Source organism: Emydura macquarii, unplaced genomic scaffold (genome assembly GCF_026122565.2).
Source record: "Emydura macquarii macquarii isolate MOO-44397 ecotype Brisbane River unplaced genomic scaffold, CSIRO-AGI_Emac_v2 contig_2846, whole genome shotgun sequence".
Classification (NCBI taxonomy): domain Eukaryota; kingdom Metazoa; phylum Chordata; order Testudines; family Chelidae; genus Emydura; species Emydura macquarii.
The window spans coordinates 1,565,189-1,709,367 of NW_027132983.1; the positions used below are offsets into that span (position 1 = coordinate 1,565,189).

At 43.7% G+C, this 144,179-nt stretch overlaps 1 long non-coding RNA gene across 1 annotated transcript; it reads left to right on the forward strand.

Annotated features, from left to right (window-relative positions):
- The first annotated feature begins 20,276 nt into the window (after positions 1-20,276).
- Positions 20,277-117,689, forward strand: LOC137166392 (uncharacterized). The gene is made up of 3 exons (XR_010923683.1): positions 20,277-20,588; positions 66,985-67,080; positions 117,422-117,689. It is a non-coding gene; the product is annotated as an uncharacterized lncRNA (long non-coding RNA).
- Positions 117,690-144,179: the final 26,490 nt, after the last annotated feature.

The window sequence follows — 144,179 nt, forward strand, 5'->3', positions numbered from 1 at the left end:
CCAATTTAGTTTAGAGTCCTTTCGTGTTATTAACCAGCATGTGGTACATAAAACACACATTGCTCTTCTTTTATTTTAACTTTTCATTTGCTCTATTTTCTGTCTGCCTTTTGATTTGAGGTGGATAAAATCCAGACAGCTTCTGACATCTGGCATCTGAAGGAGTCTGAATGTGGATCTAAACCAGCCACCCAGCTTCAAGAATGCAATGGAAGAGAGAAAATGCTTTTGGTGTTTGGGGGGTGATTTATTGTTTGTGCTATTGATCTAACTGAAATCCTGCTTATCGAGGAGCCTCTTCAACAACTCAATAAACTAGAGAGCTGGCTTTCAAAGCCCTTTTGAAGCAGAACCGAGGACAGGACCAAGTTGATTCCCAGCATCTTTTGCAGAGCACTCAGTGCAGTAGTTTGAAGATATTAATGTAGCCCATCTTCCCCTCTCCTCCCCCAGCGCCCAAAATGCGCTAGACTTAAGGTCTTGATTCATGAAAATGAAAGGCTGATAACACTGGATAAGAGTGGTTGCTTCAGGTTTTCCCTGCAAAGAGTCAAAGGCTCAATCTGCACTAGAGCCAGGTGGGAAATTAAAAACAAAATTAATCAAATAATTTATTTGAAAAGTATCACAATATTAATTAACAAAATTGCCTGGAAGATGCCCAAGGACTACCTGGACCCCAAGACCTTTTCAGAGAATCTTGTACTTCAGGATGTAAGTCAATCATTACATTAACTAATTGAAAGAGGTTAGGAAAAAATTTCCCTTGTGGGCAATCTATTCCATAATTGCCCATGATGAGATTTATTTTATCTGCCTCTGTAGCATCTGGTTCTGTCCATTTGTTGTATTTAAAATCCTGGACTTAGAGGGGCCAGTGGGGTATTCTGGTTTGGCAATTCTTCTGCTCGTAAAAATAGCTAAGAAAAAACCATGAAAGCATATTGACTTTCAACAAAAGAAATGATTGATTATTGCAGGGTTGGGTCAGGCTTACACAAAGATATGGAACCATAGAAAACAGAATTACTTAGCAATTAGCATCTCTCACTCAAAAGGTTAATTGCCTCCACTAGATTACTTAAGTGTATTAGACTGCTTTGTTTTGTTTACATTATTTGACACAGGAAATGTAGCCAGGGCCTTTCTTTGTCTTCATCAGCTCTATTCATGGATAAGAGGAAATGGCTTTCTAAATGCAATTTAAAGGTGGACTGCAGTGGTTTGTTTGTTTGGGTTTTTTTAATTAAAGAACTACTAGTTAAGATCTCAAATCAGTAGGGGAATAGATTTAATGTCGAATTAATAAATTTAAAATATAGTTAAAACAATATATTTGCAAATCAATTCCTTAATTGTTGATTTCTTTTATGAAATTACTTTTGTTTTCCAGTGTTTATGAGAGCAAGAATAGTATTGTAGTTAAGGCAATTCACTGGGACTCGAGATCCTGGTTAAATACCCAATTCTGCCACAGTCCTTGATAAATCACTTAGCCCCCATGTCAGGAAACAAAGTTAAGCATGTGCTTAAGTGGAAATGTGAATAGCCTTGTTGACTTTAATGGAGCTCCTTGTACACTTAAAATTCAATATGTGCTTCAGTGCACCTCAATTCCCTACATGTAAGGTGGGAATAATAATCTCCTACCCATTGCCTGTCTTGTCTATATAGTTCACAAAAGCTTTGGTCAGAGAGTTATCTCTGACTGCAGGCACCCAAGAATGCTAGAAGAAGAAACATCTGCAACAAGAGGAACCACAACAAAATATTAGTACAATAGGGAAGTGACAGAATGGCAGGAAAACAGTGTGATCTAATGAATTGCCCTCCTTGGAGGTGGATTTAATGACCCTATTAAAGCGAGCCAAAGAAATGGAAAAAATCACGCAGCTTAGAAAGAAAATGATGATTGTGGAGAATTAAAAAAACCCAACCAAACCAAAAAAAAGTAAGATTTCTTGGTTCAGGGCAAGACCTGCCAAATAGCTCTAAGCAAAGCCTACTGGCTCATCTAAGCTATTGAAGCATGCAGGAAACATGATGTTGGCTGATAATTGGCCTCCCTGCTTATGGTAAATGTTGAACAATTAAGTATTTCCGTGGTAGTGCTACATATGTGGGGAAAGCTGTGTGAATAATGGATTTTTCAGTTCACTGGAAAATCCAAAAATTGGAAACAAAATTGTTTCCTGTCGAACAGAAATGAAAACTATCCAAAATTTTTGGTGAATTGAAAAGTTGAAAAAAATGTTCTTTCAGGTGGAACGAAACATTGTGTTCCGCCCAAAACAGAATGTTCCATTTTTGACTCAGAGAAAAAAATCAATATGAAGGACCTTTCTAAACAAAAAGTTGTTTCAAACAAAAAAATCAAAATACTTTTATTTTAAAAGCACCAAAATGAACCTTTTTAAAAACTTTTTTTCAGACATTTTTGAGGGGCGGGGCTGCTATTTCTACATGGACAATCAGGTGAAAATGAAAATTCACAAAAAGGTTTTGGTGTTGCTGAATCTGCATTTTTCACAGGGGAGAAAAACTTTGAGACTAAGTTCACCCAGGTGTGTGGGGGTGTGTGTACATTTTGCATAAGTTAGAATGATACCAAGTAATATCTTCCTCAAAATATTGATGCCCCTATACAAAAAAAATCACCTAGCTCCCCTGGGAGGATGCATGGTGGCAGACAGCAGCCAAAACCTGCCTGGTCCACCCCAATGTCTGCCATACCATGTTATTCAAGTGTTACTAAATTTAACTGGAATAGTCAATGATGAAGATTTTTGTAGTAGTTGGGATCTTTAAAATCCTCTTGGCAAATTCTGCTCTTTCCCTTTCTTCCCCGTTTAGGGAAAGAGATTATGGAAAGAGGTAAATGAAATCCCGGTTTATAAATACAGACACAGAGAGAAGATATCTGAGAGCAAAGCACTCGTTCATCTAACAGATAGATGCATAGTAAGAGTCAGTGACTGGAAGATGGAAGCAGGCAAATCTCAAACTGGAAATGAGATGCACATTTTTAACACTGATAGTAATTAACTATTTGAATAACTTCCCCAGGGCCAGGGTAAAGATTCACTCATGGAGTCTCTAAATCAAGACTGCAAGATATGCTCTAGTTTGACTACAGGTTGTTGGGATAGATGCAGGAGTCACTTGGTGAAATTCAGTGGCCTGCGTTATGCCAGAGGGCAGCCTACCTGCTCCTAATGGCCCCTTCTGACCTTGAAATCTATGAACTCTTCATGAAATAAAAAGCCAGATTCTTTTTGCAAACTTCCCAGAAACATATACGTGCACACACTGCATCCATCGACAGCAGGAAAGGAGGATCTATATTGTATACTACACAGTATAAGTCACTGAGTTAGCTGGGACCAGACAGCAAGGAAACAATTTTCTTACAGTGCAAAAACATACTTGAATGATGCAACAAATCTTTTATTGTGCTGTTCAGGAATATGTGAATTTACCTTCCTGGTTCATGTTGAGTGTCTCTACTGTGTCTGACCGTAACTTGAGAATAAGGAAATGAGTTTTGTGCCTGTTTTTTTGATGGATGTGAACGCATCGATCCACCAGGAAACACAGCATTACAACAGGCTGGCTTTTAGTTGTTTGAAAGTACACTATGTTACAGTAGCATGAACTTTGAGGCACACTGTATGAAAGCAAAGAGATACCTACCCCATTAGGTTTGGCTGCCACAATGTCGTGTGAATAACACTCTCTGGAACAACTTGCTGGTATTCGGTGCTATTAAGCTATGCACTAGGCAGTGAAAGCTCTGCCACTGGGACTTTTTCAAAAAGACCAAGCAGAATACTAGACAATGTACTGCTACATTGATGGGTCACAGACTTGTTCTTCTGGCTGCTAATTCCATAAGGGTCTGATCCAAAGCCCATGGAAAGTCTCCCATTGTCTTCACTAGTCATTGAATTGTGAACTAATGTGCCATCTTGTTGGCGCTTCTGTGCAAAACAGGCGGAGTGAAGGACACTCCAAGCTCTGTTCCCCGCTTCTCCCTCTCCCCCAGCTTCTTGCATGGGTGTTACAAACTTAACATCTTTGTACCCATCTCTGCCCCCACCAGTTTCCTTCCTGCTCTCTGTGAGGTAGGGAAGTATTCCTTCCCCTTCTTCTCCTGGGAAGACTGAGGCACAGAAAGTCACTTGCAGAGTTTGGTAATAGACTCCAGGGTTCAGTTCTGCTCCTTGCAGCCTAGAAGTTGTTTATGAACTCTTCACTTTGAATGCTCTTCATTATTTGTTGCCCTTGGATTTGGCTGGTCTCCTGTGTATCTGCATTTTTGTTGGATCACGGAAACTTTCATAGGCAGACAGAGTGAAATCAGAGAGATGGTCACGTGAACACTCCAGTACAAACATTTTCATGAGTACAGGTTTGCAATAGTATCCAGGAGTCCCCTGCTCTCTGGAGACACTTTTTGAATGTGAAATCACTTGTATGAATGTTTGAAGAAAATGGATAAAAAAGAGAGGAGTCCGTTAAACCATGACTGTATTTTTCTACACTAGCTGTTTGAGGCAGATGGTAGAAACGTTTTGTCCATTGATGTAATTCTGTTACACTGTACTTAAAGCTGCAAAAACTTAAGGGAAAGACATTTCTTCAGAATATAGAAGTTTAAAATGCATCAGACAGCCAAGAAATGTGCTTTAATGGGAAAAATAGAGTTGAAAAATATGGAAATGCAAAGTCAAGGATCTCAGATAACCTTAACTCTGTCCCAATATCCTTTTGCCTAAATTCACAAGACTAGCTTATGTTTGCAAACTGTAAATCAATATTGATCTTGCATTTGTACAGGTATAAAAATGCATCATCAATTTCTCAGCTGGTCAATCCACCTAATATTGACCAATAGGATTCCTTCATGAATCAATACAATTCTGTGCATAAGTGGGAGTAGATCAACTACTACAATGATTCTCATTCAGATATAGGGGTTTAAACTGATTTCTGACCCCAGATTTGGAAAGGAATTTCATGTCTGTTGCTTCCTCTGGAGTACTGAGCAGGGATTCTCTGATCTGGGAATCAGTTTGGCCATGGGCCATATGATTGCAATGGAGGGGCCTAGATAGATATTGGTCCTTTATACCTTGTCTTTCTATGTTAATAAATCCTATCTGGCTAATTGAGATACTCCTTTGGTTTAGCTGGGAGGGGCTCTGTCCTTTTCCAGCATTATGGTGGGAGCCCTGTTCCTGCTGTGGGGAAGGTCCAAGCTGACATACTGTTCAGAATCATGGCAACTGTTAAATCTTAGCGGGGGTCCACAGGTTATTTTTAGAGTATAGAAGGGGACCAAGTTTTCAAGACTTTAAAAATTCTCTGTTGGAATGTTTTTTAAGTTGGAAATTCTCCCTCCAGTTTATTCAGAACATCACTTTATCAAGTGAGGAAATGTCAGGCAAGATGGAAGTGCTTGAAACACAGCCTAAGAATAGTTTAAAAACATGGGGTGAGATGTTCATTTTTTGACACCAGTCTGTAGGACTTGGGAGAATTTCCTTGCAGTGTGTGGGAAAGGGTGAACCTTGCCTCCTCATCCTCCTGTCAGTGTTGAAGAGCTGGGTGCTCCCTTGTTACCAGAACACAGCATGTTGTTGCCATAGAGATGTGCTCACTCCCTCATACAGAGTCCCAGCAAACTCTAAAGAGATCTAGTAATGGTGTGCTTTGAGGGAGGGTATCTTTGATTAGGAGGTGATATGTGGCAGTAACTATGCTGACGTAGGTACTGCCCCAGAGTCCTTACAAAGTTGATTCTTTCTGAACTTTAGCGTCCTACATATGAGCAGCCTTTGGCTATCTTATGTTTTGGAAATAAAGCATCATTTTATAGGCTAACATTTGAGCCAGGGCAAAATATTCTTTGCTGGCCTGCTTGCTGACAGTGACATATCTGGGTTTGTTCATTTGAATCACATGTTCCCTTAAGGCAAGGGAAAGATATCACTCATGATATTAAATACTAGGACCCAGGAAATGAAAAATTCTGTCTCTCAGAAGTCCTTCTCAGCTCCTGCACTTTCTCCCCTATACAGTTTTACTGCATAAGGCCAGTGAATTCCTCCTTGGGAATGTATCAGTGTTGCATGGGTGGCCATTTACAGAACGCTTTCAGGAAGGGTTGGGTGAGCTGCAAAGGAATGTGCCTGAAAGGTGAGTCTTGGACATAAAATGGGGAAGCACCATGTGAACATGTCTTTATTGCCATTGCAAACTTTTACAAGGTCCATCCTCTTAGACTGTAGGAAAGCAACTAAAAGTTTATTCTTCACCACCCTCTTCTCCCCCATGCTCAGGTGTGAAGGGATCTAATGAATGAAAAGCTAACTCTGTCAGTGTAAGGTGTGAGGAGAAGCCCCAGGAGGAATCGGCAAACTTCTGATGAACCTCCTCAGAAGAAAATGATGCAACCACGCCTAGCCATGGCACTCTGGCCTCCTTTGCTTTGTTACTCCTGCTTGCATTCACCCAGGCATGTTTGTGCAAGAGGTGGGTTGGCTTCTCTCAAGCCCAGGAGAAGTTGTGTACACTATAACAGAAGGAATGTAAAGAGCGCGTGTGTGTGTGCAGAGTGCTGGTAAGTAAACAGGAGAGAAGGGGAGGAATGGCTGGGAGACTGATGATAAGATGTATGTGGAATGCTAACAAGGTGTGTATCTCGAGGGCTTAGTAAGTAGTGTGTTGGGGTCAATGTGCTGTTATAGAATTTCTTGTTTATCTTGAAATATGTTGCTAAGGAGAGCAAGGACTCTTGCCTTCCCCTCTCTCTGCCAATCTTTAGAATCAGATTTTCCAAGAATGCTCAGTGTTGGCCTACTTCTCTGCTCATTTTACCAAGTGTAATGGGAGTTAGGTGTTCGATGGATATTTGCCTTCTAAACATCTCCTCCTCCTCATCCTGAGTGAGCTCAACACTGAGCACTTCTGAAAAACCCCACCCACGCTTATTAGGACACTTTTTGACAAATGTTTGTAAAGATGAAAATAAACCTCTCCATCAAATCCTCCATTGCTCCTCCCAAAGGTTCAGGAACATTTTTGACATAATCCCACATGATATTCTCATAAGAAAACTAGGAAATGTGGTCGAGATTAAATACTATAAAGTGGGTACACAACTGGTTGAAAGACTGTATTCAGAGTAGTTATCAATGGTTTGCTGTCAAACTGTAAGGACCTATCTAGTGGGTCACAAAGGGGTCAGTCCTGTGTCTAGTACTAGTCAATATTTTCATTAATGACTTGGATAACAGAGGGACGAGCATGCTTATAAAATCTGCAGTTGACACCAAGATGGGAGGGGTTGCAAGCACTTTGGAGGACAGAATTAGAATTCAAAATGATCTTGACAAATTGGAGAATTGGTCTGAAATCAACAAGATGAAATACAATAAATACAAGTGCAAAGTGTTACACTTAGGAAGGAAAAATCAAATGCACAACTACAAAATGGGGAATATCTGGCTAGGTTGTAGTATTGCTGAAAAGGATCTGAGGGTTATAGTGGAATATGCATCAACAATATGATGCAGCTAAGGAAAAAGACTGATATCATTCTGGGGTGTTGTGATGAGGTGTGCTCTCCATTACGACAGGGAGGTGGGCCCAATCAGCTAATCAGGCTGCAAAAGGGGGAGCTTTAGGCTGGAGGCAGATAATTATAGAGATACTCACCTGTAAGGACAGGTGGGGCTTCTACAAAAGACAAGAAATTGGAAGCAGGGGGTGTAGCAAGCATAAATCTGTAGTCACTATCTGGGAGAAGGGAGGTGTGGTTGGAGGACCTGCAGGGGTGTGTTGCCTAAAGTTACTCCCTGGGGGGAGGGAGTGAAGAGACTGGCAAACCCAGGGTAGTGGGGAAGGCTGGGAGGGATGGAAGAAGCTCGGGGAAAGGCAGCAAGATTCAGGGAACAGGCCTCGGCTGCTGTGTAGAGGGTCCCTGAGCCAGAACCCGGGGCAGAGGGAGCCCAGGTTCCCCTGCCAAGCATCATGAGGTGGTGAAGCAGATGACTACCTGAGACTGCTGGAGAGCAGGAAGCTTGATGCACTCCCCCTGGAAGAAGAAGCCACAATAGTGACCTGGCTGGAGGTCTGAGTCGTGAACAGAGGGGCTGCAGAAACCGATAGGGTGTAACCTCTAGAAGGGGTGTCGGCCTGACCCAGCTAATTCTCAGAATCCCCAGCAGGCAGCACTGTCCAGTGGTAAGTAGAGCAACTTTGTCACAGGTGTATCTTGTATTAGACGTAGGAGACAATTGTTCCGCTCTTCTCAGCACTGGTGGGGTCTCAGCGGGAGTGCTGTGTGCAGTTCTAGGTGCCACACTTTAAGACAGATGTGGACAGTCCAGAGGAGCAACAAAAATAATTAAAGGTCTAGAAAAGCTGATCTATGAGGAAAGTTACAAACATGCCAGGTTTTTAACTTTGAGAAAAGAAGACTGAGAAGGGACCTGATAACAGTCTAAAAAGGTGTTAAGGGCTGCTAAAGAGAAGATGGTGATCAATTATTCTCCATCTCCACTGAAGATAGGACAAGAACTAATGAGCTTAATCTTCAGCAACTGGAAAACTTAGGTTAGGTATTAAGAAAAATGTTCTAACTATAACGATAGTTAAGTTCTGGTTTAGGCTTCCAAGGGAGGTTGGGGAATCCCCGTGATTGTAGGTTTTTAGAAACAGATTGGACACACACCTGTCAGGATGGTCTAGATCAGAGGTGCCCACCAGAGCATTTTATAAGGCCCGTGGCCTGCTTCAATACAATATACTAACGACCGATTAGGGAGAGGGTTATGTGGAGTATTTTTTTTCCTGTTTTCTATAATTTACTGGGTTTTGTCCCTGCTTTCTATAATTCTGATGCATGTTTTATGGACTGATTACTTTTTGTTTTTAAATAGACAACACTGCACTCAGAAACAACCTATCTAAATACATATGAAACAAGCTGAACTTAAAATATAAATCAATACAGGTGACTTTAAATCCTATTAAAATATGTAGAATCTGTTTGGTCCACACAAGGTTGTGGCCCTCCTGTGTAATAAGATTGGGCACCACTGGTCTAGGTATATGGGTCCTGCCACAGCGCAGGGGGTTGGACTTGATGACTTCTTGAGGTCTCTTCCAGCCCTACATTTCTACAATTCTATGAAACATCAGCTGCATATTAGGGCATTAGGATTTGGTGATAAGGCTGTTGCACATCTAGAAAAGAATTTGTCAATATAATGCTGACCAGGAAAGTAGGCTTATACCCTACACTTCACAGATATGTACCATAGCATCTCTAACTTCCACATGAACAGTCAGCAGGAACGGGTAGAAGAGATGTCGTCATGACAGCTCCTCCAAATGAAGGTGCTGCCACCAATCTAGTGGCCTCTCCCATGATACTTTGCTGTTGTGTTGGCATTTGAGTGAGACTAAATTCTGGAGCAGGATTTGAGTGTATTACCCCAAAGATGAGTGCATTGCCAGCTGATCAATACTGTCTTTTAGGGAGGTGCTACTGTAACCCGTTGGTAAATGTAACAAGGCTACTTCTGTCCTGATCCACAAAGGATATGAGACTGTTACAACCTCACCTAGAGAGGCTTGGCTCTTTAGCTCAAAAGCATGAGTGTCTATCACCTATTTCAAGAGGTCCCTGGAATCAAGATAGCAGCTATTGCACTGCTTTAATATTGACCATCTTCCCTAATCAAATAAGGCTACAATTATTGCACAGGCAAAAAAGCCAAAAGCCCAAATATGTTACACCTGTGCAGCAAACCCTTTAATGTTTAGCTAGTGGAGTGGGGTAGAATTTGGCTGAATGTAGCACTTCCAGGCACTAAACTGCAACTCAGGATAGCATTGACTGGACAATATGAAGTTGTTGTTCAGTCACGCAAGGATTTCTTTGGAAGAGGTTCTAGACTTTCTAGACTGGTGGCAAAGTATGGTGATTCTCACTGGCTGATTGTGCAATAACTGCAGGTAATACAGTTAGGAGAATCCCTGACTGTCTTTTGAAGTAACATGTGAAATGTTTGCACTGTGCTAGAGAGAGGCTAAAACTGGAGATTCAGAAGTATGGAACATGCATTATTGGGAAACATAACCTTCGTGAATGCCATCAGACTTCACAAACTAAGCAGGGTCCTGTCTGGTCTAAAACTTGTTCCTGGTTGGGGTCAGGGATGGGCCTGAATCAACCTCCTGGATCTGAACAGTTCTGAAGTTGGAGGATGTTTGAATGTCGACTCAGATTTTGCAGCTTGGGACTTGTCTCCAGTTAGGACTCCTAACCTGGGAGCAGGCCAGAGGAAAATGCAAAAGTACAGAAGTACAATGGAAATAACCGTAGCTGCTCAATATGCAAATAATTCATTCCACTTATAGAAAAGCTGGTTCTCTCCAGCAAGTTGTTCATCCTATTTTTAAGATGTGGAGGTGGCTTGAGCTATGTGCTCATCTGACTCAGACATCGGTGTAGCTCATCACACTGCATGGATTCACTTGTGGGGGAGTCAGTGAGACTCCAGGTGCTCCCAGGGTAAAAAAGGAAATAGGAAAATACTGAGAGCTGAACTGTCAAAGAACACTTTGGAAAGTCCATATGAGGCAAAGGGAAACCTTTCTGGGTGCCAGTTACAGACTGGAAATAAGGCATGAATTTTTCAGGGTGAGAGTAATTAATCATTATAACAACTTACCAATGATTGTGGCAGATTCTCCATCACTGACCATTTTAAAATCATGATTTAATGTTTTCTTTAAAAATCTGCTCCAGGAATTATTTTGGGGCAGTTCTCTGGCCTGTGCTGTATAAGAGATCAGATTAGAGGATCACCACGGTCCCTTCTGGAATCTAGGCATCTGGGTATTTTGTGGAATTAATATTTTATATAAACGTATTGCATTATAAATATATAATTTTTGTTTATAAATACCTTAGGCTCCCATTGACTTCAATTGGCTCTGGTTCAGGCCCCATATAATTACCTGGGTCCAGTTTTGAGCTGAGTTTACATGGTTTTCTGAAGTCTAACATTAAGCAACTCTGTGTCTCTCAGATAACTCATGGGTTGTCTCCTTGCAGTGTGGATTCCTTTCCATAGCTGTGAAGCCCCAGTAAAATGTGGAGTTCTTGCAGAGTTTGTGGCATGATGAGTGTAGTACTTTGACTTGTATCTACCATAACTATTCAGCCATTGCAAGCGATCTACCATGTATTTAGTTACTAATTAGACAGGAGGTGTATAGCATTTGTGTCTTGCAAAAGCTCTGCGCACTGTTTTGCTTTGAGTTCATGTCAAAACATCCATATCCCACATGCTTAAACTATAAACTGGCCCAGACTCACTTGGCAGGTTTGCGATCCTGGTCCAACTCTTGGATTTATAACTAAGCCTAAAACCACATTAGCCTAAATTATGGGCTTGTGCCCCACCAGAGTGATGGGTTAGGAAAGGATCAAATACATGGGCTGGAACCCTTGACCCAAAGGACTGACCCTATATCGTACAAAAGGGTCCCACAGCATGCAGTCCCACTGCTTCACCTGAAAAATAAAAGTGACACGTATCCCTTATTTTTAGTTGAACAGAGTCTCAACCCATTTCTTGAGCCATAGTCCATCCTGCTCGGCACAGCCTGGGAGTCCATTGTTCTCTGTCTAATTAACGAGGGGGTGGGGGAGAAGTTCTCGGAGTGCTCTCCTCTCTAACCAAGTGCCTTTTCCCCCAGTTTTAGTGCAATCCTGGTCTCTCATGGCAGCTTTGATTTAAACGTCTGGTGTTGAGCACTATGGGGAATCTGTGGCTCCCTTCCAGCTTTATTGTGTGTGTCTTAAATGTCCTTATGATGTTAAGAGTTTAAACCCAAAGTAATATCCGAAACCCACATTTATTACTAGAGAATTACTTGGCTCTGATATTTTGGTCGTCCTGAGCCTTTTAATTGAAACACTTATCAGTGTTGTAGCTGAGTTTCTTGGTAACTCTGTGATTGTTCTTGGCACTGCTGTGCTCCCCCAGACCCACACTTGCAGCCCTTGGTCTAGTCAGCCCCGCATGTGGGATGTCTGAGAGCTGAAGATTTAATAGTCACACTGCTCCAAGTGCTCAAGTCTGGCACAGACACTGCCTGGTTCTCAATTTGCCTTCAGTGTCCTTGCACAGTGGTTTGTATTTCCTTGATGGAGTACCCAACGTGGTATTTTACATGCTGTCATTGCTTGTTTTAGCTAAAGGGCGTGGAGGGGAGAAAGTGTTGGACTCCAGCCTATGTAAACCACCTGTAATAAGCAGTTGTAAGATGAGTCGGAAGGGCGGGCTAGTAGGTAGGGTGATGACTTGGGAGAGCTGGATTTGATCCCTAGCTCTGACACATGCTTTCTACACTTGGATCCTACGGAGATCTAGGCATGTACATAGGAATGGATGAACTTGGTTTTGAATTGACTCTTTCTCCACTGGTGAGCTGGCAACTGGGAATTGCTGTACTGGTTCAGACCCAGTGGCCCATTCTCTCTGGTATTATCGCTCAGATGGAGCCAATGCTTCAGAGAATTTCAAGAAATCCCCTAATGGAATGATCTGCCTGCAGGGGAATCTTATTCTTTGCCCCATCAGCTAATGGCCGGTTTAGGCCCTGAGGCATAATGTGTTCTTATTCCTTAGGCAGTTTTTGCCCTATGCTTAAAAGTCTGTAGTAAGAAGCATCTCTACGGAGGAGTTTAGTTGCAGAGCTAAATCAACATTAGGAAGCTGGAGTAATTATTTCCTGTAGTCCATCTCCCATTTGCCCACCTGCCTTCAAATGCCAGCTGCAATCATTTAGCACCAAACCAACCCTATGAAAAAAACTTAGCTAAACTTTCCTGAGCTCCTCAGCACAGCACACTGTTGTTAAGTGTGTGTGTGTATTGTTCTGCTTGACTTTCATTTCCTCTTCTGAGGGGATTAGGGCATTTAAGCCCATGAATCACTGCAGAGCCACTAATGCTGCCAGCCCATCTCGGCAATGGATATAAAGGAACTGATGATAATACCGGCTTAACATAAATTCAGCCAGCAGAACACCAAGAGAAGTTCACCGTGTCTCAGGCATGCCACTGTTCCTGGGCAGGAGGTTTTCATTTGGCTGTTAACCGTGAAGCAGGCTGCTGAAAAGTGGGAGGGTAGGAGGGGGGTGAGAGAGAACATTCTTCCTCAGCTAAACTGGGTGCCTCCCACAAATACATGCCACTTTGGCATCTAACGGAGCTGAGTTCTGTTGGTAACCTTCCACTTGCCTCTTCTCCAGAGGGAGCCCTATGTATCTCAGCACTCCTTCAGTTTTGGAGACTGCAGTATCTCCTACCGCAGTGGTTCTCAGCATATGGGGCTACTAGTTGTTGCTGGGGAAGCGATTCATAAATGTTTTTCTTGTTAGTTTTCTCTGATCCTCTGTTGAAACTGATTTGCTCAATCACTACTTGCTGGGCATGCTGTCCCCCAAGCCAATTTACAATGCTCACGGCACCTCCTTCAGCAGGCCTGGGAATATCAGCTCTAAGGATTCTGGAGCATATCTGAGGCTGGGCCTGGCTGTGATGAGCTGAATGTAATATCTAGCCACTCACTGCCATTTGTCAGGGAATTTTCTGCCTGGTGCTGTGGCTGCTGCTGTTTTCCCTTGTGGAGACTGAACACAGCTTTGGGACAGAAGCTAACGGAAGAAATGCAGAATCAGGTCAAACTCCTACTGGCTTGGCCAAGACAAGAAGTGCAGGATGGAGTCCCAAGGGCCAAAAACTAAAGCCCAATGAATTCAATAAAAAGATTCCTGTGGACTTCAGTAGGCTTTAGATTGGGCCATCAGTGAAGCAGACACTATCCCCAGCTGTGGATAGGTATTTTTGGGGTTTTTTTTCCATTTAAAAATAATGGGAGTAGATGGGACAGAATGCTATGAAAACTACAAACGAAGGACACGCTACCTATTTTTGGCTTGTGATGCATCTTTGATTAATAGTGCAGTAGCAGAGCCTACAACTTCTGTCCTGGAGCTGTCTTGCATTTTAAATCCTGTTGGGAAAAAGTTAACAGCAGAGAGCAAATTATCTGCAATTTGCTGTACTTTTTATATAGTGCTCTTCTGCTAATGACTGAATAATATGTCCAAAGTATAAGTTGCCTGCTTATTCTTGAAGAGCTATAGCTCACTGTAAGATATACATTTAATAACAAGCTACACTAGATAGTCGTGGCAGGTTTCTGTACATTTTTTAGACACCAAGTGAAGTAAAGAAGCCTGGGGTGGGAGGGGAAGCTGTAGCATTGCAGTAGGGGCTAGAGTCTGTTTTATTAGGATTACAGTAATAGCTAGAGTCCTCAACTGCAATTAAGGGAGGAGAACAGGTTTGTGCATGTCATTGGTGAGAGCTCCTGCCCCAAAGAACTTGCAGTCTAAATCGACGTGACTGCCAAACGTTGGGAATCAGTGGGAGGGATGTAAAATACAGGCAATGAACAATGTGGTGGTTTGCAAACATGTTGGGTGTTCCAATATCGTGGGGCAATTCTGGTGCATTGTAATAATCCCTAATGGAAACACATGAATCTGTTGGGACAATGCAAGCACCAACTCTGGTATACAAAGGCAGGACAGAACATCCTGTTCTCCCCTCCCACCTCCTTGGATCAGATCAACAGCCTAACAAAGAAGATAACTTAACATTAAAATAAAGTTATATCACCATCTATTGGCGAAGGTGCTGTCTACACTAATCATAACAACATCTCAACCCCGGCAGTTATAGCAGCTGTAAATGGTGCATTACTGACTGACTGATTGAGTGCTTACTGGTCTTCGTTTTGACTTAGAAAAATAACTACACTAACTGCACATATTATTTAGCTCTTCACTAAAAGTGATGGAGTTCATATTAATATTATATTTTAATTTTTGCAGGTCTATCTCCAAAATGCTTTATAGAGATTGTGCAAATCCTACAAAAATACTAATATATAGCAAATAATTCAAATCAATGCACACCAGGAATACATATAGCCCTGTGGTATAAACTAGAGACAGGAACTGTAGAATTTAAACTGGGATCTGAATGTTTCCAAAAGTCTGGTCTGGGATTTTAGCTATGGTCTGTATAAATCACGACTGTAGTGTGGATGGCACTGTACAAGGCAAACAAATTAAAGCCTTTGGTCATAAGGCCAATAACAGTGACAGAGATGATGGGAAGGAAATCTGTCTTAAAATGAGATTTCAAAAGCAGTGAGGAGCCGATGGGCTGGAGAAAGGAAATCTGTTCTCAATGGGATGAAGTGTTGAGGAGTATCTTGTATCAGTAATGACATGATTTTTAAAAACATGATTTTGGGAAATTATAGCCTAGTCAGCATAACTTTGATACCTGGAAAGATATTGGAACAAATTTTCAAGCTATCAATTTGTAAGCATCTAGAGCACAAGAAGAAAGAAATAGGCAACACGGATTTGTCAAGAACAAATTATGCCAAACCAACCAATTTTCCTTCTTTGACAGGGTTCCTGGCATAGTCAATAGGAGGGAAGCTGTAGTCATGATACATTCTGATTTTAGTAAAGCATTTTTGACATGACATTCTCATAAGCAAACTAGGGAAATCTGATTTAGATTAAATTACTATAAGGTGGGTGCAAAAGTGGTTGAAAGACTATATTCAAATAGCGGTTATCAATGGTTCACTGTCAAACTGGGAGAACATACCAAGTGGGGTCACAGAGGGATTTGTCCTGAGTCTGGTGCCAATCAATATTTTCATTAATGGCTTGAATAGGATAACGGAGTGGAGAGCATGCTTATAAAATTTGGAGATGACATCAAGCTGGGAAGGTTTGCAAGCACTTTGGAAGATAGGATTAGAATTCAAAATGATCTTGACAAATTAGAAAGCTGAAATCAACAAAATGAAATTTACTAAAAATAATTGGAAAGTACTACACTTGAGAAAAAAATCAAATACACAACTACAAAATGGGGAATATCTGACTAGGTGGTAGCATTGCTGAAAAGGATGTGGGTGTTATAGTGGATCACAAATTAAATATGCGTCAACAATGTGATGCAGTTTCTAAAAAGGTTAGTATTCCGGGGTGCATTAACCTAAGTGTCCTATATAAGATACAGGATTTAATTGGTGTGCTCTCCACGGCACTGGTGAGGCCTCAACTGGGATATTGTGTCCCCTTCTGCACACTACCCTTTAAGAAAGATGTGGACAAATTGGAAACTGCCCCAGAGGAGAGCAACAAAAATAATGAAAGGTTTAGAAACCTGATCTATGAGGAAAGATTAAAAAACTGGGCATGTTTAGTCTTGAGAAAAGACTGGGGGGGACTGGCTAATAGTCTTCAAATATGATAAGGGTGGTAGGACAAGAAGTAATGGGCTTAATCTGCAACAAGGGAGATTTAGGTTAAATATTAAGAAAAATGTTCTAACTATAAAGGATCGTTACATTCTGGATTAGGCTTCCCAGGGAGGTTGTGGAATCCCAGTCATTGTAGGTTTTTAAAAAAAGGTTGGACAAACCCCTTTCAGGGATGGTCTAGGCATAATTGCTCCTGGCACAGCATGGGGGGGGCTAGACTTGATCTTTTAAGGTCCTTCCCAGCCCTACATTTCTATGATTCTATGATCAAGGAGAAAGATCAAAGAACAGTCTAGTGTTTTAGAGGAGAGTAAAAGGAGAAGGCTATAAAGAGATCAAATCTGGGACTGGCCATGCCCAAGATAGAACATTAGATTTGGGTCCAAATTTGATGTGGTGGTATCTATCTCACAGCAGAAACAGAATGCCCTGTAACTTCCATAAGTGGAGTTCATACTGCATGTTGTCTTGTTTAAATGGTTATTGCACCTGCCCAACACAAGAGATATAAATGGCTCAGGAGACTGGAATTTACTGCTAGGTCATGGGTTCAAATCTGGCCCCATTTTGAAGCAACTCAAACAATTACTCATTAGGTGGCCATTCAGTGGCCTGGGTGTCAACTTAGTGTTCACAGCACAGACCACAATTCACAACCCACCACAACAGTTGGCATTAACTGACACCCTCAACGGCAGCCGTGGCAAAGGAGGATAAAAAAGGATATGTGTAAAGAGCTCCCTTCCATCCTTTCAGATCCCCAAGGCTGGGGGGAGGATACTGAACTTGACTCAATGTCCATTTGTCAGTTTGGTACTTTTTACTAGGACTAAATTTACGTAATAAAGCATCCTGGTGAGAGATTCTCTACTGAGTAAATTTCCAGGATATCTCCCCCAACCCCCATTCTCTCCTGCTCCATTGGCAATTAGTCAGTATCTGCAAGGCTACAGTTGGCAACAGGCAATTTGCTCAAGGGATGAAAGGAGGACAAGCATTCATAAAGTTTCCTTCCCTCTCTCATCCCCTGGGAGTGCCTCGCTAGCTGTTTGCTTAGTGACTTGCAGAAACCACAATCGCGGACTTCACACCCGGAGGACAACTCTCTGCTCAGGGGCTCAGAGCAGCCAGCTATTCTTCACACATGAAACTAGCCAGCCTGCTGTGGATCAAATGTATATATTTTTTAATTTCAGTAAATCACATGATGGTTCAAAATGTTGTGTACACATCTGCAGGACACACAGTAATGAGGGGTTGCTTTTCCCATTGGGCAGGAAGGGCCAGATGTTGAAAACCAGCCTCCCCCTTTGGCAGTGTAATTTCCTGTGAGGCCACCCGGTCCAGTGAACAGTGCACTGGGCTGGGACTTGGGAGCGCTGGTCTCTATTCCTGGCTCTGCCGTATCATCTGCAGCCAGTCCCTTCACCTTTGTGGGAGCTCTGTTTTCCCCTCAGCCCTGAGGGCGTCTATGTTCATATAGGCCCTAACACATTGGGCCACGAGGTGCTGCCGTAATACAAGTGCATGATAATGAACTGTGGGCCCAAACGTAGGTATGGGTTTATTGAATGGCCTTGCCTGAAACTCTAGGTGCTGGTCTGGCAGTTCTGTACAGCGGGTTGGAGGGAGGGAATCCTCAGTATATTTGACATGCCTCATTAATCAAATAATCCTGGGGCAAAAAGAATGTGGCTTTCCCATGATAAAATAAAGAGCACCAGTGACAGAAGCGGAGCTGTTCTGTGCTAATTTCTGAGCAGTGTATGTTGACCTATTTATTGGGATATTTACTGCCTGAATATTTTTGTAGTTGAATAGAGGACTGTTGGGGGAAAAACAATCAGGAAGGGAAGCATGGCTCAGGAAAAGCCACTTCTCAGCAAAGAGTTGAGACAATTCTAGGAGCTGAAAAGGCCTGGGAACCTGAAGATCAAAAGGACTGTAGAGGTTTTAAAAGGGGTCTCCCTCTCAAGATGCGTGAGTTGTTCAGGGGGGCCAGACTGACACATGGGGACCCCACTGGGGTATCTGCAGAAGCTAGACCTGCCTGGGTCACAATTGCAAAGCTTGAGGTCAGAGACATGCATGCAGACTGTTCTTAAAATCTCTCTCCTCTCAATACGTTGTTCCTTGGCTGAGACAAGGAGCAGACATGCCACAACAATGCCATGCCAAGGGGCTTCCTTTTGTACTGCATGGCTGTGTCTCGAATTCATTCACAACCACAGGTCTCTTGTATCTCCAATGGCTGCGTCAGACTCCTCCTTCTCCTCCATTATGTAAACACAGCAGACTTCTCCATTGTTAAATCAACGCCCACTCCCTCATTAACCTGCAATGCAGTTCTATTTTATTAAAGATTTTTTTCAAGCATTCTTCCCTGTACAAAGGGGGCATCTATCTGCAAATGGGTTTCCTCTGTGTTTAGATCATTGTTGTGCTGGAGCCGGTTGTTGCTACCTTCTGTTTTAATAGGGAAATCCTAGCACAACATAACAAAGCCAGAGGATTCCTGAAGTCCCCATTGATTCAGCAAGCACAGGCCAGTGTGTGAAAGAGATGACAGAAACACAGCAAGTTCCTCCCCCTCCCTCACCCTTTTATTCAAGGAATAGGGGTTGGTTTATGAATGAAAAGCTGAGGCTCATTCACTGACTGAGTGAATAACTGATAAACCGCACAATGGCAAGCGGTTTGCAAGCTGCAGAAGTGCCTAAAATGTAGCAATCCCCAAAGGAGGGCTTAATTCCCAATGATTCATGGGTATGTGACAGATGGAAAGAGAACTATTAAATTATGAAGGAATTAGAGAGCTTTGATCTTCTAGTTTTGAAAAGTGTAGGTTCTGTCACTGAAAACAAGAGGGGGAATCTTCTTTTGAAGGAGCTACTCTGTGAATTGTGGTTTATAAGGCTAAGGCCCTGATTCAGCAAGGCACTTAACTGCATGATTGCTTGATTTTAGCCACAGGAGCAATTTAACCGTTGTTCAGCAAAGCACTTAAGCACCTGCTTAAATTTAAGAGTATGCTCAAGTCCCATTGATTTCATCTGATTCATGTTAAGCATATGCTTAAATATTCCGCTGGAAGTGGGCCAGAGTGGACTGCTTTGCCTTGCAATGGTATAATTGAGCCTATGCTCCCAGGGTCATACACGAGAAAGAGTAAAATGTATTTATGGTCCAATGACTTCAAACTTCTTTCAGCAGCCCCAGGTGTTCAAAATTCATGCATAAGATCCCAAAAATGCCATGAGATCTTACATTTTGGGTTTTATGTTTGCCCTCTGATGTTTGAGCCTTTGTGTTTAATGTTTCAAGCTTTAATCCACATCTATGAGGGCTAGGGATTTTGCTTTTAAAATACAGTCTGAGAGTCCCCATAATCATCTGATTCCAGGAGCAGGGACTTTAAGAAAAACACAAGACAGGTGATAAAAGCATAGGCATTAGCAAAGCTGTGCTGCTCTATAAATCCCAGTACAGCTTGGGCCTGCATATCTCAGGGATCTTTGCTGCTGATGTCTGACTGCTTGAGTTGCAAGTATACATGTGGGAGGACGTAAGATTGGATTGTAAGAGGGTGGCCTGCTCCTTTATTCCTGAGGAGGCCTGAGGGTAGCTCGGTCCTCTTCAATCAGCCCCACCTGTGCTGTAATTAACTGCATCTCATCCTGAGGGAGTAGAATGAGGGGTCAGCTGTTAGGAGGGTGAACACTTGAGCCTCATGATAAAGACTTAAGAGAGCAGCATCAGAAGGAAGCTAGCAGAGGAACCAACTATATGCAGTAGCTTAGGCTCCTGGGGGGAAGTTCTGAGAGAGGGCCTATAAGAAATAGGGAGGCCACTGGAAGAAGCTGCTTGAGTCCTCAGGGTGGGGAGGCAGTGGGAAACCTGCCAGGCCCAAGAGGGGCAGAAGCATGATTTGGTGGGGGGTGTTTGGCTGTTTAATTGGACTTCTGTTGCCCTGGAAGAGGGCTGAGTGTGTGTGACCTGGCCAGGGGACCAACTCAACTAGAAGAGTACTGTGATAGAACCACATCAGCCAGCAAAAGGGGGCACTGAGGTGACGATTCTGCAATGCCACACTCTAACACTTGGGGTGCTATGGGGATGAGGAGCTGCTTAACGGAGGTAGGTTTATGGCCTTATTCTATATTTCCCAAATTCTGTGGGTTTGCTTTGTCCTTAATAATCTTATCTCAGTGTTAAGGTTGTTCTGGCATTTTTGATTGTAGTTGTTGATAGCTCAGTTTAAAAAATTGCTTGCCTTTCTTCTGCTCCCAGTCCAGCTGCTGCTAGTGTTCTGGTTTGTAATGTGAAGTCCCAGCCTTCTACTTTCCAGTCAGCCTGATCCGACCTTGGTCTGTTCACTTGGTTGTTGCCAGTGTTTAATGTCAGGGACATGACAATTGCATCTCTGGGGATGCCATAGCTAGCTCAGTGGTAAGGTAACAATCCCTGAACTGGTTTCTGGTTTCTTCCAGCTTCAGATTCTAGCTCCTCAACCTCACCTGCAAGGCCAGGCACATTCCTGCCCCCACAACATCTCTGGACTCATTCCATTGACTCCCTTTCCTTCTATCCCCACTCCTCTTGCTTTGCCAGTCTCTGGGCCAGACTCTTAGACTGTAGAAACTGCCGCAGCATCTCTGAAGTCACTGATGCTGAACTGATTTACACCAGTGGGGAAATCTGGCCCTTCTCTCCCCCCCCCCCTTTTTGCCCCATATGTTTCTTCATGCATTGAGCTCCCACAACTTGAACACTCTCCCTGGGCTCAACTGCCAGTTCCCCCTCTAGTCATCCCCCTTCTTTCTGATCAGTGATCTTCTTCTGATCTGCATTGTTGCCAACTCTTGTGATTTATTTTTTTTTTTTTTTTTAAGTTTCAGCTCCTGGAGTCAGGTGACTAGGTGAGAATCTCTGTTTTTCATTTTAAAAATGTGCCTAATGCTCAGGATTCTAGAGAAGCTTGAAGATGTGGCCTGTGCATGTTGTAATGGTTCACAGAAGCCAAAAGGCAAGTAAACTGCAATTTTTCTTAAATGTCATGGTTTTGGGGGGCCTGAAGAAGCCACAACTATTGAATTGGAGCCACAACTATTGAATATGAGAGTGGCAATATTGGGTTTAGTTTATGTCCCAAGCTTCTTTATGCAGTGCATGAGTCTAGGTTTGTAAAGAGCAATGTAAACTAGCAGTGCTATAGAAATACGTTTTATAGTACCACTGATTTGTGTAGGGAATAGTTACAGATCAGCTGTATTTACAAACTAAAATACCCTCAATTGGCAGCGATGGCACAAGGAATATCGCATGACCATTCTGTCGTCTCTTTAGTAAAAGACTGTAGTGACATTTGCAGTAATGTGGTCATGTTTCTAAAAGGGCATTTCAGGCAAATGAACAGGAAGAGAGGAAAGATTTTTGACATCAGGTCATTCAGTATGCAACCTCAGGGCTTGAATAATGCCCTTCCATTACATGAAAACAGTATTTAACTTGTTTTTCCCTGAGTTCTTTAAATTCCTTGGCCAGTCCCATAGGCATTTAATCATAATAGCTAAGGGCTTCTGTTCAAACCACAGCATGGAGTCTGAAGATGTGTAGCAGAGGAGTAATTATTTTGGCGGAGTGTCATGGATCTGACTAACTTCACTGTTTTTGTTATCCGTATGGTGCTAATAAAATACACAGCCTGCTTATTCTGGCCAATCTGCCCCCTACTGAGGATCAGAAACTAACACTTCCAGTAGCTGGCCGTGTACCCAGAGTTTTAGGGGGAGAAGATGCCATTAGTGGAAATCCAAGAAATACTGCGCTGCAGTCTGGTTGTGGGGATGAACACCCTGGCATACAGACACCAACTAGAACTGGTCAGGAACTTTCTGACTGGCATTTTCTGACTTCTCAAAGAGAACGCTCTGCAGGAAAGGAGTAGTTTTGAGAAATTTCTCATTTTGAAATCCAGTGTCTCATTCTGATGTTTTACTAAAGGAAAAAGTTCTAGTTTTTTATTCAAAATTCTTGTTTTGAAATTTAACCTAATCTAAAGTGTGTTTTTTTTTTTTATTTTTTTTTTTTTTTTTTTTTATTTATTTATTTATTTTCTTTTAAAGTTTGGAATTGAAACAATGATTTGATCACCCCAATTCAAATTTTTTTGGATTTGTTTTCCATTCATAAAAATATTTGAGACATTGACTTTTTTTTGTCCCCCCCAAAAAAAAAGAAAGAAAAGAAATCTCTGATTTTCCCAGTCAGGTGGGAAGCTGTTTTTTCCATCCTGTAACACAAAGCAGCCTGACCATTTGTCTTTATTCCTGAGATCCTTTTCCCCCATGAGTGTCTGCTATCTCAGGGCCTGACCCACTAAACGCTGGCCATTGGATGAAGTGATTGGCTGATGCCATGCCAATGAGGTAGAAGGGGGTTCAAGGATTTGGGCTCTAACTGCTAAAATATTAGCTAAATCAGTATTCCCATCTGATATTCCTGGCACAGACTCTTTCCCTTCAAAGCCCATCTAGAGTCCCCTGGCAGCAGTCTCTTGCCATCTACAGGCTAGAAGACAAACCTGCCCAGAAGCCAAGTTCCTCACTTATGCCCTTGGAGGATCAACTAGCCCTAGAGTGAAACTCATTGGAGAAGATGCAAAGCCACCTACTTGCAGTCCAAATCTGGACTAACTCACAACAAATCTGGCTAGCAATCTGTATAACTTTTGAAGGAGTAAAATGCAGCATCCACTCAGGGCTTGTCTAGCTGGAGAGTTTGTGCAAGGCAATCCAGGGTATAGACCTACAACGGACTAGCCTGCTGCACAATCATTCATCATGTGGCCCTGGCTTCTATGCACTTATAGTTCCCTAATACACATTTGTGTGTGGCGGCTGGGTGGACCCTGCTAATCAGTGCACGCACATTAGTGTGCTGTAGACTTATGGCCCAGCTTGCCCTTCACTAACTCTGTCTAGTCAGGCACTCAGAAGGATGCAGGGCATGTGATACTTCTCAGGGGAATTGCACTTCACAGCTTTAGATTGCCTCAAAATAAGACACTAATGGAGAGACACAAGGCTGGGCTGTCCTTGGCCTCTGTGCCCATGCAAGGCTGTGAAAGGTGGAAGGGCGTCTTGCATCCATAGACACCCCTGTAGGCCTAGGACCAAGTAAGTGCTGTATTCTTGCAACTACACAGGAAGGGAGCAGCCACCCCATGTGTTGGCCAGTGTACCTGAGCAACGCCAGCGTAGGGCAATCTAGTACAATCTCAGTGACCGTTACCATTCCCACACAGGCCTCCAAGAGCTAGGGGCAGTAAGGAGGAGACTGTAGGCCTGTCCAAGGCACAATCCTCCTGGGCTGCTTCTGGGGTGGTGGAGTTGCATGCCCCCTCAAATAGGGGGACTGCAGTTTGAAATGTACTGTTAAAAAAAAAAAATGGTCTGTTTGAAAACAACTCCAGAAAAAATTACTTTTTTTGCGTAACTTTTTTTGCTGCCTCTTTTTTTTTTTTTTATCAAATCAGTTATAAAAAGAAAGTTCACTAACTGAAACCTCTGTCGTCTTGAAGTGTTTCCATTAGATTTTCAATACAAATTTCACAACCAACCTTCAAAAATGAAAAATGGGTCTTTACAGGGCTTGTCAAACTGGAAACAACTCTGGAAATTTCAATTCCCTTCGCATCCATTTTTTTGACCTGCACTGCAATTTAGCACATAGTGAAATGTATAGACAAAATGAGACTGAAGTTGAGTTGTTTTTAATAAAACGATTACTTTCTCCCCATATGTATTATCTGGACTGGATACAAAGTCTACTGGTCTGGGCTGGAAAATGTATTACCAGAAACTGGAAAGTACAAAATTTCCTATTGAGGAATGGTAGGGGAAAAAATGATGCATTACTATAAAATGGAAGGGAAGGACTGTGCCAGAAGACACGACAGACAGCATTTTGTGTTCAGAATTAATGTGTGGAGGAGGAGCTGGGCCAAAACATACCTAGATATTGCTGTGGTGATGGAATTGACAGACTGCTGTGATCAGCTGCATTTGTAATCTGGAAAAAAAACCCAAAACTATTTATTTAAAGGGAGGTATATTAACACACCTTCCCTCCTACCCCTTGTTGATCTTTAGATAGTAACTGCCTGAAAGAATTTACAATCTCTCTCAGTATACCCTGTGTTTAACACAATGGGGCCCTGATCTTGTCTTCATGCTGAAGATGCTACTATAATACAATAACATTTCAAATTGCAAAAACTGAACTACACTTGAGAGATTTAAAAACCTTTTCATATATAACTGATTCTGTAACTGTGGGATTTGTTTGGTTGTCTATAATCTCTTAGAATTAACAGTAGTGTAAAAAAATGTAACTGAATGAAACTGAACATTAGAGTTTAGCTGTTCAAAGTTTATACAAAGTTTCTATCTGGAATCTTCCAAAATGCCAACTTCCACTCAAGTCACTGAAAAAACTCCTGTAAATGTTCATGGGAGTTAGATCAGGTTCTAGGTGTTTGAGTTAGGCTTTGATTCTGCAAGGCACTTGAACATGAACTTTGGTGAATTGTGTCCATAGACTCTAGTAAGCCCTATGGGGCTGATCTAAAGCCCATGGGAGTCTTGACACTGACTGAAGTGGGTTTTTTGGAGCAGGCCAAATCACGCTTTCACTGGTACTTTTTGCTGTATCTAATGGGAGTTCCATGCATACAAAGTTTGGGAGCATGTCCCCTGTAGAGGTTTTCTGTCATAGTGTGCACACATTAGATCTGGACACTGTTTTGTCTACTCTAAAAAAATATTATACACTGAAAAGTATTGGCTTGTGAGCTGTTGAATTTTTGAGACTATCTTCCCATTAGCTAGCACTGCTTTGCGACCGTTGCCATCTCTTTTCCTAAATCCAGGCCTCTGCAGCCTAAGTTAGACAGCTGTGAATGTTTTTGTTTGGTATGACTGCTTTGATGGGGAAATATGTCATAGATGTAATGACTGAGTCATCAGTACTCTGATAGAAAGAGCACATGCAGTGCCATGCCTGCGAGTCTCTGGGGAAGAGGAGTGACTCCAAATGAGAGGGACGAGAAATAATCAAGAGAGCATCAGCTCATGGAGAGAGATGATCAGACTTGAGCTCCAGTCCTTCATGAAGGTCCATGTGAGTGGGTCCTTATACCTGAGTTAAGTCAGTGTGTCTCCATTCAAGCATAAGGCTTTAATATTCTGTTTCAGACTTAGGCAAAAGTAATGCCTGCCCCAACTTCAAGCCTACTTGAACACAGTGGGTTACAAAACTTCACTGGCACTAGAATGTTATTGGATTTCCATTCTGCTTAGGGAAGATTGTTCCCCTCTCCTGCTATCTCACTACCCAGTGGAAACAATTGGGTGGAAAAACATACAAAGAATATGGGCTGGATGGAGACTCGGGCCTTTATGCCCACAGAGTGGGGGGAAGTGAAAAGACCACCTCTTAAATCCCTCCAGGGGCCACCCAGACCTTGGGTCCAGATGCAGAAGGAGGTGGGTGGGTGGAGAGTAGGCAGAGAGGGATGGGGAAAAGACTGCTTTGGTTCCATCCCATCCCTGGCCAGTGCAGCTGAGCAGACTTTGGGGGGATGGGTGTCCTAACTTTCTGTTGATGTAGACTGGCAACAGATTAATCTTTCTGGGATGGTGCTGCTTAAATGTGGCTCCTCCCTCAGAGATGTGTCTAAACTCAGTCTAGTCCTGTGGGGAAAGGGGCAGAGGGATCATTCTAATGAAGGCTAAATATTGCCTGCATGTCATGGAGAGAGGGCACCCACTGATACCAGTCTAAGCCTTGGGTGAGAGGATCATTAGCAAATTCAGAAGCTGTAGCATGGGCTTCTGAGAACTAGAGGAACATGGCTGCCTTTTGTTTGTGGATTTTGTTACAGGAAGATTAATTTAAAAACATAGGGTTGAATGACTGGAAGAGACAGTTTTAGGGGTGTAGGTCAGCTCTTCAACTCCCCTAAAATAGCATCAGAGGTTCCAGCATCCTCTGATTCTAGGAAGCTTACCCACTTGGCATTCTTTTAGCAGAAACAGCGTGCCGCAACCTCAGCCTTGTTAGGCATCTCTCGTGCCTATAATTCACAGCAAGAAAATGGAGATAATAGCAAGTTTGTGGGAAACCGAAGTAAATTTGGATCAGAAAATGAGGGACCATTGAGAGGTGTGTTGTTCAGGGGAAAGCTTCATTCTGGAGCATGCGGTTGCACTACATGATAGTTACATCTCCTATCTCTGGATTTGATGTGCCATCTTAGCTGGCTTTTATATAAATCCCTTTGACCTGCCTGTCCCTTATGGGAGACAGAAACCAGCTCCCTTCTTGCCTTACAGTAAAAAGCGGTAAATGAAACAGCCCATGACCACGTCTTAGCCAATGATTCCTAGTGATGGCAATAGCCTGTATGTAGCATGGGGAGTAGAACTCATAAGGACTGCTGCTTCAGAAACATTAGCCTCTACCACTGGAACTAAAAGAGAACCAATACTCTTGGCAGGGACATAGGGAGCCTAATTTCCAGATATGCTGAGCACTTGCCATTCCTGTTGTCTTCCACTGGAATTACAGGTACTTCAAAAAGTCTTTTTACGCAATAGGATGAAACTGAGAATTTTGAAACTCTTTTCTGAGGAGAGGGAGAAGGCATGATACCGCAGTGTAGCCAATAGCCCTGTGGTCGGGGCCTCCCCTAGGGTGTATGGAGGCTCAGGCTTTCCTGATTCAAAGCAGGAATTTGAACCTGGGTCTTCCACATCCCCTGTGAGTGCCCTACCTGCCAAGCTATTGGCTAAATTTGGATGTCTCTCTCTGGTTTTGGTCGGAAGTTCCAACCTGGACCTAAAACTTTCCTGACATATATCAGTTTTGATTATGGTTATGATGAATCAGCATTTTCTGATTGAAAATAAAATATTCTGTGAGAAACAGGCCTGCAGCCTCTAACTGAGATTAGCTACAAGGAAATGGATTCAGATACTTGGGTAGGTCTGTTTTTTTGTGTGCGTTTTAAATCACAGATAGTAGGGCACATACCAAACAGCACTCTACACTATAGACTTGGGGTTGGGGGGGTGAACTTTTCTTCCATATTCTGTCATTAGAGAGGCTTCCTTTAAACTATCTAATCATTTAGGGCCAGCCTGGAAATGCTTCACTCACATGACCAGTCCTAAAGGGATTCGTTCTCTTTGAAGAGTGTTGAGTGCCTTCCACGTGTGTCAAGTTGGACACCCAAAAAATGGAAACACTAAAAGTCACTAGTCATGTTTGGAAAATCTTGGCCATTGTCTCTTAAATTGTAGGGGCCAGATCCGCAGATGGAGCTTTGAATTTACACTACTCCAGTGGTGAATGTGACCTGGAGTGACATCGAGTCACACCAGCTGGAGGGGTCTGGCCCTATGTTAAGTGCGTTACATCAGATTTCATTGCTTCTGCATCAGTTATACCATGTATCATTTTATTTTGTCAACACCCCACTCACAGAATGAAAACCCTTTTCAAACTTTTCTTGTATGGAAGGCAGTATTTCCAGGAAACTAAGAATAGAAGAGCATAGAGGCAGTATAATGACATCTATAACTACCATTTCCAAGTAAAACCACATTGCATACCCCAAAGTAATTATGGGATGGTTGTTAGGAATGTAATTTTAGGAGACGATGCACATGGATGCACTACTTGTGTTCTCTTGTGCCATCTGGGCACTATCCCAGATGAGACATGGCTACTAGCCAATTCACTGGTGTTTACTGCCTCAGACTTTCATCTTTGTTTTCCATCAGACACGCTCAGTAACCATAGATCCGATGGCTAGAGAGTGAGCTTTAGCTGAAATCAGAAAGATGAGAGGCCATGATGTGGCAATCCAGCCCAAGAGAGGGTTGATATGTAATGCTATCACGCTGTTATCTAGGTGGGGCACGTAGCGTGCCACCCATTACCGGCTGCCTCGTCTGATCACCATGGAGGAATGAGGCCCATTATCGCAGATTAGCGGGCTTATCTTCGGAAATGCTCTGTTAATCTTGCCTTTGCAATCTGCAGTTCCCTGTCACGCACAGTGCCAGTGACTGTTGGCCTGCAGGGAGGTGTGCTTGCTGCCTGAAACAATTATCACTTCAGAAGATAATTCCTTGTCTCCTGTGAGAAGGAAGAAAAGCAGAAGGACTATGAAGTGAGACTAGGGGCAGGGATGTTTGTATAACCAAGCCTGTCAAAGGTGGCTACCCAGTTTTATGTTAAAGCGTTTCACGAGGTGAATGGAAAGGAAAGCTCCAAAAAAAAGAACCACCTGTTCAATGAATGTGGAATACAAGAGCTTGGGCATGAAGACTGCCATCACGTAGCATTATGACTTAGCTACTCGGGACACAGTAGCCATTGTGCTTCTCAAGTATTCAGTAGTAATAAGGTAACACCTAGTGACCTCCACCAAGATGCAGGCTTGGTTGTGTAGGATACTGTACAGCACAGCAATAGACAGTTCCTGCTCCAAAGAACTGAACTCTAAATAGACAAGGCTCAAAGGAACTGGAGGCACAGAGAGGGAAAGTGCCTTTCCCAAGGACTAGGGATTAGAACCCAGGTCTCCTAATTCTCAATCCAATGCCCTGTCTATGGGGCTGTATACCCCTGTATAGTTTATACATATATGGTGAAATGTCCCCAGTGGACAGAGCCCATATGGGGCCTGTAGACCTCTTAAGCCCTTACAACAGGATTTTAGTGGCAGACATTGTGCAGTCCCTCTGCTCAGGAGGGAATTTCAGCCCATACATCGGAACATGGACGTCGGAACATATTTCTTCTTACAGAACAGTAGACCGAGAACTGGTTTTACATCTCTCTTCATAAACTGCCACGGGGCTTCTAACACCCCTGCTCAGCCCCAGGGAGAGGCAAAAAGATCCTTAGTTGCCTTATCTGAAAAACAAGATCTGCCGTCCCTCCAGTCTGAAGACACTTTGTCGTATTTAAGTGCTGGCATGGCAGTGGATGGTGACACTTGGAGGTCCTGGGCATGTCTTGGTGGCCTGTCATTGCCCACAAGGGACACTACAGGTGAATTCAGTAAGCCTGGGTGCTTGGATGCCATCACATATGAACAGTTTACAAGGGAGCTGGAATGAAGTTCTGAAACCGTGGGGAGCGGGGGGGGGGGGGGGGGAGGTGTGTGTGTGTGTGTGTGTGTGTGTGTGTGTCCAGGGATAAATCTCTCTCGTACCAATACTTGACTACCAAAGAGTAGAACCAGCTTTAAAGAGACCCTGCTAGTGTAAACACTCATGACAAATACTTGGCTGGACTGATCTTTGGAGAAACCCATCTGGCACCTGAGTGCTAGGAATTTTCTGAGCCATTCCTACCTGCCTTTTGCCCACTGATTAGAGGATTCCCCCTGTGGAACCTAATGACCCCTTTCACTACCAAACCCGCTGCAGATGAAAGTACTACATAGACTTGCCATGTCAGACTCTCCCTGTAAGTCCCAGCCCCAATTGGAATGGATAGATGCCAAGAACAGATATAATTACATGCCTAGTGCCCACTCTAATAATCCTCCTGCCTTTTCAGTTTACTTTAGTTTCTTGGACTAAATGCAAGATAAATTGATTTAGACAGCGGGAAAGGGAGACTGGGTGGGGGAGGAGGGCTCACAGAGTAGTAATGAACTATGCAACTTTTAACCCATATGTTGCCAATTCAGATCAAGACCAATGTAGTAGTGAACAAAGAGTTGTGATGTGATATTGGAGCAATTCCCATTGTAGACAAGTGTCTACATCTGAGAAACTGCCATCATATTTGGTATTAATTGGCCTTTCTCAGTTTCAGCAGAGAAGCAGAAGAATGAGCTATCCTCTTGACAGAGTCTCCTATAACCAGGATTGAGGTAGATTGGCAGGACCTAAAGTGGGGCAGAATAGAGGAATTATCAACCTAAACTAGCTTTTAATTTTGAGAAGTATTAAAATATTATTAGTTTCCCTGGGATGGTTGGACCGCTAGAGCTACAGCATTGAATCGATTGGAGGTAGGCATCTAAAGACATTGGAGGATCTGGGCCTGCTTTGATATGCCCTTCACATTTAGGGATATTCTTCCTGCGGTGATATTTTTTTCCCCCTTCATTTTTTAAGCAAATGAGGAGGGTTTTTGTTTTTTTTGTTTGTTTGTTGGGGGGGGGGAGGGGTGAGTTGTGTGGGGTTTTTTGTTTTTTTTAATGCACCCATCTTGTACTCCCAAACCTTTCTAAAACCTCTTCTGATTAGCACATTTCACAAGTGTCTTACATTTCCTGCACATTCGGACAGTAGCAGTTTCTTACAGCTTTTGTGGGGTTCTCTTAGTTAGACTGAAACTCAGAAGAGCCAGATGGTTTGGCAGAGGTCCAGTTACCTAAGAAACCCAGTACTGGAAACCAGCAAGCAGTAATCTTTTATCTAAAGATCATGTTCCTTCTGCCTTATTTTAATAACCAGTTTCAAGTCAACACCTAGCGGTCTAACCATCTCTTTCCATCAAGATCTGACAGAGATCAATATAATTGATCTCATGGCTTTTTCCTCCCCTTAAATTATGTTTCTCAACATGACCCCTCCCTCATACAGATGGATGCTGTATTACATGGTGCTTTTGTTGTGTACATGCTCTTCAGGAGTTTAATTACACTTGAATTAACTTCTTAAAGGTAAACCAAATTGTTTCCTTACTTAAGCAGTAGAAGTCAGATATGCAAGCTTGGGAAATACCTCAGACATGAGGCAGTATAGCTGCATATGGAATATTTATTTCTATTGCAGTTGCACCTAGATGCATGTCTACACAGCAAAAAGCCATAGCAGCAAGTCTGAGCCTGGGTCTACAGACTTGGGCTTGTGTGGAGGCACCATAAATAGCTGTGTAGATGTCCTGGCTTGGGCTGGGGCTTGGCTCTGAAGCCTGGGGCCGGGGGGTGGGTTTCATAGCCTGACCTTCAGCCCAAGCCAGAAGGCAGATATGTCTGTTTTAGCACATTAGCATGAGCTGGAGTCTGTAAACCCAAGCTGTGGGGCTTGCTGCTGCAGGTGTGTTTGTTGTGAAGGCTTGTCCCACACAAGCTCAGGATCCTAGTTTTGCTAGGTGCTGTGTATACATAGTGAAAGACAGAGCCTGCCCCTAAATAAACAAGGAGGACACAGTAAGAGAAAGGAAGGGAGAACTGAGGCACAGAGAAGTGTGGGGTGAGATGCGAGTTCTCAGCCTGCACATTTAGGGCAACAAGGCTTCCCAAAGTGCACAGCCTCCCGCTGGCTTTCATTGGTACGTGTGCTCCAGCTTTAAAAAAAAAAAAAATGCTCCGCGTCACCTGGGCTGAGCTGTCTTGAAATCCAGCAACTTCTTTTGGTGCCTCACTGGGAGCAGAGTTCTCTTTAAAAGTGTGACTCTGAGCTCGTTTGGAAAGCCAGCCCTCTTGACTTGCCTTGCCCAAGGTGTGTCACTCTCAGAACTGACCCCTGATCTCCAGAGCTGAGGCCAGTACCTTAAACACAAGATCCTCCTTCCTCTGTTGAGCATATCAGTTGTTACCAAGTCCTCTGCAGTTATTTGGGGTTATCTGCTGGGGGTCAGTCTTGCATCACCTTTTGACTGTCCTCAAAATAGCCAGGTGAAATCAATGTTCCCCTATGAGACGTAAAATTAATGGTCTTGCTGGTGTCTTTACACTTATTTTGGGTTTTTAAAATCCTGCTTTGCCTGGGCTGTGTAGGAGTTTCCCCTAAAGATGTGGAATGTTTACTGCATACCACAGGCGAGAGATTATGCAGACATGGGTCTAAAAACACCTACCATTTCTAAACCACATGTGGTGGATATGGATTTCCTTGTACTGAATTCACAAGGGAACACCAACACATGTGACATTGTTGCTTTTCTAGGAAATATCTGAACCTAGCCTTGCGAAATAATACTTCCTACTGTTACAGCTGCTGCATGAGGGGAAGGCACTGCCTTCATGTCCCAGGCTGCTGGAACTGCGTGCCAACGCTTGAGTCACTCACCCTGAGTGTCATGCTTTCCAGGAAGGCGAAGGCCAATTTTGGAATGTGTCAGACTGAAGAGTGCCGGAGGGAAGTAATCAAGAAAAGGTTACCAGATGTTATCAGCTACCCCCAAGAACTGGAGGTTTCCAGTGGGGACAGTGCCAGGAAATGCATGATTTGGGAATGAGAGAACCTGCCTTCTGTCAAGGCAGCTGGAATAATGCCAGCCAAGATCTGGAGAGTGCTCTAAGTAAGGGAGAAATGAGCTGGTAATGCAGAAGGGGTGGAGGCTGGGGGAAAGATGTGAGGAAATAGCATTTAGCTGCACCCATTAAATATTAGCTTGGTAATTCATTATTGTACCCCTGTGAGGGAGGTAGATGATCTCTTGTCTTCACTTCAGCCAGGTAAATAACTGCATATCCCACACAGCACCTTGAGCTGTAGCCATATTGCCTTAGGCTGGGATCTCTCAAGCTAAGCTGTGCTGGCCAGGGCAGTCCTTAGGTTGGAGGTGCTCAGAGGAAGCTCGGGTGCTGCAGGAGTGGGTGTTAGATGGAGCGCTTCCCTCCAAGTGAGTGTTGCTTCAATGCCCTGGTGTGGTGCTAGAGGGTCCTGGGCTTTTTGCAGGTGCCACTCTTCAGAGAAAAGAAATCTGAAATCCTTCCTGCTTTCTGGTTATAAGACTGGGATTGTCAAAGGAGCCTATGGTTGTTAGGCCCCCAATGGGAGACCAAATCCAGCCTAAAATTCCCATGGCATTAGTAGCAAGAACAAGGGTTCTTAAGTTTTGGGTCCCATCTGAATTCTGACATAATGCAGGCAGAATGGAATTACTTATCTCTTCCTTTTGCAGTTGAATTGAATTTTTATTTGTACCCTCTTTGGAAATCGTGCACAGCTATTCTACACAATAGCAATAGCTGCTGCATTCCATCCCAGAGATGGCTGCATTTCACTAGTTACATAGTAATACACTTCTAGCCATATGCAGGGTCTGCTTAGTTTGGAAAGAGCACAGCCCTAGGTGGTCATGTAGCCTACCTAGGGCTATGTTTAGATTGTAAAATAAAATTTGTGGTGCCAAGTTTCAGGGCCCAGGGTAACTGACTGGGGCTCCGGCTGCAAGACTAAAAATAGTAATGTAGGCATTCCCTCTTGGGCTGGAGCCTGGGCTGTAAGATCCTGCTCGCTTGTCAGGTTCCAGAGCTGGGTTTTTCTTTGCAGTGTAGACATACCCAAAGTTACACAGAGCTGCAGTACCTATGACTAGACCCAGATGGCAATTTTTGACTGAAAAGTAGGATTTTATCACTTTTTTTTTTTTCTTTTTCCCCCCTTTAATGCAGGGCAAGAGGGTTTTTGGAGGCTTTCCATTTAAAAACAAACCAATCTTGGTTTCCTATGATTTTTGGGGTGTGTTTTGTTCTTGTGGGGCTAAAAATAGCAGTGTAGACATGTTGCTTGGGCTTTGAAACTCAGTGAGGGGGAACTTGTAAGTTCCTCCCACTTTATCTCCCTCTTTCCTCCCCTGCTCTGCCTTTTCCTGTGGGAGGGAGGGGGACAAGATTAGTAAACCAAATCAAAACCCACTTTTTTAATGGTTTGAAAACCAAAGCAAAATTGCTCTATGAACCTTCTTTGACACTTTTCCTGGAAGTAAAACTTTAACTCTCCCCCAAATCATCTAGCTCTTCCTATAACTAGCTACTTGTCTGCAGGAAAAAATAAATTACTTGTCTACCTCTCAGGGGTATAATGAGTTTTATCCCGCACTGAAATGCAGCCACCTCTGAGTGGAACGTGGCTGAACCACTCAAGTATAGTGGTTACCCCCAAACGCATGCCAATGGACATGACAGCCTGTGTTCTCTCTCTCTAGTCTCACTCCTGCGACGTGCTGAGCATTTCAGCCCCATCTAGAGTATATGGTCTTCCGGGTGAAGCATGCTTCTATGAATTACAGTACAAGGTGCCTAGATGCTCTAATAATGGGCACATTATAAATTCAATAGATACAGAAGGGATTGCTAGCAGGCCAGGCTGTCTGCTCTGTCCACATCTGAAAAGCCTTTGGGAGATCAGTGGGAGTGTCTCATCCTCTGCCCCATTGACTTGCAGCAGCAGCCTAGTTAATTTACTGATGACTACTCTACCACTGTGACAGTAGATGCTCCACTCCTGCTCCATGTTCAGTATCAGCTGTGCCATCTTACTTAATTTAATTGGCCTGCACCTTAACATGAAGAGAAACACAGGATCAAGTAACAAAGCACCATAAAAAACCAGAGCTGATTGACACATCTTCATACCCACACCATTGTGTCATCAGTGACCTTTTGTAGAGTCGGTATCCCCAGGAAAGAGCAGAATTGGGACAGCTAAATGTTGTCCACAGATGACTTATGCTGCAAGGCTGTGGTAATATTTCCTAACTGTGACACTATTTATGTGTAAGCAGTTGGTCGATGGCCAGTTGGCCAATATGTCTGAGACGCCCTGAGACGTAGAAGTGCATTCCTCTAAAATTCTTCTGTGGTGGAATGAAAACAATGTGGAGAGCTGGATCCATCTGATCTATCATGGTCTGGAGGGATTATGTGAGCAACCCGGATACAAATTCCTGTCTAACAGCACTGAGATGAGTAGTGCCTGGGTATGACTACTCGATAGGTTGTTAACGATCAGTGGCTAGCCTCATTCCAGTGTTTCTGGAATGAATTGTGGTGGAGTTGTGGGATATGGAAAAGTTGGCCACAGTGCTGCTGGCTTTCCAAGGTGGAAATCACACAGCCACCTCTGTCCCTCAGTTGGCCTATGGCTAAAAAATTGCAGCTGAAAGTTGTCGTGTGGACAGGGCCTTAGAGCATTAACCATGGAGTATGAAAATGTCCAGTGAGAATGATGACACTGACTGATGTGGCTGCTTACAGCAACCTGTGAGTCTTCTGGCCGTGATCCAATGCCCCTGGAGGTCAATAGGCTCCTACTGACTTCACTGGAGTTGGATTGGGCCTTAAATTGCAAAGGTTTGTCCCTTTTTTAAAGCCACCATGCATTTGTAATCGAACACCATTCACAGTGCTGTTGGAGGATAGACTGTTGCAAGAGCTCTGGGAGGAAAGAGAAGGCTGCTAATAAAACCAGTATTAAACCTGTCCCTGTGCATGCTCCTGAACCTATTTTACCCAAGCTGTGCACAAATGAACCGTTAGGCAATAACTCTGAGCCTGTTCAATGTGCTCTGCACTAGCAAGTTTGAGAACATTTCATCTTTGTCTATTTCTGCTACTGCTGAATGTAGCTTATTGAACTCCTGAGATCCTACTGCATGCAGCGTGGCTGGATATAAAGCAGCACTTGTCCCTCTGGCATGTGTCGATCAGCCACACAGGAAGTATTTGGGTTTTAGATTTAGGGAGGTGGTTGAGGGGGAGAGAGTTTGAAGGTTGGCTGAGGTTCATAAAAGGTTGTTAATCCTAGAGTTTCATTGACTTAAATTTCTGGGGACATCTTTCTAACAAAAGGGAAAAGGAAAAAAGTCTTCAAAGGATAGTGGGTTTTGTTAAGTGGTTGGCACCCACTGTCTCCCAATGAGACTGGTGGGAGCTTTTGGCTACTGTGCTCTTCTGAAAATCATCCCTTGAAGACTTTCCCCCTTTTTTCCTCTTCTTTATCATCTGACTTCCTGGCTTCTGTCCCCCCATGACTTCAGCTAGCATTTGTCATTCTGCTTTTTTTTTTAAGTGACAATTCAAACAGCATAAGAATAAGAAATGGAGTTGATATGTGGGGGGGGGGGGAGATTCTCTTGCAGAGTTTGGAACCATTTGAGTTTGGCATAGTCCAGCAATCTGACCTATATCCATAATGTTTGGACTGAAAATAAATATATATGAACCTATAATCCCAAGTACTGCAACCGCTCACTTGTTTAATGAGGAAAATGGTCTGTTATAGATACAATAGCAGCCCAGAGAGAACATGACTAACTGCCTCCCACTGCTAAGCGTTTGCACAGAAGAACCATTCAGCCCAAAGAAGTTACATAATCACTTTCCACCTACTTCTTCTTATGCAGTGATCACAGACACAATGTCCATACCCACAGAAGTGCTGGACACACAGTCCACACTCGCTACCCTAACGAAGGGACATTGTGTAACGTCTGAATACAAAGGTCCTCTACAAGCAAAACAGGACAGCAACACCACATGAGGAGGTGGGGGCAGAGGGGAGGAGGTAGATTCTAACATGAACTCTCAGCGCAATGCTGTGGCTAAAGGCGTTGATGTGAGCTTGAGATGTATAAAGAACATCAGGTAGGGAAGTGTGATAGATGGGGTTGCTCTGCAATGTGTACTGTTCATTAACCTGGCTATTGGGACATTTACTGTTTGAATATATTGATGTATCTTATTAGCAGGCTGCATAGAGGGCTGGAAGGAGACACTGGCTCCAGATAAGGCCTCATCTACACTAGTGTTCTCGATGCAAGTTACAGCAATGATCACAAAGCGCTATAATTACAACACTTGTGCCTGTTCACACAGCACTCGTGTTGTCGAAGAGGGTCCACACTTGGTGTTGTAGCGTCGACAATAAGAGCAGTGCACTCTGAGCAGCTCTCCCACTGTGCAGCTTGCCAGCTTGTGCCACTAGGAATTGTGGGAAGGCAGAGAGGATCCCAGTACATCATGGGTGCAGGCTCAACATCCCATGATGTGGTGATTTCTGCCCCATCATTCCATGAGTTTCCAGCTGCATTTAGTGGCATTTTTCAAGTGTTTCCTGTGCCCACCACCTCCATCTGAAAGGATGCTGTCCTCTGTTGCGGTCAGTGTTGTGAACACATCGTGGCTGCTCGCGCAGTATAGCGTGAGCTCCCAATTGGAACAGGAATCCGAGGTGCCTGACCTGCTGTATGCCATGCAAACAATGCTGGATTACTGTTTGCATTCATGGAGCGTCTGCGTATGGTGCACCGCCGCTTTCGGGTGTGTGAAGCACGCACTGAGTGGCGGGATTGCAGCATTAGGCAGGTCTGGGATGACAAGCAATGGCTGCAGAACTTTCAGATGTGAAAGAACTTCATGGAACTCTGTGTGGCACTCGCCCCTGCCCTGCAGTGCAAGGATGCCAGAATGAGAGCTGCCCTCTCGGTGGAGCAGTGCGTGACGATTGCCGTGTGGAAGCTGGCAACTCCAGATTACTAGTCAGTCACTAATCAATTTGGAGTCAGGAAGCCCACTGTTGGGGCTGCGTTATCACAAGTGTTACCACGTTTGGAATTGTTGAATCCTGGGCCTCCAACATCTATGCTGCATTATGCAGCCCAGAGTCCAATCATGACTATCTCAGACTTCCTAGCACACTCCCCAAATGTGGACACTCTACCTCTTTGTTTGTGGTATAGTCTGGGAAAACTTGACTGTCCAAAGGACAAAGAAAGTCAGCCCGGAGGATTGTGGGATACTTTTTGCAGACTGCCGGAGCCTAAGTCCCAAGGGGCTGTCTACACTGCAAAGCAATAGGGCTTGACCCCTGGGTCCTGACTTGACGCAGGCATGGACGCTCCACCTCCATGGGGTTCTCGAACCCTGAGTTAGCCCTGTGTGTAGACAGAAGGAGGTTCGGCTTGAACCTGACTGGGCTTATTTTGTGGTGTAGACGTACTCTATGACCCACAGAGGTGGCTGGAGAAGCCATACCTGTTTAGGCCATCCCCACGTACCTCCAGGTAAGAGGGTCATGTGTAGACTTTGGTTTTAAATCCTCTCCTCTAAATGCTTTTATTCCTACAGTTAACATTAAACACTGACTTGGTTTAGAAGGCTGTCTGATCGCTATAGTTGCCACTGGTCACAGGTGCTTAAAGGAAGAACTGCAGGGGCAGAATCCAGATAGACCTGCTGAATAAGCATGGCCAATATGCAGAACAAGGTATTGTATCCAGTCTGATCCACATATTTGGCACTGGTGCTACTGCTGCTGAAATACTGTGTCCAGTTCTACTGTCAACAATTCAAGAAGGATGCTGGTACCTTGGAGAGGAGCCCTGGGAATGATTAAAGGATTAGGAAACATGCTTTATAGTGATAGGGTCCAGCAGCTCAATCTATTTAATTATTTTAAAAGGTTAAGGGGTGACTTGCTCACAGTTACGGGGCTGTCTGTAAATTACCTAACACATTTTTGGTGACTCTTTTTAGACCCACCCATCCCCTGTAACACTGAAACAAACATGCAAAATGAAGGACCCACTGACCTGGGGAACAGATATTTGATAACAAAGGGCTCAGTAATCTAGCAGACAAAGGTATTACAAGTATTTCAGATACTCTGCACCTTTCAGAATTTGATCTCAAAATGAAAACCGAATTGGATTGCTCATTGTCTATATCTGGCTCTGTAAAATTAACATGGTACCCAGGGCTGCTAAAAATAAGACTAATGATTAACTACTGCATCCATTGCTGCTGTGGTTTTTTTAATCCTATGTAATAATGCCCAGCTGTGTCTTTGTATATGTTACCAGCAGGTGCCTGGATCAGACCAAGAGAAATAGTTTGCTGTTTACAATCTGGAGGAGGGAAGCTTCATTCACACTATATTTAGCCAGTAGACTTGCAGCCATCAAAAACACGATCAGGGACAATTTTTTTTTTTTCTTTAAAGCAAGATGTGAGGGTGAGATTTTCAGAAGTTCCCACATTACATTAGGCCACCACAAAACACATGTGAAAATACCACCTTTAAGGCCCAATTAGATGTTCCTTGCACCACTGAATGGCACAGTGACTTGAGGAATGTGGGGAATGCAGAATAAAGGAAACCGGCATGAGACAGGGTGGTTAAAAGGAGGAAGAGCACTGTGGTGATGGAGTCAGAGAATCTCCAAATCGGCTGCAGGCCCATCAACAAACACAACAGTCACAGGGCATCAGAGGAGGCGGTAAATCAGGAGAATAAAGGACATAGTGTAGAGGTTACTGGCCCCATATTCGTCAATGGCTAATATCTCATTGACTTCAATGGTATTCTGGCCTACAGTCAGGGTGGAGAAGGGGTCTGAAGAACAGAAAGGAAGAGTTTAGAAGAACTGTGGGAAGAGTAATACAAACAATGCCCAGGTTGGGAGTGGCTACCAGCTTGTTGCAGATCAGGCATCCTACTGTAAATGTGACACCTACCATCTTAGTTTGAGTGGGGATTGCACCAGAGAATCTCCAGAGCTAAATGAATAAGCATTTGCAGCTCGAGTGAAACCGTGGAGCTGGGAACTGCTACAGAACTGTATCCTCTGTGGCATGAGTGCCAGGGGGCGGAACATGCGTTGAAAAGCAGATTAGGGTTGCATGCACTTCATTTGGTGCTTTGATGTAACTTTGATGAAATGGGATTGTTTTGTGCACAGGAAATGAGGTTTATTTTGGAGTTAAATACAGTATTCTAATGCAGCATGAAATTTGCAATTTCAATAGATAACATTACAATTGTGTGCTTTTATAACAAAAATGATAATGATCCCACAAGAAGAAGATATTTATATATGAAGCAGGAGATTTCATTTTAGCATTTTCATATCCCATTTGAAATGCAGCCAAGCCTCCCTTCCTTATCCGGTTAGTTCCTTTCCTGCAAACATACAACATACTATTTGTTTGTTTTGGCTTCAAGCTGTTGGTGCTGTATTCCCACTATATTAGCATCTTATGGTCCCAGCTGAGATTGGTGCCTAGGTGTTAGAGACACACGCTAAGGGACAGTCCTGCCCCAAAGAGCTCACACTCTAAACAGACAAGACCAACAATGGAGGAAAGCAAATATCTCTTTCCTTTTGCAGATAGGGAAATAGTCACAGAGATTAGGTGCCCAGACAGGAATGGCAGTGGCAGAGATGGAAACTAACTCCATTGGTACATGAGAGATCTGGAGTGTCTTAACCATAAGACTCTCCTTCCCAATGATCTATAAAGCGCATGTCCTCTACTACTGGACACCACATGAGGCTGAAGTCCTTTGTCCCAGGGTGGAGCCTGCTCCTGGGACTACAGCTGCCATGGCTGATGGAGAAGGTAACATTAGGTTAGAAGCAGTGAGATGCCCGGGCAGGCTCCTCTTCCTGCCCCATTAACTTTAGCCAGCATCAGCCGGCAGAGATACTATGTATTTAATTTGTGTGTGCGCACACCCACCCACCTCAGCGATATGATTTCAGCTTTAAAATCTAGTATGAAATCCTGCTATTTAATCATACAGGTCAATGGCAGAATGGCTTTTGCATTGGGGAACTGGAGAGATCAGTAATTATTTACTACCATGAATAATGCACAAACGTGGCAGTTTTCTTTAGTTGTGTGTACAAATTCTAGTCCCTAACACAGCTGAGATGTTTCCTCCAGTGCATTTCAGTTAAACCCTGCAGTTCTTGAAACAGGGTTTGATTTCAGCTTTGGTTATGGTTCTGTTTTATGGCCAGTCCCAGGGCCCTGCTCCCCCACTTGCAGAGAAGCATCCTGCACCAACAGCAGCAAGGTTCCTTGTTCCTCCCTCTCTACTAGTGGAAAGGCTGAGTTAGCAGCATAGGGGCCTCTGGTACTCACCCCAGCATCCAGCGTCTATCTGGTTTGACATGTGAGGTTTGTTTTGGGTGAGTAAGTTGGGTCCACTGCTCTTTTCTCTTGCCATTCAGTGTCCTCCACTGAAGTGGTTTTGGCAGAGCCCCTCAGACCAGCAGGACTTGGCATCCACACCTTTAATAAGTGGAACAGGCAGTTCTGGCTTCACAGACACAACTTCGTGATTTTCTTGACAATCATGAGGGCTAGAAATGTACTTTCCATTTTTAAATGGCTGTTTAGGTTCTGCTGTGATCACATCAGGTACTAAGGCAGGAAGCACAATTTTAGAGTGCTTAGGCCTTTAATGTTGGCCTGGATGGGGCAATAGAATCTGACTCAGTGAATTTCACCAAGGAGCATATCTGAAGGTGCCATTTTCATACCGACGCTTTCTGGACATAATTGCACTTCAGGCAAATAGAAAGCACAGCAGATAATATCAACTATTATCTCTCAGTCTCAGTAATTTTGTTTCTTTCTAGTGTCTGCACCTATGGTGGAATGCTCTCACTTATGGCAATTTTCATATTGTTTTGGGTTGGTTTTTCTCTTCCCTCTCACCCCCGCAGTGCAAAATATCCATCCATGCAAGTCATGCTTGGAATTTTAAATAATGAGACACCAGATTGCCAGTAATTTATACACCACTACTGAGTGCAATGTCATTCCTGGTATGAAATATTTGGGTAACTGTATATCTTTTTCCCTTAATATGCCTCTTAGTTAACTCATGTCCCATATAAACACCCCTGCCCTCAGTAAGTCAACCTTATATACTGGAAAAACAGCTGGGATGCAGTGAGGAGCAGAAATATTTTCAGCCATGATGTAAAAACCCACAAGAACCAAGTTGTTCTTCTCCCTCCCCACCCCCCAGTCATTTAGTCTCCAGCCATGAGAATACTTTTAGTTGCAGGCTTTGGTACGCACTCTGATACAGACTGGTTTGCTGTATGTAGGGGTGTAATGGATAGGCATTGTCATGACAGTGTGTTGCATTTGTAGCTGTGTGATGGCTGAAGGAAAAGAAGCAGGTCTTGCTCAGTGATATATTTGTCTGTAGTGCTGCTTCACAGGAAGGAAGTTTGTCTAAACTTCATTTGCAACAGCTGCAGGAGTAAATCTGTGTTTGAACATATCAAGGGCTCTGAAGCTGCAGAATCCCAGAGCTCTGGATTAAGAGCTTCAGTAACGTTTGCAGTTGCCAACAAATTCCAGTATTAAGGTCTCTTTCCCTCCCTAAGTTCACGTGTCCATTCAATTTACTGCTGCAGGATAATGTAGACCCTGCTAGTGTAATGAGAACCACGTGGCCATACACTGGCACTTCCACAGAGTCCCACTGAAGTTCTTTGGGGACATGGGGAAGCGGGGGCCACCTGTGTAATTAGTATTATAGTATCACAGCCTTTGTAAAGTTCAAAGAAAGATCAGACAATCATACTGTGAAAGCCCTAAAAGAGGGATAGTCAATATCCTGACCAGGGGCCAAATCCAGACCACCAGATGCTTTTGAATGGACCCCAAAATCTTTTTATTTAGTTGTTGGGTTTTTATAATTTTCTCTGGAGACTGGACCTTGATTGTACCTTCACCAAGAAATGGAGACCTTGACAAAAAATAGACTACCCTGCCCTAGACTATTAAGGATTTTGTAAGATCAGCCAACACAATTTGCTTTAGCTTTCCTTCTGAGAGTCAGCTGTCAGCTCTTCATCTGGACAAATGTAAATGATGCTGTCAAGAGGATTCTCTTATGTCCCACTAGCACTTGTCTATGGTAGCCACCTCTTCTCATTGGAGATTGACACTGTTTGAAGGGCTACAAAGTTTGAGAATGAGAAGAGAAGCCCTCTGACAGCAAGGAAGAGTCTGCCCCAAACACAAGAGTCTAGCCACTACATTTTCTAATAGTTGGTCCAAATGCTAGTCTTATAAGTCCTATTGAAGCCCCTGGGAGTTGTGAAGTCAGTGTATTTATCTGGAAATGCAGCAGCCCTGAAGGCTGGATCTTGACCTCATAGAAATCAATGTGGTTCCACTGACTTTATTTTAATATGACTGCACAACATAAGTACATCTATGCCATGTTACACAGATAAGGATCTAGACCTCTGTATTTCAAACCATCTGAAGATGGCAAGATATTGTAGGGCAAGAGAAGGTCATGCTGAGCACCTTGTCCCAGAACTGCATCAAATAGCACTATAGGAGTCCAATATTTCCTATAAACAGGATTACCTCCCACAGTGTTTGCCCACGGCCTGGCACAATGGGTCCTTGTCCATGATGAGGCCTCCTTCCTGTTGCGGTAATACAAATAATAAATGGGTGGTGATCTATTGTGTTGAGTGTTCCTAAACACAAAAGAAGGCCCCTTATCTCTGCAGATGAATGGAATCTAGTGGATGATGATTCACAAATCTTCCTACTTGCTATGTATGCCCCATAACCTTTCCCAAGTAGTATATCTTATTTTCATTTACCCTAACTTAACTTGTTTTTAAAAACAAGAGTGTTGCCCATGAGCCACTTGGAAGACACATCTATTTGTGAAGGAAAGGCTAATGGATGGTTTGGAGGGAGTCCAAAACACAGAGGGAAATCAGTCATGCCCATTCCGGTGGAGCTTAAAAAATGTCTGCACTTAGTAACACTATCCAGAGGCAAGCACAAAAAGGCACCTGCAGCCAAACAAACAAGTACTTCCTCTCCATGTACCTCTCTGTCCATATCCACACTAGCAGATATCTGTAGAGCCCTGCATGGATACAAAATTTGTATCCACATCCAAGCCATGACCCGCAAAAATGGTCCGCAGACATTTACGGATTTGCAGGACTGTAGATATCTGCCTGTACTGATGCTGCATTGGCAGTTTGGTATGGATTATGATATAGAGCAGTCCTCTGAAAGAGTTCTCTCCAAAGATGCTGATCAAAGAAACCCTTACATTTCAAAATGAACTGGGGCCAAATCTCCCTTTTTGCAGATGCAATTTGCACCTGTGCAATGAATTGCAGATCCAAATAGAAGGTGCATGATTTGCAGATCCGTAGTTCTCTGGGGGTGTTTTTAAAGACAGAAGGGTCTATTATGATCCTCTAGTCTGACCTCTTCCATAATACAGGCTATCTAATTTCAATCAGTAATTCCTGCATCTAGCCCACAACATCTGGCTGAGCTAAAGCATACTTCTTAGAAAAAAATCCAGACTTAACTTGAAGTCTTAAAATCATCTCAAGACCATCTCCAAAACTGGTCTCAATTATAACCATAATACATAATTGTTACCATCTTAATATTGTAATAAACCATTTAATTTGACCTCGGGTTATGTTTTTCAACAGCAACTGTACAAATGCATTGCTCTACAGTTGACAATTTCTGGGAATTCAGCAGTTCAGTCATTAGAGGAGTTCACCCTTTCATACGCAGTTTTTGGATTCATTGTTTTCACACGAGCTCAGCTCTGGGTAACTCAAGACCTCTTTGTGCTGCTTGACTCCTAATGGCCCATATGAATCATGCAGACTTTTTTTTCCTAAGGCAGACATTCCTCCAATCATACAAATGTAGGGACCTTGATAGGACATTTAGTCCTGTCCCTGTACTGAGGCAGGACATGTACTATCTAGACTAGTGTTTCTCAACCGTTTTGATACCAGGGACCAGTTTGCTGCCCTCCTAAACTGTCATGGACTGCTTGGGAGGAGGGGGAAAAAACCGAACAGTGTTTCACTGGTATTTTTTGCTGTTTTTGTAATAATAGCCACGCATTTCTTTTTTGTACTATCTGCATGTAAGGCATTTTTTTTCTTGCTTACCAGCACATGGCCACTGGTCCAGTTCTGTTTGTTTGCTAACTGGCTGAACTGGACTTTATTCTATGTGATACAAAAATGTTAACTTTGATTTTTAAACATTGTTTCAAATGAAGGGTACCAATAATTTTATCTACAACTGTAAACTTCCTTTTGTACATTAGAGATAATTCAATTGATTTAGTTTTAAAAAAAATAATAAAATTCAAATGGATTCACTCACTATATTGTTAATGAGATGTTGACACAAGTCTTTTAATCCAGGATGAATTTTTGACAAGGACACTCTGAGCATCTTTCCAACGGTCAGCCGGTTGCAGTACTTTGTTTTCCTTGCAGTCATCGCTGAAAATCCAGCTTCGCAGAGGCATGTGGAATGGAATGGGAGCAGAGTTTTGACAGCGAGTTCACTAGATTGTGGGCATTCATTTCTGACTCTGATCCAGAAAACAGGTAATGTCACTTCATGAAACTGTAACTTCGGACCCTCATCACTTGAGAATTGTGGCAGCATGTCCTGCAATGATGACAGGTCTCTGTGATCCTCTCTTCTCTAGAAACTAATCCATTGCTTTCCTCTCTGTGGATCAGTCTGATGGAATGTAGTCCTCAAACTTTTGGAGAGTTGATATTAGATGGGATGCAATTATTTCATGTAGGAGAGGCAGAGCCACATCTTTACTATCATGAATAGCCAGAAATCCAGAAGATGGGAACATGTCATAATAGTCACACCCAGTTGTCTTTCCAGACTTGAAGCTTTTATAAAAGGCTGTGATCTTGTCAGCCAATACAAAGACACTCGACATACATCCCTGCATAGAGAGATTGAGGTGATTGAAGTGATCAAATGATCCACAAAATATGCTAGTTTGGCGAGCCATTGTAAGTCCTGAAAGTACGTTGTCAGAGATTTCTTTTGAGACAGGCTTCAAGTTCATGTCACAGTTTATGCACTCTGTTTAATACTTTGCCATGGGATACTCTTACATGCTGAAGTGTGGTGGTTAAGTGATGGTGTTCAGTCCCCATTTCTTCACACGTTGTAGCAAAGATGGGAGAATTGAGTCCGTTGTTTTCACAAAAGTCACCATTTTAACAACTATACTGAGGACATCGTTAAGCTCTGGAAATCATTTCTTGGCTGCCAAGACCTCTCAGTGAATAAAGCAGTGTGTTGCTTGAGCGGCCGGTGTAACTTCCATCACATTCACCACTACACCTGAACATCTGCCTGTCGCTGCAGCCACTCTATCCATACAAATTCCAATACAGCGGTCCACTGATGTCCTTGTCCTGTCACATACTCATTTAGGACCCAGAAGGCTTCGGTACCTGTTGAGTTTTTGTGGCAGTTCTTCAGGGTAGATCTTTGTGGAAATGTGTCTTCATAGGCATAGCGCACATAAACAATAAGAACTGCTGCATTAGAAATGTCCATTGACTCATCAAACTGAATTGCTAACCAGCTTGAATCTTTCACTCTTTCTATCAACTGAGCTTTGGTATCTTCTGCAAGATCAATGATTTGATGTGACAATATCATTTGACAGTGGAATGCAACTCACTTTTTTGGTATCACCCACAACTTCACAACAAGCATCTATTACTGAAAGCTCGATTAGATCACCAACCGTAAATGGCAACTTGCATTTTAGTTCTGTGTAGGCACAGCAGATATGATGCTTTTAACATACCTTAATTTGATGCTATGGCAGTATGCAGTAGTTTCTTTTGCCCCTTCACTTCATCTTGCTTCCGTTTTGGAAGAATTCCACTGGTTTCTTTTTTTTAAATCCAGATGTCTGGTTTCAAGTTGTTGATCATTTTTGAAGGTTTCATATCAACCTTGTTCAGAGTCATGCCATATGCGACACAGAGGTTTCAGGATTTCTACATCTCACTTGCAATAAACCCATACTTAATGTAAGACTAATCGTACTTTCAGTTGAACGCCAAATATTTTCTTTTCTAACCCTTCTTCCTTATTGCGTTTGGAGTCACTTGCATCTGTTTTTTCTGAACTTTCATTAGTTCAAAAAAAAATTGATCCAGAGGTAACTGCTTTGACACTAACATTGTCTGGTTTAGCTACGTAAAATTTTTACTAGAACTTAAATTTTTCTCACTGCTTTTTGTTAACTACTTCCTTCCAAAAAATGCTCATAAATGTGCTTTGCATATCAGCACCATGGCAACTGAGGTCAGCCCAGTCTAATTATCTATTTATGTATTTTTTAATGTTCAGAAATAATTGAATGAATACAGTGATGTAAAATACATATACATAAAAAAATCTGTACATTTTAAATATTAATATTCTGTGCCAGAGAAATATCAGGGACTGGCAAGGAGGTTGCCATGGACTGGCACTGATCCATGGACCAGTCATTGAGAAACACTGATCTAGACCATCCCTGACAGGCGTTTGTCTAACGTGTTCTTAAAAAATCTCCAATGAGAGATTCCACAATGTGTAGTAGTTTTTTCCAGTACTTAACTGTCCTTACAATTAGGAATTTTTTCCTAATGTCCAACCTAAATCTTCCTTCCTGCAATTTAAGCTCATTGCTTCTTGTCCTGTCCTCCATGAATAAGGAAAATAATTTATTCTCTTTCTAACTATCTTTTATTTTGAAGACTTATCACATCTCCCCTACCCAAACTTCTCTCTTCCAGACAAAGCAAGTCTCTGGTTTTTTTTCGATCTTTCCTTGTAGGTCATGGTTTTTATAGACCACTAAAAAACCATTTTTGTTGCTCTCCTCTGGATTTTCTCCAACTTGTCCACATCTTTCCCAAAGTGTGATGCCCATTACTCCAGTTGAGGCCTTATCAGCTCTGAGTAGAGTGGAAGAACTACTTGTCATGTCTTATTTGCAACACTCCTGCTAATATACTCCAGTATAATGTTTGCTGTTTTTAGCATGCAACAGTATTCCTCATGTTTAGTTTTTGATCCACTATAGCCCTCAGATCCTTTCTGCGGTACTCCTTCCTAGGCAGTCATTTCTCATTTTGTATTTGTACAACTGATTTTTTTTCCTTCCTAAGTGTAATACTTTGCATTTGTCCTTATTGAATTTCATCCTATTTATTTCAGACCATTTCTCCAGTTTGTCAAGATCATTTTGAATTCTAATCCTGTCCTCAAAGTGCTTGCAACCCCTCACAGCTTGTTCTCTACAAACTTTATACATGTACTCTCTCTGTCACTATCCAAATCACTTATGAAGATATTGAATAGAACCAGATCCAGTAAAGATCCCTGTGGAACCCCACTCAATATGTTCTGCCAGCTTGACTGTGAAGCTCTGGTAATTATTCTGAGTACAGTTTTTTTTGTTTGTTTGTTTGGTTTGGGTTTTTTCCCCCTAACTGGTTATGCATCCATCTTATAGTGTGTTTGTCTAGGCTCTATTTCCCTAGGTAGCTTATGAGATGGTCCTGTAAGATGGTATCAAATGCCATACTAAAGTCAAGATCTACCACATCTTCTACTTCCCCTCATCCCTAAGGCTTGTTACCTTGTTAAAGAATGCTCCCATTATTAACATATTAAAAGTAATGTCTGGAGGCCTTGAGTCCAATCAGGGCTCCTGCCCTAACATGTTTACCATCCTAAAAGATGAGACAGACAAAGGGAGGAAGAAAAGGAGTAGCATTCTTTTATACCAGAGAACTGCATCCACACTAAAAGGGGTTGTATTGCTCCAACTATACCAGAACAGAGTAGGTTGCTGTACCTAGAACTTCTGCCTCCCTTCCAGTGCTATAATTCCTTTCTCAGGGTCACGACCGTGACATAGGCAATCTGACCTAGTGATCAGACTGAATCGGGAGCCGGGAGGCAGGTTGGTTGGGCGCCCAGGAGATATGTCGGGCAATAGGCTCAGGTAGTACAGAGAAGGCAGCCCAAAGGAGGGGAAACCCACTTGCACCGACAACTTCCTGTATCTTTGCTTGGTTTAAATAGAAGCAGGGAACGAGTCAGGACCCTTGGATTTCCACCAATCACATCCCAGGACCCAGTCCTCTCAGTGTTTGTAATTCCAGTAATTCCTTGTAATTTCAGTACCTGTTAACGGTATTGGATGGCAAGATGGAACTTACTGGTGCCTAAGAGGATGGCGGTTTGAGACTTGTGGTCCCTCACACACCAGCTTACTAAATAACGTCATTGGGTTTAATTCTCTCTCTCTCACCCCCTCCCCGCCCCTCCCCCCCGAAGAAAAGAAAACAGCAGTGGAAAACCCCATTGTTTCCCAGCAGGGCATGTCGCTTTACCATCCTTTACACAACCCTGTATTATTTCCTAACTAGAAATAACCATGTGTTTTTTGGGTCAGGAAGACTTTCTGCAATGAAATATTAGACCACTTTTGACAGTGTTGCTAAAAATACATCTATCTATATATACTGGCAGAAATGAACCTAAAATGTTCTTTGGATAATTATGAACATGCTTTTCCCTGGCAAGACGCCTCTGCCTCAATTAGTTATTTTTCAAGTAAATACAGAGAAGGAGTTTGCTGAAGAACAGATGGGCTGGAATGAGGAGTAGAAATATTTTCAGTGAAAAGGGCCATATGATGTAATAAGCCACAGGAACAAAGTTCAGTTATTTTATACTCTCGTCCAGACCTCAAGACTGAAAATGCTTGTGGTGTTAATTTTAGTCTCTCTCATCTGCTTTTCGAAGCTGGCTTCATCTTCAGCTGCTTTTATGATGCATGTAGAGTTATACTCAGACAATAATGATTCAATAATGATGGGGGAACATTTGTCAGTACTGTAATGACTGAGATTGTGTTTGTGCTAAAGATGATATCCTGGTGTAAAGGCAGAGTATCTTCATTGAGTTTAATGGAGTTACTCTAGATTTTTACACCCATCCACCTGAGAGAAAATTTGGCCTGTGATATCTCTTTATCTGTGTGACAAGGAGGTTGGGATAACTGTCACCAGTATTTGAAAGAGCTTAAGTACACAACTCTTAATTTAGTGTCTTCCTGAGACTCACTTTATTCATTGGAGAGTGTTTACATGAGGAGACTTCAGTGTGGGTATGGGTTGCATGATGAAAGAATAACTATTTTGGATGGTTGACTGGGTATTACTAGATGGCAAGGAACACTTAAGATGCACATTAAGAGCTGTCACTTCTACTAGTCTGGGGAATAACCTCTAAATGGTGCAGTAGATTCATAGACTGACTTGAAGGTGGGAAGGGACCATTATGATCATGTGGTCTGACCTCCTGGCCAAGAAGAACTTCAACCGGTAACTTGTGTGTGAAGCCCACCACTTCTGTTTGAGCTGTAGCATCTCTTTTAGAAAGAGATCCCATTAGTTGAGTAATATAAAACCGCACTGAACCAAATACTGAAATATTGGTAGAAGAGTGGACTAGAGGACTTCATGCTGTTTATGGCACTTTGAAAAGAAATAAGGGATTTGACATGATAGTCATATGGCTCAATTCTGCACTCCATGCAGTAACGTGGAAGTCAAGGGAACTGCAATGGGATATTAACTAGTGCTGGATTAGGCATAGAGCTGAATTTGCCCTTGGTACATTTTCACTAGCCCATGAACCCAGAGTCTCCAAGGTATTTAGGTGCCTAAAGATGCAGAGAGGTGCTTAATGGAATTTTCAAAAGTGCCTAAGCAAGTTAGACACCTATCTCCCATGGAGTACAATGGGAATTAGGTGCTTTTGAATATCCCACTTGCATCTTTGGGCAGCTAAATACCTTTTTGGAAATCTGGCCCATACTGACTAGAGTTTTTAAATCAGCACTCTGTTGTGTATTTTCCAAACAATGTAACCAATTCAGGTGTCATTCTGGACACCCTGTATGACACAGTGGGATTAATAAATGCTCTCACTTGGCTGCACAGCGGAGTGTCTTTCACTTCTGGAAACCCATAGCATGGTTTGTCCATAGCTTTCAGTATAGCTCCAAGGGGAGAATTGGTGAGACGGGTCTCATCTTTGTGCATATCCCAAAACATGCTACACATCCATCAGTCTCTGCTCAGGTGAGGTGCAGCTGTGGATTTAGCAGAGGTGGTGGCTGCACGTTAGAACTGAGGTACGTGTGCAGTGCTAAGGGACAAGGGACACTTGCTGTTTGGCTCTGTAGAGCTAGTTCTGTTAGCTCGTCATGAACACTGAATTCACTGATAAATGTTGATCAGAACAAAGCCCCTGCCACTTGTTTAATAGTTACCATGTCTGTCTCAGTAGTGTTTCCTTCGTGGTAAACAGTAATCCTAGTTACATTTTAGTTAACTTTACCTTAAAGGCAAAAGTGCTGCTCACGAGCCATGCAGAAGTACCTATATGATAAGAGATGCCTAATGGATGGTTTGGATGGACTCCAAAGGCTCAGTTGTACCTATCTGGACTGAGACTACATTTTTCAGTACTTAGTAACAAAATCCAGAGGTGCCCATTGGCTCAGTGCTGCCTGCAAAACCACCTGACAAATGGGACTTCTGTGCCTGCATCACTCTGCTTCCCCAGTAGGTTAGCAACACTGGCCTACAAAGCATGCTTTGTAACTGCACAGCCCAGATACCACTGGTTTACGTCTTGCTCTTGCCATTTGAACAGCAAGACTGAGATTTCAAAAGCTGCATGAAAGGGATTCTCAGGCCCAATTCCCAGTGGCTGTGAAAATCCCCTAGGTGGAGCTGAAAATCTCTGCTTTTGTCTTCATTACCTTTTTAATGTTGTAAGCACACAAAAACAGAGTGCTATGCAATTATGCACAGAGAGATTCCTGCATCTTGCCAGGCCTATATGGCCTGAATTGTGTCTGCAATTTTATGGGTGTGAAAAGGGAAGCCTGACTCTCTTTAATTCCCTGATCCAAGTTCATTTAAGTGAATGGGAATGAGCCAGGGCCTCAAGGAGCATCTGCTCAGCGCAGTTTGTAAAGACTGAACATAATCTATATCCTTGCTGGTGAGACTCCTGTTCTGCATGATACAGTGTAGTAGGAGGTGCGACGATGTATCACTGTGCAGCTCTGTTACATGTGTGTGGAAGCATTATGTGAGCTGTCCTGTCATAGGTCATGAGGAAACTTGGTTGGTTTATGACACCACTATCTCTCGTTTAAGAGACGGGCATGCATTGTGGCTTAATGGCTAGCCCCGGGGATTCAGGAGAGCTTGATTCTATGCCTACTAGGTGATCTGGACAAGTCCCCTCACCTTGATGGGACTTTGAACCTGGAACTAGACAAACACTCAGGGTCTCATTGTCCTGCCCCTTGCATGGTCATTTACACTAGTGCAAAGTGGCTATAAAATGTTTCCAAATCAGAATGGAAATCAGCCTCCATGAAACTTCAGCAGAAGGTGACTCTTCTTATAAGAAATATTTACCTAAATACTATGAATACCTAGATATTTTCCTGGGGAGACAATGCAATCTATTAGCCTAACAATCAGTTCCACTGGGAGTGGCCCCTAATGTGTGAGCACTAAGACCACTGACTGTATTCGCAGAAGCAGGCATGAAGGCAGGAGGTGTGTAAAAGATGAATGGGTATTTGGAATGCAGTCTTGAATCCCAACAGAAAGAAGAGCCTATAAGAGCGATCAATCAAAATGGTCCCAGAAGATCTATGGTATGGTAATTCCAGACTTTATTGTATACAAGCAGCACTGCTGTTTACTCTGTCGATGATTTATATAACAATTTGACTGTACTCATTTCTCCTTGTTAGAGATGGAATGGGTTTGTCATTGATGGACATGTTGCTGGAAACTGTGTGTGGGTATTTTCAATCTAAAAATTACCAGGAAGAGATCCTAACTATAATCAGCTTCTTTGGAGATGGATCATTCATGGATGCTGGACTCCCACAGTAAACCTGAACGTCAAACAAACACACATTTCTTTTGCTGAGGATTATCTGCCTAAACTAAGGTTTCCAAGAGCTAGATTATATGTATATCTTTGGGGGAAGGCATAAAGAGATTTTGCTGCTATTCATTCATGTCTAGGAGTGCTAAATTCACTCACGTTTTAATAAAATAAACCTGGATTGCTGCTACTCTGTGATGTGTTCTGCTGCCTTCAGTGTGTTATGGTTTCCATTCGGCTATGGAAGACAAAGTTATGATGTCCAGAAGAGGATGCAAAAGCAAATCTCCAGGAAAGTCAATGGTACCCAATGAACTGGCAATCCCAGATTCCTAGCACCCTCGGATCTGACATAGAGTCCACCTCTCCTGCTGCAATAACAGCCCTAGGGACATTTAGGCTGATTGATTCATTAAGGGGGAGGGGCTTGTTTTCTTAGGGAGAGCAGCCCCTGTCATGTATTCTTTTCTCTTGTCACTGAAATAAAAGGTGAAGGGAAAGCATTGTTCAATAGGATGCCACAGTCTGCCTGTGTTTCAGGGCAGGCATCCGATTCCCAGGTAGGACATGAAAGTAGCAGCATCTTAAACCAATTCAAGCTGTCAAAAGCCTAGTACCTGTCTGAGACGCTGCTTTGGGGTTGCAGCAAGCTACGCTTCCAGGAGAAGTAGAGGCCATGGCTCAGTGCACATTTAATGTACAACAGTCTTTGGATGTCTTATGTCAACGAGATAGGGCTGTGACTGTGTTGTTAACATCTTTTATCGCCCTGAGATTAACCAGAACAAAGGCTCTAGCTGGATCCTCTGCGCTGTCTCTTGACTATTAAGCAGAGGAATAGAAGCAGCAGCAGCAAAAACTTGACCTCATTTAGAAGAACTCCAATTATGTATGTCCCTTTATGAACTGCTATCGCCAGCAGCTTTCTTTTCCCTTTGCTACTGTGGGCTGCATGAACTGTGACTGAGGCAGTCATCTCACAGGCTGCTTTGGCTGCTGCTTAGGTTTGTTCAGCTGGGCAAATACCACACGACATTTCCCATGAATGTATGTACATGACCAAAACTCGGAGTGTCTTCAGCTGGATGCTCTTTTTTGCTCTCGGTCTCTCTCCATCCATTCATCCTATCCACACAATACAGGGGGCTCCATGCATCCACGTGCTACTGGGGGTTCCCTTTGACAGCAATGGCTACTGCCCGCTACTCTGAAATTAACACGATCTGAAGGAGAGTTCTCTTAGTTCCATTTCTGGTGGCTGACCCTTTCCAAGAATGGTGATTCACCTCTGGCCTTCCGTATTTCTTCCTAGTAAGTTGCTTGAATGTGCTTAAAAGCATAGACAGATATCGATCATCATTATTCCAGAAGTTGAAGGCTATAGTGCCTTCTCTTGAAAGGGCATTTAGTGCTGGTGGAAAGGACCAGACTGAGAATCCTGGAGGGAATGAAGGCCTCTGTATATCCATAGAATAGTTACGAATGAGGGCAGGAACAGTGTAATGGAGTGTGATTTCTGAACACAAGATGCTGTTTCCTCAATAGAATGATGCAGCGGGATGAGCTAATGTGAATATAGCTCTTCTCTGTATCCCCCAGTAAAGGGGCACTGACCAAACGTTCAGAGCCAAGCCATTTGGTTTCATTGTTCCGGGGGCATTTTGCATGAACATAGTTTTAAATATCTCAAGTTGGTGGAGTCACAGTCCTTGAAGTTTCTCAGTTTCAAAATTGAACAAACTCAAAAGACTCCAAGCAAAAGTCAATGGAATCTGCTGAGTGTTAGTGGTTTGGGGTTGAATCCATGCAAAACTGCCAAACATCGCATGTTCTAACTGAAAGAATAATTAGGCCCAGGCTTGCTTGAGATTTGAGATCCAGCTTTATTTGATATGTCTAATATATTTCTGGTAGCGGACACATTGTGCTAGCCACTGTTCAAACACAGAACAGCACAGTCCCAGACCTAGGGGATTCAGTTTAAAGAGATGCTTGGACCAGGTTCAGAAGACAGGAAATGTGGAATCATAAGTCATCTTTAGCAATGGAAAATTGGCATGTCATACAATCGATCCCTTCTTCTGCTTAGGATCATAGAGCTACCAGGGACCATCTACACCAATATTCTGTCTCCAGCAGTGGCCAACTGCGTCAGAGGAAGCGGGAAAGCAGTTATTCAATAACCAGTTCACAGGGAAAATTGCTTTTGTTTTTTCTTGACCAAATTAGATATTGGCCCTGAAGCATGAAGGTTCCTAAACTATTTTAATCCAGTTATTTTATAACTCTCAGTAGTCTTGTTATCCCTACAAACGTCTAATCCTTTTTTTGAATCCTGATAAGCTGTTGGCCTCAGTGATAAACTGTGGAATTCATTGCCACAAGAGGAGTATGTGGTGAAGAATTTCACAAAGCGTTCCATAAAAGTATGCTAACCTTTTGTCAAGCCCCTCCTCCTTTAGTATTTGTAAGGTCTACTCAAAGGTGGTAAAATATCAATGTGTTCCAGCTCTGTTTCAGATTTCATTACAGAAGTTTTGTATCCAGATAGCTCCAGTCTGGAAGCTTCTCTGAAGTACTAGTATCCAAACTTCCCAAGGTCTGCAAAATTGGGCTCGGGGCAGAAGAGAAGCTGAAAAATGATAAAAGCAAACATCATTTATTTGCGGGTTTTTTTGTTTTTTTTTTAAACCTCAGAGCAGTTTGGATGAATGTTCAGGTCACTTCCCAGTATTGACTTGGCTTATTTTTTCATGCTTGCAAGATAAGGTGTTACAGAACTAATCCAAATTGATGTGACGCCAGTGTCCATTTTGGCATTACTTGACACTGCAGCTAAAAGTGAAACCTCGGAAAATGTTAAAACAAGTTTTTACATGACTTAAACATAAAGAAGGTCCAGCGATCCCATTTAGAGCTTCCAGTCCATGCCTGTTTGCTTTGACCCAGGATAACACAAACCAAAGGTGTCTGAATACAGTGTGTTCAAAACTCACCAGGTTTTTAGGTATTTTTGTTTGAAAAAGGAAATATAAAGTTTAATTTGGATAATGAAACTAGGTTGTATTTTTAAATATCTATAATTTCAGTTGCCCACATGGAATTACTTTGCTTGTTCCAGTCCAGTAGCTAGAGGACAAGTAGCTACTGAACCACACAGAAAAGCACGACAACACATGCCACTAATTGGCACCCTTTCTGGATGCTTCAGCAAAGAGGTCAAGAATTGAGAAGACTTGGAAGACCCATTAAGACTCTTTCAGCCAGAGAGGTGGTTCTTCCAGGTCAAGTTTGAAGTATGTTGTCAGGGTGATGTGGGAAGCTCAAACTGCTCTTACCTTTGTTCTGTGGGGAAAAGGGCTCAGACTCAAAGGCTGTGTCAAGCCAGAACTTAACCAATTAAGCTCACATAAAAATTATCAAACTATTCCTCTTAGCTCTTCAATAGCACTTTCCATTTTGTGTCCATGGCTCTTCTCAGGAAGATAACTGGAACCCTCTTTGCAGTATGGGACTGAGGAGACAGACTGAGGCTGTAGCTTGAGGTAAAAAATAATAAACAGTAAGTTAAAAAACATCGGCTTTTCCTATAGGATTTCAGGTTTGCTTTCCCTTCTTTCGCCCCTGTCTTTCAGCTTCACATAACACAAGCTAGTGACTTTTTAAGCTTTGCTGCTGAAAAAGGCTTCCCCTGGTTTCACGAAGTCCTAGGCCTCATGTGACTGGTGGATACAAAGATCCTTCCTCTCTGTAAAATAAAGGCAGGACTGGCAATCTCTGGCATAGGGCCTGGCCCTGTTAAATAGTGAGCACCCTTAGCATTCACTGAAGACAATTGGTGCTCAGCCCGGTGCAGGGTTGGGACCTTTATTACTATGAGATTTGCCAACCGGGAAGGAGAACTCTCTGTTCTACTTCTGAGCACTTCCAAACATTCCAGTTTCTTTGGCTGCTAATTTATACTTGGTTGTTTCTTTGTTTTTATTCTCTAAATCCCTGACCTGAAGCCCATTGAAGTCAATGCAAAGACTCCAATGAGCTCTGGATTAGGCCCTGTGTTTCTGGTTTGGGAGTTAAGGCAGAATTATGCTGGCCTATTTCTCTGCCCTTCATATGTAATTTGTTTCCAGTGTGTGTTCTCCAGAGTACCATGGTGTTTCTTGGGGGAACACACGCCCCAGGTGCGGGTCTTTGTTCTTTGGAGCCATAAAGAAGCTGTGTGAATATTAATGACCTGTGTAAATACATGTTTGTTTACAGAACTGTGGTTTAGCATTAGCAATTTAGGGGAGTGCAGTATTAATACCTCAGTAGCTCTGTGAGCATTATGAAAGGCGGGCTCTAATGAGGTCAGGTAGTGTGGGGCCGTGTACAGACCCCCTGGCCTGGGAATCAGGAGATCAGGGTTCTTTTCCTGCTTCTACCACTCTCCTGTTGTGTGACCTTCATCAAATCACTTCACCTTTTTCTGCTCCAGTTTCCTCTTGTAAAACAGGGGGTAAGGATACCTGGCTACCTCTGTAAAGTGCTTTGAGATGGATGGATGAAAAAGCACTACTGTATTCAAGAGCTTCATATATTGTGTAGACATTGCCTGTAATTCCTGTTACACTGAGTTATTAGTCAAACGTTGCCTAAAATGTTTATAAAACTAAATAAGCAGTAACAATAAATGCGTTTATTCTGGATTCATCTGCTTCTCAGGTGGTAGAATTCAAAAGTCTGACTGCCCCCACTTACCTCTGGGGGCACAGTCAACAGTGTAGTAGATGTTTAGGAGTGAGTATAACATACCTTTTGTACAGTACATGGGATCCTTAAGCGCCAAAGAGAATCCATTAGTGGAATGAAGTTCATAGAACCACTTAGCAAAAAACTCTCCCTGCTGTCCACAGCCCCAGGAGAATAAGTGCCATATTTTCTCCTCAATATTCTCAGTTGCCCCCTCCAATAAGGGTTTCTAATGTAATATCTGATAATAGTGTGATGACCTACACAATAAGTTTGCATGTCACCATGCAATGAAAATATCCGAATGTGATGCCTTTGTTCTTTATGTGTTGCTGAACATAGGGGGAGAAAAATCCCACATGTGAACTTTATTTCCAGTAAAATCATTGAGAGCAGCTCCACTGCCACAGGATCCCAGATGCTCCACCCAAAGGACCACACATGAACTAGATTGTTGGATGAATGGATGTTTGCTTGATAGGCATTCTCTGTGGAATGGGCTCAAGGGTCAGGTGTTCCCAGGGCCCTGCTGAGTGAAGTGCTCAGTTAAGATGGTCTGCAGGTGGTAGCTCCTGTAGATCATGCAGATTCTATTGTGATGGGGACCATCTAAGAATCTCTATAAATAGATTGAGTCAGATACTGCCCATTTGCCATAGAAGCTGGCTTCTAAGGGGAAAGAGTGAGCAGGTAGACCAAGTTTATATCTTATCTCTTTCCTCTTCTGCTGGTTCTCACAAAAGCAGCCTCACAGCCTTGCCCCTTGTGTATGGTCAGGTATTTTACCCTTTTTTACAGATGAGAAGGAACTGCTTATCCAAGGTGACACAGTGAATGGGTGGCAGGGCTGTGAAGAGGACCTAAGCACCCTTGACTCCTAGATAACTGTTCTAACCACTCTACTGAGGCTCATGAGCTCCTTTGAGTTGGTTACTTAAGAAAGGATTTGAACCTCTTTAAAGCTTTAGGGGTAAAATTTAAAACTGCTTTTTGACCTTTTTTTTTTTTTTTTTTTTTTTTTTTTTTTTTTTGGGCGGGGGGGATGGCTTTTTACAACAAATATTGTGTATGAACAATGGATGAGAGAACAACCTTCTACTTATTTTATATTCGCATCTAATGGCCCTAAGTGAGATCAGAGTCCTACTGTGCTAGGCATAGTACACACCGTGCGAGAGAGAGGAGCTTACAAGCATGCATCCTAATCTAGTGCCTTACCCACAAGACCAGCCATTTTAATTACTGCTCTTAGATCCGCTATGTCATCTGGGCCCAGAGTGTGGATAATGAGACTCTGCTCCATGTTATGATCATTGTAGGTGGTGTTTGTGCACTTCATTACCTTCCATCCCCAAAAATATGATCCTGGGTTTAACCAAACTTTCATTATCGGTCTGTTTGCTTGAAAGAGACTAACAAGGCTGACTGTTTTTCTCACTCAGGTGGACGATGGGGTCATGAGGAGGAGGGGGTAGGGACTGGCTGCACAGCAGTGAATTCTGCCTACGTTTCCTAGTGTGAATGTGAAAATTATTCTGCGCTAAGCAGCACATGCTGTTCCTGTTGTTGCAGCTTCCTAGCTGTAAGATGGAAACAACTGCAGCAGTGGCCTGGTACAGAGGCTAATCTAACTGCTACTACATCCCTGCTGCAAAGGCTACCTGGCCTTGGTTTGCTGGCAGTCTCATCTGGTTATCTTTATCAAAGTCCTAACCACAGGGACTTTACCCCTTTTGTGGGAGGAAATCACCGGGCGGCCATCTGTGTACCGCATACCTTGCTGCTGCTGCTGCCACCTCTTTCCTTGGATCCTCTGGTGATTAAATGAATTAGGGAGGATTAAATGGAGAAGGAATATGGTTGTACAATGGCAGGTCACTCATAAAGCAGCAATAAGGATTTGAGTTTTAGAAAAACAAGATAAAGAGGCAGAGGCAAGTGTAGTCCTCATAGGGCAGAATTAATTACTTGTCATTAATGTATGCAGCGTAGTTGTAGCTGTCGTTTTACATACAGTGATCACCAGCACAATCAGTATTGTTTTCTCATTCCCCCTGCAGTAGGCGTATTTCCTATTTTTGCAGTTTTGCCTTTATCCTGGAACATCTCTAACAAATGGTAAAAAGGGTAGATAAAATACTCATATTCACACTCTCATTCTACACTGGGACAGTTAATGAAACTGAAAGGTGGAAAATTCAGCCCGATCAAAGGAAAGCGTTTTGCACACAATGAGCTTGCAGAACTCATTGCCACAAGATGTCATTGTGGCTAACGGTTTAACATGATTTAAAAAGGGACTGGATGGATACATAATCTGGATAATGAGACAATCAAGAGTTGTAACAATCAATGTTAAAAACAAAGTAAGAGTACAGGGATAAAAGCTCGCTTGCTTCAGGGCATTAGTCAAATTCTGGCTAGTGGGAGTTAGGAAGAAACTTTCCCTAGCTGCACATGTGCAACCCACTGATCAGGGAGTCTTATGTACTTCCCCTCTGCCCCACTCCCCTCCATGCTTGAGGCATAGAGGATAGGAGTGTGTTTATTGCTCCAATCTACATTACCCAGTTTCTAAGTCAAGCTGTAGGAAAGCATGGTTTTAGTACTAGAGGACCCCTGTTCAATTCTTGTTCACACCCAGAATAACACTGATCACACACACACACACGCAGTACATCAGGGCTAATACCGCAGCTTAAACCTTAACACAATTTTCTACTGTGTGTGTGTATCATAGCACATTTTTAAGTGTTTGCAGCTTTATGTTACAACCACAGTTTTTCTAAACTTAGCAAAACATATACTCTTCCTTGGGAACCATTTATATGCCAAGTTTCAGGTTTCTGAGTTCTGCCAGTTTTCAGCTATTCCTCTTGTCCTCCACTACACACACACACACTTTTTTTTTTTTTTACACTAGGAAAATTGTATTTTTTTCCCACACATTCATAACATAAAACATCTGAGGAGGTTTTGCTCCAAAATCCAATATGGCTGAAACTAAGTGTGACAATTTTAAACTCAAAAAGTGAATGTTTCAAAATCTTATGGGCACTAGAACCAAGAGATTAAAATGTAAATTAGCTACAGCCTTCATTAACAGGCATCTACATCTGATATGTAGTGGAATTTGATGTGCCTTGTAAACCAATGAGAATTAATCATTAGTTGTTCAGTGTCCACGAAAGCCAAGTAGTCATTTTGGCCAGATCCTCAAAGCATTTAAGCTCCTACTTTCCACTGCACTGTTAGGTGCCTAAACACCTTTGAGGGTTTTCAAGAGTTCTCAGCCCAGGAGATGCTACTGATCTCTTTTGAGAACCTGGCCATAACTGTCGTCATGTGAGTTGCTGGGTGCTAAACACTGTGGAAAATCTGGCCCATATTTAGGTTTCCGGATGGTAGCTGAACTCTTAATAATTTGGCCCAACAAGCTCATTATATAGCAGAGGGCCCAGCCTGGGATGCTGAAGTCTATTTCATTGAGAGTTTGGAAAGCACTGATGCATGTACTTAATGTTAAATCCGTATTCTGCAGTGGGATTTAACTGCCCCGCCTAACTGTTTATCAGGATGTAGTGCTCTTCGCCCCAGCCGTATTTTCAAAGGAGACTAAGGTAGTTAGATGCCCAATTTCCTCGGTTTTTCAATGAGAGTTGGGTGCCCAGCTCCCTTTGACTCCTTTCCCAACCTATAGACTGATATTAGAGTGCAGTCTCTAGTCCTGGTTTTTAGATGAACATAACTTTCCTCTTTTGGCTTTTGATTAACTGTACCCAGGAATGGCTACCTCATCCATGGTACAGTCAATTTTTGAAGTCCAAAGTGAACTGGAATTAGGCCATTGAAATAGGACTTGCTGCTTCTGCTTATTGTTTATAGTGGAAAAAAATCTGTTGCTGTATTCTACACCACTGGGAATAGACTGACAGCTTGACTGCATGATACAAGAGAGACAAGGTGAGTGAGGTATTATCTTTAACGGGACCAACTTCTGTTGGTGAGAGAGAGAAGCTTTCACACTACACAGAGCTCTTCAGGTCTGGAAAAAGTACTCAGAGTGTACATGATGGGGGCACAAGTTGAGAGATATTGCTTCTGCAGTTTGCTATGTAACATTGACTTTGGAAATCCCAAAACTCCTGCTATCTTTGACATTAAATTGTTCTCTGCTGCTATTGTAGTGTGATTAGTACTTGTGAAGCTGCAGTGTGGGAATTTACTGTTATTTATTTGGCACGGAGAAGGATTTGAGCAATTATATAGCTAATCTTGATCATTAGGCCTGCTGCAATTAGATATGGATCTGAATAAAAGCTATGGGCCTGAATGGTCCCTAACTTTGGGGCTGTTCTTACCAACTTTCTTTTGGGACTTTACCTTCATAATGATCTAAATCCGGATCCTGGGTTGGAACAACCTCAGGCTTTGGAAAAGTTTGGACTCTGGCTTTGGATCTGAACTGTTACAGCTGAAGCCCCTCTAGTTCTTCATGTTTGAAAATGCTATACTTCCTGGCACCATATTGTAGATTTAAATTCTGGAAGGAATGACTCAGACCTTCATCCATGCCACTGGTGAGGTTCTTTGGGTTGCATCCCATCTGTTATGCATGAACATTGAAGATTCCATCCAATTTCCATAAAAGGAGAGCTTTTCTTAGCATCCTTCACCAAAACCCTCCATCTTATCCACTGTTTTGCAAAGTGCCTGGGGCTCAAAAATTTAACATCAACAAGTTGCAGTGTGTGTGTGCTGTTGTTTTAAAGATAGATTCAAAGCTCAAATAGTTTGAAATCTTGTGTCATTTCTAACAAGTGGTTATCTCAAAATTGGTATTGTCTTTAAATCTGAGATCGCCTCAACTAGGTAACTGCTTCAAATCCTAGAAAGTCTAAAACTGAGATCAGTCTCAAAGCAGAGATCATCTCAAACTGGAGACCATTTCAAATCCTTGGCCATTTAATTTTAAACATTCATAACTTAAAAACTAAATTGATTCTCTTCAGACTAGCCCTGTTTGGTAGATCTTGTTGAGTCTTACATTCCAAACAGAATATGAAGACTTTTTAAACATCTGTTTAAATGATAATTATTTATTGGTATTCTGGTGGTAGCACCCAGAAGACCCCATCAAGATCAAGGCCACATTATAATAGGCAGTGTACAAACACACAGTAAGATGATGATTTATTAGTTATTTGATAAAATATTTTTATATCAGTGTAGGTTAAGGCCTAAATAGAGTAGTGTAGTATACAGGGTATTCTATTTCTAAGAGAGGCTGATTGAAATGTTACTTCTACTTGTTTTTTAAAGCAAGCTTCAATTTAGATACAGGAGGCTTTTTTGTGGCATACTGTTAGTAAACTGACTTATTTGATTTGGCTTCTCTGTGGTCTGCCATCTGTCCCTTGCTAATTATATGCAGATTAAAAGTTGATCCTCCAGCTACTTATCTTAGGACCTCAAGCACAGCACCAGCCAATGTATATTTAATGCATCAGGAGGCCTGGGAACAACACCCTCTTCCCATCAGCCTGACTTAAAGATTAGTGGTAGTACCCGCAGTCATCACATCACTCTATTTCTACTTGTCAAATGTATTTCTGAATGCATAGGCTAGTTGTTTGGAGCTGCTGACGCTGAGCTAGACTTCTTCTGAAGCTGAGGCTGTCTGCTCGACTTGGCCAGGATTTATCATTAGAACCATAAGGGCTAGAAAGTTTGTTTGTTGCCTGCTTGCCAATTTGCCTGAATAGCTCATAGTGTAATCTCTTTTTTTCCTTAGTGGAAGGCAATGCCAAAAATAGCAAGCCAAGAATTTCTTCATGTTATTTCTGGGATTGCACCATGAACAGACATCAGAAGAAAGGAAAGAAAAGGAGGGAGAAAAGATTTAGTGCTAGGGTACAAGTTTTTTGTTTTTGTTCACTGGAGAGGCTACATCTCAGCTGCTTAGAGATTCTGATCTCCATCTACAACATGGGATTGCTCCAAAATTGGTACAGATACACACCTATGACAAGAGGAGGTTTTATCTGACTCAGGGAAACTGTCCGGAGAGTGAATGTACATTTGAGATGGGGAAAGTAAAGCAAACCACACACATGCTCTCCAGGCACTGAATGCTCACCATTAGTTTGAATGAGGCAACTTATGTCTCTGTTTTCTTTGGCGGTAGATGTACTCTGTATATTCCTGATATATGATATCCGTTCCAGGGGCCAGTTATGCCACCCTGGCTCACTCTGAGCAGTCCCTTACTCCATGAGTAGTCCCACTGCCATCAATGGAACTGTGTGTGTAGTAAAGTGCCAGCCATTGTGGCTAAAGGGGCCCCAGAGGAATCAGGATTGACAGCAGGAGCCCTTCTTTGTGGTAGGGCCCTTTTTCCATTGTTCAGTTTGTATTGTGAGAGATGTTCCTGCTTTGGTATGTGTGTGAGCTTGGAATGCTCAATGACAGGGAAGGGCACATCAGCTCACTCCTCATAATCTTTTCCCTCCATTTTTATTCTCCCATTACCTCCACCTCCCACTCAGTGTGATTCTTCCAGCATGAATCCCTAGGGTGAAGTCAAACTCACCACCACTGCAGAGTGCGAGAGCCTTCTTAAAGGATAAGGTGCGCGAGCACGACGTGACATTTCTTAACATACCCTGTGAATAAGAGTACAGATGGTGGGCCCAACTTTCCAACATGTGGCTCACTTAATAGGACACACAAATCCTCCATTTGGTTTCCTAGTCTTGTGAGAGCCTGTTTAATGTGCTGACATGAGCCTCAAAATATCGACTTGTGCTTCCTGTTTGAAAACTGGACCCACAGACCCTAGTAGGCCCTCACCATTGTAATGATTTGATAATGAATCGTATGGTAGTGAACTGGCTAACTTGTAGGAGTGTCACTGGTTAGAACCCCAATAGCTCAGCTGTGTGCCACCAGCCCTAGCCTGCTAACAGCTATGTTGTGTGGAGTTTTACAGAACAGCAGCATCAGAGTTATATTCCCACAGCCACTATGCAGTTCTTGGTGACGTTGACATGCAGCACAGTGCAAGTCCTACCTAGCCACAGACAAGTTACAAATATAGGAAAATAGGAGACCTATGCACAGGCTCTATAATACTTATTTGTATTACAGTAGCACCTGGGGGTTCCCTCTGAGTGTCAGACCCCCAGTGAGCTGGGTGCTGTACATATCCATAATGAGAGACGTTTGCCCAAAAGAGCTTGTGGTCTAAATAGACGAGATGGGGATGGGAGGGGACTTGCCCAAGATAACACAGAAGCTGAGCAGCAAGGCTGTGAAGAGAACCCAGGTTCTCCTAACTTCCAGGCCAGTGCCTTGTTTACTGGACCATCTACATAAGAGCAAACTGTCATCTTAAGGCCAGATTCTGCCAATTTACATTGAGTAGCACTTTTCTCAGTAATTAGTCCTACTATTTCAGTACAGCTAGCTGTAGAGTTGATCACTGATCAATGTGATTAAGGGGGCCAGAATCAGCTACTAATCCAATGGCTCAGTCATGGGTGCAGCTTGAGAAGTCCCCTATTTCAAAGGCCTCCTGGCCATTATAACCACAATGTCCTCCAGAAGATGAATGGTGTGTTTAAGATATCCACCTGACTCTTCCAACTGGTACACTTTTGTTTGATTTTTTTTTTTCTCCTCCCCCTTTGGTCTGGTATTTCAATTATTATGTGGAGATTTGCAGATCATTTTTAACAGCCTTGATGCCAACACAGCAGGCTTTAAAATTGCACTGAATTAATTATTACTACCTAGGAATTTTATTTAAAAAAAGTCAAAAACAGAAAATTATAATTGGGCCATCTGCCAATTGTACAGGAATAAAAGAGCCATAAGGCAGAGTGAGTCCCAAATATTAAATCCAGCAGGATTGTTTTATTAACCTACTGCAGTCAGACACATTCATGGCAGACCATTGAAGGGCTTCTATGTGACTAGATTAACAAAAATCTCTTTAACTTGGTTATTATGGAAACTTTTATTCTGCACAATGGAACAACTGCACAGTACAGAACAATGGGTCTCAGAGTGGGCCCAACGTTGAACAACTACTTTGTGTCCTTCAACATTGGTACGTTGGCTGGGATCAAATGAGCAGAAGATTACATAATTTGAGGGGTTGATATGGAACAACCCATTAGGAGGACAGAACACACTGGAGAGGATAAAGCCAGGGGGCTGCAGACAGCAAGGAGGGAATTTGAGGTGGGATTTTCCAGAGTGTGTCTGATTTAGGAGCACAGGTTCCAATGAAAGCAGATGAGACTCATGCTCTCAAATCACACTGGCGCTTTTGAAAACTCCATCTTTCCAACCTAAATCCATAGAAGGCCAGACCTTTCAATGAGCTCAGCTCCCATTTAGAAATCAATGGGAGTTGGTCTAGATCTCCAAAAGGCATTTAAGTGCATAACAGCTACATCCAGTAGCTCTCACTACTGTAACACTTCTGGCCAGACTATCAGCAGAGCTCAGGGGCCCTGTGTGCTGAGCTTTCTGGAAAATCTGACCACTGATTTGTGTCCCAAGTGGGAGCTGAGCTGTTCTGAAAATCTGGTCCCAACAGAGTCCTTCAAAAATTCTGACCATGAAATCCTAACCTAGGGACCAGCCTCTCGCACATGAAAAGCAGGGAAAGTTGGCAGGGGCAGAAGAGGGGTAAGACAGCCACATCCACTGTTTTAAAGCAAGTTTATTCTCTTTCTCCCTTTCATGTTGTCCCGATATTACATCATCATGTAGCCAATCAGTCTAGGGTGCTTCAGGGAAGGTGTGAGGTATCCATAGTACGATTCTTGTTTTAGGGGAAGGTCTGAGAGACGCTGGCATAAGGGAAGATTCTGTCCTGTGGGATAAAGCCATTCGCTGGGATGCATAGCTTAAATTCTCTGTTTTGGTTTGTTCCTTTGAAATATTTTAAGTGGGTTTAACAGAGCTGGTGAAGGGTGCCAGACTGAATGTCCTGGAGTCTGAAGTCCTTCCAGGCATGCACAGATAACACAGCAAGCTTCCACTCTATCACCCAGCCATAAAGTGCTTCAGCTGTGAGCTGGAAGGCATGTCTTGCTGGCTAGATATTGTAGTTTCATTTTCAATATTTAGCCCCACTGTTAAGAATGTCAGTATGGGGGGGGGGGTACCTGTGGTAGCTTTGATGATGTAGACATCTATGTCCACAAGGAAATGATATTTGCAACACATTCCATATTGGATGCTGTAAGCCATGAGACAGCAATGACTTTTAGTTACTGTCCACCTGGGCTATATTCACACCATTGATTTAGAGCTGAAAAGCTCCATGGCTTATTGCTAACTTCTGTTACCTCTGCATTTCAGGTTTTCCTCAAAGCTGGTTTGTTACAATCCTTGGGCCCCTTTTAAAAAAGAACATGTAAGAGAAATCTGCAGCAAGTGGTCTACAAATGAGCCAAGGTACATTATATGTTGTCATGTCCAAACGTAAACAGAGGTATCTTCAGTACAAGTACGTGGACCCAAAAGAGCTTCTAGAAAGGATTTCCCCTTTCAGATCTCTGCTTACCCAGCACAGACCAGAATCTGTTTCTCTAGCCAGACAGCTTAGTTTATAAGCTAATGCCTCATAGCTATGCTGCCTTTCCAACTCCTTAATATTAGATACTAGATAGATAACCACTGTATTAGAAACCTATGATGGCTAGCTATGTAATGAAGAAAAGAACACAGTCATATTGTCCTCCTCCAAGACCAGTGTGGAGTGTGTGTATGTGAATTTAGGAGACGGGCACATCTGGGTAGCTTTGTGTTCCATGGGGTTGGAATTTGATTTGTGAGCAGAAAGATAAGACTGTATGTGTGTAAGCCAAAAACTAAAGAATGACTTCCAGCTAGAAGTCCCTCACTTTATTAAGTTCCTCCTACAACACAGCCTCATCCACTCAGACATGGAGGACCAAGAGTTCCATGGAGATAAATTAAACTGATGGTGTTCTTCCCTCCTAGTCCTCAGAAAGATAACAGGTATGCTCTGTGGTAGCTATGGCAGCTGTAGGACTCATCACAAGTTCCCCCAATTCTACCCCCAGAACCAGGAGGAGAGGAAAGGATCAGACTTTCCCAACTTGCTAAGACTTCTGAAGATGAGTAAGTGTTAAGTGGTGTTGGTCCAAATCCGAAAGTCCTTACTCTGTTCTTACTCAGCTGTCCTTACTCAAGACACACTCCCATTGACTCAGTGGGAGTTTACCCTGAATAAGAACTGAGTCAAGACCTCATGATATTGCCAATTGTTTGTTTGTTTTTGCTCTGCTCTCAGGCCGCCACCAAAGAAGGGATCAGCATGGGTTGCTGCAAGCTAGAATTAACATTTCTCGTGGAGTATCTGAGATGGCAGAATTTTTAACTGGGGCTCTTGCCAGTGGAGGCCTCAGCATTTGATGTCTCTAGGAGAAAAGACACGTGGGGTAGCACGAATACTCAGTCTTATTTGAAGGCTGAGGCCAGGGATGTTATGTATTAACAACAATGACACAGACTCATAGGAAGCCAAGGGCCTGGTGCTCTTTCCTCTGTGTGGATAAAAACTTAGGTAGTGCCAGAGGCAGTATCCGCTTCAGAGAAGAACTTTCTAACTGGTAAAGTCATTTGAAATATATCAGACTGACACATGAGTCCACACGCCCATCACGTTGTCATTCATAATAGTCTCCTTCTGTTTATTGGTTGCTATTGAAGTTATTTTTATTTTAAGAAGGGTTTACTCCCTCACTGCCCATCTTCGCTTCCTGTTTGCTCTGATGGGAGGCTGTGCAGCTCAGTAGGACTGAGTCCAAGACTGGAAGTTAGGGACTGTGTCAGGTTGTATTTCTAGTTCTGTCGTATTTGAACCACCCTGCATCTCATTTCTTCCAGCTGGAAAACTGAGAACAATGTGTTCTTACCTACCTTGCAGGGGTGTTATATTAATGTTTGTTAGAGCTGGTTTAAAAATAGAATGGAAAAATAAGGACTTTCTAATTTTTTCCCCTTTTATCAAATCTCCGTAGAAATATTGTCCAGCTCTATAGCTGGCTGAAAAACATGGGGAGATTTTTTTGCCAAAATTTGTCAACATTTTTTCCAATTTTTTAAAAACTTTTTAGGATTTTAGAATTTTGCCAACAATTCAAAATGGTAAAAGGAAAAAAAAATTGACCTGCCCAAATGTTTGTGCAGTGCTCTGAAAATGGACAGCACACTGAAAATGTCAAGCATTATTATTCATCATTATTAATGGTGAATTTTTGACATCACAATCTCTATGCCACCTGACTCTTGTAAATTTAAGATTGAACTCACTGCTTGTTCCAATAGACGAATCAACTCATGTGAGAGGAAGAGCCAGAGAGAATAATAAAAGGATATAAAATGTCTTGGGTAACAGTAAATAAAACATGGGGACAATAGTGGCCATGTAAACTTCTTGTTCTGTAACATCATCTCACATCAGCTCCAGTGTGAGAAATGTCTCCCTTAGAAGCCAAGGGAGCTGAAGTAAACAGTCAGAGAAATTCCTGGGAGACTGGTGCTTTGGATGGAGTAGTTACTCTTCAGTCTTGCTGCTCTGTGATAGCAGTTGTTTCAAGAGCCCCCATCGCTGGCCCTTTTTGCAATTACGTTATCTCCTTTCTAAACATTCCTAGTGTTAACAAGCGTGTGTGTATTTGATGAGCGTCCAAGTTCATATCCCCTCTTGTGTTTAACCTTCACGTGCGGTGGCTGAGGTCAGGGAGCGAACTCTGTGTGTACCCGCCTCCAAGCACGTACACTGGCTCCTTCCTAGTAAAAACTAGGCAGCTGATTAGTATCAGGAGGCCAGTGTATAAGTGAATGGGGAGCAGTTATCGACGATAGGTTTGTGCTTCTGTGTTGTGAAATTACCCTGATTAAGTGGTCAGCACACATGATGTTTGTAAGTACAGCACACTCTGTCTCTCACAAGAATGCATGTTCTCTTGCTAGGATGAAGCATAAGGGACCCTGTTGTTGGATAGGTTAATAAATCGATTAAGAAATAGAGGGCCATATCGCAGTTTGTGATATGTCCCTATTCCACAGCATGAAGGGCATCTTTACAGCCTTGCCCACTCTGATGGGCAGGTGAGGGATTTCTCCATTGTAGAGGAGTCCCTATCTGTTACCCTTGGCAGGGATCTATTTCAGGCCCATGTGAGTTTGAGCAGCTGGGCCCATGGCTGGGGCCCTGGTGTGGCATGTGAGTGCTTGAGGGAGTCACCTCTGCTTTTCCACTTCTCCTCAGGTCTTTCAGCTCCATCTCTGTAAGAGTAGGTGACACCTACCTGATCCATGTTACTTGCTATATTCTTGACCTGTGCTGGAATGAGATCTGGAAAATGGCTGCTTTTAATCTTTGACCCCAAACACGTTAGTAAACTGACGGACGCCTTCCAAATACGGGCTGAAATACCCAAACCTCATGCCCAAGGTTAGGCTGCTCAATTCTTATTTAGATGCCTAAATATAAGTGGCCTGACTTTTAACAATGCTGAGAACCTGCAGTGTCCAGTGACTCCTGGGCATCCAGCACTGAAATCAGTGGTTCTCAACCTGCAGCCCGTGGGCCACGGACAACCCAATCAGCACACAGCGGCAGCCCATGTGACATTCTCAGGGCCATACGGGGAGTCTTGAATGTGGCCCACAATTGTAAAGTGGTTGAGAACCACTGACTTAAATAGACATGGTCTGTTTTATCGTTTTGAGGTGCCTAAATATGGATTGACAAGCCTGACTCAGGTTTGACCCATTTCGGCCACCAAAGATCCGGACAGACCCAGACCCAAAGGAGTTGTCCGAGAGCTGAGGAGCTAATCTGGACTCTTCTCTAGTTGAAACTTGACAAAATTGGTGCTTTCCCATAGATTTCAACACCATATGTCTTTATTTACTTCCATGTTATGTATGGATATTTTACTGTGTGTTAATACTCAAAACACTGTATTTTGTGCTAATGAGTTCCAGTACTTATTGTAATGAGCAGAATGGAACTGCATAAAGTGCTAAAAGAATAATGATTTTCACACTAGAGAAGCAGACTGATGAGGACAAGTTCTGCTTAACCTAATGAGCTCCTGGAGCAGAAGATATTTTAGTGCACTACAGTGAGGGTAAGAGAATATTTGAGTTTTCTGGTGACTGACACCCACTTAAAGTGCAAAGTGATGGGAAACAGGAAAGTGTTAGCAAATCAAAGCCAAGCTGCAGCAGATGAATTTTCAACATGATGCCTTTACTCTCAATAGCTTCTACATCCAGGGATAGAGAGAGAGAGTATTTGGATGTGCTAAGAAACATGCTGAAGGTCTGAACTGACTTCCTACTTTCTGCCTTGCACTCAGGGCAAAGTTGTGCTTACACAATTGAGACCTGACTCTCATTGTACGCAGGCGATTTTACACAGCTCTGGCAGTGTAACTGGAGCGCAGAATGGGATTTTTAAGGCCCTTTGCACTGCTAGAGCACTGAAAAGTGGCCTCTCTGTCCCAGTTCAGCGCAGTATTAAATCACATGCTTCAATTCATTCCTGTTCATCAAAGCACTTACGCACATGCTTCGCTTTAAACCAACGGGATTTACACGTGAACTTAAAATCAAGCATGTGTTTTATGAATCTAGGTCATAAGACCCAAACTTGTTCTTGCTGAAGTCAGTGAGAGTTTTGCCTTTGATTGCAATGAGAGCAGGATCAGGCCCTTAAACACCAGCCAGGGAGGGCTCCAGCACAGAAATGCATACGTTGCTTCCCTCTTCCCACATACGTGCTGCTATTCTGCTTTTTGGTCTGCTCTTTCCCAGTGAGGGGAAAATATTAAATACTGCTCTACGTAGCATCATCTTGAACTGCTGCATCGAGCAATAAAGGAAATGTAGGGTTCATGATTTCAAAACTGGCTGCCAAAACCTGGCTAAGCAGGGAAAATGGAGAATGGCGTGGCTTCTGGGGTGAGCCGACGTGGCCATGTGTGTGCAGAGTAGGTGGCTATTGTGTGATTTGTATTTGTTTTATGCAGCACATCTCTCACCCGTGACTTGCTAAGTGCCTGTTTCTTTGCTGCCTTGCCCCGTCGGTGCAGTCACTGACACCTTTGCAAAGTCAGGACGGCAGAGTTTTACAACCATCTCCATGGATGCTAATGACCAGACAAGACAGTGAAGAATCAGCCCCTAGGTCATTTTAAAGCTGGCACTGCATGGCTGTGTTAAGACCAAGTCTTGGTTCTGTGAGCCCAGTCCAAGTCAAAGAACTTTGCCTGTCAACGCTACATAATGGCGGTGGGATGGAGGCTCCAGGGCTCTTACACAGGCACTGCTGTTAGTGCTGGACTCAGCTCGCAGCTTCTCTCTGTGTGGGTCTGTCCTTGAGGCTCCACTGGCTGTGCCCTCTGCGTGCCATTACTGTCTCAATTTAAGTCTCTCCAGCATGGGGCTCCGGACACAGAGTCCCTTTGATACCTCTCCTCTCCCCTCCCCTCCCATTTCTGCTGCATTTGGCATCTTATGGGCCTATGTCAGAGGATTTGCCCCTCCATTAATTGATTAGTCTATTACCTGTAAGAGAATTGGACAGAAATTTCAGATTGTCCAAAGTGGCCGTAAATTGGAGGCCTGGCTAGTACCCACTGTTGGGAATTAAACCAATTAAAAAGTACACAAAGGTTCACTATTCAAACAGAGAGAAGTGCAGTGGCTAGTTGGTGCCACTCAGATTCTGCTGGCTGTGGTACAGATTGGGTGCCTTTGAGAAGGCAATGTGTTATGTTTTTAATAACTCATTTTTGCTGTCTGCAAGTGGTACTAGATGGCCAATAAATTACACAGCTTTTGCCTGTGGGTTGTAATAGCAACTTGATAGCAAGAGAATTTTTTTTTAACTTTTATTTGTTAGTCCTAGAAATCCCAGCAAATCACCTTTATAGCTTCAGAGAGACATCACACACTATTTGTTGTGTCCCAAGTTTCTGGGAACCTCTTAATCAAAGCACTGAGGCTCAGTAGTGAGGTAACTATGAGCCTCATCTTCTATGCTGGACTGGACGGGTATGCATACAGCACTGATCAAATTCCTGTCGCAGCTCAGTGTCAAATCTGGGAAGGAGGCTCTGGGAGAGAGACTCTTCTGTGGTGGTTTCAAAGTGCTGGTTGTATATCTGGAGGAGCTCGAGTGTCCCTGGTGTGTTATACATCTTAGTATAACAGTTGATGCTGCTCCCGATCTCTCTCATGGCTCATAAATAATCCAGAAGGTTAACACCCGAAGACTTTCCATCTAGCTGGGATTTCCCAAAAAGCAGCTGAAGAGAGCTGGGTATGGCAGAGAACAAATAGCTATTGGGGGAGGAGGGTGCAAGGGTACCATCTCCTCCCATCCCCCAATCAAACATGCAATTTTCAGCACCTGGGTAGAATATTTCTCTTCTCTGAGAGCTCCTTCACAGCCTGACACCAGATCCTGAGCATGGAGCCGTGTGTGGCTGCTCAGCCCCTGGTGCAGATTGTCACTCTGAAAGTCTCGGTAGGAGCAATCCCCTGTGCCAGGCCTGTACCGGCATGGGAGTCCCTTGGAGTTGCTGTGCCAGGAATTTGAGCACTCCCAGACCACGCAGAAGCTGAGTTCCGGACTTTGCTGCCCAGGTCCACCTTTATCCTTTCACGGGCTAGGCTAGATTCAGTTTGGTTTTAAGATGCTAGAAGCTAATGCAAATCTTTATGCTGGATTCAAGCAGCAGAGAGCCCCACCAAGGTGGAGGTGTGGTCTTGGAAAGTGGCCTCAATCTCCCACCCCACCCTAGGGCGCCTTTGAGCGTCAGCATCACTGAAAAAAGTGGACAGTATTGTCTGGAAGGGAGCATGACCATGTTCTAGTTTAGATGATCCTCCTAGGGAAACCCTGGCTGTAAACTAAAGCTGTTCCCCTTGTTCAGAGTTGATGTAAAAAGCAGTGCAAAGGAAGCCATTTGCGGTGCACAGCAATGAGTTTTATCAGTCCTATAAAACCCAGAAACTATATTCCATATTCTTGCATGCTGTCTACTGGCACCTTGTCCGTTAATAACTTACATATATACAGAAAGAGAGAGAGCCCTCTCCTAATACCACCTCTTCAATGGAAACCTGGGGGAGAGGACACAAGAGGTAACCTCAGCTTCTCTCCTTATAGATGAATTCCAACCTATGATGGAAGGGCCATAGCTGATCAAGAGGCATATTTTAGCACTGGTGAATCTGTCTTTATTAGCTCTAGTTGTTATCCTTGAGTGTTGTGGATGGACATCTGTGTGTGTTCTATCTGAAAAGCATCTGTCAATGAGAAGAGTTGATTTATTAATTTTTCATGATACCTATGGAATAACTGTTTGTTTTACACTAGCAGGGTTTCCTTGGGGATTGAACTTTAAATTTCTTCATCAAGGCAAGTACGCTGATGCCATGAAAATTGTTTCTATCCCTAGAGTTTACCACATATTTTACACTCTTCATCAGTATGCTGAATGAGGGGTATCAGGTACAGTAATCATTGCCTTGTGATTTTTGTGGGAGAACCATTTTCCACAGAGCTGAACACAATGGGAAAACATTTACATGAATAATAGTTTGAATCTGATTATTTTACCTTGTTCATGCCCTTCCATGTTGTCTTTCCATGATTATTCTAGTGGTAGAGATTTTGTAACATGAATACTCCTAAAAAAGTGAACTATATTTGCTCCAATAATCTCTGAAAGTGAAGTCATAAGTTTCACTATACCGTCCAGAATGTGTATTTTGCAATTAACACAGTTAGTTACCTGAAGTCATCGGATCAGGGAAAAGAACAATACCATGTGACTTACATAATGAACCGACACAGAATGCTTTTCTGGGTTTGACTGCAAAATACTTGAAATGAATCCTTTACAAGCTTTTCTTTGAGAGACATTTTTCACAAAAAAAGTTTCAAATAATAAATGCATTCAAGGATTTTGTGAGCTGTTTCTGAACAGTCCACAAAGAGAGACAAAATTTAACCAGTAAAATATTAGTTACAAATAATTTACACTACTTATAGAGTTAAGTGTTGCTTTTACTCTATATTGTATCCTGATTCTCATTTTTCAGCAAGATATCTTTATACCACTCTGTCAATGTAAAAGGAATTTTAAGCGAGAGTAAGTTACATTAATACCAATTTCAAGGCCCCTTTACTTGACTTCAGGGGTGTAAAGTAGCTTTAGTGTAAGTCAAGCCCTATGCCTTTCCTATGGGGATTTCTGGTCACCTTACAAATATTGATTCAACCTTAGTCTCCCTTCTACTTGTGAAGTGGGTATAAATAGTATTACTCCATTGTATCAATGGGGAATAGCGGGTCAGAGAGGGCAAGTGATTTTTTCCACATTCACAGTGACTCAAGGTCAGACTGTACAAAAGAACTCACGAGTCCTGGCTCCAAGTCTTCCACTTTAACTCCTAGATCTAGCACAGTGTCTTCTTCACATATACTGCAAGGTAACTTGGATGTAAACTTGTCATTACATATGGTGGATGGGGTGAAAGGAAACTTTCCCTGTGGCCATGTATCCCATAACTGCCTAATACATGGTTTCTTACACCTTCTTCTGAAATAGCTGGTACTGGTCACTCTGAGACTGGACACAAGACCAGATGCACCACTGATTTGATCCAGTGTGTCAGTTCCAGTGGGATGATTTAGCTGAGGTTAGTCCTGCTTTGAGCAGGGTGTTGGACTAGATACCTTCTGAGGTCCCTTCCAACTCTAATATTTTATGATTCTATGATTCCTATGAGGTTCAGAATGATAGGTAGTAAAAGTTTGGTTATCTGAATTTTTCCCCCCTTTGGTCCAAAAATTGGATGCTCTCATGAGTTTTGCATATATATTAGTTTGGAAATACTCTGCAAGAGCTAGAAACACAAAAGCAATAGAAAATTGGGGGGAGAGGCAGGATTTTGAGCCTTAGTTTGGTTCAAAGTTTGGAGGAAAGCTCAGGTTAGTTCATGTTTTATCCAGACTGGTTTGCCTCATCTGTCAATGCAACTGGATAGACCAGAGGACTAGAAATGGGTTGCAGAAACTTGGAAACCGGAAATCTGAATACTTTCTGGGTTGGTAGAAACTGACTGTTATTGCCATGTGATGGCTGCTATCTGGCTTATGTGAGTTTCGTTGCTGACATGAGTTAAGTGGCACTAATTGGTATTCAGACTGGGAATTGTGACAAGGTCAGAACGAGTTATGGAAACCAAATAACCGTGCGGAGAGAGTTCCCTGTACTTTTCCAAACATAATGGAGCCTTTCAAGGCCAAAGGTCAATGTACATTGGCTGGACTCAGGGAGGACTGTCCACCTGGGCTGTACCTGTTTGGAGAGTATCTGGTGAACTTGACTCTCAGGATTGTCAAAGCTAGACTCTTTCACCAGCATGGCATTAAAGTTTAGTGTTAAGAAAACAGAGTTGGCAGAGATTATTTTTGAAACCATGTTTGCTTCTTGGAGGACAATTATTCAGGTTGTCTCCTTACCATAAGCACAGGGTAATGCAATAGCTTTCAGAACAGTTGGAAAGAAAATTTAATGTGTAGAAAGCCAGGGGAAAAAAGACCATCTAGCTGCAGGAATCTCCTCTAACCCTTAACCTCAGAAACACTCTCTATTTTCCTTTGCACTTTGAACATGGTCCCAAAGCCATGCCCTTGACAGAAGCTTCACATTTCCATATTTTCTTCTATGCATTATTTAATTGCAAAAAGACCTTTGCAGCTTTGAAATGTGTTCTCATTAGCTGTAATTAAATCTGAAAATTCTCCTCCAGGCTTGGATAAGAGACAAACTCCAATCAAACTCAGTCTTTCTTCTCTTTTTTTTAAATTATATTAAAGTCTCACATTTCGCTAATTATCCATCATGCAATGATTCCAAAGCATCCACTAAAAATATTTACCGCTTAGTGATGCATTAGTTAATCTAGCAAACTATCATGTTCACTACACTGTCTCTTACAGCTCTGTGCAGCTCCTTAACAGCGCAGCTTCTTTTTCATTGTTACTTAAATTTCATGGTGTCTGAGATGCAGAGTTTCAGTTAATGGATAATTGAGATCATAAAATATTTTAAAAGATGTTTCAGATGCCTGTGATTCCAAGGTTCAGTGTTTGACTTGTCACTGTCCTAGACTTTGGCAGGTATCAAAAATACAGGCCAAGATTTTCAAAAGTGGTTTTGGGAGCTTCAGTTATTTTGGTGCCCAACTTAGGACACGATACAGTGGCCCGATTTTTATGGTTAGGTGCTCAGCACTTTCTGAACATCCAGGCATCTCTGTCTGTCTTAGGTACTTATATGGCACCATCACTGGAGTAGCTGAGCACCTACAACCTTTAGTAATGTATTTATCCTCACAACATCCTGTGAGGCAGCAAGTGATGTTATCCTCATTTATAGCTGGGGAACTGAGGCCCAGATCCCAAAGGTGCCTAGCTCCCATTGCAGTAGTGGGAGTTAGTCTTCTAAATACCATTGAAGATCCGGGCCAGAGAGATTAAGGGCCAGATCTTTCAAGTATTTGGGTGCCTAAAGCTGCAGTTAGGTCCAGCACAAAACATGCTTAGGTGCTTTTGGAAAACCCACAAGACACCTAAGTTAGCAGATCTCAGGTATTTGTAAAAACAACGAGAGTTCTGTAGCACTTTAAAGACTACTTCCTCTCCTCAACCACATTCCAGTATAAATGTCAGGGAGTATCTAGCCATAAAATGTGATTTACTGGGGGCTTTGGATTGTGCCCATAGTCCTGTATGAAGTCCATGGAAAGACTCCCACTGACTTCAGCGGTTTTTGGATCAGGTCCTGTATCAACCCTGAGTGTGGTACTATTGCCACTTTTTTAACAATAATAAATAGGCTTTTTTTTAAGCCTACCTAAAGGGTTAAAACCTAAGTTACCAATCCTAGAATAATTGAATCATAGAAATGGAGGGCTGGAAGGGACCCCAAGGGCCCCCTGCACTGAGGAAGGATGAAGAATACCCAGACGGTCCCTGACAGCTCTTTGTCCAACCAGTTCTTAAAAACCTCCTATCTAAACAATTGCATCTGAAATTCCATCATAATCATAGAATATTAGAGTTGGAAGGGACTTCAGGAGGTCATCTAGTCCAACCCCCTGCTCAAAACAGGACTAACCTCAGCTATATCATCCCACCCAGGGCTTTGTCAAGCCTCAGCTTAAAAACCTCTAAAGATGGAGATTCCACCACCTCTCTAGGTAACCCATTCCAGTGCTTCACCACCCTCCTAGTGAAAAACTTTTTCCTAATGTCCAACCTAGACCTCCCCCCTGCAACTTGAGACCGTTGCTCCTTGTTCTGTCATCTGCCACCACCGAGAACAGCCTAGCTCCATCCTCCCTGGAACCCCCTTTCAGGTAGTTAAAGGCCGCTATCAAATCTCCCCTCATTCTTCTCTTTTGCAGACTAAACAAGCCCAGTTCCCTCAGCCTCTCCTCATAAGTCTTGTGCTCCAGCCCCCTAATCATTTTTGTTGCCCTCCTCTGTACTCTCTCCAACTTGTCCACATCCTTTTTGTAGTGGGGGACCCAAAACTGGACACAGTATTCTAAATGCGGCCTCACCAATGCCGAATAGAGGAAAATAATCACTTCCCGTGACCTGCTGCCAATGCCCCTCCTAATGCAGCCCAATATGCTATTAGCCTTCTTGACAACCAGGGCACACTGCTGACTCATATCCAGCTTTTCATCCACTGTTACCCTCAGGTCCTTTTCTGCAGAGCTGCTGCCTAGCTCGTCGGTCCCCAGTCTAAAATAGAGAGCTGTCTGTAGGGTACTGTATATGAGAACAGAATCTGAAGCACAAAACATATTTAGAAAAAATAATAGCTTTTAGACCAAGACCTTCCAACCTGGAGTAACTTTTCTATGGGGGAAAAAAAAAACAAACCACTGACTTGTAGAAGCCTTGAAAACCATAGCTTCAGATGGGAACACTGACAAAGCTCTGAACTACGTGGCAGCAGCACCAACAGCTTTTGCTACCATCCTGCATTTTAGGTAGTTGGCAAAGGATGGGCTATTGCTGACCACATTTTACCAAGCAAACTTATTGCCTTTTATAAGGTCAAATGTGTAGTAGCTTCTTCCTACTGGAAAGATTGAACAAGGACAATAAATGATTCATTGTAAACATTCCAGAGGCACACTGTCCCCTCATGTGAATGGCTGTGGGAATACATTAGTACATAGATTTCCTGTTCATGCAATGCAAGTTATGTAGAAAATGCCTCTGCTTCATCGTTACCCACCAGTGGCCAGAATAGACTGTTTGTGAATGGCTTTCTATTGTTTCCTATTGTTATTTTCGCTGTACTCCTTCCAGGGCATAGACTGACTTTTCTCATCTCAAGGAGTTTGATCCGGAAGGCAAAAGACTATGGGATAGAAACTCTGGTGATGTAAATGGATGGCGACTCCACTGAAGCAGAGTCTGTGGAGCCACATTGATTCATAGCAGCTGAGCATCTGGCCCTGTGTTACTGAACCGCACTGCGAGCATTTGCAGATCAGAATGGGGCTCTGTCAGTTACACTCAAATGGACCCTAAATATCTAGGTACTTATATGGGATCATTACCATAGTACGTGAGCCCCCCACAGTCACTAATAAAGTTATCCTCACAACTCTCCTGTGAGGCAGGGACATATTATCCCTGTTTTACTGCTGGGGAACGTAAGAGAGCAAGCAGCTTGCAAAGGCTCACACAGGAAGTCTGATGGAACTGGCTATGGAACCAAGGGCTCTGGAGTCTCAGCCGTATGCTCTATTCCCCCAAGATCTTCCTTCCTTCCTCACTAGTCTGTGGCTTGCACAAATACTTACAAAAGTGACCCTTTTCATTTCCTAACGTTTTAGGGCAGCCCCTCATCTCATAATCCCAAGAATTATTTTGGGGTATTTTTTAATTATTAAGCTGTGCTTTAAATATTTTAATTTGTTGTTGTTGCATTCAAAAGTGAACAGCACATTCCATGTGTGAGCAAAAACAAATTTTTTTTCAAGTCCTTTGTCGTCATTGTTTAACCAGCTCTGGCATTAAAAGCCTTTATAGGTGCTCCGTATTCAGAAGGTTTCCCGTAAAATGCACTTTCCACCATTCCACGACAGCTTTCGTGTGCCAGCCCAAGAGTAATATGGAAAAATGAAAGAGAGAGGGGAAAAAACACCTTCCCGCCCCCGTCCCCTCCATCTGCTGGAGTACTGGACCATAGAAGGAAATAGGGCTTTGTAGTTTTGTGAGCAGAAGTTTGAAAGCTGGAAAGTCTGTCATCTCAGAATTCCCTACCGAAACCTGGAAGCAACTAACTAAAGATGGAAAAGACATTATGTAACTGCAAACACAAAACTTAATGTCCAGGCCGTGTGGCAGGAGTAAATCCGGGACCTTGCCCTTTGCAGGATCTCAGGAGAACACTGTGTTTGTATGGACAGCCACAGAAAACAGCCCATGCCAGATTTCAGTGAACAGTTCCAGCATTTCCTTCCCCTGCGTGGTGTGTGGGTGTTTGGAATCTTTCACAGCTGTAGGCTGGGATTCATTAGCTACAATAAAAATCATACTATAGTGCTATTTAAAAACAAAACAAAACAAAAAGCCAAGCCGAGGCAAGTGTAATAAGCCTGTGGCATTGGCCGGTTTGGACTGAACTCCAGTTTCAGAATTCATAAATTATTAAAAGTTAGAAATAGAAGAGATCTCTTGGGTCATAACACCCACATTACCTCAGCCAGAGCAGCATTGTCCCCTGTAGACAAGGCTTTGTCTTGTCTAGCGTGAAATGACTGAAGTCATTTCAAGTGCTGTGTTGTTTTCAGTGGGATTCCTTATAGGTGTGTGAAGTTTGGCATTCATGTATTTCTCGCATCAGGGCCTTTGTTCTTTTTATTTTCTTCAGTGTAATCCAGAAATGTAATGATTTGCTTTGTTTTTCCTCTGAATTCTCTCCCTTTGTTTCCTGACAGGGGGAATTGAGGTGCTGGGATTGTTGCTTCAATTTTATTTTTTGCTTGTGAAGAAATTCTTCCACTTTGTCTTTAGAGAAGGCATCATATTCCTCCTCTCTCTTACTTTTTCTAAAGCTTTGTCGACACTGTGAGCGAGAGGTGTGATTCCCCTCCTCGTGTACGCTTACTTGCATGAGCTTGCTGAGAGCTAGTGTGAGCATAAAGAGCGGTGTAGCTGCAGGAGCGGGGCAGTGGAGGCATGATTGAGCTGTGTTGAGTACAACTCCACCTGAAAATGGTGGGTACGTACTGGACCGGGTGAGCCATGCCTCTGCTGTCTCTACCTGTGCTACCAGAGCTACATTGCTATTTATATTCGCACTAGTTTTCATTGAGCTAGTGCGAGGATGGGTGTATGAACAGGGGAATCACACCCCTCGCACCTCGCATTGATGTAGCCTAAGAAAACTCTGTTTCTTAATTTAAATTGCCAGGCTGTTGTCATTCTCCTCACAAGATTGACAACTTCGAATATCCCAGCAGCAGCCCCAATTAATATATCCTACACATAAGGATTCTTCAGTAAATTGCAACCTTATCTAGGCCAAACATTTGCAGGACTGACAGAACCACAGGGGTTGAGGGCACCCTCTCCATCTATCCAAAGGCAAATGGTGGATCCTAGACTTGATTTCTCCTGGATCTTCTAACGGGTGGGGAAGCCATGCTGTCCTCAAATTTCCATGTGAATGTGCTGGCCTCTTTCTCATTCCCTCCAGCTGGAGTTCAACATCTTCTTTACAAGCTTTTGCTTTCTGTATGTGAGCTGCCAGTTATGCCTCTATCAGGTTTTAGATGGCTGTCCAGTTTACCTAAGATGGTTGATCCTCAATTAGTTAATTTAAGCACACACAAGTTTGGATTGGCCTTCTAGGAAACCCTTCTAAATTTGTCTGGTCTGAGAATTATTAACCCATTGTTTAGTGTAAGGGAAGACATGTGGTTTCCATTTTGTTCAGATCAATGATTTGGCTGCTATGGTGATGTAAGGAATTAAACCTGTTTACTGTGACCAGGAATGCATTCCCCAGTAGATAAGTTCCAACATTATGCTGTAAGTTGGGGTTGGGAATTTAAACTATTCTGTCTAAAATTTCCTGTTCTAAAGACAGAGCTTGGGAAGAATCCCATATCATGTACACTAGGGTTCCTTTGGCAAACCTCTTGAGTAATAGCTTCATAAGTGTCTTCTGAATTCTGTGCAGTACTTTAAACCAGTAACAGTCAATTTGTCATCCTAGAGCAATAGGCAATTCTCAGTGAGTACATGAATTTCATCCACATTCCTTTCACCTAGCCAGAAACAATGAAAGCAGAACTGAGCAATGGGTCAACTGGTTCCAGGTTACTTCCTCTAACAGTTTAGCAGAGATGTCCTGATTTTGCATTATTCGTGTCATGTTTTCATGTTAGTTGAATTGTGGTGATGCAGTGCATCATCGTGCTGTGCTGGGATGTTCCTTGACTGTTATTGCTGGGGCTTTCTGTAACTATTCAGTTTTCTTCTTTTGTATGTGACACAAGTCTGTAACAAGATTGTTCAGCTGTCTAGCTGCTGCATCACCAAGGAGAACAAGGTCTTGCAGTCCACTCTCCACTCATCTGATTGTGTACTCTTCCACCTCGTGGTTGACCGTTTGCAAGGCTGTCCCACAGTCACACTGTGAAGATTGGTCTAAGCCAAATTTCTGCATTATGGCACCAACCTATTAAGTCTAGGCTAGGATCTGCATTCCAAATGGATGTAAATTAGGGCTTCTGAAATGTATCCGCCTGCCTGTCTCTCTATCCCAGAGTCATTGCCACTCTGCGAGGACGTCGCTGTCAGTCCTGATATGCCGTTGTTCAGCCAAGATTGGTGCTGGGCTGGCAGCACTGATAAGTGCATGAGCAGCTTCTGCAAAGTCGGTCGTGGCAAATCAGCAGGAACTGCAGGTGTAAGTGTTTTCTTCTGGAAACGGGCAGGTTTTCACAGGAAGTATGTGCTGTTTATTTGAACCTATTGGAACCATTGTGTGGTCGGCTGAATACAAGTCTGACTGTTCAATTACAAGCTATTTCCTCCAGCCCTCTAGAAGCGGAGAGCTGAAGAGAATCTCATTCCAATCAGCGGGAGACTTTTAATTTACTTCAGTGAGCTTTGAATCAGGTCCATAAACCGTGGCAGGATTCCATTTGTGAGAATCCCCATTCATGCTTCCGTACTGATTAGATTGATCCAGTTTCCTTGCTCTGAAGGAGCTCCACATGTACATCCTTGAGATTATTTCTTGTGTGTGCTTTTGTCTCCAGCTGATGCAGTATATAGGGGCCAAAACAGCTTTGCAGGCATCCCATTTGGGGCCTGTTGCTGGACCTTCCTTCAGGTTACAGCAGACTAAGTTTAAACAATCTCTGAGCTGAACATGTATTCGCATTCATCTCTAAGGTGATTTTAAACTTTAATGGGAGCAGGATTAAACGTTTTAAGTTTCCGTTATTGTGGCAGACGTTCTTGTGATGCAAATGCCCACTTCTAGTCATGTCTGTTGGGTTAAACCATACTTTATGGACTAGATTTTCAAAACAGGAGCCCATATAGTGCAAGCAAAGAACATAATGGCCATAGTGGGTCAGCCTAATGGTCCATCTAGCCCAGTATCCTGCCTTCTGACAGTGAACCATCCCAGGTGCTTCAGAAGGAATGAACAGAACATGCAATCATCAAGTGATCCATCCCGTCACCCATTCCCAGCATGTTGTTGTGCAAACTAGATGGTTGCGTGGGCTTCTAAGCCCTTCTCATCTCCTTGGCCAAGCTGCATTTGATGCAGGCCCAGTGCTGGGAGAAAGCAAAGGCACCATTAAACCGCCTTTTCCATCCTTTCTACAGTGGAAGGGGCAGAAAGTGGGGGGCATTCAGGAGCCGCTACAGCAGCCCTATGCCATCAGCTAAGCTGCCCTGTTGGAGAGGGGCCCCCAAACTGAGTGGTCTGTGACACCAGACGTCAGGTGACTACACCTGGAGCAGAGAACTGGGCCCAGCCCCACTGAACAGGAGGCAGGCCACCACTGCAGGGTGAGTACAGTGAGGGCTCACTCCTCAACTCTGCCTCCCCACCACCGCCACCATTGGCCTCTCCTCAGTAGTAATATTTTTGGAAAGCTGGGAGTCCTCAGTTTCAGCTTTTGCTCGATTTTGCTGTGCAGCCCAGGCCAGAGGAGGGTTTCACATCATCCAGCTTGTCCGTTTTTGTGCTTCAACCCCAGTGGAAAACTGGAAATCAAAATTTCAGCCCATAGCTTGCCATTCCCTGTGGTGTCATGGGAAGCTCCATACATGTCATTTAGGCAAATGTTTCTGAAAATGTAAATCCTGTTAATTCTGAGAAGGTGGGTTGAATCAGAGGGAAGCTTATAATCGGCGTACCTTTATCTGTTGATGTTGCTACCAGTGTGTGGTGGTCATAAACTGCTATTGGATTGGCACCAATTAATGTTCTGAGTGACAGATCATTATTGTGCAGCTTCCTATGGTCTCTAAGAACATCCAGGAGCAGCACAGTAACTGGAGCTTGTGTGAATCATCTGTGTTCACATCTCTAACAGCAGGTTCTCTTCAGTACCTGTGCCTACAGGATGAATGACAATTCATTGACATCCCAGCTGCCTGTTTCCCTCCCTATGCTTTCCTCTTCAGAGTGTGGCTGTTGGATCTGATCTGATTTCCTTTTACAAGTTGTAAATTAGAACCAGTCACGAGAATTGGTTGGAATATTGTTGACAAAATAAAATTCTGCTGTTTTTGTCACTGTCAAAAGATTCTGTGGAGACGTACCAGTTTTGATGAAGTTTTTGTTGGGGAGATAGAGACAGCTAGAAACTGAAGTGCACTCACCCCCAGGATAGTGTCCTATCTTGGGAATGTGGGGACCCAAGTCCCAAGTCTGCCTGATCTAGAGGAGTCTTGGATGAAAACCTCTGCTCTGAATAAGGAAGAGGAGTAAGCTCTTGATTCTGGGTCTCCTCCATCCCAGACTATCCAAATTGAAAAGCTGAGGTTTTGCTCTGAAAGCGGAAGCTTTGAGGCAGGTCTGTTTTTGCAAAAACATTGGCAAGGTTTTGGTTTTGTTCCAATGTGGAATGGGAAAAAAAAAATTCAAAAGTTGCCCTGAAATGGAATTGCCATCCTTTGGTCAGCTGTACTGGCCACAGTTACCTCCTTCCTTGTTCTAAAAATGCAGCAGTTTATCTTTTTAGCCCGTGTCATTGCACTAACGTTCTTGTGAGTTACCATGAACTGGAGCCTTACTGTTTGATACTTTGTTTTTAGCCTTCCCCCTGTATTTTGCCAGTTATTTAAGGTGATGGGCCCGATCCTGTGAGCTACTGATTGATCTAATCTCCTCTTGCACTCAGTGAGAGCTACAAGTGCTCAGCACCTCTCAGGATCAGGCCCTTTATCCCCATCAATTTGGCCTGGCCTGGCCTGACCTTTCTGCCGTCTCTCTCTCATTTTCACATGCTTTTGGTTCCAAATAAAACATGAGCAGAGAGAGGACTTTCACATGTGGCTGCAGCTTTGCTCAATATGTGGCCATTTCATCCTCCCTCCAGACAAGCCTGCTTGGCTGCGCTGAGGGCTCTCCAAGGGGCCAGAACGCACTTCCACAGTGCCAGAGATTCCATCTGGCACAAAGCATACGGCATTGTTCATAATACCTTGCCTCTCAGGAAATGGATTCCTTCTCAAGCCCACCCACAAGGCTGCACCAGACACTAGCAGCCGAGGGAGAGCTTCTGTCTACATGCCACAAGAGGACATTCATTTCCTGAAGCCAGATGCAGAGACTCTCAAGGCGAGATTCTCTGCTGCTGGAAATAGACGCAGCTCTATTGACTTCAATGGAATTTCGGCCAGTGAAGGATTTGGCCTGTTGAAATTAGACATGGGGCAAAAGATCCTGTTGTCCATCGCTCAGGACTGGACCCTGCAATGCTTTCACCAATCTTTTGCCCACTCTAGTTTTGAAATGACTCCCGTGATGGAGTTTCTAGAACTCAGTGCTGCATTTCACCTGCGCACTCCCCTGACTTTTTTCCTTTCTTCTTGTTCCCGAACAGCAGTGCTCATGCCTCGGAAGTCAGTGTACATGATTAGCCGTGCCGTTGCTGGTTATTCATTGCTGTGCCAATGGAATGGAAGGGGGCTCCAATTAACAATCCAGCTTATAAATATTCATGGCGCTGGGCACACAGCAAATGAGCCCTTTGATCTCTTGCTCTAGGAAGCATGTGGGATGGTAACTATCACCCAGCTGTAAGGACAAGGCAGCCACAGCCAAAAGGATTTGAACAGCCTCCCTTTTTGGCTCAAAGTTAATTTCTGGGCAAAACTGTGCAGTAATGTGGATTTAAAAATAATAATGACAAAGCAGGAAAGCCTGGTGGCTGAGATGTGTTTAATAAAGCACAGTTAGCATGCCCACCCCCTTTCGGTGCGGTACATCTGTGGTACAACATCGACATCTAATCATACAGGCTACTTCTTTTCAACTACCTTGCTTTCTAGGAGGAGGAAGGGAGAGAAAAGGATTTTTTTTTCTCCTTAAAGTGGCTTGTCCGTCAGCTATGCAACGAAGTGATTCTGTATTGATCTACTCTCTCTGCCTGACACCAGCCTGCTGCTTGCAAAGTGACCTAAGCTTTGGCAAAGCCAGTTGCTTTGCTACAGGGGAAGTTGTCCGTCCCCTTCGTCCCGTCCCCCACTCCAAGCGCAAGAGGAAGTTAAAACCCTTAAGGAGTCTTTTACCTAAATTACTCTGCAGCTTCCCACCAAGGAAGCCAAAGTACAACAATTGCCATGCTTTAGGGGGAGTAAAGTGAAAGGTCTTGATTCCCCCTCTCCCCCTCAAACAAACAACGTAGGTATTCTCTCATCCTGTGTCCAGTAGCAGCAAGGCATTTGGAGGTCTGATGGATTGTACACGAGGCACCAGGCCTGACTTCGCCACTGCCTCACTGCATAGCCTGGGAAAGTCATTTAACTTCTCTGCCCCTGTTCACCCCTCTGTAGAATCGGGATGATCATAGTGGGCTCCCTCACAGGGGGACCGGGAAGATTGATGGTTGTGCAGTGCTTGGGAAAACGCAAAATGTTACATAAGTGGCATAATTACTTCACTTTGGCAGTCAAAAGATTTTCACAGCCACCTAATTCCCATTCGTTTTCAGTGTGTCCAAACCCCTTAGGTAGCCAACGTTCTGTGGAAAGTAGCTGTTATCACAGAAATTAGAGATGGGATAAGACCGCTACCTAGACCATACTTCTGCTGCAGGCTGGATTGTTTTCTGTAGTACATTGTCTAGAGTTTTTGTTTGTTTGTTTAGGGCCTGATCCAGCATGCAGCCATTGCATTTCAATGAAAAGTTGTTTGTAGTGATGCTGTAGCCGTGTTAGTCCCAGGGTATGAGAGAGACACGAGCTGGGAGAGGTGATATCTTCTCTTGGAACAACTTCTGTTGGGGAGAGAGACAAGCTTTCGAGCTGCGGAGCTGAAGAAGAGCATTGTAAGCTTGAACGCTTGCCTCTCTGACCAATAGAAGTTGCTCTAATAAAGGATATTCCCTCCCTCACCTTGTCTCTATAAATGGCTTCAAAGGACAGTTATCGGTGTGGCCTAAACCTAGCCCGCAAAGTCAGCGGGAGTGGGCTACAGGCTGTAAAACTGTGCTGTATATTTGGTCTTGGCTGGGGTCCCAGTGCCCAGGCTCCAACCCGAGCCCAGCCATCTCCACTGCAATTTCACAGCCCTGTAGTGAGCCCCAGCCAGCAGACATGGGCCAGCTGCAGGTGTTTAATTGCCGTGTGGACATACCCTCAGGTTACTAGCTGAGATCTGTATAGGCACTTAAGAGTTAGGCACCCACGCGTGTGGGATTTGGGCACCTAAGTCCCTTAGCTCCTTAGAAAATCCAGCCATTGACTCAGACTGAGCAGTTAAACGTCTAGCTACCTGTTTTGCCTGTGCAGTTCATTGGCATATGCAAATCTGAATTTTGGGACGAGTGCCCAAATATTGGGTTGCAACCATGAGTGGGGCTTATAAGCACATCCCTTGAGAGACCCTGCCACAGTCTAACAGATCTTCTCCTCGGGAAATTTTTCCTACCCTTCAGCCTTATATTAGTTTGCCTGCCATTAGTGCAAGCTCAGATTTCACTTGTTAAACACTTCAGTAACTTCAGATCTGTCACTTCTCTGGTGAAGTGGGGGGCATATGGGTTTAATCCTAATTTCTGACAACTGGCTTGAAAAGGTGCCTATTTAGGTACAATAAAACATACCATTGTAATTCACTTATTTCCGTGCCTAGGGTTGTTCAGCCTGATTTACCTGTCTGGCACACTAGGAAACAAAACTGTGATTGTCCACAAGCTCAGAAGATTAGCGCTAATCGCTGACAGTGTGTTGCATAGATCGCTGGTGATTAGAAAGGGCTTCCTTCTGACCTTGAGGCTAGAGTTGCAATCTGTAAACCTGGTCTAATAGGTTTTAGCTGCATTGGTCTATGCCTTGCTTCCCCTTTGTCTGTACCAGGACCATTTTCTGTCAGCTTGATTGTCTGGTGCAATGTTTGCTTTCTAAGCCCACTGACTCAGTAGCCTTATCACCTACTTCTGGGAATGCACCAGCTAATTTAGCTTTTACACCAGAAAGTGAGTTAGAAAGTGGCTGAAATGGCAAGCTGGCACTGTGAGGAGAGGGGCTTTTAAAACTACATTCTTTTTGTCCTTCCCTCTTCCCCTCCAAAGGCTTTTTTTTTTTTTTTTTTAAATCATCCCCACAGGACATTGACAGGCAGAGGATACAGAGAACACATTCTCCGTCACCCCCACCAGGCAGGCATTTATTAACATAACAAGGACAGGGATTGCTTTGTGTGTGATTTAATGAGGGTCCCAGATGTGCACTGCTGGGAGATGGTGGTAACATCATCAGAAAGGCCCAATCAACCTTGGACTGGCTTTGGACTGTAACATACAGTATGGGGCTAGTTCTGAACTTGCAGTGGAATAGATTAGAGGACCATGTGTGTAAGGATGGAGTTCAAGGGTTTACAAGCCACTCAAATTATATTTTGGGTTCTTAGGCGTCACAAATCTGTCATGCTTTTGAGCCCTCTTCTCCTTTAGTTTTAAACTCACGTTTTAACCAAGACAGTCACTTTTACAAAATGAAATTAAGAGTTTTTCTAGCTACAGGCAAGTCTGTGCCAAGTGAAGGCTGAAGAATACCCAAAAGCTAAATTTGCACTTGTGCGTACTCTGTGTACTTTTACATTTATTGTATTCCTTTTTTTCAGTCTCGATAATATTTTTTCATATTCTGTTCCATTTTTCACCCAGGTATCTTTCACTGGAGTATTCGCTCTTTGCTTTGCTTGAGCCATTACTCTTAGCTGGAATATGACCCCAGTAATGTGTGAGTGCAAGTGGAACTTTAGAACCTAAAATGTTCAAGTGAGTTTGAAATTAGGCAAAATAAATGCACTCATCCCTAGTCTTTTCTTCCTTTGTTTCTGTATTAATGAAAAGCAAATCGAGAATGTTCAAAGAAAAGGGGGAAAGATCTTCATTTTGGATTCAGGTCCTGATCACAGGAGTCAATAAGAGTCTTTCCATTGATTTTTTTTTTTTAATTATTTATTTTGGATCAAGCACATAAGGAAAAGAAGAAGAATCTCTGTATAACACTAAATATAATGTTGCTGGATTATCTTTCCTCAATGAAGAGGAAGGTCTGACACCTACCTCCAAAACCCTGGAATGATATTGTACAGTTACAGCAAGTTAAGTTTTCTCTCAAAATGTTTTTTGATTGGGGAGAGGGAGGGAAGGAATAGGCTTTTTTGTACAAATGGGTAATTTAAAACAATTTTTTTTTGCTGAAAATGCTTGTTTTCATTGAAAAACTAAATGTTTCAATTTTTGGGGGGGGTTTCTTTTTCGACAAAAACCTGAAAGGTTTTGATTTAAAAAAAATTGGTTTTGTTGAAATTTTTCCCAGGGAAAAAAGTATTTCCAGACTTATATGATATGCAGTTATGGCATGAATGATCTTGAACGATTCCATCTAAGGGTTTTCTTGCCTCAAGATTATCAGTAGCACAAGCTGCCCCTGAAAATGGTCTGATTTGCAGATTGAAATAAGGGGCTTAGAACTTTTAGCTTGGCTTTTAATAAAATGTGCTGGTGTTTTAAACTTAGGTTACTTTAAAGGTTTGAAATAATTTAAAATAATGTGTCTTGTTCAGTAAGCAGTACTATGGGATGGATAGATACTACATTGTGTCTTCTAGCTTTTTACCAGCAGTGTATTTGAATATGTGGTAACTTACTCCTGTATTGTTTGCTTGGGTTTATCACAATACTTTTTCTCAGTAAATTAACATCAGTGCATTGTTATTTATGGAGATGACTGACTTACGGGGTGGAGGGAATCGAAAGTGCCCTTAGGTAATTTACCAGTCATTGGACTGAAAAATAAAAGGCAGTATAGCTTTAAGACCAGAGGAATGAAACAAGCACCACCACTATGAGATGCCCAACAATAAAGCTTTTAACATGCTCTTTGCCAATTCAATGGAACTGTACATTGATCTCTCATTCCTGCATATTTTTCACTGACATGTCAAGCTAACCAAGATTTCCCGGTCTGTAATTTGTATCTGTTGTTCCCAAACCTTTAATCACAGTAGTTGTTCTGCAACAGCAGCATATGGATAACATATTCTCTGCTACGATGATGATCTCTGCTGGAGGGCTGCATAGGTGTGGAACGCCTGGTCCCAGATGCATCACTTTCAAAGCTCCGTGGCTTACACTGGTGAAGGTGCAACCTTCTTCAGTCAGAAACCTCCAGTTTTGTTTGACTCAATCTATAGGCTAGATCATGCAATATTTACCCATTTGGAGAAGCACTTTAGTGGGACTTTTTGTGTAGGTAAGGCCCAGTTCATCAAGGGTATTTAGGCACCTAACTCATATTGAAATCAAATATTGGAGTTAGACACCTAACTACCTTTGAAGATCTGGCCTAGGTGCTCACTAAAGTGGGGTATGTGTTCTATAATCTAGCTCATGGTCAGTACAAAGTGGTCAGCGGCAGAGCTGATGAGAGGAGTGGGAAGAGGAGACAATTCTACCAGGGCCCCAAGTTCAGGGCCCCCCCAAACCCTCTGTAAATGGAGGTGAAGTGGGAAGGGTCCCAATGAACATGATATACCAAGGCCCCAGATTTATCTTGATGGGCCTGGTGGTATTTACATAGCAAGTCCATAAAGGCAAATTTAAACCATTCTTACTCCCACTGTACACTACCTTACTAGGCAAGTAACCTCTCTGAAGTCAGAGTAACTATTTGCATGCAGAGGTATAACTAACTGGTAATTAAGGGTGGCAGAATGGTAATTACATTTGGATCTAATCAGTGTAATTATTGAGTAACCCACAAGGATATGTAATGACGTGGGAATATTTCCAGTCTATAAGTGAGCTCTCTGCAATTTCTAAATACTGTGCTTTAAGTAAAGAGCACCTACAACAAGGTAGTGATGGCCTCTAGCTCTTAAAAATTGCTGTGATGTGTCTAAAAGCTGACAGCTCTATTCAAAACAGAAAAAGAATGCTATTCTCTCACTATAGTTGGATTAAAACTGAGCACGCATTTAAAAGGAACTTTCAGATGTCTTTTTATGCAGCGTGAGGAATGGTTTATGGCTTCAAACTGGAGCATGTGCTGCACTTCTGGTGCTGGAATGAACATCTGTGGCAAATTATCTCGTGTTCAGCATAGCCAAGTGGGGGCAGATTTTCAAATGCAGTCAGTACCTAACAGCTCTCGTTGTGACATTTATGGACAACATTTCAGAGGAGCTCAGCACCCAATGTGGGCTCAATGTGCTACACTCTCTTCTGAAAATGTGGCCATTTCTTTTGGTGCCTAACTGGAAGCTGAACTCTCTGAACATCTGGTCCAACTGTCTATTGAAAGGGTCCTCAAATTGGCCTCTCTCTTTGTGTCCATCTAACAACTACAAGTGCAATTAGTATTATTTGGGGGAGCAAAATGGAGGTCGCTTCTGAAAAAACAATCCCTCAGAGCAGGGGTGCCCAACCTATGGCCCACCAGAGAATTTCATAAGGCCTGTGGCCTGCTTCAACATAATATATTAATGGCTGATTCATTAGCATTTTGTCATCATGTTTACATCACTTTAGTTTAGCTCTGTGTTCTTTGTTGTTTTATTTCTGTTTTTATAATGCAGATGCATGTTTTATCCATTGATTTCTTTGTTTTTAAATAGACAACACTGTACATAGGTTGTTTCTACCTAAATACATACAAAACTAAATCTGTTTGGCCCTCACAAGGTGGTGCTTAGCTTTGTGGCCCTCCTGTAATAAGGTTGGGCACCTCTGCCTTAGAGCCAGCTGTAAGTCTTGACTGGTTATTTGAATTGTGGATGATTAGCTATTTATTTGATGAATTTGATCCCCTGCTCACATTTACTCCCTTTTTCAAAATTACTCCCCCACATTTTTTGCAGATTTCCTTCCGTTCAACAGCTTGTGCTTTGAAATTCACATTCTGAAACTCCAGCTATGTTACTTAGTTGTGATTGGACACAAGTCACCTGGTGGTGTTTCTGCTCCCTGATTGGCTGATCATAACTCTTTTAGAGTATGCCCCAAAACCCACTGAAGTCTGTGGGAGTCACTTCATTCATTGTCTTTGATAGGCTTTGAATTAAGCCCATTATCAGATTGCCACTGTGAACGTTTGTGGGCAGCAAATTGAATATATATTTCTTCTGAGCTTGTAATTAACTCCCCATAAAACACTCATATGAGCAAACCAACTGCATGACTGTTTTGCAGGAAGCAAACACAAAAGGGGTGTGAAAACAGCTGACACAAATCCATTTGATGAAATCTTTGCAGGAATGTTTTTGCAGCATTCAAGCAGCTCATGCTATAAATTAGCAAATGCTCCTTTTCCCCCCGCTATGTAAAAAATTATTTTCTTTTTACTTATAATTTAAAGAGGCAGTGTCCTATTTTGGCATTTTAAGAATGGAGGGGAAACTTGAAACACCTGCTTTTAAAGCATCAGGCACTCACTCAGTGATGAATGGCTGAGAACACAGCCGCTGTGTCTTTGTTTTTCATGCTTTTCTTCTAACTACAAGAAATAATCTGGGGATGGTATTAACTGAATGAGTTCAGTTGGAAGATAAGCCCAGACACCTGAGGTCTTGCATTCCATACAGGGCTGGCAAATAGCAAAAGGCTTTTCATCGGCATCTCTGGAAACTTACTATTATGTATGAGCTTTACATTCAAACACCTTTGGACAATGAAGGCACCAAGGGACACCGCTGTTCACAATTGTAAGTGGCAGAATAAATCCTTGCTTCCTGAAGTGTTTCCCTCAGTCAGAAACTGTGCCAGAATAGAACAGAGAGCTGCAAGAAGCATAAAAGCTCTCTGAGTAGAGCAAAGGTCACAATATGGGTTCCTTCTTTCAAAGCTACCCTGAGCTTCTGCTATAGTGTGCGCTGTAGATCCCCTTTTGGAAGAGGGGAGAGGGAGGGAGTATCAGACACTGTGGCTGAAGCAAAGAATAGGTATGAAAAGGAATCCCAGATCTAGCTTCTGAAGTAAATCTAGGCTGATGGTTTTCAGTTCTGCCTAAGAGATTCAGATGCTCCACTCACAGTTAAATTAATGGTAGCTGTGCATCTAAATCTCATAGACACCTTTGCAGATCTCAGCCTCACATCATAAGGAGGCCATGCTTATGAAGTAAAGATCCACTAGAATTAGACAAAGTTAACCCACTGGCCAGTGTGTATTACTCATCTGCCTCTTTGGCCAATATGTAACGGATGTATGTGATCTCGAGTTGCATCCTAGTCAAGTGGGAGTACATGAAACATCCCCTGACCCAGAGTCATGCCTGCATCAGCATAGGGATGGAAAAGATTCTGTTTCTGTTTGCTTTTCCTCTGTACTGCTGCTGGGATAAAGGGTGCAAGCGAGGGAAGCTTTTGGGCTGCAGTAACTTTTGTCCCATTGCCATAGCTCCTTTGGAGCTTGCAGTGGATAATCAAGGTCTGCTCCAGCTATGCCTCTGTTTGCCTTTGTCCTGCCCCTGCTCTCCATTCCTGCCCACGAAAGCCCCATGCACTGGGCTTCTGGGGAGGCAGAACTGGTGGGGGAGTCTCTGTCCTGGGCAAGGGAATGTTCTTTGCCAGTGGGAATTCCTTCTCCCCCTCAGTTTAACCTCATTGGGAAAGACTCATTTAACTCGGGGAAATTCTAGACTCCTGGAATGAAAAGGGCAGGCTCAGGTGCCCGGACTGGGATTTCCAAAGCAGCCTAGGGAAGTTAGGCACCCAAGTCTCATTGAATTTCAGTGGGAGTTGGGTGCTTTACTCTTTCAGGCTTTTTTGTAAACTCCAGCCTTAGAGAAATTCTGCAAGACACAGCAAGCCAAAAACAACATGGCTGTACAGCTTCTTTGGGATGCTATGGTATCATTTGAAGAGAGAGAGAGAAGATACTCAGTGTTCCCTCGCTCAGCCTTCAGTAGGTTTCCCAGTAAACCAGAGGAGCTGGAATAAGGCCACTGGTGTTTTTAAACATCGGCCAATGTATAAACTGGTGCAGCCAAAGCACTTGCATTCAGAGCCTGTTATTACCTTTTTAAAAGTAGCTACTTGCCATGTGAAAGCCTGGGCCCATTGAAGTCAATGGGAGACTTGCTATTGCCTTCAAAGGGGCCAGGATTCACCCCAAGAGTTTCCACAGCTGTTTGAAATGCTGTTGTAAGGTGTGCTATGGGGCCCCAAGGGATAGTGTCATACATGTTTCCATCTCCCTTTGAGCCCTGAAAAGTCCTTAGACTGATCATGAGGGATGAAACATGCAGCTGCATGCCTTCTTTCCTCACTATACACTGTGGCAGGGATTTTTTCAATTCTAAAGGATCTGGGACCTCCAACTACCATGACTCCCAAGGGGAGTTGGGATGCTTTAGAAAAATCACATCTACCTATTTTTTCTGCCATTGGAGTGAGATGGTCAGACTGGTTCATAGAAAATATCAGAAGAATCTGACTCTCCTGTTCCCATCTGTTGTATATATTCACACGCTGATATATCAGTGCATTTCATAAAACAATGAGTTCCTTTTCTTTCATTGTTTGGAGTCCTTCAGTTTCCTCTCAGATTAAGGAGCCTCCCTATGGAACTAAAACACAGAGGCAGAGCTTGTGCTGTAACTACGATTTCACCTCCCGGGGGAGTGAAAGCAGCAGCAGCAGAATAGCAGGTAGTATTTTCCATGCAGTAGGTCTCTTTGCTGCAGCTAACGTCTTTTCCTGACTTGGTTTTAATTTCCCTTAAAGCAAATTTTAAAATCTCTCTTGTGGTGAAGAATTTTGCAGTGTTTTTATGCAATGACACACTAAAAGTCTCACTTTTTATTAAATTGTAATCATGAGACCCTGATTCAGCAGAGCACTGAAGCCTGTGCTTAATTTTAAGGAGGTAGTGTGAATGTGGCAGTGGGCTGTGAGTCAAGAGACCTGGGTTCTATTCCTGGCTCTGGTACTCACTTGCTGTATGGCCTTTGGCAAGTCACTTCACCCCTTGGTTTCCTCTCTTTCCTTGTCTTAGACCATAAACTCAGTGGGGATTACCTCTCACTGTGTTTTGTTTGTGTAGTGCCCAGCACAAGGGGACTCTAGGTCTTACTGTAATAGAAACAATATACTCAGCAGTAGTCCCATTGACCTGCATGAGACGAGCATATGTTTAACTTTAAGCAGGTGAATAAAGTGTTTTGATGAATCAGGGCCTTAGGGTTGAGTTTGACTAGTGTGGATCAATTAAGAAAAAACACACACTTGGGAGCAGAATCAAGCTTGGACACTGCAGACCTATTAAATGAAAAGGAGCAAGGCCCTGCATTGGTTAAGGAGCTGGGAGAAGAATCTGACTCCATATCCTATATTGCTTAAAAGGGAATCAATGCAACAGCTGTGCACAGAGCAGAACTATGGATGAAAAGCAATAAGCTACCAGCCCGGTGGAGGAAGGCAAACAAACTGACTCAATAATACACAGGGGGGAAGGAAATATTCTGCAGGCGTTTTCAGCACTTCTCCCCCTTTCACCTCTGTGTAATGAGCCCTATGCTACTGATCAGAAAGTAGCTACACTTTTCACAGCCTTATGTTTCCTTATGTAGGGGAAGGCAGAGGTGGTGGTGAGGGCGGTCTCGGGTGATCCCAGGCAGCAAGTCCGTTATTCTCCTTCCCTCTGACAAGGTCCTACCTTGCGTCCCCATCTACAGACGAATCCGGTTAAATCCACTGAAAACACTTTCTAGTCATTAGCTGAAAAAGAAGCATCCAAGTCCACAACAAACTTCATGAGTCAAATTTCTCTCAAAGCGGGGACTCCATCCAGAAGAGTCAAGGATGTCATGTCAGGGATGACTCTGGCTCACTCTTACAGTTGGTTAGGAAATAATTTCTCCCCTGCCACCTCCTGAAGAAATGTGATGAAAAGGGAAAATATTAATGCTGTCAAAAATTCTTTGAAATTGTTCACATTTCTCTCAAAAGACAGAAAACAGAATTTTCAACCAGAGTTCTTCCCCTCCCCTTCTCCTAAAGAAATTTCTATTTAGTCAAAAAGTCCTTTTCTTTAAAAAAATATTTTTATGGACAATTTTTGACCAAGTCTACTCATTATGCCTTTGGAAGCAAGCTTAGAAGAAACTTCTCTTTAGCAGGTTGGTGTGTTTATTGCCCTCCAGCCATGTTATACCTTGGATAGAAAGCCTGTATTAAAAGACCATTAGTTACACTTTTCAGCAGTACTTAGCTTGCTAAACTGTCCTCTGGGTCATGCCCCAATAGAACAGGCCCATTTTCCTGGGAAATAAAGTCAGAATAAATAATGAAGGAAAGAACAAGGCCAGCCTTTTAGTGCCACATTCCCTGGTAGCATCCTCTACGCCAATGTTTATCACACTTCTTGTACTGTTGTTGTTTTGAATTTGCATTGCTCTGCTCTTAACACCACTAAATACAACTCTTCCGATGGAGAATCATGTGCATGTGAGAGGGAGGACTGTAAGTGATTGCATAGCTACTGAGATGTTAAGCTGATGGACTGGAAATGCTGTGGGCTTTGCCCAGGCAGATAGGAATCTACTGGCCGCTTGTTCAAAACTGTAGAACTCCAATCCCTCAGGAATTAAGAATTACCTCACAGGTCATCTCTTTGCAGGCCAAAAGCTAATCTTGTTTCTTTGCCCCTGCCTTCACAAATAACAGCAGAGAGCCCCATAACTTTAAAAAATAAAAATAAATAAAACACATGCAAACTTCCACAGGTGCAAGGAATAGGGAAGGAACCACATGCTCGATGTGTTCTTTAATTTACCTTTAGAAGGTGTTCGGGTACTGTGGTGATGGGCACCACTCAAGAACTTGAGCAATGCAGACTAGAATAAAACTCCTTACATGAATACAGTTTGGTTGTTACCTCGGCACTAGTGAGAACTTGCCCAGTTTGTGAAGCCCACACCCAGTGTTTGGATTCACTCTGTGTGTCCTTCACACTACCAAAGCCAACACTCTGCCATCCATAGGTAGCAGCTCTAACCTTGGAGCGCTAATCTTACAGCTTAGCCAGTAAGAGCTGTGCAGTGTGTGTCTCAGCTGATAGTTGCTCTTTGCCTAAGCATCTGATGGCGCAGGCCCACCGTTCCCAATCTCCAGGACCACATATTTTAGCACTTTTTGCCTGGCTCTTAATGTGTCAGACTGAGTAGGCATGGAGCCTGTGGTTTTCTCTCTTACTGAGCTGAAGTCCTGTACAGTGGGAATGTGGGAAAAAACTAATCCTTTGTAAACTTTCACTTCACAACTGGGGATCAGATCTGTCTGCTCGTCTCCAGCCCCCACCCCCACGTCTGCTGCACCCATCTTCTTTCATCTTTCTCTGGTTTCTTCATTCCTTTTCCCCTCTTCTGTCTCTTGCTTTGAGCACATGCTGCTTTCTCTGATTCTCCTCCTCCTTTTCTCTCCTTCCTTGTGCTCTCTTTTTCTCCATCTGTGGACTTTGTTTGACGTGCTACATGCATTTGAGCATGTGCAAACACTGTAAATAGACAAGCACAAAAACCTATTTCAAATGCCACTTGGGTGTTCTTGTTATCAAGGCTGCAAATGTGTAAAATCACATAGATAAAAGTTCATTTAAATTCTATGCATATTTTAAATTGAATTTACCGGAAGCTGTATTTAAAAAACAAAGCCAGTTTTGTTGTGTCTATCCATTTCAATTCTCTGGTGGGCCAAAACTCTGATCCAGCAAAGCTCTTAAGCATGTGATTAACCTGAAGCATGAGACTAGTCTCCTAGAAGGAAAATTTAAGGGCTGGGTTGGAGCCTAAGGCCTCACTCCAGCAAGGTGCTGAACAGTTTGGCATTGATTCAGCCAAGCCTTCAAGCACGTTCTCAACTTGTACTCCAGTGGGAATCTTCATTTGCTTAAATTTAAAAAGGTGCTTATGCATTTTGCTGGATTGTGAATAGAGTGCTCAGCACCCTATGGGATCAAGCTGCAAGTGAACAAGCTGGGTTACTCTGGTAATAAAGGGTTATTAGGGTCTCTCTCATCTATGGCCTATATTATGACTAGTAAGGCTCAAGAAATAGAGCCCTGTATCCCTATGAGTGTGAATAATAGGGACTTAAATTACATAATGCATTAGAAGGTGGGGAAAGGAGGTCCTTAATTGTATGTTTGTTTCAGTGTTAGAGTTACCGAGTGTGAGTGGGTCTTTGACAGTCACCAAAAATGTTTTATCTGGTTCATGAACAGCCCCATATAAATAATTCACGCTTTTCCTCATTTTCTAACACCAAGTCACAAGTGAGGTTTTCCAAGGTGGCTTCTGTCCTCACCTCCAGTCACAAATAATCTCATAGGCTGTTTTTGGAGCTTAAAGAGCTTTGCTGGGTCCATAGTGCTTTCCCTCCCTCCCCCTCCCTTTTGCATATTGAGTTCAGTGAAACCTGAAATGCAAGGGGTGTGAAATAAACCTAAATAGGTCACTGGAACTTGTACACACTGACAAGCAAAGTTTGCATAGTTTCACTATCTTATTGAGGGGGCTGCAGGTTCCCTACTAAATTGATGGGAGATGTTGTGTGCTCAGGACTCTTGAAATTATGCTTCACTTTTACTTATTTCAGTTCCAAAATACAGATTCAGAACTTTAACTGTAGGCATTCATTTTTGCAAATCTTGCCCCATGGATTTTACAGGGAATAAAGAAAAGAGAGAGGTAAAAGACGCAGGGTCTGATGTTCCCTGCTAAGTAGCATGAAGTCTACTTTTTAAACAGAAAAGTTGCATGTAGGCTGCATGAATACCTCTCAATTAAAACTGGAAAGTTCAGACCAGAGCTTGAATTCTCTCAAACATCAGGAGCTATATGCATCCAGGCTTTTGGACTGGGCCTACTCTATTTGTATAAACATTCATGGGGAAAGCAATATGCCAACATGAAAAATAATTGCGATGGGGAAGCCAAAGAGGACTGTGGGTTCTCTTTCTAGGATTGACAGTCATGAATGTGAGCTGTAACTTATTCAGCAACAAGGAAGATTTCTTGTTTTCTGCATGGATCTGAATGTTTACTTGTGTTTTTAATTTAAGACTTCTTTCTAGAGGAAGATACAAACTGGAATTAAAGCCCATTATTTTCCATTTTGACAAGGGTGAACGGAACTGTACACTACTTCTCATTTCGTTTTACACTGACGTTGGCCTCCAACTAGCCAAGGATGGGAAGGCAAGAAGAAAAACTGATGATTGCAAGCAGATTGGCCGCATAGAGTTCTGCTGTGTTCCATTAATGCAGAACAGTGTGCGAGTTCACAGAACTTCTGCCATATCAGAAAAGCAGCAAATAATTCTCCCTTAGGAAAATGTCTTGATAGTCTACAGCCCTGAAGCTGTCTTCTTAAAGTACGCCCCGTGCCAAACCTTAATTGGTCTTCTTTTCTTCTTTGGCTGCATTCAGTTGTTTGGTTTTTTTTAAACACAAACAGCCATTTGCAGATCCTGTTGGGCTCCGGGAAATGAGGATATTTATGCCTGAGTGCTGTATCTCTTTCTCAGGTTCCCCCCCCCAACCTGCTCTAAATTTCCCTGGGGGTCTCTTTTTGGCGGTGGGCCCCCCCCCCCCCCCCCAACCTCACCTGTCTAATTCTTATTTATATCCAGCCTCCTTCAAAAGAAAGTTTGTGAATCACCGAAAAACACAGCTATTTTCTGCTCCTGTAGTAAGCTAGAGCAACTTGAGGAGAACAGAGAAGGTTTTCAAAATACTACTGCAGTTATTAGCTCTTGGAGTCCTATTAACCAGCTGGTTGATGCTTCACCTACCTCCATATGTGGAGCAAAAGTACCCTAATGTTTCCCTGTGTGTATCACTTTGAACTGCCAATGTTCAAAGGAGTACATCAGCTAAAGTCAGTAGGAGCTAGCTGACAAATGCCTATGTAACAGTTTGGAAATATTCCCTTCATTTCTAAACTTCTGTCTGTAGAAGGCAACATGTTCCTATCCAATGAAATCAGATAGAAGATGACCAGAATCTGATAGAAATTGATAATTATAACAAAGTAAATAGTGATGTCCCCCAGGAGTCTGTACTGGGAACAGTACTGTTCAACATATTCATAAATGATCTGGAAAAAAGGAGTAAACAGTGAGGCTGGGCTCCCCCAGTTGGCATAAATCTCCCATGATGCCCTGTCTTGCCATCTGACCGATGTATACAAGTTGGAGATCTTGCCCATATAATTTACCATTTCCACAGACAATGCTTAATCCCAGTGGGCAGAAGTGTTTTTCAAACTATATCAAATTTTATATCATCTTTTGAAGTTATGTAGGAGAAAAGCTACATTCAAAACGTATATCCCAAATGGGTGTTAGCAGTATAATTTTTTTCTAACGGTAATTAGTGTTGCGTTAAGTGGAATGCAATAATTAACCTGAGCATGCATAAATGGAACCACTCTTTGCCCAACATGGTCTGCAAATTAACGTTCCTTTGTTCGTTACAGCTGTACCTCAAATAGTTCTTTTGTGAAGACAATCAAATGAGCATGCTCTTAAACATGAGTTGCCTCTGCCTCTTCTGTTAAAGGATTCTTTTGTATCCCCATACTAGAGTAGGTAACAACAGAATATCTGAATTCATCTCCAGGATGAAAAGCAAAACAAAAGTAGCTTTGTAATGGCTTAAATAGATTTGCATTTCAGAGTTGAAACACTGATGTAATATGAACAAATGTGCACTGATGGGGGGAAGAGTGGGGGGTTGTGGTTTTTTTGTTTTCTGTGGTGGTGGTGGTGTTTTGTTCTGCTGTCTGGGAAAAATCTGATTCAGGGCTTGATCCTGCATGATACTGGGCTCTCTGGCCTCAATCCAGCAAAACACTTAAGCAGATGCTTAATTTTGCTTTAGATAAAAAGTCTGTGAGCAGCACCATGGATTCCCTCCTTTTCCTTCTCATGCAGATTCTAGGTCTTTCCAGGGGAAATTGTACTTCTTGGTTGCATGATAAAATAGTAGAGCCACATTAAAGAGACAAAGATAAATGTCACCTCACTTTAATGTGATGGATTATTTATTGATTTCATCCCTGCTCTGTCTCTCCCTGGATGCAGGAATTTCCTATGACTTTTTTTCCCCTCTAATTACTTGCATCCCACCCTACCCAGTCTCTCCAGGTCATGCTGTAATTTAATTCTGTCCCCTCAATGTGTTTGCTAAGCTGCCGCTTTGGGGTCCATTTTACATGTTTTATCTTGGGTGAGATTTTTATACTAAGGAAACACCTGACAAAGAAAGACATATAGAAGCCAGTCAGGGTGTAGAGTAGTGCTTGCTTGTTGTTACAAGTTTTAGTGTTTTAGCTCAGTGAATCTAAAAAGTGTCTGGTTGCTGGATTGAGATGCAATTAGCAGAAAGCATCATTCCTGGAAAACTAACCATTGTTGTAGTTCCAGGGGCCAAGCACAAGAGCTCCGTTGATCAGTTGTGGTCCAAGAGACACGATTTGAGAATTGGAGTGTCTGTCTGTCACATGCCTATTGCAGTAATACACATACATGAGCATAGCCTGAGCAGTACTATAGTAAGTGGTATCCAAGCTAACTGGCCTTACTGGAGGTCACTGAATGAGACTTCTTAGAACATTCCTAGAAGCATCACTTGTTAGAAGTAATATAATCAGTTCAGTGTCTCTCACTCACAGTTTGTGACACCCTGCTACTGTATATATGTATCCTGACTTCTGTGCAGCCAGATTACTGTGTACTGCTTATAAGTCCTCTTTCATGTCTGCTGCTGATACAAATTAATGCATTTTTGGAAACGTGTGCAGTAAACTAAGCATACAAAGGTTTTATTTAACACTAAGCAAAATCATTTTCTCTAAGAAATGCTGCCATGTCATTAATTGTCACTCTGATTTGTGTCTGATCCTAAGAAATATGCTAGATGCCTCCACAAATGTAACGGCATCTTTTGCTCTTAATGAATAATGTACTCCAGATGTTCTGCCCTGTGAGAATTGCTTGCGCACACTGCAATGCCAAAAACTTACTTAACCCACAGTTCAGACTGTCTGTCTGCATCATATAACTCCATCAAGATGATGGTGCACATGGAATGGATGGAAAGCACGTGGCTCCTATCAAATAGAGCGTTTAGTGTGTGTTAGTGAATGTCAGGTTTGTAAACCTGAGGCAATAACCACATGAGTTGAAGCCTAGCAGAGTGAAGGCAGGTTCTCTGTGTCTTCCCCCATACAGCACTGCCACCACACCTCAATTCTGACCAGCAGCACTCCTTGTTATTGTAGTCCTGAGCTCCCCCACAGCTCTGCACAGCACCCGCTTGCTATTACTTGGTTCCCTTGTCTTTACAGAATTGGCACCTGAGCCGCACGCTAAAAGAGCTCAGTGCAATCTGCAGTCCCTCTCAGTATAAATCTTGCTCTCAAATTGCACTAGGAGGTTTATTTCTGTGGTTGACTGACATTCATCCCTGTGAAAAGTTCCAGAGGGGTAGCCGTGTTAGTCTGTATGCAGCAAAAACAACAAGAGTCCTGTAGCACTTTAAAGACAAATTTAATTTCTGCAGGCATAAGCTTTTGTGGGCTGCAACCCATTTCGTCAGATGCAAGAAATAGAAATCAGATAGGGGGTATATATACACATCCAAGGGTAAGGAACAACAATGGGGAGGGTAGGTGTTAGCAAAGTCCATTCAGTTAGAGTAGATGAGGCCTATTCACAACCATTGATTAGAAGGTGAGAATGTGTGAACAGTGACAATTATTTCTTGTAATGAGCAAACCATTCCAAGTCCCTGTTCAGGCCCAGTTTGACATCAAAAGATGATTGAGCTGGTACGAATTGGATCTGATACTGATTTGGATTAAAAAACTTTTCTTGGGGGCCAGGAAGGTTGGTCTTGTGGTTAAGACACTGAACTAGAGCTTGGAGACCCTAGTCTAATTTCTGGTTCAGCCACAAGCTTCATATGTGCTCATATCAAGTCACTTGATATACCACATGCCTCAGATCCCTGCCTGTGACATGATCATAAATTTACAGAGGTGTTGTGAGGATGGTGGTATGGTGCAAGGGTGCTATACATACCTAGATGGATATGTTTATCAGGAATGATGACCCTTCAACGTTTTGTAACTATCTTCAAATTCTTTGGTTTGCAAAAGGGCTCATGAGCCCATAGTAATGTAAGCCATTCTGTAAAGGGTGATTTTGTTTGTTCACTTATTTATTTGTTTACATATGCTTTTCTGTGGTCGCTTACGGGAAGCCTGTTCTGTGTAACTGTGATATGTGAACCCAGACAGTTATGACTAAGTAAACTGGCAGTTGCTTATCTATTTAATGTATTTATAATGGCTCAATGGGTTAAAGGCTACACCTGAAAAGCCACTTGGAAACTTGGTGGGAACCAGTGCTGAGTGTGCAGTTTGCTGCATGACACACACTTAATAATTCTGCATTAGCTTCAGTGCCCAAATGGGCTGTGTGTTGCCCCAAGTAATCTAAGCTCGGGATAGCAAAGGCATGGATTTCAGTGGCAGGGGATGATTGCAGCCTCCTTGCCAAGTGCAAATGGAAAAACATGCATTTTGCTACTGCTGCTCCCTGGTTGTGCAGGAGCAATTTTGTTTCTAACACACCATCGCTGCTGCAGGCTAATTTGCACGGGGCTGACACCCTTCCTCAATCAGGGCTGTTGACTCTTTCCATGTGCTTCTATCATCATCGTGGCATTATACTGGTCTTTTCAGGACTGAGCCTGACACAGCTGTCCTCCAGACTCAAAATCTCCTAGAGGCACTGGGACTCTCCTTCCACTGCACCAGCTGGATGAAAGGTGATGGAGTCAGAGAGCTGGACATTGTCAGCATATAGAGTACAGCCCAGCCTGTGCCCCCTCCCTGTCCCAACAGCCTCATGCACCCATTAAAGGAGGGGGGACAAGTCCCTTGGAGCAGAAAAGCAATTGCTTTGTACCACCTACTGAAGCCTCTCTGAAATAAAGGGATGGAGTGGCCAAGGCTAACCAAACATGCTGAGGGTTGCACACGTACCACTGACACTTCATGGTCGGTGGTATCGGAGGCAGCTGAAAGACCTAACCAAATCTGCACAGAAGCATCATCTTCATCTCATGGTGGAGATGTTCAGCCAGTACCCTTCGTGCAGTTCCCATCCCTGGCTAATGCCTGCATCTAAAGCCTGGTTGACCAGGATGAAGGACAGCTGAGGGCTCCAGAAGTGCCAAGCCACAAACTTCTCAAGGTGCTTCCCTGAAACTAGTGCCACCGCTGGCACTACCATGATTATGCTGCTATTTATGCTCATGCTAGTGCGGTGAGAGGGAACATGAGGATGTACACACGACTCGGGAAAGCTCAACCCTAGCTCAGAGCGTAGATGTGAACCAAGCTGTATACAGCTGAGTATAAACGCATTATTAAACTCAGTTGCTTAGAGTGTTAGACAGGGAGCATTTATTAAAGTCAAGAAAGAAATCTCAAAGAAAAACATCCTTCCCTTTAATTTAGTCCTACATATACACACACGCATGTGCGTGCACACACACATTCATTGTCCCTACAGACAAGGAGCGTGGCCTCCCTCCAACCACACCCGCCACACTGGAAACAGAGGGGCGGGACCAAGACAGGAACAGGAAGTATAAAGGGCAGGCCCTACGGCTCAGTCTGGAGAGAGCTGCCGGAGGAGAAGATGTCTCTCCCCTGCTGTTGAGACTCGAACCTGACCGCTGCCCTGCTGAGGAGCTGCCAGAGCTGCCTACCAGCTGGAGCTCAAAAGACCTGGAGGAGCGGCCTGACAACTGTGGCCTAGAAGAGCAGGTGGAGGACGGCAATGCTGAGGGCCTGCTGGGACTTCCCCTCGCAGTCTATCCCAAGGAAGGGGCTGATGACCTGGACCTCAGTGCAGCCGGGCTCCAGCCCGAGCACGTATCAGCACGTTTCGGCTGGGGCACCACTGACCCTGTGGCAGAGTACCCTGGGCAGGGATGTGCTGGAGTCGGAAGGGTGCACGTCCCCTTCCCCTTGTCACCACACCCCATGGCCTGTGAAGCGTCACTGGGCTGTAGACAGTTGACCTGCGTCGCCCTGCCTGAGGGCTGAGGGCAATAGACTGCTTTGCCTGCCCCGCCCTGACCGAGGGCCAGAGCTAGGGACTCCTTAGTTTGCCCTGCCCTGACCAAGGGCCAGGGCTAGGGACTGCTTAGCTGCCCCGCACAGTCTGAGGGCACGGGCAATAGACTATATCGAGAGCTAATCCCCAGTTTTCAGCTCACCCACACGGGTGTGGCTGAGAGGGGGTGTGGCTTCCCTCCAAGACTGACAGGGAGGACCAGGCCACCCCTTCTACAGTCCCCTTTCTTGTGCGACCTGACGTGAATGTGATTACACACTGTGTCATGGCAGCTGTGCAAGCACACGGCACAGAAAGCCATCGTTGCTATGGTCTGACTTGGCAAAATCCATAATGCTGTGCTAGTGCCCAGCTAGCGCAGCGCATGGACCCTCCTGATACCACTGCCAAAAACATGGCATCTGCTTTGGTTTGGTTTTAATTTACTCTGGAATCACAATTCTCCCTCCCTTCCTAGCTGATCTGAACCTCTGATAAAAGCAGCTTCATCTCCAAATATAGAACTCTAGACATCGGCAGCTGGATTCCATCCCAGTCTTGATAGGCTGCTGCCCATTCTCCTAGCCAGCCTCGAGAGTCTTGACTCACTGGAGTCCCAGTATCTGCTGAACAGTGCTCTGTGCAACGGAGCTCTTTGCTTAGTGGTGATTTCTTGACCCACAGAATCTGCTGGCTAATGTGCTGCTTAGATCAAACGTGAATTAAACTGGGCTACTTGCTTTCAGTTGTAGTTACTCTGTTTTGTAGCACACCTGCTAATGGGGCCTATGCTGCCAGCAGCCACTATTTTCACCCTCTCTCTGACAGTGCAACATCAGTAAGCCTGCCAAGATACAGAAAGCACCAGTGGGATTCTATCTACTTATATGGCCCTCGGCTAATTCAGTATCTGAGTATTTGTGGATTATCCTCACACCCCTCTGGAAGCTTTATTTCTCCCCATTTTGCAGATGGACAACTGCAGCACAGAGGTGCGTGCCAGACTTGTCTTGTTCTTTCCTCCCTATTACTGGGGCTTCTAACAAAGGGGTTTCCATGGAGGTGACGCTGGTGAATATCGTTCCTCTTGCTGTGATTCCAGAAAGAGTCATTTCAAGCCCAAAGGTGGTAGCTGTGTTCAGGGTTGAATGAAGCACTAGGAAAAATGGACTGTGCTAGGCATCTGCAAAGGTCTCTCCTTACAAACTGAGGGCCCAGTTCTGCACCCATTGCCATCAATAGGAAAATCCAGTGGGCAGGATTAGTCCCTGAGATTCGTGAGGGGGCTGGAGGCAGTGCCTGGCCTTGCTAAAAACAATAGGTCTCAGTGGAGAGAGCAGCATTTTCAGGCAACCAAGTGCTGTTACTGTCCTGTAGCAGAATCCATTTCTCGCTTATAATACTGCCCTTGCCCAGAGCTTTTCAGGCCCAACTTCCATAGCATCGTATAAGGCAGATAGATCTCATTATCCCCATTCTATGGATGGGGAAATGGAGGCACAGAGGTGAAGAGAATGGGGCAAGGGCTCAGTGAACCAGTGGCAGTTTGGAAATGGAACCCAGAGCTCTCATGTCCGATCCAGTGGGCCATGACGGCTTCGAGCTGACCGCGGTTTCCCTTCCTCTGTCTGCACAGTGGTGTTGAACGTGGTCTCTGTCATAATGAGTGCTGATGCCGACACAACATTGATGAGACGAGAGCAGTTTTTGCTTTTCATCGTCAATGAAGCAACACCCCAGCCTACGGGCCATGGACGTGATGCTATTCAGCAGTGCCTTTCAGTCAGTGAAACTGAGGTCTTCACCATGCAGAGCCTCTTAAGGGCCCATGTTGGTTTTTTTGTAAGAAAAGGGAGATAAATCTTAGAGTTCTTCCAAATTCTAACCCAGGAAATTACCAGCTTTGCTTTATTAAAGCAAGTATTACTCACCTCCTGTCCTAACTGGTTCTGTAGTGTCAGCGTGTGCTGTTAAACACTGTGTGCTCTAAATCCCAGAGGTAGCTGCAGTGGGGACAGATGTAGGATTCAGAGACCCTTCTGCAAGGAATGAATTTGAGGCCCCTGCAGAACTCCTATCTCCCCTTTCTAACCCTGCACAATGGGCCAATTAGCAGTAAATGGGCTCCGCTCTACCAAAATTGTGGGGGCCCTTCCAAGATGAGGATATATTTCTTATTAGGTGCACATTCATGACCTTAGATATTTGCATTGTGCACGTTCAGAGGGATTGTGTGTTGCTGAGCAGGCTTGTATCGCCTTGTTGCACGTGCATGAGCTGTTTTATGGGCTTGCCGGATCGAACCCATAGTCCAGAGCTGTTGTATAGCAAATTGTCCACGATACTCTGGTATGAATGGCAATAAAATAGACTGGGCTGGTTTTTCAGCGCTGAAATCTATGGAGGCAGGCTGACTAACACCAGCTGTGAATCTGGTCCATTATAACATGAACAGAGTAGAAACACCCATTCCCTTGACCAGCACAGTAACATTAACTATTATTCCTATAGAGATATTTCACCCAAGTAGGACCAAGGCGAAAGAAGAGTGCTCTGTCTCGCATGGCATAGCACCTTACCTGTTCTCTTTCACAGTTCTACCTGGCCATGCTATGATCTTCTGAATCGGAATCCTTCCTGTGATGCCAGACATCAGTTAGGGCACAACCAAGGATCCCCCATCTCTACCATGCTGTTTGCCAGAATGGATGCCCAGGGATGTTTCTATAATTTAACAAGGGTAGGTTGTTGGCCTATCATTCAGTTCCCCCAACAAGGAGGCCCAGTGCACTGTTTTTCATATACTGCCTACCCTTTGGCCTGTCCAGCGTGGCTGGCCTCTCAGGGTCATTGTAGCACATACCCGTTCCACCTTCTCTAGGTGAAGTCCCCAGGGAAAGATGCTGAGACCTTGCATCATTCTAACAATTCCTGATTTTATTTTTCTAATTATTCTTTCCCACAGTTGACGTTATTTTTGGAAACCCTCATCACTTTGGCATTGTTACCCACAACACCCCCATCCCTTTACAAAATGTACAGAAACTGAGTATGAATTTTTAAAACCAAAGTTCTCGCTCCCTTTCTTTTCCCCACAACACAGTCTTTCCCTTCATAATGCAAAATGATCTCCAAAGAAAAGCAGCCAGCAGTTTTCTGCTAACACCCTTCAAGCCTGGCACATTCCTCTGATCTTCAGCCTTGATTGCTGGGGTGGCTAGCCACATCTGAGAGGAGCAGCTAACTCCGCAATCGGAGCCTGTATCTGTGAGCGCTGTTGGTGGCCAATAGAACTTGGCTGTGGGATTCTAGTTGGCAGCAGTGTTGTTCCCAGATGTAGGGCTCCCGTTGCTAGATGGTGTCACTCCTGACAGCAGCAGTAAGTGCTGCATTTTAAGGTGAAGTTTGCAATTAGCTGGGTCTCACGGTGTGTTGCTCTGGGTGACCTTTCCTGTGACAATTAACTAGCGGGAGACAATGTCTGTTCTTGATAATTGGCTTCATTAGCTCTGTGGTTAATTTTAGGGACGTGCTGGGAAAGCAACACAAGAGACATGGGGGAGGCTGACCAGTTAATTATGCATGAAGTAAAACAATTAAGTTGGTTTGTTTTGTCATCTCTTTGATGTGACTACCAAGGGGGATGTTGTCTGTGGATGCTGGGGGACCCTGAGTTGTGTGCAAGTTCCAGCACTTTCCTGCCATCATAGGTACCTCATGGTATAACAGTGATTCAGAGAAGGACCTGGACCAAAACTGAAACCCTTGTTACAAACCTCCCTGAATATGGGAGGATCTGAATTCCAGATCTGAATTGCAAAAGACCCATCAAGATATCTAGGCCCTGTTGGCAAGTACAGGATCGAGCACTGTATTTTCTAGGGCCTTTTCCAGTCCAGTTTTAAATGACTCGTGTGATAGGTCAGTGTCCCTCTGTCATAGGCTGGCTGGCCTTTTAAGGGAAACTGGGCACTGCCAGGCCTGTTGATCTAGTAGTTAATCCCCAGCTGGTCCTGATCAGGCAACTTAATTATAATTAGTGACCCCAGCTGTGAAAGGGTCAGAAAAGACTATGTAAGGAGGGAGAAGCACTCAGGGGAGTGAAGGTTCCTTCCTTACTCTGGGAACAGGCCTTGTGAAGGGAGCCAGTCACTGTGGAGTGAATGTGGTGTCACTTACCAATCCCCCATCCTCTGGCCTCCCTTCAGTGGTAATTTTTGGCGGAGCTCAGATTTTGCACCAGGTTCCCTAAAACCTCTGTGCAGGCCTGGCCAGATCTTGTAAGATCCAGAGAGAGAAGCCACTGCAGGGCCAAAGGAAGATCAACAGGGAGCACTGGAGGTGAAGATCACTGCAGTGCTCCAAACTGACGTTAGAAGATGCTACTGAGGTGACTAAAATTGCTTGCACCCTGTGATAGGGTGTCCACCCCACACAGAGCTGGAAGGGGTTAAGGTGGTCAGGTAGGTCATTAAGTCCAAAGGCTGCACCTGGAGGAAGAGCTAGGGAGCAGGCAATTGATTGCAAACAGGCTCAGCTGGGCAGAAAGAGGCAGGGCCTATGAAGCCAGGGAGCTGGCAACAGACAGGGGTAGCAGTGACTCCCGGAAATAGGGTTTGGAGCTGGTACACCGTGGTTGGGGGGAACCGGGAGAGGTAGGAAGCATTCCAGGGAGGGAGCAGTGAGGGCTGAAAGAGGAAAGCCCAGAATTGCTGGAATGAGAGTCCCTGGACTGGACCCAGAGTAAAGGCAGGCCCAGCTTCCCCTTCCCGCCGCTGGGGAAGTGGCACTGGCAGGGCAGTGAAGTGGAAGACTGCCTGCGTCACTGGAGGAATGATAGTCTCTGAAGGACTGTACCCCGGAAGGGGGGAACGCTGAGTGACGTGGCTTTAGGGCTGAGTCATGAAGAGGATGCTGCAGTTCCTGGAGTGAGAGAGGGGCTGCAGACCAGAGAGAGTGGCCGGATGCAACCATGGGAAGGGGTGTTGACTTGAGCAGCTTAATCCCCAGAGGGGTCAGGAGGAGGCACCAGACTAACGGTGAGTGGCGTGCCCCGTGACACGCCCTCATTTGGAGTTGCTTGGAAGCCTGTGACCTGCGGGAAAGGGAAGCATTAATGAGGATGGGTGGAGGGAAACTGACATGATGATGGAGACACTGGTGGATGTGATTGAGAGAAGAATGCTCACTGGGGAAGGGGCTGGTGTCAGCAAATATACCCTGGGGACAACAGTGCCTCCTGCTGCACAAGAGCCGAATAATAGCTGGAGGTCAGCTCCCTGCTACCTCTCCACCTGAGTGGTCCCAGTCCTGGTTTCCATTGGAATTTAGGAGAATACAGATAGCTGTAAATGGTGCTAGCTACAGGATTACCCTAATGCTGCCATTTGGGATCTATCCAGCTTCTCTCGGGAATCTGAATGAACACACAAATACTGTGCATATTTGGTCGAGGGCAAAAGTTCAGTTTTCCACCTGCAAGGGCAGCGTTTCCTCCCTGTGTTTTCAACACCTCTCTTCTTTTCTGGAGGATTTTCTCTCTTGTTTTGTTTGGTTGTCCCAGCATAACTAGACATGCTCAAGGAGAAATTTTGTTTAAAATGGTTCAGCATCCCAGCTGAGAGCAAAGGAGAGTTTTAAAAACTAATATTCCATATAATAAAAGGGAGTCCAAAACAAGACACATTATTTTGCAGCCCACCCCGCGAATTGAAGGGTTGAAACAAAATGGACCCCAGATCCAAGTCAGACTCTGCTTTGGGCTTGAATAAAACAAAAACCTTAATCAATAAGGTTTTACAGAATAAAAACAAATTCTCTGGTTTGGGATAAAATGGTCCAAAACGTGGACAGGCCATTTATTGAAACCCTTGCATCAGAGTTTGAGAAGCTGAATAAACTGGGAGTTACATCAGAACAATCCTTGGAGAGCTTTTGGTAAACCAAAACCATCCTCCTTGCTTTTGTCCAGCTATTAAACTAAATAAATAAACCAGTCTGGGAAGTTCTTTGATATTTGTGTGTGTGAGAGAAGTTGAAGCATTGGCCTGAAATTGTTTTCTGCAATGTCAGTTTGTAACTGAATCTGTAAAAAATTTAAAATCCGCTTACTGGCACTGATCAATATTCCTGGCACCCAAATCATGATTAGATACCTGGCACCCAAAGTTTCCTCAGACAGCTCTTTTTGTGATAATATTTTATTTATTTTTAGTTTTAAGAGAGCTGGAGGTAGGGAACAGAGTATCAAACCCAGCAACTGTAAGAGGCACAAACTCAAATTTGTTTTCCTTTCTCTTATGGTCCCTGTTTTTAAAACTGTTGTTGTCTTGTGGGACAATGAGGGTAGGGGGCGAATGGGAAAGTGAATCCAAGAACAGTCCCCACTTCTTTCCTGGCCCCCCCATGGGGGTTCACTGGAAGAGACTGCTTCTGAAAATAACACCTGAAATTGAATGCAGTGGCTGTGCTGTTCTGGGCTTGGAGAACATGATCTTTGCACTGTACTTCTCCTCCCCTCCCCACCCCAAACCTAAATTGAAGAGACCATGGAGAGGGATTTTTATCTGTGACACCACAGTAAATCCAGAGCAAGCTCATTGACTTCAATGGAGTTTGTCCAGATTTTACATCAGGGTAACTGAAAGCGGAATCAGGTCCTCACAGTTTTGAAGCTTGGCAGGAAAGCACCGGAGCCAAGAAAAAATATTGATGGCAATGGCACTCGATATCTACTCCTGTACCGAACCATGTTCCACAGGAGACAGATAAATAAGACAAAGCAAAAATCCTGTTTCTGTTTATAAACAGAGAGATCATCTCTTAGGCTGCTGCTTTGTTTATATCCTTCAGGAAACACATTATTGAGTCACATCTGTCTTGAGCTCACTTAGAAGCAGAGCTTGCTGCTGCTTTGCTTCCTCTCCCTGGTTTATCATCAAAGAAGAAAGAGATGGCTGCATTTCCTATCCTTTCAGGGCTTTTAGTTTGCATGGCATGAGGAAATGCTATAGATTGTTCCCCAGAAGAATGACAGATCTTTTCCTCCTTTTGCCTTACTGTACAGGTCACTTTCAGAAACTGCTTTCAGAGTTGTTTGTATAAAAGCAAGGTCTCCAGTTGCTTGAGACTGCCTGTTTAAGGAGTTGAGACAGATACATTGCACAAGGGAGGAAGGGGACAGACCTTTCCTCCTAGCTTGGCCTGCCAGAATGAATCGGAGGTCTTGTAAAGAAGGGTAAAAAAAATATATATATATATAGACCATCAAAACCAGGATTGTCATAGGTGCCAAAGGCAGTGACGCACCCATGTCCCACTGCATTTCAGTGGGAGCCGGGCACTTAGCAGCACAGACATACCCTGAAAGCATGTGACTGCAGCTTGTCTGGCCATGAGCTAGCTTTAATCGAGATGTGAAGTCGCAGCAGAACGGGCGTCAGCACAGGTGTGACAAACCCACCCAGAATCCTAGCTAATTAACCAGCAGCTAGCCTGCCCTGAGGCCTGTCCCTCCATGGCTTCCCTGCTCCAGTACCAAACTAGCGCAGGCATGTCTATGTGAGTGGCAGTCTCACACCGTCACTGCAGCATAGACATCCCCTTAGACTCCTCTGGCAATCCTGGCCCCAGACTTGATTTGGGAGGGCCTGTGTACATTTGGATGGCAGTAGTTCATTTCCCTTGTGGAACTTATATTGCGTGCCTGAAGGACACCTCCAAAACAAGAGAGTCAGTTTCTCTGCACAGTTTTTTCCGAATGCCTACCCAGTCAATAGAGAAGATCTCCGCTGTGCAAGTGAGCTCTTTAGTGCTGCAGAGCCAGTTGGGGCCCACTCCTGCAGCCCTTACACATGGGATTAGACCCAGTGACTTCAATGGTAAGGCCAGATTCAGAGGGGATTCTAAATACATCAGCCTAGAGTCCCCCTGGACTTAGCCTGGGCCTTTCTCTCACCCCTTCCATGTGCCTGTTACACTCAAAGATGCTAGGCTCCTACTAGACTTGCTTTGATTTAGGTAGACCTCCCATTGTGAAAAAAACAATTCGCTTCTAATGGGGTTGAAAGCAACAGAGTGTTTATAGAAATTACACTAACAGATTCCCAGCTGGTGTGAAGCTGTGTCACACTGTTGAAGTCAAGAGAGTTGCAATTAGATGATCTTGGGCCAGATCCCCATCCAGTGCAAGTGAATGTAACTGAGATCCCTGCAGTGGACTGCTAGAGGATGGCTTAAACATGCTATAGCAAAGTTGTTGTCTTTCTGTTCTGGTTTCATATTTATCCCTAAAGGGTATGTCTACACAGTGAGAGAAGGTGTGGTCATAGTGTGCATAGATTTTAATCCAGCGAGCACTGCTAACAGTAGTGATGACATGGTGGCCCAGGCTTCAGCATGGACTAGCAAGCTGAGAACAAATCAGCCAGGGACCTTAGGTATGATGGCTAGCCCATGCCACTGTTGTTCTTCATTGCTATTTAAACCTCGCAGAGGGATGCCTATCTGTGCTACAATCTCACTCCGCTTGCACTGGAGACCTACCTTGAAACACACACTGACTTGTGTGTGAACAGCTCCTGATTTCTGTAAACATGTTTGTTTACTAGTAAACCTTCTTTGTCACTAGTTTGGACATTTTCCACCCTATGTGTTATTTAATTATGGTCAATGGCTACAATTTGTGTTGAGTGGCTATCTAGTTCACATGAAATTGTTTCTGCTCCTTGAATGAAGCTTTTAATAGCTAGAAGTGATGAATAACCAGTTAGGAATAAGGAAGAACATGCTTCTAGTTGGGGCCTCTGAACCATGGTTTCTGCAAAACTTGTAGAATTTGTGAACACTCTCACAAATATATGGCATTTTTCTGAGTACCCATTAACGATAATATGAGAAGTAAAGCTATCTCAGCACCTGTATTCATGCTAATGTTAATAATCTTCCTCTTTTAAATGTCCAACCAGCCAATGTTGTTATTAATACACCTACTATTAGTATTAAGCAGAAGCCTTCTTTTTAAATCCCCCTTCATTCACTCTGTCAGTCACATCTTCTACTTTACAGCCTCTCCTACAAGGCAACAACACTAAACAAACCACGCCTAAGAATGCAGTCTAATAATATTTCTTCTTTCAAATAAATGCCTGGCAGCTCCACAGCAATGAACTTCAGCTCTGGACGTGTGTTGAAACGAGGCTGCATTTGATCCTTTTCCCTCTACGCTCTCCCTTTTCAGATGCTAGCTAAAAAACCTTTATCCTTTGTCACTTCTGAATCCACCTGATGCCGAAGGGGCACAGCATCTTGTAAAAGCGGAACCATGCTCGGCAAGGAGAGGGAAATGCTCACTTGTAGACAGGAGCACAACAGTCCGAGACCACCGTCTATTTGCAGAGGAATTGAGAGACTTGTCTAGCAGGGGATAGTAGTTTATTTAATTCCTTTCTCCCCCCCCCCCCACACACATCCACCTTGTGCATATGGCTGCTCAAGCTCCCTCCATCTCTCTCCAAAGCTTTCTTCCCTTCTCCCCCCTTCTCATCTTCTTCCTGCTAACAAAGAAAATGTTTTGACTTTTCTAACCCCGAAGCTATGTCCCAGACAAGGGGCACTGCTTGTGAGTGTGCTATCTGCATGTCCCCATGCCCAGTTCTGGCTCCGTGCCTACTGAGGTGGTTGTTAGTTTCGGGGAGGGGGGCAGGGAGGTGGAAAGGGAATGTGGCGTCTCACATCAGCATCTTACTAGTCACCATTTGGACTGCCTGAGCTCCTGTGGACCTGATTCTCAGGGCCTTGCTTTGCAGAGCGAGGCGAGGAGACAGGAAATCTGTCTGTCTGACTCATTTCCTCCTGCAGCTAAACTGCAAGGTTTTAAAGCAATTTGGTCCGAAATGGACATGTCTGTGACCCTCCTCGTGCACAGGCTCAGAGGAGGGAGAGAGTTGCTTGTTTCTTCTGCAACAGGCACATATGGAATTGCCAGGTTGACATCCCCTGGTGCGCCGGAGGTGACAGGTTCCGAGAGGAAAGTTTGTAGCTTCCCCCCTGCTCCTTTGTGGCGTTACCACCTTGGATTTCCTAATGACACCATGCATCAGGCTTTCTCGGTAGGAAAAGCACTGCTGTATCCTGGTCCATGAGCAGAGCTCCTGGGTATTACCACAATACAAAAAATAATAGCAATAACAAACTGAAATAAAATGACAATTTCTAAATAGTGCAAGTAATCAGCCATCTCTCTTCCTGTCCCATGAGATGATCTGACAGAGGTGTCCCTTAAATCCAGTATTGAACTATTCTTCTAAATATTATTTAGACTTTTTTAAAATTACTTGCTCAAATGTCAAGAATGACATTATGGAAGAGAGGCTCTTATTTCAATTACATTTCCTTTTTTCCCCTCTCTCATAATTTTTGTAGAGCCAGCTGTCTACAGATTATTTTGTAGACGCTTTTCTGTACTTTTATCATTAACTGCTCTTATAACTAATACTGTAGATTTGGTTTGTTATCTTTAATGTCGCTTTCCTTTTTGTAGCTTTTGTGCTGAAGGATGCACAATCACGTCCTAACTTTGAGAGATCTGTGATTTTGCTTTTCCAAGTGAATATTTTGAGAAGGGTTGGCAAGTGGTGAAAACGGGGAACTGGAATTCGGGATTACTGGATCCTAATCCTATTTCTAGCTCTCTACCCGAATGGCTGCATCACTTGACATAGGTCACTTGGGAAATTTCCCAACACGATTTCCATACACCTCTATATTTAGGTCCCTAAATAGCTGGCTTGATTTTTGCAGAAGAGCTGGGCACCTGGATCCATTACTCACACTGGGAGCTGCTGGTGATCCATCCCCCAAGTCCCTTCCAATTTAGGTGCCTAAGGCTCCAATCCACAACCATTTCCTTCAGAAGTGGGTTTTGCTTGCTTTATCTATGCCTTTGTCACCTTCAGGCTAGCCCTGTCCATGGGGCTCCAAGTTGAGGCAGTTTGGAAAGTGAAGTTAGTGCAGCAGGGGGATGCCAGTTCAGGAAGCAGAGATTCTTGCCATGATGAACACATGGCATCAGTGCTCGGTCATCTCCATTTGGCTGCCAGTTAGTTTCCTAACTGCACGGCACAGGTGTTAGGAGGAGATTTTCAAAGCAATCCATGTTGGCCTAAATCTGCTCCCATTCAAGTCAATGGGAGCTACTTGAATATTGAATTCAGTGCATTAACCAAAATCATCCTCTCTTTTCTTGATTTAAAGATGCAAAGTTCCTCACAACAGTGTTTGCAGGACCAAACCTTACTTGCGTCCAAGGGGAGGCAGACAGGTAGTTTGGTTTAGCAACCTGGATTCTATTTCCAGTTCTGCCACTGGCCTGTTGGGTGACGTTGGGCAACTTATTGCACTTCTTTGTGCCTTGGTTTCCCCACTTCTATAATGGGGATAATGATGCTGACCTCCTTTGAGATCTGCTGTGGAAAAGCGCTACATAAGAATGAGGTATTATTTATTCATTATCTGCCTGCAAACCTTTACACTCTGAGATCACTGATCAGCACATACCTTACACCAGCCTATACCTCACCTCTGAAATTTGGCCTCACAGACCACCTTGGGTGACATGCATGACGCAGTCTGCTCTCTCTGGCCTGCTGGATAGCAGAGCTGAGCACTGCGCCCGGGATTGCGTGCCATCTCTTCTGTGCCATTTTGGGGGGAAGCTGCTTTGTCCGCTTGGTTTCGCGTGCTTGTGGAAGCATGCGCAAATTTCTTTGGCGTCTTTCTTTCTTTGTCTGTCCAGGCTGATCTGCAGATCCACAGAAGAAGCACATGCAAAGCATTGGCTGCTGGTGGTTCTAGGATGAGATGTCAGACTTCCACACTTACCATAGTGCAACGAGTCTTGGGGATGGTACAATTCCAGCGTGGCACGTTCCGAATAGAGACTGTTCTTTCAAGTCAGTAAGAAGTGTATGTAAATAGGAATGTGAAGCTAGATGACATCATCTATTGCACTAATACTTGGAGAATTGGAGATACTGTTCATTCCCATAAACAGCCCTACCTCATAGTTGTTAATAATAATTACTGTACTTCTCCCCCCACCCCACCCCGCCAATGTGCCAGGCACTTCCAAAACACCCAGAGTTCACAATCTAACATTCATTTTATGTTACAGAAGCATTTCCTAGACAGTAATAGAAATAGCTGATGGGAATGTCTCAGAGGGTGGAGAGCTCTCTGGGGAGGGGGTGTATGAAAGGTGATCCTAGCTGGGGCAGCACTGCTTTGGTGTTTGGAGCTAGCTACAGCTAGCCCTCCTTACTGAAACAGGAATGTGCCAAATGTGACCCAGTGGAATGCATTTGCTGCTGAACAGGATCACTGTTAAATAGCACTCAGCAACAGTGGGAACTGAAGCCCAATAAAAACTAGACAGGCAGGATTTCCCCCTGCATTATACCTGGTACCAGTGATTTCCCAGACCTTGGATTCTATGGAACAGGACTCTTCAAACCTCTGCTACCTAGTGGACACGGGAGGATGTGTAAGGAATGTGTGGAGCAGCGTGCAAACCTGCACTCTTCTGGCAAAACTGGGTGTGATGCTGAAGGCTGCATCTGCCCTATAATTGCACTTCACTCTCCTGCTTAGTTGCTGACCAGATGGGAAGCTACATCAATAATCTCCCTGAGAACAAGGTTGCTTCTGTGGTTAAGGCACTGACCTGGCGTTAGGGAGTATGGTTCCATTTTTTTGCCACAGATCTTCCTGCCTGACGTTGGACAAGTCCTTTAATCTCTCCAGATCTGATCCAAGGCCTACTGCGATCAATGGGAGTTTTCCTGTTGCCTTCAGATGGGCTTTGGATCTGGTGCTCTGTGGCACAGTTCCCCCATCTGTAAAAATGAAGATATTTGCTTTCTCCCACCCTTTGTCCCTCTTGTCTATTAGAATGTAAGCTCTTTTAGGCAGGGACTGTGTGTTACTGTGTGTCTGTATAGTGCCCAAGACAATGGGGTCCCAGTCTCAGTTGAGGCTTCTGAGAGCTAGTTAATATAGATCAGTGTTTCTCAATTGGTGTTCCGCGGAACCCTGTTAGGGTTCCGTGAGAAGCTGTTCTCCACGCTGCCGAGAGCAGCTGTTCTCCATGTCGCCGAAAAAGGGAAGATGTCCCGGATTTTTCGGCGGAGGGTATCGAGTGTAAGTGTAATGTAAGTGTAATTTAATTGAGAAATGCTGATGTTTGCTTATTTCGACATTTTAAGACTGTTAAGAGTTTGGGGGGTTCCGCAATTATTTATGGAGTTCAAAAGGGTTTCATGGCCAAATTTAATTGAGAAACACTGATATAGATAATAAATAATAATACTTGGAACTGTCTTTGATGATATCACAACCAGCCTCAGAGGTAGGCAAGCGTTATTAGCCCCACTTTAAAGAAGGGTAAAATGAAGCAAAGAAAGATTAATGCAACTTAATATATTGTGTGTAAAGATCATCCCAGGCAAGGGGTCATTCAGCAAGACAGTAGAAATCGAACCCAAGGGTCCTGGCTCCCAGTCTTGTAGCAGTGTTCACATGCTTGAACACTCGCTACCTTATTTTACATGCATTGTCTCTGTGGCTTTTAATGTGGTTGATTTCCATCTACCAGTGCGGGGAAGCATGCAGAGGCGGCGGGGATGTGTTTGTTGGAGTGCAGAGATAGGCACTGGTTAAAGCAAAAACTCTGGGAAAGGCTTTCAGATTTTTTGGAGACATGAAACATTAAGATGTCTTTTTATACAGAGCTGCAAAATAACAGTGCTTCCTGCGGACACTGATTTATCTCCTGAGTCCCCTCGAGCACAGGCTGTGATTAAGATTGTGACAGTAGAAGTGGGAGCAATTCACTGAAAGGAGAGAGGACATTCCAGCATGTCACCCAGAGGTTAGAGATGCTATACAGCACAGACTTTAACCAGACACCCTTTCTCACCTCTCTAATTTGCCCAGCAAAAATCACTGCTGACCCCATCACAAAAGGTGATGCGCCCCAGTGGCTTGTTCTTGATCATTGTTGAGCAGCTGCAATTCCCACTGATTACCCCTCCTAGACTGAAGAGAGGTAAATGGCACCGTGGGTAATTGACTGGCCCTTCACCTCTGGAAAGTGAGAGTTCAAATCCTGCCTCTGCTCCCACGGGAACATCAAGTGGCTGAGTCTCATCCTAGCCCCCATTTGTTCATTTAAAAAAAAATTACTCCACAGTTCAGTACGATTGGCAAGCTCTGCTCTATACCAAATAAATAAAGGCAGGGAATGCCAGAGCCGCATGTGCTGTGCCCTTGCAAAGCTGAATGGAGGAATGGTGTAGTCAGCATGGAGGTTACACCGCTGAGCGGTGTACAGGTCACTGGCCAAGTTACGTGAAAGCCCAGGACTAGGACTGCATGTGGTGTTGAGGGGTATTGTTAGAGGTGTTGTGAGAAGCTTGCACAGTGCTGCTGGAGGTTTTAGTCCCACATCTCACTGAATCCGTTCCAGTGGATTAATAATAACAGAGATGTGTATAGCGTAGTGTGTATCTGAGCAATAAGGAGGAGATAATTGTGTGTGTCTTCTGGCAGGTGGCCTGATGTTCTGAGATCAAATGCCAAGTACTGCTTCCTCCACACTATTACTCCCTTCACTTAGCATGCCTCCTCTACCCTGCTTCCGGGAGCTTGGCATTTTTCATTTCCGTTCCCCTTGATCATCAGTGTTTGCGTGGGTAGAGGGAGTGGGGAATTGCTTTATTGCTCTGGCCTGGAGGTTAGCTGTGCAATTCAGCTACACTGTAAGAAAATCCCCTGGGGCAGGGGAAAAGTGCTTGGCAGGCTCTCTCACTTTTCCTTAGGCAGGTGGGGTTTCAGCTGGAGTGTGCCAGGCTGTACCCTAAGCATGGTCTGTTTGCCTATGCCTTAATCTGGCCCCCTAGCTTCCCTCCTTTTCTCAATCTCCCTGCTCTCTTTGTTTCCCAGGTGGCTGCTCTCCTGTCCCTAGCATGTTTCTGTGTCCTTCTCACTCCCACTGCACCTTTCTTTTCTTCTCTGACTTGTCCATGTTCCTTTCCTACCATTTGTGCCGTGTCCCTAAGGAGTCTCAACCTTCGCCTGGCTTCAGGTGCAGTGTCTCACTTTATCCTAATATTCCCAGTAGTCTGTTACCTATTCCTCATGGTGCTTCTAGCACTTTCTCAACATGTTATGGAGTCTTCTCTCATCCTTTTCCCACTGGCAAAGGATGTGTCGTGTTGTCCTCTAGTGGCTGGTTCGCTAGAGGACAACAGCCTACTACTGCTACCAGCTAACAGAGTCACTTATTTAACTCAAGTGGTAGATGCCAGTGACATAGATCCTGAGTTCACATTTTGTTGAAAACCTAGGGACAGAATAATTACATTGGTGCTTCTATGCATCCCCTGAGATGTTCCCCTCAGGAAAATACTTCTAAAATCATCAGTCTTCACCTTTTAATGAGTAGTGTTTTACCCCTACAGGAGTGCAACCCTCTGGTCAGCATGTGCTGTGAATCCTCCTCTGTGCCCTGTTCATAGAGGACAGGATTCTATGTCAGCCCCAGCTACAGATCTTGGCTCTTCAATTCAAGCCATAGCAACTCATACTTTTAGTTGTGGGTGGCTGGGATTCAATCCCTAGAGTTAGCCAAGATGGCGGCCACCACACAGGCACCCAGAGCCCGTGCAAGACTATTAGGTGTCCTAGGTGAACCTTCAGCCTTGTCTCCTCCCCACACCCCCACAGTTAACTTCCAAAAATGAATATTGTGCATTAGTATGAATAAAAATTCTGCATTTATAATTACAGATTAATTTTACATGAAAGAGAGAAGATTCTGATACTGAGTGTACATTCTCATTGACCTTTCATTCTCACTGCTGAAGCCTGTTTGTTTACTTATGTAGTTTCATGAATAGTTCATTTGGCTTTTTGCCACCCTAGGCGACTGCCTAGTTTGCCTAGTTGGTTGCACCGACCCTGCAGGCACCACGACTGGAAGAAGAAAACACATGTGGGGGTAGGGGTAGGGGTCGGGGTGGAGTAGAGTGAAGAAAAACAGCCTGAAGAATCAGGTAAGGGTAAGAAAGGGAACAGAAAAAGACAACACAGAAAGAGAGAGAAAAAGAAAACTTAAAGAGCAGGAGAGAGAGCATGAAACAAATTAATGACAGGCAGTTTAACAGAGAAAGAGGTGCCCTTAAATATTTTTGCCCAGATGCCAGGGAATCGAGCTGGTTGGAAAATCAAAACAGATTTCCACTGGAAAACTGCCATTTTGACTAAACTCAAATTTTTTGTGAAATTGTATCCGTTTTAACAATTCCATTTTGAAAAACAATGGAACTTTTTGTAGAAAATATCTGTCCCATTTTGATATTTTTGGAATTAAAAGTTTTGACTATTTGTTTTGAAATATACTTTATTTTATGTTTTAAAAAAATTAAAAGGGTCAAAATCTAAATGAAATACTTTGACCTGAAACAAAATATTTTTTTAAAGGTTAAAAAAATTTTTTTTAAAAAGGTTTAAACTTTGTCTTTTTGTCCCAATGTGGGACAAAAACAATTTCAAATCTGAAATTTTTCTCAGGACAGAAAATCCATATTCCAACCAGCTCTAATAGCCTCCACAAAGGATTTGGGGGAGCATTTTGAAGTCGCTGGCTGCAGGGAAAAAATCAAATTCCTTCTTTGCCTAATATATACCTAGAGCCAGCTCTGTGCTGGAAAAATGGAATTGATTCAAATTCATATTACCTCATTTCAGCTCATGTTCTTGAATCTTCAGGAAAATATTATTTTTATTTATTGTTATTCTTTAATTGCTTGATCCAAATTGCACTTCAGAATCCTTTGTATGGATAATAATGATAATTAATACATGAATGTAATTTGTAATGCAGTTTGTATTGCAGTAATGCCCAGAGAGCCAGTCGGGTATGAAGGCCCCATTGTGTTGGGTTCTGTACTATATAGTATTGTTTTTTCTGCCTTTCTAGAAAGGACTGACATGAAGGATACACATGTTGAAGTGCACAAAGAGCTGCAGATGATTCCTGTTTTGGAACCTTTCTAATTTATAACCGGCTGGGTAGAGAGGGACATTTTGTGTCTCTGAAATCACAGCTGTACTGAACTCAACCCTCAGTTTCATGGGGAACATCATACTGATCTTTCATGGTCTGATATGGTTAAGCTATGCAAATTTTAAGGCATTCCCCAAACTGTTCTGCATTAGGTTCATCCTGCCTGGAGGCATTGCACAGACGTGCATTTCAGGTGGGACTGTAAAACCCAGAAGGGTGGCTTTCTCCTTTAACATGCATTTTCTCATTCCTCATATCTCACAAAGAAAGATCCTGAACCAACGCCCTTTGAAGTCAGACTCCCATAGACTTCAGTAGGCTTTGGTTCAGGCCCCAGGTGGGGATCGCTTGGTAAGGATTGTGCTCTGAGATCACTATGGTGGCCAACCTAGATAGCTTGCGTGGGGCTTGGATGGGTGTCCTTTCAAAAACCTAAGATGCTATTGGATGTGATATTGGTCAGTCATAAGATGGTTGAACTGTACTGGTTTTAGAGAGGCATTCTGTTACTGGAGATACCATCTTTCAAACGAGATATAAAACCAATCTTTCCTGTTGTAAAGGTTCCAGTAGCATTCTTCACAAGAGTATGGGTGTTAGCCAGATTCTAGTCTGGCTAAGTACAGAGAATCCCTACTGTATTTTTGGCTGGATATGGGATATTTCTTCACTTTCTGTACCAAAGTGTTTTGTGGTGTAACTATTCACTGTGAAACCGCTGCCAAGTGCCACCCCAGAAGTGGTTAGGGACACAGGAATTACTAAATTGCATTAGACCAATAGGCCTTCTAGTCCTTGACATTGGGCAGGCCTAGATGCTTCGGAAGAAGCTGTGAAACTTCCATGTTACCCAAGGATGCAATAACATGACGATGGGTTGAGGTTTCTTCCTAACACCAAGTAGGTAGTGGTTATCTTTTGTCTCAAGGCATAAAGACTGATATCTTAGTCATTTGTATTGTAACTACAGATATTCATGCAAAGGGACAGATCATCAGCTCATGTAAGCTGTCCTACCTCCACTGAAGCCAACTGATTTACACTAGCAGAAGATCTGGTCCAAAATGCATAGTTTTTGTTAACCCTACTAGAGCCATCTTCTGTCAATGAGTTCCACAGGTTCATAATGTCCTACTTAACCAAATTCCCTTTTTAGTTTTGCATTGTTGCTTTTTTTTATTGCATGGGGTGCTTTTCCCTTTCTCAGTCCCCAATTGACTTCCTTTACAAGATGATTATTTTATGTACATCTTGTCTTGTTAGTGCCTGTGATGCAATGTTCACCCCCACACAAACTGTGCACAAACAGAGCAGAGCAAATTAAGTTAATTAGCCTGATTGGCTCTTCCTTGGGTGCAGCCTGAGATCCAAAGGCTGATTGATGATGGTGTCCAGATGAGAAGGAATGGGTAGGGCTGCTATACGGCGAGGAAGTTGGGAGTAAAAAAGAGCTGTAGGGGAAATAGTCTGCAGTCACTCCCTGGGAGAAGGGAATTGTGTTTGGGGCTATGGAGTTAAATAGTCTGTAGTTACTCCCTGGGAGGAGAGAGTCTGGGCTGGTCAACTCAGCCAGGGTGGAACCAGAAGATGTAGGAAGGAGCCCAGGGATATAACAACATGGGCTGGGAGTAAGCAGATCATGGTTGCTAGACATATGGTCCCTGGATTGGCGCCTGGAGTAGATGGTGGGCCGGGTTCCCCTACCAGTCCCTGGGGAAGTAGCACAGACCGAGCAGTGGGGCAGAAGACTGCCTGGGACAGTTGTCTGATAGGACTATGACATCTTGGAAGGGAAGGACAATAGTGACCTGACCAGAGTGCCAAGCCTCAAAGAGAGAGCACCCTGCTTTGTAGAGAGAGATGCACAGCAGGGTGTGTGAACATGGGACAGAAGGAACATTGGATCTGGAAGAAGCTAGTGTGACAGTAGTCAGTGACAGTGCCCTATCTAGTCAAAAATGTACAGTGGGGGTGGAAGGAAAGTGATCCCTCGTTTCTGACGTGCGGAAAGCACTTTGGTGCACTGCAGGATGGAAGGTGCCATATAAGTATAGAAGATATTACCTCATCCATCTTGTGTCTCTAATATCCTGGGACCAACACGGCTACAATAACATTGCAAATATATAGTCTGTCATTTCTTTTTTGTTTCTAACTGACTATGCTCCTGGCTATTGAGAGAGGTCTGTGGTCTCCTTAGGCAAGCCTGCCCACCCACTGAATACACACATCTGTGGTCTAAAGCCCAGGCCGTGCTTTGGTGTAGTCAATGGAGGGCTTAGGTTAACATTAATTAAAGCCTCACGCTGCTCCTCTATCCTTGATTCTTATTGATTCTCATGGGCTCCTTGCTGGTTTTGAAAGAATCTTTTACTTTCAAATGATGATGCCTGCAAATAAAGGTTGTGGCAAGGCAAGATCTTGTGATTTTTCTATTTGTTTACTGCTCATTCAGGGCAATGAATGACCAAGAGCCCACTTGAGTTCACAAGAGTAATTCCATTTACATTTGGATCCAGACACTCACTGACATAACGAAATGAGATCTCCAGGCCTTCTCTCAGTGCTCAAGGCATCTTGCATCTCTCTTATCCTCAGACCTTCCATTCAGATGCAGCTTCTGGCTCTTTGTTCCACCCTTACATCCATCTCATCTGTTTCAGAATCTCTTCCCCATTTTCTCAACGGTTTCTCAGATGCTTTCCAAGACTTCCTATGGTGTCAATTATCTTCCAAGCTTACATATGCATTCTGCGTGGCTATATTGGTGTAAAGTCTGACCACCAAATCTGTTTCTCTTTTATCTAATTTTTCTTTCTCCTTTTGCTTTTTCTCATTATTGCACCAAATTTTGCTGACAGCAGATACCCAGGGGGAATGTTGTGGTCCCTAAATATGTCATGTTTTAACTGAAAAAGATAGCTTTTTTTTTTCCCCCCTGAGATACATAAAAGATGAGAGTGAAAGAGAGACCTTCCATCTGAGTTGGTACCTGATACCAGCCGGAGTGGTGCAGGACTTGTATGGTGTAAGTTACCTCATCATGAAGGAAACAAGCTATTGGCACCGATTTTTTTTTTTTCGTTGCACCAAGATTTACGTAGTGTGGAATGGCAGGAGGAACTATGCAAAAAACCGGTTACAGCCAGTTGATTCTCAGTCTGCCCTGGCCCAGTCCCAGCAGAAGTTAGAGCAGCCTAGGGGCTGGTAATATGTCCCCAAGGGATCAATATGCCAGTTGAAAATTGGCGGGAAGCAAATGCACTCCTTCCTGCACTCCATGCAAGGGTGGTCGTGGGGGCAAGTTGGCATAGGAATTAGCCATGTTGCTTTACACTAGATCAGTGTTTCTCAATTAAATTTGGCATGGAACCCTTTTGAACTCGATTAATAATTGCGGAACCCCCCAAACCCTTAACAGTATTTTTACATATGGGGCCAAAAAAAATGTCAAAATAAGCAACTAGGTCAGCGTTTCTCAATTAAATTACACTCATACTTGATACCCTCTGCCGAAAAATCCGGGACATCTTCCCTTTTTCGGCGGCGCGGAGAACAGCTGCTTTCGGCGGCGCGGAGAACAGCTGCTTTCGGCGGCGCAGAGAACAGCTGCTCTCGGCGGCGCGGAGAACCCTAACAGTGTTCTTGCGGAACCCCAGGATTCCGCGGAGCACCAATTGAGAAACACTGCACTAGATGATTGCTCCACTGCAAAAGGGGAATCTCAGCTGGCCAGTTAAGGTGAAATTCTGCCACTTTGCATCTCTTCAGCAACACAGAGTAGCCGGAAGAGGAGAAGATAATCTGGCCCATTTGCTCCACAATTCTTATCCACTCTGCACCACATGCTGCAGTGTCGTATCTTAGTCACATTCTGCATTTGAAGGAAAAAGCGTTCTTCTCTTGCGGACAGAAGGCAATCACATAGCACTCACCCACTGGTGGCCATCAGTATTAGATTCAACAGAATTGTCCCCTTCTCCCGGAGCCTGTATCTCATCCAGGTTTGCAGAATAAATTCTGAGCCAGTCCATTATCATTGTGCCATGGTAAGGTGACACCATGCAATGTGTTGATTCTTTGGCTTTATCTTCGCTGCTATCTTGATGTAAAATCCTAGTGGAGAGAGGACACGGGTAGTTTTGACCTCAGTATAGCTAGTTGAGATCAACCCAATGTCTCCCACCTGGCATTGTCCTTGACTAGCTACATCAAAGTAAAGAGAACTGCCTCTGCCTTGTCCCCACTAGGCTTTTTACATTGTGATAGCTATCTCCAGTTAGCTATCTCTATAGAGAAGCACAGTCTTTTTTCAGTGAAGACACAGCCATTGGGTTGGAGGTGGTGAAGCAATTGCCTCAGTGTCAAAGAGCACTGAATTCATCTTGCAAAAGAAACCACTAAAAGCGCCAACCTTAAACACAGGGCAAGTAGCTTGACACATTAGGATTTAAGTAGCTGTTTAGACAGATGGACTAAATTGAGGAAACAAAACCAGTGCAATTAGTTTGTTGACGTTTAGAATAAATTAGTTAATTCGGGCTTTGATTCTATGCTTTGAGGAGACAACAAATAGGGCTTTAAAGAAGGTGGGATTATTTCAATTGCTGAGTTTATCATTCCAGTTCTTTTTGTTGGGATTTCTTTTATCAAGCAGGTCTTCGTGATACTGAGGTGTACCAAATGGCTAATCCTAGAGAATAAAGGCTTCTTAGGTTTGTCTACATGGAAAAATTTACCAACAGAACTATAGTGGTATAATTCTAACTCCCTGTGTAAATAAGTCCTTAGGCATGCTCTAGAAACCTGCATAGAAATAGCATTAGCTGAAGACGAGGCACATGTGGGCAGCAGCCACGCAACCTTCTGCACATCACCACACCAGTGAGCCTCAAACTTATTTTGAAAAGATCGTCTCTTGAGATGAAAGATCTGTAGAGTGTCCATTACCAATTCAGTTGGTAGTGACCTCCTTAATGATGGTTTTTCATTATGAGGCTGCCTCCCCCCGGGGGTTGGACTTAAGCTCCCTAACTCATTTCCCAGAGGGTTCTTAAGATCTGTGATCAGCACAATTGTTAATATGTGGTGGAGCTCTCTTCTTATTCAAATCCAGGGATAAAGGCAGCAGTCCTAACTTTGGCAAACGTCCCATTGCTTTCAATGGGACTTTTATCTGAGTAAGTTCTGATGGGAGTTTTGCCTGAGCAAGAATGAGGGATCATGTGACTGTCCTCAGCACTGATAGTATAGATAATGTCCAAATGGAATGGGCGCAGTGGCTTGATCTCACTCATTTTGTAGTCAGCTCTTACAGTAGACAACAGCAAAGGGATTTTCTTGATTTCCTCCCCCGCCCCCCATACGTTCAAAGCTGTGGATGGAATCCCATTCCTACTTTTAATATGAAATGCAGTAGTTGGAGGGGCAGGGAAACAAGGTGTGAGAAATAGTTATAAAACCCTGAGGTGGAAGGCCATTCATGACTTTTATGAGCTAATTTCCTCATCTTTATACAGATGTTTGGCCAAAACCCAGCCTCTGCAAACAAGCTTTGTTCACCACTGTTTTTAATTAACATGAACAGTCCTGAGCGATTCTCCCAATAAATTAATGACAAAATATCAGTCTTGGTCTTTGGCAGACTCCTCATCTTTATCCCGCCACAGGGTCTTTTCCTGAGCCCCAAACCAGCCTCTTGATCTCAGCTTCCAGGAAAGCATTATAAAAGTCAGACTAGATTCTTGAGTGAGAACCAAATGTTTCAGCCAGTAGTGGGGTTTTTTCCATTTTATTTTTGGAAAGGGTGAGGGGAAGAGAATTAAATCTGAGCAGATGCTATTTTCAACTGCACATTTAACTTTTATCTGACAAGGCTCCTATCGGCACATCTTAGCTGTTGTTTTCTTAAGTAGATTAATTAGGCCAATATGTTTTAAATGTGTTATCTTTTTACTCATGTTTCACAAGTACAACCAGTGCGTAATGTGTGACTTATTTATTTCTATTGCAGCAGTGCCAGCCATGACTGGGGCCCCATGATATGAGGCACAGTGTGCGCACGCTAGGGCTATGTCTACACTGGAACTGGAGGTGTGATTTCCAGCCCAGGCAGATGTACCCGTGGTAGCTCTAACTGAGGCAGCACATTAAAAATAGCACTGTACTTGCCCCGGTGCAAGCAGCAGGATGGGATAGCCTCCCCAAGCCTGATCCCATGGGAAACCCTTGGTGTGTTCTTGGGTGGCTGGCCTATCCCACCTCTTGCACCACTGTGGCTATAAACTAATATTTTAGTGTTCTAGCTTGATCAAATCTAGTGTGGGTACGTCTACCCAAGCTGGAAATTACATCTCCAGTTCCAGTGTGTAGACACAGCTTTAGGGTCTGTCTACACAGCAGCTGGGAGGTGTGAAACCCATCACCAGTAGACATACCCGCACCAGCTGTGCTTGAGCTAGTTGCCTAAATAGCCATGGCAGCATGGGGGGTGTCTCAGACTAGCCACCCAAGTAGCCTCCCTCCCACCTCCCGGGTATGATGTTGGGCCATTAGCCGGAGGTGCATCAGGTGCTGCCACAGCCACAGGCTATTCTTAGGCAGTAGCTCAGACAGTGCTAGCAGGGGTCTGTCTATCCCTCCTTTCCCCCCCCACGGGGCTTACGTCTCCCAGCAGCTGTGCAAACAGACCCGAAGAGCCAGTCCCTGCCCTGATGAGCTTGCCATCTAAATAGACAAGACCGAGAAAAGGGAGAGGTAGAGTTATCACCCCCCGTTTTTACAGATTAGGACATGAGCCAATCCCGTAGGGTGGTGAAAATGTCAGTGGCTCACCTAAACCAGCATGCCTGCTGCTTCTGATGACCAGGGGAGGTTTAAGAAAAACCCACAAAGCCCAAGCGCCTGAGGCTCACAGCCGTTTGAACCTGGAATGAGATCCCGCTTATGTCATGGCTGCCATCTTAGCCAGCACACCCATGCTTAAACCAAGGGGGTCTCCTGAGCTATTTCATCTGGGGCTGTAATGCACAGCCTGACTCATCCTCAGTGTGCAGCACCCATGGGGGACCCGTAACACCCCCCCGGTGGCTTATATAAACAAGCCCTTAATTTGCTCACATGTTTCACGTTCGAATTACTGCTCCTTCCCTTCCATGTGGTAGGCCTGGGAGGTGGAAGGCAGCCCCAGGTGTCCATGGTCCTCTGAACGTAATGAGCTATTGAAAATCCCTTAGTGCCAAGTGCTGGAGAGTGACACTTAACTCTCACTGTGTGTTTATTGCTCTGCTTTTTAATGTTGTGGTGTTTGTTGAAATCAGCATGTGTCCCCGTGACCCGGGGCCCTGCATGAGTGCCCAAAGATAGAAGCTTTTTCTTCACTAAAGAAGGGCTCTCTCCAGGCTTTAGTTAACTTCCCTGTTAATGCGGCATCATTAATTATTCATCAAACAGCCACTGGGGCCATTAAGTTTCTCTTCCTTTGAAGATCCCAGTACCTATTTTTATAATGTTGGTGGGGTAGGGAGAGAGGGGTGGATGCAGATCTAATCAGAGACTCTTCAAGTGGGAAGACTCCTTGTCTGGTGCATTCATATTGCACATAAAAGCTTCATTCCATTTAAAGAAACAGGCACCTTTAACAATTGCAACCCACTTTAATATGGGGGTTTTGTGTGTCAACTGAAGACGTAATGCAGACTAAAATTGGCATGGCTGTCTCAATAATATGCTATGTGGGAATACTCAGCCTAGGACCAGAGGGGGTCATGGATGCTCACCTGGCCTTTTGACCTGATGGCTAGTCCCAATTGTTGTAACTTTTTAATGAACTCAAGTTTGTTGATCATTAGGAAACCAGCGGCTGTTACCTGATGTCAGGGATTGATGGCTCTGTGTAGACCACTGATGCTTTTAATATTTAGGGATAAAACGGGGGGCTGGAGCCATGAATGATGTCTTACACGGATAATCCAAAGATTACATACTTATTCTTTGTATAGGCCACATTTATAAACTCCATCTGGAGCTTTCATTTGACACAAACTCTACACTCCCTGTAGCCCGAGTGCTACTCCTTCATTATCAGTGGGAGGGAGGCATTCTCCTTGTGCTCTCTGGCCTGCTTTAATCACTGGCATTCTGCCATCTGAAGTTGTATGTGGAAAAACAAAGGTCACCCTACTCTGGAACTTGCGCAGCACTCCATACTTGGTTTTGCCTGGTATTTGAAGCTTGCCTCAGAGCTCTCTGGCCTTAATGGGTGACGGCAACATGAATAAATAATGAAAAGATGTCTATAGTTCTGTGCAATTTCATAGTTTTTTCCATCTGCGGCTCTCGAAGTGCTTCCCAAAAGCAAATCATTCAGCCGCCCTCCCCCTTCCTCCCCCTTTGCCCTATGCTCTGTGAGGCATCTTATCCCCATTTTACAGCTGGGGAAACTGACACAGAGAGGACGTGATTTGTGTGAGGTCACCTGAAAAAAGGTGCTTTGACTCCCAGGGCTTGTCTACGCAGCCCCTCGCTGTGACGATTGGCATGTGAGCTGCAGTGAGAACATCAGTGTTGCTCGGTAACTGTCCTGCGTACACTCTACCAGTGTGAACAAAAAAGAACCTAGCTCGCGATGACATTGTCAACCGCTAACATGAACTTGGTACCTTTTAATCTGCACTAGCAGACTCCATGGGGGGCAGTTGCACTTGAGTGCTGTGCTGTGTGCTGCAACTCCCGCACTGGGTTCAGGGCTCTCTCCTGTTCCCAAGTAGTCCGTACAGTAAACAATTATAGTAAGGCCCAATTTGCAGCACCCACAGTGCCCAGGAACATCAACAGAGGCCACTGGTGCTCAGTGCCTCCAGAATCCAGGCCAGGCCTGAGATTAGGCTGCTCCCATACATTGAAAGGGGCATAAACATCTGAGAAGAGCACTGCTGCATCCACCTAGCGCATGTTGCTATTACTTCAGCTGCGGCACATGAGTCAAACTTTTAAAGAGGGGAAGAGACTGTTGTCATAAGTATTAGTTTGATATCAAAGTGTGATAGAGTGGAATGAGCGGGTTTTTTGTCTGTCCCCAACTCCTCCTCCTGCCAGAATTTTATCTTTAAGCTTTTCTGGGCGTAGACAAGGATTTGTTGTATGCGTTTTCAGGTTGGTTTGTTTTCACAAAGCCTTTGCTGCCTTCATTAAGGACTGTGTTAAACCTGCTCTCAATTAGTCTCCCTGATGGGCAAGTCTGATGGGGTTCTGCTGTAAGGGCTGGAGGGCCCCAGCTTAGCCCCCATCTTTTTGGAAGGCTTTGAAGCTGCCTGCTTCCTAAGCCATCGGGATGGTATCCTAGCTGGCATTCAGCTCACCGTGAAAAGGGAAGCAAGAATGTGAGCGAGGAAAGCTCTGAGCAGAAAGGGGAAAAGCAGATTGATGTGAGGCTTTCAGACCTATTCAGAGTAAGGAATAAATAACTCCACTGAAAACAGCAACTCTCACAGGATGGAATTAGGCCAGTGGGGCACCGAACATCAAACATTTTGTTTTTATTCGCACAGAGCACGAAGCCAGGGTTTAAGTAGGGAAGGGGTTGAGACTTCAGGGGCAATCCTGAGGGCGGGCGGCTCTAGCAGAATCTCAGGGAGGAGTGCATTCAGGGCCTGTTTTCAGAGTAGGCAGAGCCTGAGCAGGCTGGGTTTGCATGTCCTTCCTAGTACTGCCACAGCCAAGACTGGAAGTGGGCAAACCGTGTGGTGCCAAATGGGCCTGACCCAAAACACTGACTCCATAAGCCCTGAAATCTGGATCTGAATGCTGCTGCTAGAACACCTCTCTAAGCATCACCCGCTGTGGAGGAGAAACAGGAAGAAGGAGGGTGGTTCTGCGCTGAAAGCAAGCTGGGTGGGAGGCTTGACTGTGGGTGAGGTAAGATGGCACAGGAGATCAGTGGCTTATGGCTGGCTGAAATGATTTTCAGTCCTGGCCAAGTTAGTGTAGAGAAAGAGAGATGGAGGGATCAAAGTGGGTCTTCCAGGATGGTCTAGAGAAACACCTGCACTCTGCTCACCATGGCTTTGATAGCCTGTTAAGTGCAAATAGTGTCAACGGGCGGTGTCTAGTGAGGGAAGTGTACTACCACCAATGCGGGCTCTTGGTCACTCGTTGAAATCGTGCTTCTCTGGAACTTCATGGCAAGGCCAAGAAACCCCACACCGTTTAAAAATGCACAGACCTTCTTCTCTTCCTGTTTCCTGCTTAAGCAAATGGGTGGATGAGAAAATATTTATTTTAAAGCAATGGCATATGAGAAAACAAGCAGCTGGTGCTTATCCACAGATTTGCCAGAGTGGTAGTGCTCTAGAACATGAAAAATAGCAGAAACTTCTCTGCGAGTGACTGGGACTATGAAAGAGAAGCAGGATCTGAGGTTACATAATACAGGCAGCAGGATTGTGATGATGGCTAATCCTGAGCCAGAGGCTGAAGATGAAGCCAGTGAATCTTGATTTTGGCAGACAGGATTAGAATTCAAAATGATTTTGGTAATTGGAGAAATGGTCTGAAGTTAGTAAGATGAAATTCAGTAAAGACAAGTGAAAAGTACTGCACTTGAGAAGGAAAAATCAAAAGCGCAAGTATGAAAAGGGGGAGTAATTGGCTAGATGGTAATACTGCAGAAAAGGATTTAGGGATTCTAGTGAATCACCAGCTGAATACAAGTCGTCAAGGTGATGCTGGTGCAAAAATAAATTAAAACAGCAAATGTCATTCTGGGATGAATTAACAGGAGTGTCATGTGCAAGACATGGAAGATAACGGTCCTGCTCTACTGGGCACTGGTGAGGCTTCAGCGGTTCTGGGTGCCATACTTTATTAAAGATGTGGATGAATTGGAGTGAATTCAGAGGAGAGCAACAAAATTGATAGGTCACGTTTTTTAAACCTTTTATGAGGAGATATTGAAAGAACTGGGCATGGCTTAGGAGGGGCATGCTCAGTCTTCACATATGTAAAAGGTTGTCACAAAGAGGATGGTGATCAATTTGTTTTCCAAAGGGTACGACAAGAAGTAATTGGCTTAGACTGCAGCAAGCAAGATTTATGTTGGATAGTAGAAAAAGCTTTCCAATTATAAAGAGGGTTAACTAAGCACTAGAGTAAGTTACCAAGGGAGTTGTGGAATCTACGTCATTGGAGGTTTTTAAGAAGAGGTTAGACAAACAACTGGCAAGGAAGATCCAGGTATACTTGGTCCTGCCTCAGTGCAGGAGGATGGATGAGATGACCTCTTGAGGTGCCCTCCAGCCCAATGTTTCTATAATTCTGTGATTATTTCCCTAATAAATGTAGGAACATCATTCCTACTAGTCTGACTAGGTCGGCGAGAAAGTGGAGCATCTGGTACGGGAACAACGTTAGACAATTCCAAAATTGCATCAGAGTGGTTCCTTGTCCAATTCCAGTAAGAAATGGCCATAACAAATGCTATAGAATTATTTTTTTATCAGGATAAGAAATGCTTCCCAAGTCACTTGCAATATATGCACAAAGGAAGTGGGTAGAAGTTGAGATACTGACAGGTCTACAAAGTATTACTTTACAGGGATGCCTCTCCTGTTATCCTACAGGACTGTGGGTGTGTTCATGAGAACCAGATGCAGCTGCTGGCCATTGAGTGTGGATTGTTTGAGCAAAGTGAAAGAAATGAGGTCCCTCTGTTGGTGGATCTCATTACTCCGAAGGCTCATCACATTTTGCAAAAATCTTACACCATAAGAGGTTCCATTTAGCACTACCAATCCTTTTGACTGTGTCCACTCAACTCCCCACCCCCCCACCTCCACCCTCCTTTGGCAAGAAGAGCTGGAAGGATGCAGAAAAGCACCACAAAAATTATTTGAGGGCTGAAGAAAATGCCTTCTATGAGAGATTTAAAGAGCTCAATCTTTCTAGCTTATCAAAAAGATTGAAAGGTGACTTGATTAGAGTGTAAGTATCTTCATGGGGAGAGAATACGAGATACTAAAGAGCTCTGTGGTTCTGCTAGGCCTTTCTCTGCTAAATAATGGCTGGAAGCACAAGCTAGAAAGCACATATTAGAAATAAGACCCAACTTTTTTAATAGCGAGGGTGGTTAACTACTCAGAAAAACTACCAAGAGAAGGAATAGATTCTTCATTTCTTGATGTCTTCAAATGAAGAGTGTATGCCTTTCTAAAAGATATGCTTTAGTCAAACACACGGATGGTTACTGAGCTCACTACAGGGGTAACTGAGTGGGATTTAATGTCCTGCAATGTACAGTCTTTATTCAGATATTTGGATTACATGGTCTAGGGTTGGTCCTGCTTTGAGCAGGGGGTGGGACTAGATGACCTCCTGAGGTCCCTTCCAACCCTAATCTTCTATGATTCTGGTGGTGCCATCTGGCCTTGAAGTAGGTGAGCTAGCTCAGCATATACTGTGTGAGAGAGCAGGAGGGCTGTCGCATTTTATTGTGAAAAGACAAGGTTGTCGTTAACACAACACAACACCTGTATACAGCATTTTTCACAAGAGTGACGGCTGTTGCTCAGTAAGACACAACAAAGTATAACTAAAAAGAGTTAAAAGCATCAGGAAAGATAGTCAGCCTGATTTTCAATCCTGACACGGTCTGAGCATTCAGAATGGTAATGGGAGATCAATGCCATAATTAAAGGGCATCACTGCAAAAGGTTCAGGCTCTCCCAGTGCCACACCAGCTGATGATAAACCCAATTAAATTAACCAGCTGCTTCCCATACTAGTGAGCAGCTAGCGAAGGCACTTATATAGTCCGTTTTCAGAGTACAGTGTGCACATTAAATAAATCCCATGTGATGAAAGATCAACCAGGTCACTGCCACTGACAGCCAGGCTTGTGAGTAAATTGGAGTGTGCAGAGCCATGCATCAATATTTCTCTAGCAGAGGTGTCCCAGTGAAAAGCATGTCAGGCATTGGAAGAGGCAGAGAACAGAGATGTACCTCAATACTGTGAATGTCACTGCCCATTCTCCTCTCTCCCCGCCCTGCCCCAACCTTCCCAACATTTTTTGATCCAGAGTGTTCATAAAATCTATAGCACTGAAAATATTCTGGGAAAACTGAGAATGCATTTTTTTTCCTGGTTACTATCAGAGAGTAATGGCTGAGTTATTTCTGATTTTATTGGTCAAGCATATACCCCATTAAAGTTCTACTGCCCCCTATTGGTTTCATCCCTATTAAATTCTGTAGAACTTTTCCATGAGAGAGAGAATCTGATTCATCCACAGCATCAGGGTCTAAATTGTCGATCACAGACACCAATCTGACTGGGTCCATCCACGTTTGGGCTCTCCATCATGCAATCTCAGCCAATTCATGCAGAGGGGAACTATCGCACTGTACTAAGAAGGCAGCAGTTTATAGCTCAGCTGATAAGTAATCATATCCTTTGCTGGCCACCCAGCACCTTCACCCACAGCTCGCTGGAGCACCAGAGGGTTATATGCAGAGCCTGGTGAATATTAAGATCTCTCCCTTGTTAGAAGACAATTTACTAGCTTGCTTATGCTGTTGTCTGTTGTAGAGGTACTCTCTGTCACTTCTGGGATATTGAGACCCCATTCAGCAGCATTTTAGGCAATGGGAGCTGGATTAAACCCTTAATTCCTGTGCCCCCACTGTTGCACAGGCAAATGCAGACGCTAAAATATCCTCTTAGGGAAATTAGAGCTTGTTTCAATGAGGCAGAGCCTGTAGGCGAGGAACTGGTTATCAACTAGTATAGAGGTTCTCAAAACTGGGGTGCGGGCCTCCGCGGCAGGCATGGAATGTATTCTGTGGGGACTTGAGAAGCTTTAGGGGAAAATAAAACTAACTGTGTACATTTTACCCACAGCAAATGCATAACTAGCAAAGCTGATTCCTCCAGACATATCCGGTCCTCAGATGGCCCAGTGTGCATTTGGCTCTAGATGGCACTGCGCATTTTGACAGATTTCTGTTAAGTGTGAACAGCATTATACAAAGTAATTATCTGTCCTCTAATCCGTTTGCTATGACACGGTGCACACATTTAATTGTAAGCCTCTACCACAATTACAGGTTTGCATTTGCTCTCATTACAATGGGGATCATTGGTTCTGTTTGAATCAATGCCTTATTGTCTTTAATATTTAGGGACTTGCATTTTTTTATCGGGTTATGTACTGTGGTGGAGAGGGCATAAATTACTACAGACACAACAAAGAAGGGGAGTGCAATCAAATAAGTTTGAGAACCACTGACCTAGTATTTCAGCTAAGTACAGTCACAGTTTAGCTTCTCAACTGTAGGGTGATACTGCACTTCTAACAATAGAGCACTTGTCCATTTGTGAGCTGTAACTGATTAAATTCCACACCAGGCCCTTGTCTTATCCTCTGTCAACACTGAATGTGAGGCTTGGGGTGGGATTTAATCCCACCCTCACCTTCTGGCCCAGAGACAAGTGTTACCAACTCAGCCATGTTGACAAAGAAGATTAATAGAAGAGGTATCATTGGTGCTGCAGGCATAAAATGGGTCACTCAGATTTGGAAAGCAAGACATCAAGTGAGCAGTGGGGCAGCCAGTGGAAAGAAGAGAATTGAAATATTAAATTACTTCTTTCCCCTGGAGCCACCCTGACCCTGTTGTGTGGTGTTTAGAGTTTGCCGGCAGCATGAAAGTCTAAGCGATTGAGCGGGAGATCTAGTATACAGAGCATCACCTCTTTGGGTGAAATGTAATTAGAATTTGAGCAAAATGTACGGGGTTGAAATGATGGGCTCTGGGTCTAAGTGTGGTGTGACGAGGAATTAAAGAAAGTTGAAAAAATAGCCAAAATCAGGGGACAGTTCCTCAGCCGATGGAAATCAATGTAGCTCCACTTACGCTGATGGAGCTATGATGGGTTTTTTTTTTTTTTCTGCTGGGCCTCAGGGTTTTGTCCTGAATACTTTATATACAACACCAAACCCACCCTACTTTTTCTTATATCAGTTTGCAGAGGCCTTACCATTCTTGGTCTTTTTTATTATTATTATTTTCCCCAGCTCAAATGTTTCAAATGTAAAAAAACCTCATTGCACTCCCAAGCAACCCTACAATAACAAAACAACCTGTCCTTAACCTAGTGCTCAGGAGCATCCTAACAATACCCAATCAATTTAGGCTGCACAAGAGAAGGCAGGAGAATTGCTAAACACATTTCTGATTCAAGGTCAAATGTCAGAGTGGGTCAAAATGTTTTGAATGGAGAATGCTTTCATCAAAAGGTGGCCCTTTTCAATACTGGAAATACTCATAGAATTTTTAAAATTTTCCGTATTTTAATGAAACAGGAAAACAAAAACATTATTCATTTGTTTTTGTTTGGGTTTTTTATTCCCTTTCCCCCTATTCTCTCCTTCCAGATCAAAAAATGGGAAGAGAGAGGGGAGTTTGGGGGGAAGAGGAGAAAAATCAGGGGAAATGAAAAATGCCAAATCCCAAAATTTTCAAAAGCAAACACTTTCAATAAAAATTTTACAAAAAAAAAATTAGCCCTAACGAGGAATTGCTCCTGCTTAAAACTTGCAGAAATGATTTTTTTTCCATTATTTTGCCTAAGGTAATCATACTTACTCCCTCAAAACAGTGCAATTAACTTTTTAACTATTGGAGTCGGTATAAGCATCTTCTAGCTTTCATTTCCTTGTATTTTCACTTGATCATCTATTTAAAATGTAACTAGCACATACACTGAGACTCGAGTTGTTTCTTAGGTTTCCAGGAATTTTGTTTTATTTTCTATAAATGTTTTGACTTTGTGAAACTTATTTCTTGGAGATAAATACATAAATAGGAAAAACAGCCTATGTCCCCTTGCCCTAAGCTATAGATTTAAACAAGAAACAAATGGTGACAGAGTGAAGGGAGTTGTATAAATGAAAATACATGGAGAGCTTAAAATGCCATGCCTTAAAGCAATTGATACAACATGGAGGAAAGAAATGCCTGTGTTGAAATACAATGAGAGTCTGAGGAACAAAACACATGAATCGGAAACATATGAGACTGGGATAAGGGAAACCTTGAAACTTAGCTGGAATTAGAGAAAAGTGACTCTGTCTCCAAAAGGAAGAATGATAACAGGACAAAGTATTAGAGGATATTTTGGAAGAATAGGAAGATGAATATCTGGGATGTTCTTGTAGTGGGGAAATTTGAGTGATTAGCGAGAAGAACATATGCAATATGATCTCCCTTTATTAGCAAGGCATTAACTAACTATGCTGCTAGAAAACCTCTTCATTTAGTATCCTTTCCATCTTCCTAACTGATCTAAAGACCACTGAAGTTAATAGATGACCACTGTCTTCCATGGCTCTAGATGAAGTCCATAATGGTCATGTATTTATTTGCCTTGGTTTTTGTGACTCTCCCTTTGACTTCTATACGATCCACATGCTCATTGTTCCATTTGGGCTGTGTCCTCATTCTTCTTGCTACTCTGTCTAATGAAGAGTACTGGTCGTCAAACCGTTCATTACAAATAGTATTAGGAATTTAGTGAATCATCTGTGAATCCTTGGTTTGACTGTACTTGTGCACTAATACCAATATTCAAGTGATAAAGCTTATGAAAAAATCTCACCAGCTGCAGAGGCAGGCATCATATGCAGGGTTATATGTGGAACCTCCTCTGACAGTCTCCTGCGCCTCCTCCATCTCCTCCTTGAAGTAGTTCATTAGGACTGTCTAAACAAGAATACTTTTCGTCCTCAGTAAAAGCTTCTAGGCGCCTTGGGAATTTCTTTCGGATGTGCTCAGTATAATTGCACAATACATAGCAGGAGGCTGAAATTGCTGGTCTTGCTGGATATTTACCAATAAACCATCTTAATTTAACCATGCAGTTAGAAAGCAGGGATGTGACGTTTGTGCTGCTGTAATGTAAAATGTTAGCCTCACGCCATATGCCTTTGAGGTGAGATGGCACGGACTTAGGCACCTGTTCAGGGATATCAAGTACTTTCTTACACCCCTGAGCCAGCTACCGTATCTCTGGTAACAGTGCAGCAGGAGAGAAGCTCCAGGGGGATGCTGCTCCCACCCTGGCTCTCCTCCCCAGCATAGCTGAGCAGGCACAGAGAGGGAAGCAGCCTGCTTCAGATATAGGGCAGGTGAAGATTATTTGGCCTGTGGCGCAAGGGGGTGAGGCAGGGACCTTGATACTCACTCATGTACACGATCAAATTAGATTTCCACAAACATTCAACTCAAGTATCACTCAAGTGCTGGATTGGGCACAGAAGTGAACCCAAAAGAGATGAGAACCTGGCAGGAAAGAATTACTTTTACAAATTGGGCAAATAATTGTGGATTTTTTTCTGCATGTGCCCAGATTATTGTATTGACAGAACTGCCAGGTTTTATTCCCCTGACATATTTGGCTACTCTAAATATCCTAGTGCATTAACAAACACTAAAAATCCAACAGCCTCTGATTTTTCCCACCAGTGATTTATCTCCACTGCTTCCTACAGCCATAGCAGTACATTTGTCCCCCTGCAGGTGTACCAGGCCTGAAGCAGCAGTAGTCCCAGACATCCAGACAACTTGTCATAGCCAGCTGAACCAAAATGGGAGGTGGGAGTGTTCTACCAAGGGACTCTACAAAGGCTTTGCCAACACCTCTACATGCATTGTGTTCCGAAAAGAATGAATAGAGCAGCTGGGGTAGAGCTAGAGTCTGAGACAATCTGTTGCCATAGTGAATATGTTCTGTATTTCTCTGTTTTGTTTTATTAGTGATGGTTGTATGAAAACAAGAGGCCAAATTCTTCTCATGGTTAGACTGTCACAACCCTGCTGAATTTGCTTGGCACAGTATCCTTGTAGCTAGGAGTTTCACCTGCTCCTGCTGCTCCTTCCTCACATGACGTCCTATTCCTGTGATTGTGACATCATAGCTGCCTGTTGGGGAGACGATTATGATGTCACAAAGAGACAACTATGATGACTGCAAGCAAAGAATAGGCAATGGAACAGATGGGTTTCTATAGAACAAAAATCTGTTTCTATGTGAGTGTCAGTAGTACAAAGGGTACACTGTCAGTCAAGGGGGCCACGTGACCGGAAGGTCCGCCTTACCTGCCTCAGTTTACCGGAATTTCCGCCTCAATCGGGCTCCCGACTTCCGGCCCCGCCCCACCGAGACCACGCCCCTTGACCTTTAGGCCACGCCCCCTGACCTTTATGCCACGCCCCCTCCCCCCCCCCAAGGCCCCACCCCGCCTGGTCACCTGACATGCAGGCCCTCCTTGGGTTATGACGTCCTGGTCAAGATGGACCAATGGGTGAGGGTTATCCTCCGAGAGCGGGATTGGTCCCAGAGGGGGACCTGACCGGAAGAGGGCATTGCGCATTACACGCCAAGAGCGGGTATTGGGGTGTTTGAATTTGTGCCAAGAGCAGGGATTGGCCCAGAAAGGGCTGGGGGAGGAGCGTGGCGTCCCCATCCCCAAGGGGAGCGGGGTTAGGGAAAGGTGCACCAATGGGGATGTTCGGACGACGGCGGCGCAGCCCCGGAAGTTTTGGGGCCTTTAAAGCGTCTCGTTTTCGAGACAGCGTGGTTCACAGCCCGTGGAAAAAAACGCCAAGAGGGGAACATGGACGCCTTCACCACCCCCGTGCGGCCTTCGAAAATTGTTTTGGCTCCTCAGTTCTTGGCCCCCAGGCTTAGAAACCGCCACCTTAGCGACAGTTCCGAGGAGGAGAGCCCTGTGGCCCAGCCTTTGTTCGACACGCCGGAGACGCCCGACGAGCCTGACGGCCTCACGCTGTCCGTGCCCCTGGAGGAAGGCCGGTTGCGGGAGGAGGCCGAAGGAAGAAACGAGCCGCAGGTAAAGGACCGAGCAGGGCTGGTGGTGGGGGGGGGGGGGGGGTTAGTAGGCGAGCCGGGTACTGTAAATCTAAAAAGCCAAAGCCAAGCCGTAGAGACTTACAGCTATTTCTTTTTTTGAAAAATCTCTCGACAGGTCGACGATGCATTTTTACAGGCCTTTGAGAAGCTACACATCGATAGTCCTGAGGAAGTAAATCAACCACGCGTCAGCTGTTTTTGCACATGTGTGTTACACCAATCTGAGAGGGAAGCAGCTGTAAAAAGGGGGTGTGTTAAACCCGGCTGTTAATAAAGATTGTCAGCATAACTGTGTCTTTTCATACTTGTGTTATGCGCGACAACCATGTCAACGCAGGCGGCTCTTTTAAAGCAAATATATTACACCCCTGGGGAAATTGGGAGCTTTGGAGGAGTGAACTCTCTTTTTCAAGCGGCCAAAAAGCATAGTAAAACTTTGAGCAGGGGTGCGGTAAAAGCCTGGCTTTCGGACCAGGATGCTTACGCTTTACACAAACCGGCCCGAATACGTTTTAAAAGAAACAAGACGGTCGTTTCCGACGTGGACGCGCAATGGCAGGCAGATTTGGTGGATATGCAAAGGTTTGCCAAACACAACAGCGGTTTTAAGTACATCTTAACAGTGATAGACATTTTATCCAAATACGCATGGGCCTTAGGCCTCAAAAAGAAGACTGGTGGCGAAGTGGCCGCGGCCTTTAAAGCTATTTTTAGCCAAGGGCGTGTGCCTCAGAAATTACAAACCGATCAGGGAAAAGAATTTTTAAACAAACCTTTAAGCGGTTTGTTAAAGCGGCACGGCGTTTGCCATTTTGTTACTAATAACGAAGTCAAAGCTGGGGTTGTGGAGCGATTTAACAGAACTTTAAAATCTAGGATGTGGAGATATTTTACCTCCCGCAACACCTTCCGCTACATCGAAGCGTTACCCGAGTTTATAAAGAGTTACAACCGGAGCTTTCACAGAACCATACGTGCCAGACCCATCGACGTGAACCCCTCAAATTCTCTGAAAGTGTGGAAAACAGTATACGGAGACGGTTTAGAAGTAAAACCGGTTGTTGCCCTTTTTAGAAAGGGTGATCACGTGAGACTATCTAAAACCAAAGGCGCTTTTGAAAAAGGTTATGAACAAACGTTTACCGATGAGATATTCATAGTGACTGAAACCTTAACGAGGGGACAGAGGCCTGTATATCGATTAAAAGATTACGCGGGCGAGGCAGTTGTTGGATCTTTTTACCCCGAAGAATTACAAAAAGTGAACCCCAAACGGGACAGGGTTTACAGGATTGAAAAAGTTCTAGCGGAGAAAGGAAAAGGGAGAAAAAAGCAGCTGTTGGTGAAATGGTTGGGGTGGCCCGCGAAGTTTAACAGCTGGGTGGAAGCTTCTCAACTCTGCGACGTTTAGACGCCTGTAAAAGAAAATGAGCGACGGAGGCTTTTACATTACTTTACCTAGCAACGCCAGCTCTGGGGTTTTTCCCCAAAACACCAACTCGAACTTTACTGTACAACTAATTAAATCCTTGGATCTCCCGGGGGCCTGGGAGGTCGGGTTAGTGGAAATACAGTACCCACACAGCTGGAACAACATCAGCGATGCCACGCCTTTCGAAATCACCTATGGAGATAAAAAATGGAATTTCGTCCTACGACGCGGTTATTACTCGTCCCTGCCCGAATTACTGGAACATATGAACAGCACTGTGGCTAGTCAACCCGGGGCACCCGAGATGGTGCTGAACTATGACCCCGTGCGTAGAAAAGTTAGACTTAAGGCCGCTGATGAAGCTTATATGTTTTCCACGGTCGGAGAGTTGGCACATATTCTTGGTTTGCACCCCAAGAGCCGTGTTAATAAAATCCTTTTCACGGCAGACATCACAGGGGGTTTTAACTCTTTATATTTGTACACGGACATCGTGGAACACCAGTTTGTGGGGGACTTTTCCGTTCCACTGTTACGCTGCGTGCCCGTCCGAGGAACAAACAACGAGTTTGTCAACATCACCTACGATAAACCACACTACATTCCTGTCAGTAAACACCACATCGACACCATCACCATTGAAATAAAGACAGACCAGAACAAATACGTCTCATTTCGCTCTGGTAAGGTGATCGTCAAACTGCACCTGCGTCCCCGGAGAGAGCGAGGCTTCTAAAAAACAAAACAAAACATTATGGTAATCCTAAAAAATTATGGCGACCCGGTCGTCTACAGCAACTATTACAAAGCCCAAGCTGGATACGCCCTTCCCGGTTATCACGGGTCCCCCGTGATGTACGGTGCAGGAGTGGGTGGAATATTCCGTAGCCTCTTCAGAAAAGCCGTACCGCTTTTGAGGAGGGGGCTAGAGATCATTAAACCCCACGTCAAAACTGCCGCTAAAAACATAGCTAGAGACGTGGTAGGCAACGTCACCCGGGCTGTTCTGGAGAAGGTGGGGAACCCTCCCGAGCAGGAGGGGTCGGGATTGTTGTACATTAAAAGGAG